The 121896-nt window shown below is 43.3% G+C and overlaps 1 protein-coding gene across 8 annotated transcripts; it reads right to left on the bottom strand.

Moving 5' to 3' along the window:
* Positions 1-552: 552 nt before the first annotated feature.
* On the bottom strand, positions 553-120569 carry mettl22 (methyltransferase 22, Kin17 lysine). Of its 8 annotated transcripts, none has more exons than XR_010966836.1 (13): positions 120533-120569; positions 101099-101217; positions 99330-99695; positions 77665-77705; positions 76930-77074; positions 63251-63322; positions 61925-61978; positions 54701-54781; positions 51049-51151; positions 32593-32761; positions 15518-15658; positions 6024-6138; positions 561-650 (listed from the first exon to the last, which is right to left on the bottom strand). XR_010966836.1 is itself a non-coding variant. In XM_068003169.1 (12 exons), exons 2-12 carry the CDS (start codon positions 101202-101204, stop codon positions 621-623), a joined length of 1308 nt encoding a protein of 435 aa, XP_067859270.1. In that variant the 5' UTR covers positions 101205-101272; positions 103128-103198; the 3' UTR covers positions 553-620. The 8 variants fall into 8 exon arrangements, 3 of the variants coding, with proteins under 3 accessions (XP_067859270.1, XP_067859269.1, XP_067859271.1); XR_010966835.1 differs by lacking the exon at positions 120533-120569 and adding an exon at positions 103128-103204; XR_010966834.1 differs by lacking the exon at positions 120533-120569 and adding an exon at positions 103128-103198 and having other exon boundaries at positions 101099-101272.
* Positions 120570-121896: the final 1327 nt, after the last annotated feature.

Genomic DNA, 121896 nt, shown 5'->3' with positions numbered 1-121896 from the left:
TTTGTTATGTGTTTTAAAACAAAGTGAATTCAGCACATTGTTGGAAGCCACATGGGCCAATTTGTGGAATATCATAGATCAAAGTCTATTTAAACTGATACAATGATGGTTAGTGGTCTTCTCCAAGATCCATTAATCAGGATGGTCCCCATTTGTTTTGAGAACAGCAGGGGATGTTTTCTTTAAGCCCCCCCCCCACCCCGAAGGAGGGATGAGAGGTAATGGTTTCATTACCTCTGCACCCGAGGGCACATGCGAAAGACAAAATATTCAGTTCAGATCAAATGGGGTCCTATTATTACAACCCAGGGTTACCTACTGGCAAATCATTAATGGGGATGAACTGAGCAGCACAGCCCCCACTCCCCCCTTACTGGCTGGAAACAAGGGAGAAAAGGAAAAGAGACACATGGGAAGTGAGGTTTTAAAGAAGAAACTGCAGGGTGCAGGAATCTAAAAGGCAGTTATAAGTAGTATGAAAGAAAAGTAGAGCCTAAAACAAAAAAGTCATTCCCCAAAATGGTTTATTATTTTTTGAGAAGAGAAGTGGAATTTGCTTTGACTGTTAATTTGCATGTTTGCGGTCTGTGCATCCAGCTTCATCTCACCAAGTGTTTTAGTCAACCGTTGGAAAGATTGGAGAACTGCACCTGAGGGCACATGCGAAATACAAAATATTCAGTTCAGATCAAATGGGGTCCTATTATTACAACCCAGGGTTACACTATCTTGTAATTAGATATTGGGCAGAATGGGCACACTCCTAAACATAAGGTGCTCAGACCACTTATGGGAGTGACCAGCATCTTTGTACCCGAGACAATATCTAAGGCAGATCCCAAACATGTAACATACTTACAGTAATGCTTTTTATGTCAACACATGCCAAGATTTATGACGGAACTTGCCTGCATAAACATTACTGACAGGAAAACCCTATCTAAATATGTATATAAGCATTACACCCTCACAGATTGTTGATGGGCCAATTGAATGTCTCAAAATATTTTTTTCATGCTAAATGCAGCATAAAAGAGATAAATCCAAACACATTTGACCCATAAGATTAACCTGTAAAATGCTTGAGTGGAAAACATAAGATGGTTAAATCATATAAGCGACATTAGACTGAGATACAAAAAGGCATAATGAGAGAAATTAAAAATATTTATGAGACAGAGAATGGGTGAATAGCACAGGAGGTGAGGGTAAGGCAGGTAGGAACAGAAGCATGACAAACTGGTAAAGCGGAGCAGGCTGTCTGAAATAAAACGTCAACATTTCAATCTCCAGTTTCTTTCAAAGTTTTTGGGGAAAAAAAACAAAGAAACTTTCAAATCCTCACAAGATGAGGAGACACATCCTTCTACTCTTCTGTTGATGTAGTTTGGATGCTGAAAAACCCCGCAAACTGCACATGTATTTTTTTCATGCTAAATGCAGCATAAAAGAGATAAATCCAAACACATTTGACCCATAAGATTAACCTGTAAAATGCTTGAGTAGAATACACAGATGTGGTTGAAAGCTCTCTTTTGAGGTAAAAATATCCAGTCAAAGCTAAGGGGTTTGAAAGAGGCAGGGCAGATAACTCAACACAAAAACAGCTGCAGATCTGCAAGATTTGTTGAACACTGGAAGTCTTCAATAGCTTGAAAGATCCATATAGGCCAGAGCAAAAAAATGCTGGGACGTCCTGGCAGGGGCAGTACGAGTCATTTACACTTTTGCGCTGGTTCTGTTGCCTTTGGCATCAGGATGTCCCAAATTATTTCACAACCAATGAAGTACTTTTGAAGTGCAGTCACTGTTGTTGGGAAATGCAGCATCCAATTTGCGCACAAGTCCCACATAAAGCAATTAGATAAATGACCAATTAGATAAATGTTGTGATGGTTGAGGTGGTGGTTCTTAAGGTGGTTCACTGCACGCTAAATGCAGTATAAAAGAGATAAATCCAAACACATTTCACCCAGGATATTTCTGCTTGTTCATTATTCCCATCTCAACAATGGAGGCGTTAGAACTGGCAATTTTAGGCTCTGGTCCCACTTGGGGAAAGGATTGGGTGCACCTAGGGGAGGTGTTAGGCCTCAAAGCATTACAGTCTGGGACCACTGGTAGGAGGTCCCAGGATCTGGGTTGGTGGGGGTGGGTGGTCCTGGCAGGCAGGAATACTGGGGATGAGTCTAAGGGTCTCAGAGAATGGGGATAGGGGTCTAAAGGTCCAGGAGCATTGAGGGGGGAAAAGAAATAACTGCTACCATTAGGACTCTGTGTTCAGCAGCATTTTTGAAGGGAGAATGTCCGGGTGCATTGAGGGAAGAAGTTGCAGGAGGACATAGGTTGTCAGCCTTCTTGCATCCTTCCCAGAAGTTTTAAACTGAGCTAGGAATCATCTCAAAGTTGTTTAAAGCACTTAGTGCACTTATACTGTTTTTGCTAGCTGGGAAATTTAAAGGATCCGTCCACTTAAAAGATAAGTGGTTAGATACAAGGATAAAAAATGACTGTAATTTTTCCTCTGTATATTTCAGCCTTTCTAAAAGTTCTTTGGGCCACTAACAACATGGAGGCAGGAAATCAACTGTTGGCAAGTGATGGCGTGGCATTGCACTTAAACTCTCTTTTTGTTAGCTAATGAAGCAGAGGTGCAGCTGCAGGAAGCAGGTGTGAGGACAGTTGCCCTGTTTGGAACTCCAGACCTTCATCAGAGAACAGCAGTGCAGTGCAGGTGGGAAAAAAAGTTGAGAAAGGACATGACATTGAAGAAATTACAGTCATTTTTTATCCTTGTATCTAACCACTTATCTTTTAAGTGGCTGCCACTATAGTACAAGTTGGCTACAGGCGGTATAGATCTGCAAATGACTCAGTATTGACCGTTTTTAGCCAGTTCCTGATGACTGTTGCCAGGTAAGTGTGCCAGGGTCACAGTTCATAGCATAATGGCAGGTTGTAGGCAGTCCGTTTCTGGTGCTTGCTGATCTATCATTCTGTACCGTTTTAACCCTGAAATGCTGTATCAGGGGCACATCCAAACCAAACCCCATTATTAATTTTACATTCCCTTGCTGCCCACCACGGGACCCTGCAGTTTGCAGCTAGATACCTTGTGGCTTCCCGAGCTCCCATGAAAGTTGGCATATCAAGAACTTTTCGTGAGCCCTTTGTAAGAATAGTGCCCTGTAAAATTACCCGAAGAGTTGGCTTCGAGATTGGTAAGGGAAATACCCTGAAAACTTCCTGAGGATGCCCATACAATATGGAGTTCAGCTATTGAAATTGAGTGCTGGAAAATGAATAGTTAATACAGGCCTCTGAACACTTAATTACAGGCTTTTAAGCAATTAAGTTGTAAAGTCACTATCCCTGGCTCAGGTTCAAGGGAGAAGCACTTAGTAAGTCGTAACAGGTCACAATCCCTCATATTGTGTGGGTCCCATCGTTAATAATAAGGCTGTAAGGTCGGGGGGGTTTGTAAAAGTGGAGGCGACCAGACATGCTTCAGTGCTGACTTGTTGGGGAAGATTGACACAAAAAGGGGCAGACCCTTCAGACACATGGTTCACTCAGAAGCAGAGATTTTCTTTGTCTTTGGTAGAAGTAGCACTCTTTCTTAGTCTCTCTGTGCTAACCAGAAGATGACTTTCATTTCCTCTATTCTTTCGTAAGAACTTTTACCTAGGAGGTATAGAGGTATCCTTACCAGTACAAGATGCCTTTAAGGAGTGTCAAAGGTTAGAAGTTAAATTGTGGCTACACTAATCCATTACAGGCAGCGATAAGAGTGTCATTTAATTGTGAGTGGTCTGAGATTGAGAAAGTTGAGAGGGAAGCCAGCTCAGATATTGTCACTCGTGCATAACGTTGGCTTAATCAGAACTGAAGATCAAAGTGAAACAGATAACTCTGCCATGAAGGGGTTCATTGACTCAACAATCCAGAAGCCAATTTCTGCATCCCAGGGAATAAAGAAGATTAGCCCAACCATGCAGCTCGTGAATTACAGTAATATATTGAATTGCCTGTGTGACCTTTGGTATTCATTTTGTTGAGTAACTGTCCATTAATGATTTGCTACTCAATTGCTAGATTACTCTGATTACATTTATTCATGTCTATTAAACGTTTATGTTCCCAACTTTAACTTTAAAGTGTGACTTGTAACCAGTAGTGTTTTGTGCATGACTTGTGGTTTGGCTTCTTCTTTGATGATTTGGCAAGAAAGGCGGCATTCACTCACTCAGCAGCTCAAGGGTCACCTAATCGAGGGTTAGTAAATTAAATTTATTTCGATCCGAACTGGTTAATGTAAGATGATTCGGCAAGTTGAGTAGGAACATAGGAACAGAAGCAGACCATCCAGCCCCTTGAGCCTGTTCCACCATTCAATGGGATGAAGGCTGATCTGTATCCTAACTCGGCCTTGGCTCCATATCCCTTAATACTCTTGGCTAGCAAATATCTATCGATATCAGATTTAAAATTATTAATTCAGCTAGCATCTACTGCTTTTTGTGGGAGAGAGTTCCACACCTCTACCACCCTTTGCATGAAGAAGTGTTTCCTAACTTCTCTCCTGAATGGCCTAGCTCTGATTTTAAGGTTACGTCCCCTTGACCTAGACTCCCCCACCAGCAGAAAAAGTTTCTCCCTATCTATCCTATCAACTCCTTTCAAAATCTTAAAAACCTCAATCAAATCACCCCTTAACCTTCTATATTCTAGGGAATACAATTATAGTTTATGCAATCTCTCACCCTAATCTAATCCTTGGAGTCTTGGTAACATTCGGGTGAATCTGTGCTGCACTCCTTCCAAGGCTAATATATCCTTTCTAAGGTGCAGTGCCCAGAACTGTACACAGTACTCCAGATGTGATCTAACCAGGGCTTTGCATTGTTGCAACAAAACTTCCTCCCCTTTATATTCTAGTCCTCTGGTTGTAAAGGCCAATATTGCATTAGCCTTTTTGATTATTTTTTGTACCTACTACATTTTAGTGATCTGTGTACATGGATCCCTAAATCTCTTTGGACCGCCACTGTTCCTAGCTTTTCACCATTTAAAAAATATTGGATCTGTCCCTTTTTTGGTCCAAAATGGATGACCTCACACTTACTTGTGTTGAAATCCATCTGCCACAGTTTAGCCCACTTAATCTATCAACGTCTCTTTGTAATGTTTTGCTCCCGTCTACACTACTTACTAAGCCACCAATCTCTGTGTCATCGGCAAACTTGGATATATGGCTATCTATTGTGTTATTTAAGTCATTAATAAATATAGTGAATTGTTGAGGCCCCAGCACTCGTGGGACACCATGAGTCATTTCCTTCCAATTTCAGTACATACTCATTATTCCTACCCTCTGTCTTCTACCGCTGAACCAATCTCCTAACCAGGTCAATAATCTGCCTTCAATTCCATGAGCTTTAATTTTAGCTTACAGTCTCTTATGAGATGCATGCTTACCATAATAAGTAAAAATAGCCCCTAAAAATATATTAATAAAATTTTCAGGAATGTTGAAAAACCTGCAATAAAAACATAGTACTAAAAATAAATGGCAAACATTACAACAAAAAACCCTACAAAGCCTATTCCCAATTACAATGGAGCACAAAGAGGGATTGCCTTAGTGTGATCTTTTTAATTGCACTATTTACAGGCCCCTTCTGTGCCTGTTTAACTGATCATAACATTTCTATTTACATGCGACAGAATAAGCCAGAAGAAAGATGAAACCCGAAGATTTAGAAACAAAGGACAATCACAGATGACTCACTGAAAGCTAAACCTTAATTCCATTCATATGAGGGAGATTTTTTAAAAACAGAAATACATACAAATATTGCCTGCATGAAGGCAAGACTAAATATTCAATCCTAAACTGAAAGTTACATCATACTAAATTGAATACAGCCACTATTGTTCTGTGTTGTTGAGATACATAAGAATGAACCAGATAGAGATCTGGTAGTTAAGCAATTGATGACAAGTTTGTTAGCAATACGTACATTTAGATCCAGGATGCACAGGCATATTCTATTGTTCTTGTAGATCTGGAAGCTGACAAGGAGTTGTAGGTCATATATGGCAAATAGGACTTCCAATTATATAAATCCTCCTAATCTATATGCCAGGAGAAAGGGGAACAAGTGGATAGGTAGTTCCTATTCAATACTGTGAGACAATGTTACAACATGTAAATGACAAACCACGTGGAGCTTATCATGGCAAAGGAACCACCAAAGTGACTATCAAACAGAATGTTGCTTCAAGATGCAGATACCCAAGTCAAAAAATGTTCTATTTGTTGCAAATTTCAGCCCACCTCAGCTAGATCCATCACAAGAGAGGAACATAAGAATTAGGAGTACGAGTAGGCCATATGGCCCCTCGAGCCCGCTCCGCCATTCAATAAGATCATGGCTGATCTTCGACCTCAACTTGACTTTCCTGCCCGATCCCCATATCCCTTGATTTCCCTAGACCCCAAAAATCTTTTTATCTCAGCCTTGAATATACTCAACGACTCAGTATCCACAGCCCTCTGGGGTAGAGAATTCCAAAGCTTCACAACCCTCTGAGTGAAGAAATTCCTCCTCATCTTAGTCTTAAATAGCCAACCCCTTAACCTGAGACTATGTCCCCTAGTTCTAGACTCCCCAGTCAGGGAAAACAATTTCTCAGCATTTACCCTGTCAAGCCCCCTCAGAATCTTATGTTTCTATGAGATCACCTCTCATTCTTCTAAACTCCAGAGAACATAGGAGGAAGTTAACATACTGCTTGTCAGATATTTAAATATCTGCCAGAGTAAGTACCTCCTCATGATCACCTGCTTATTCACAAAATGGATTGAATATTTGGCTGTTGCCAGGGACTTCATAGAAATCATTGCAATTTTACCGATTAATCGTGTACTTAGGAGATGGGGATTGCTGTTGAGAGTAGAAATTGTTGATGTCTTAGTTGTGATCTTCCAAAACTCTCTTGATTGGAAAACTGCAAAGACAGTCCATTATTTAAGAAGGGTACAAGAGATAAACTAGGAAATGATAGGCCTATTAGTCTAACGCAGTTGTGGGAGTTACTAGAATCTGTTATTAGGGACAGAGTGACTGAGCATTTGGACAAATATGAGGTGCTCAGAGAGAGCCAGCATGGATTTGTAATGGGTAAGTCATGGCTAACAAACCTAGTTGAATATTTTGAGGAGATAACAAACGTGGTAGATAAGGGAGTGACTATGGATATTATTTATATGGGCTTCCAGGAGGCATTCGACAAAGTTTCATATAAGAGACTGTTAACAAAAATGAGACCTTAAGGAATTAGAGGCAACCTATTGGCTTGACTAGGAAATTGGTTAGGAGGTAAGAGACAGAGAGTAGGGATAATGGGTATGTACTCAAATTGGCAGAATGTGACTAGTGGTGTCCCCCAGGGATCTGTACTGGGGCTTCAGCGTTTCACTATATTTATAAATGACTTGGATGAAGGAATAGAGAGCCGCATATCTAAGTTTGCTGATGACACTAAGTTAGGTGGCACAGTAAACAGTGTAGATGGAAGCAGAAAGTTGCAAAGGGATATTGCCAGATTAAGTGAGTGGGCAAAACTGTGGCAGATGGAGTTCAGTGTGGGGAAATGTGAGGTCATCCACTTTGGATCTAAGAAAGATAGATCATAGTATTTTCTAAATGGCGAGAAGCTATGAACTGTGGATGAGCAGAGAGATTTAAGGATCCAAGTATAGAAATTATTAAAAGCTATTGGACAGGTACAAAAAATAATTTAAAGACTAATGGAATGTTGGCCTTCATCGCAAGAGGGCTGCAATACAACGGGGTGGAAGTTATGTTATGGCTGTACAGAGCTCTGGTTAGATCTGGAGTACTGTACTCAGTTCTGGGCATCGAACCTAAGGAAGGATATATTGGGTGCACCGCAGATTCACCAGAATTTTACCGGGGCTAAAAGGGTTAAATTATGAGGACTGGTTGCAAAGACTAGGCTCCTATTCCCTTGAGTATAGAAGATTAAGGGGTGATCTAATTGAGGTGTTTAAGGCATGCTAAATGGATCATCAATCGAGGCCATTGAGCTAAGAAACAAAAAATGGGCAGTCACACTACTAGGAGTGTACTATAGACCCCCGAATAGCGAAAGGGAGATAGAAGAACAAATATGTCGGCAAATTTCTGAGTGCAAAAATAAGAAGGCAATAATAGTAGGGGACTTCAACTACCCTAACATCAACTGGGATTCAAACAGTGTGAGGGCCCAAAATTCTTGATCGGTGTCCAGGAGAACTTTTTTAGCCAGTATGTGACAAGCCCAACAAGAGGGGATGCCATTCTAGATTTAGTCCTGGGAAATGAAGATGGGCAAGTGACAGTGGGTGACCATATTGGGGATAGTGACCACAATTCAGTTAGTTTTAGCATTATTATGGAAAAGGACAGAGTTAAATCAGGAGTAAACATTTTAAAATGGGGGAAGGCAAATTTTACAGAACTAAGAGGTGATTTGGCAGAAGTGGACTGGACACAACTACTTGAGGAGAAATCAAAGGCAAGCCAGTGGGAGGCACTAAAAAGTGAAATTCTACGGGTACAATGCAGACACGTCCCCTCAAAGAAAAAGGGTGGCACACCAAATTTAGAGCCCCTGGTTGTCTAGAAGTATATGGGGCAAGATAAAGCAGAAAAAGAAAGCTTATGACTGTCACAGAAAACTAAATACTGCAGAAAGCCTAGAGGAGTATAGAAAGTACAGGGAAGATGTAAAAAAGGAAATAAGGAAAGCAAAGAGAGAGCATGAAAAAATATTAGCTAGTAAGATTAAAGAAAACCCAAAGATGTTTTATCAGTACATTAAGAACATGAGGATAGCTAAGGAAAAGGTGGGACCTATCAGGGATGATAAGGGTAACTTGTATGTAGAAGCAGAGGATGAGGGTAGGGTTTTAAATGAATATTTTGTCTCTGTATTCACAAAGGAAAGGGATGATCTGGATGTAGTAGTTAAAGAGGAGAGGTGTGAAATATTGGATAAGGTAAACATAACGAGAGAGGAAGTACTAGAGGGACTGGAATTCCTGAAAGTTGATAAGTCACCAGGGCCGGATGGATTGTTTCCTATGCTATTGAAGAAAGCCAGGGAGGAAATAGCGGATGTTCTGAGGATCATTTTCCAATCCTCACTAGGTACAGGGAAGGTACCGGAGGACTGGAAGACTGCAAATGTAGTACCATTGTTTAAAAAAGGTACGAGGGAAAGGCCGAACAATTATAGTCCGGTCAGTCTTATCTAGGTGGTGGGCAAACTATTAGAATCAATACTGAGAGATAGGATAAACTGTCACTTGGAAAGGCATGGTTTAATCAGGGATAGTCAGCATGGATTTGTTCAGGGAAGGTCATGCTTTACAAATCTGATTGAATTCTTTGAGGAAGTGACAAGGAGGATTGATGAGGGTAGTGCAGTGGATGTTGTCTACATGGATTTTAGTAAGGCATTTGACAAGTCCCACATGGCAGACTGGTCAGAAAGGTAAAAGCCCATGGGATACAGGGAAATATGGCAAATTGGATCCAAAATTGGCTCAGTAACAGGAAACAAAGGGTAAAAGTCGATGGATGTCTTTGTGAATGGAAATGCATTTCCAGTGGTGTGCCACAGGGCTCAGTGTTGGGTCCCTTGCTGTTTGTGGTACATATTAATGATTTGGACTTGAATGTAGGGGGCATTATTGGCAAATTTGCAGACGACACAAAAATTGGCCGTGTAGTTGATAGTGAAGAGGATAGCTGTAGACTCCAAGAAGATATCAATGGGTTGGTGGAGTGGGTGGAAAAGTGGCAAATGGAGTTCAACCCGGAGAAGTGTGAGGTAATACACTTAGGGAGGGCAAACAGTAAAAGGGAATACACAGTAAACAGGAATATGTTGAGAGAGGTAGAGGAAGTGAGGGACCTTGGAGTGAATGTGCACAGGTCCCTGAAGATGGCAGTACAGGTAGATAAGGTTGTGAAGAAGGTATACGGAATGCTCTCCGTTATTAGCCGAGGTATAGAATACAAAAGCAGGGATGTAATGATGGAACTGTATAAAACGCTGGTAAGGCCACAGTTGGAGTATTGTGTGCAGTTCTGGTCACCACATTACAGGAAGGACGTAATTGCTCTGGAGAGAGTGCAGAGAAGATTTACAAGAATGTTGCCAGGGCTTGAAAATTGCAGCCACGAGGAGAGATTGGATAGGCTGGGGTTGTTTTCCTTGGAGCAGAGGAGGCTGAGGGGTGACTTGATTGAGGTGTACAAAATTATGAGGGGCCCAGATAGAGTAGACAGGAAGTATCTGTTTCCCCTAGCGGAGAGTTCAAGAGCTCGAGGACATAGATTTAAGCTGATTGGTGGAAGGATTAGCGGGGACGTGAGGAAAAACTTTTTTACCCAGAGGGTGGTGGATGTATGGAATTCACTGCCCGAATTGGTGGTAGAGGCAGGGACCCTCAACTCTTTTAAAAAGTACCTGGACCTGCATCTAAAATGCTGTGAGCTGCAGGGCTACGGACCGGGTGCTGAAAGGTGGGATTAGAATGGGCACCCGGTTGTTCTTCGAGCCGGTGTGGAGACGATGGGCCGAATGGCCCCTTCTGTGCTGTATCTTTTCTATGGTTCTAAGACGATTAAAGGATTTGATAGGGTAGATAGAGAGAAACTATTTGTTCTGGTGGGAGAGTCCAGAACAAGAGGGCATAACCTTAAAATTAGAGGTTGTTCAGGGGTGATGTCAGAAAGCACTTCTTCACACAAAGGGTAGTGGAAATCTGGAACTCTCTTGCCCAAAAAGCTGTTGAGGCTAGGTGAATTGAAAATTTCATAACGGAGATGGGTTTTTGTTAGGCAAGGGTATTAAGGGTTATGGAACCAAAGCAAGTAGATCAGCCAAGATCTAATTGAATGGCGGAACAGGCCTACTCTTGTTCCTATATTCCTATGTTTCAATAGAGGTACCAATTTTATTACAGAATTAATTTGGAGAATATGGGACTCTCTGGGAGTGAAAATAAAGTTACAATTAACTCATCACCCCCAATCCTCTCAAAAACAAATGTTGGTAAGCATGTTGAAGAAATATATATCCTGCAAAGGAAAACAGTGGTATGTTAAATTGTTGATGGCTATTAGGTCTACTTTCAAGAAGCTCACAGGAGTAGCACAATTCAAACTGATGATTGGTAGACAAATGGTCTTACCCATACATCTCTTGTACAGTAATGCACAAGTATAAATTGACTAACAAGGTCACAGGACTCCAATACTCGTAGTTACAGTAACATCATGGAGAAGTCTTGGTCTTTGCAAAAAAAACCTAGGAGAAGAAGCTGCAGGTAGAAACAATAACTATGATAGAAAATTCTATCAAAAAGAGCACCAGGCGGGAATCAAGTGTTTTACTTTATTCACAGTTTCAACACTAAAAGGGCAAAAAACTTCTATCCTAGCTAGAAAGGATCATGTGTAATTGTGAGCAAAATAGCACACATGGTCTACCAGATCAAATACCAGTGATCTGTAATAAAAAGTGGTTCAAATGATATGCGATAATTAATTGAGGCTTTCCTGTGCTGAGGACAAAAGGAAACTGTAAAGTTGTTGTGAAATCAGGGAGACAATCAATTAAAATGTTATGTCATCAAAGCTAATTGTGCTCTCTCATGTTTACATAATTGAGCGTTCCGTTATCCACTGTGAACCAATCCTGGCATCGGGACTCAGCAAGGTTAGAAGCCATGAGATGAGACTTTTCTGAGGGGACAAATCAAAATCATTTATATTTAGTCCTACTATTCATTACATGCTGTATTAGGATGATATTAGTGCCATTGAAGTTGATTGACATTTATTCATATATTATCAGTAACTTTGACATTCCAATTGATATGTAAAGAATTTGATTTGTTGTGCATTTTATATTATTGTACTCCACTGTATGTGATTTTATCAATTAACTGATTTATGTAACTAATAGTTTGCTATATTTATATGCATTTTGAAGCTATACTGATATATGTTCACTATAAATGTAATTGAGAGTAACCTGTACAGTTTAAATCAACAAAATGTTTTGAATATTCTTGCAATGGGGAAATGTATCAAACCCCCAATTAGTCCATTTTTGTGGCATTAGTTGAGCGATAAGTGTCATCCAGGACACCAGAACTCCACTGCTCTAATTCTAATAGTGCCATGGGATCTTTTACATACATCTGAAAGGGCAGACGGGGGCTCAATTTAAGGTTTCATCAGAAAGAAGGCATCTCCGACAATGCTGTGCTGCATTGAAATGTCAGCCCTCTGACTCAGAGGCGAGAGTGCTAACACTGAACCAACCTGCAGTCCAAGGTGAACCAATCAAATCACTAAAAATTCTTTTTGAAAAAAATGTCATCCATTTTTTCCCCAATAACCAAAATTTCTAATGTCCAAAATAAGGTGCGCAATATAAAATAGCACATTTAAAATTTATATATTTCACAATAACTTAACTATAAGGTTGAATTTTATGGTTTTGAGTACCTTCATTCACGTTTTTACTTGAAGGCCTCGGCCTCTCTTAAAAGCTTCGACTTGATATTTTTGCTCAGAACTGTGTTGAACTCAAAACCAGTAGCCTGAATGTGCACAGTATGCATTAGGAGCATTTTGTCAGTCCAACTGAAAAAATGTTTCTCTTTAGTCTGCAACAGTATGTTTGGTTGTTTTACAAAGTAATTTGAAGAAAAGCTAGAAGGCAAATTTCAAAAACATTTATTGAGGTAAAGTTTATATTGAGTGTTTTTTTAAAACTCTGTGCCCGAGTATCAGACAGGATAAAAGAGAAATGGAACAGGCAGAGACCCATTTTAAACATAACAATACTAATTATACACCAGCGGCAGCAAATTCCAGTCTACTATTTATTTTTCTTAATGGAAATGTCAAATTGTGAATTTGTGTAACTGTTGCAGTTTGTGTTTCTGAAAATAATCTAGATGATGAATTTGAGTAGGTTTTCAACTGTACTTTTAAACAATAGCTATTGGCTTCATTTTTTACTTCAGAAAACATATTGAGACAGACATATACACACACTTGTTGTTTATATTTACAACTTGAAAACAAATCATTGTTTCCATTAAACTTGCATATATAGCTACAATGGATGAGTGACACATTGTGGAAAATCATGGAATCCATGTGTGGTATTTAAAAAAAATATATTAAGTTGATAACAAGGCAAACTTTTTTTGTTGTTAGCAGACTTTTATCCAAAAATACATTGGGACTCTTATTTGAGTTTAGTAATATTTTCTGAGGTAAGTGTTTATGATTAACAGCAAGCCAGGCCAATCACAGGGGCTACTAGTTGCAAGCCCTGCCCTATACCACTGACTGAATCGCTGACTGTATTTTGTTGTTTGAAAGTAAAAATCAATTTTTATTAATGTAGCCATATGTTTACTGTTGCAGAGGAAAAGATGCAGAGAGTGGAATCTGTATATTAATTTAAGCAGCTGTGGTATTTACGTAAAGAAAACAGTATTGACTTATTTTCCAGGAACCAATCACAAAGCGCTTATTTAATGGCCCAGAATTTTCTGGCAAAATAACAGCAAGTTAAAGGCACAGCCTTATTGTCATGTAAAAAATCCATCAAATTCTGGCGAGGAAGAGATACGCCATGAGTAGTGTATCGCCACAAATTGCTGCATGATTTGTGCCGCTCCACCTTTAGCTGCAAAAAACGCTGCATGCTCTCAGGAAATTGCTGCTTTTGCGTTGTAAAAATGAATTAAACGCGCCGCAGAAATTTAGGGACACTATTTAACGTTGTAAGGGCCCTGCTAATGGGGTAATATATGTTTCCAATGTCCTTCCACTTTGAAACCAGTTCGTAATTAAATTAATTTGTTCTGCACATGCCACATAAAGCACACAACCAGGATGCAAGTTAAACTGATTTGTTTAACTGATTAAACTGATTTGTTAAATTGATTTGTTGTGGATTCTGGCTGGGAGCAAAGTCGATGCTAAATTCATTTCAGCTAGTCAGGATTTAGAGTTACCCCCCCACCCCACCCAAAGTATAAGGGTCCATTAATTTATAAGTAACCAACAATCACCATGCTGCTTCCACAAATAACACATGAATTAAAAACAATTTAAATCTGAACCCTGGGCAGGAGGCCGTCTTATTCATATGTTTATGCTCTATAGGCAAAAAAACTTAGTACTACACATTTTCCTGCATGTAATTTGGTGATAAACTTCATTTAAATAATCAGACGTCCAAGCTGCTGCTTCAGAGCTTTGCTTACCATTCAAATCCTTAAATTTGTTAAGGAGATAGACTGTTGGTCCCAATGTTAACCAAGGTCCCAGATTTTGACGTCTTTTACATCTTTTCAGTAGGTTTCCCGCACAGCCAGCCAGATTGACAGGCTGTTGGACGGGAAAGCAGCAGGGAGCGGATGCCAGCAGGTAAGTCTGACATTGGGGGTTTGGGGCTGGTCATCGGGGGGAGGGGGGAGGAGTGGGGTCGGTTATTGGGGGGGGGGGGGTCAGAGTCATCGTGAGGGGGTCGGTCATGGGGGGTCGGTATTCATCAGGGGGGGTCGATCATTGGGGGGCGGGGGCAGACATTGGCAAGTGGGGGGTCCGGACATCAGGGTGGGGGAGGGGGTGTCGGCTGATTGTGTGTGTGGGATCGCGGCAGATAAGCTTGTTGGGCCTGGAGGAAACACTCCTGCTCCTCCTGGCACACAAGCAGTGCAATAAAGGTTGATTTGGCCCTTCTTGCCTCCTCTGGGAATCCTGGCTCCCAGGAGTTCACAATAAAAAATCTATTAAAATTGAGGCCCACAGCCTGCTCAAAAGATTTTACTAACCGGCCCACCTCCTGAGAGCAGGTTGGTTGCCCGTCCCTCGACCCGCTTCTGTTAAAACTGGAAATGGGCGGGCTGGAGGCGAGTTGGGGTCGGGTTTTACTTTTTTTTACAATTTTTACCTTCCCACCCGCCCCCAACCCACCCATCCTTGGGGGTTAAAATTACTCCCTTTGTGTTTAGAAGATCCATTGTTTAAAACAATGAGTTGTAACATGGTTCATGGCTTTAGTTTATGTAAAATAAGTCAGATCAATGTAGATTTTTATATCTGTGACTTTTGTGCTGGTTTCATATTATATGGTTGTAATGGGCCGGCCTTAGTACAACTATCTTTGTGGCTGAATAAAAGTAGTTATTTTAACCATGCCCAGCTGACTCCTGTACCTAACTTTGAAAGTTCTATAGAGAGATGTACAGGTATACTAAAAAACTCAGACTACCTTTATGGAAGGCCAAACACCTGGTTTCATAATTAAAAATGAAAGTGCCTTCTTTATTTATGTATCTGTTTATCTATCTGCAGAGCATATTTATTTATTTTATATGTATCAATCAAAAAGCACTTACTTCACTGTCTCTAAGCAGATGTCCTACAAACTTTGTTCCAAATCCTCTCAATGGAGAGGTGCATCTCTCCCACATTTCAGCAATTCCCTTGCTGCAGCATAACATCTGATGCACCATCAGCAATGAACAGAAAACGTGCTGCTATTAAAGAAAAAGCAACTATTGTAGACAAACAATGAAATCTACCAAACATGTAACTACAGTGATTTGATGTCCCATTCACATTAGCGTAATTACTTATATAGAGCAGGGCTACTCTTCTTCTATGATACAAACATTCAAATTAATATAATGCATCAACAAATCTTGAAATTGGCCTGGAAAGCGAACTCGGTCTCAATGGGACCACTATATGGTGAACATGTAAACAGCCCTAAATTATATGGCAAACATGTAAACATCATAAAACTTTATGGCAAATATTTAAACGTCAGTCTTAAAACAAACATATTATATGGTCATTTGTTTATTTGCTGTTTGTGGGGCCTTGCTGTGCACAAGTTGGCTGTGCTTTGTGCCTACATAACAGCTACTGCACTTCAAACGTAATCCATTGGTTGTAAAGGTTGGGACATCCTGAGTATGTGGAAGGTACTCTTTAATTCTTTCAAAATTAATGGTGTGGTAAAAATTTGGGCTCGATGAGTCGAATGGCCTCCTTCTGTGCTGTAACCATTCTATGATTCTATAAACAAAAGTTATATAAAAGGCGAAAATTGGCTTCAGGTGGTCTAATGAAAAAGGGCTGCTGAGTTATACCTCGATAAAGACCATAAAAGAACAGATCACCAGAGCAACTTGCAGAACCTAGCTCCAGACCGGCTGAAGACCTATCTAACTTGGCAACATAAAGACGCTGAAAGAAAGACCTGCTTTTATATAGCACCTTTCACAACCTCAGGACATCCCAAAGCACTTTACAGCCAATTAAGTACTATTGAAGTGTAGTCACTGTTATAATTTAGGAAAGGCGGCAGCCAATTTGTGCACAGCAAGCTCCCACAAACAGAAGTGTGATAATGACCAAATAATCTGTTCTAGTGATCTTGGCTGAGGGATAAATATTGGTCAGGACACCAGGGAGAACTCCCCTGCTCGTCTTCAAAATAGTGCCATGCGATCTTTTATGTCCACCTGAGAGGGCAGACTGGGCCTCAGTTTAAAGTCTCATCCGAAAGATGGCACCTCCGACAGTGCAACGTCCCCTCAGTATTGCACTGCAGTGTCGGTCTAGATTCTGTGCTCAAATCTCTAGAGTGGGACTTGAACCCACAACCTTCAGACTCAGAGGCGAGAGTGCTATCACTGAGCCACGGCTGACACTTTAAAGCAAATGGGAGTGTCAATCAATCCTGGGGTTGTATTCGAAGAAGCTTATTGGTAACAAGCAACCGCCCCAGAAGTCTGGATCAAAAATAAAAGGATTATAAAAACCCGACCATGCGGAGGAAGGGTTCACTACATCAGCGTTTTCTATCTCACTGTTTCTTACAGATTGCATTTGAAATGGACGACCTGACCACGAGAGAAAACCATGTGCAACACCACAACCCGTGTTCATCAAGATATTTAGAGGGCCTCGACAAGCCTGAGCCAACCATGAGTATAAAAAACTTTGGTTGAGGGGTTAGTCTAAGATAGACCTTTGTTTTCCAAAAGGGTATGCATTTGGGGAATCAGAAGGTTTTTTTTATTGTTGTGAAAGCAATTCTAAATCGTGCACAACGGAAGATGTTGTTTAATTCTGATGTCGATTTTTTTTTCTAGTATATAATAAATGATTGTTTTCTTTATTGGGTTAAAGAGCCCATTAAATTAAATATAAAATTAAGCATGTGGGGATAATAAAAGGCATCTCCCCAAATTAAAGAATATTATCACTTTGCGCCTATTGTCCCTATAATTATTTTTTATTCGTTCATGGGATGTGGGCGTCGCTGGCGAGGCCGGCATTTATTGCCCAACCCTAATGCCCTTGAGAAGGTGGTGGTGAGCCGCCTTCTTGAACTGCTGCAGTCCGTGTGGTGAAGGTTCTCCCACAGTGCTGTTCGGAAGGGAGTTCCAGGATTTTGATCCAGCGACGATGAAGGAACGGCGATATATTTCTAAGTTGGGATGGTGTGTGACTTGGAGGGGAACGTGCAGGTGGTGTTGTTCCCATGTTCTTGTCCTTCTAGGTGGTAGGGGTCGCGGGTTTGGGAGGTGCTGTCGAAGAAGCCTTGGCGAATTGCTGCAGTGCATCCTGTGGATGGTACACATTGCAGCCACTGTGCGCCGGTGGTGAAGGGAGTGAATGTTTAGGGTGGCGGATGGGGTGCCAATCAAGCGGGCTGCTTTGTCCTGGATGGTGTCGAGCTTCTTGAGTGTTGTTGGAGCTGCACTCATCCAGGCAAGTGGAGAGTATTCCATCACACTCCTGACTTGTGCCTTGTAGATGGTGGAAAGGCTTTGGGGAGTCGGGAGGTGAATCACTCGGTACGCGGGTACGGTTGCATAGTGCTTATGTTACTGGGCTAGTAATCCAGAGGCCTGGACTAAAATCCAGAGTCATGAGTTCAAATCCCGCCACGGCAGCTGGCGAATTTAAATTCAATTAATTAATTAAATTCAATTAATTAAATAAAAATCTGGAATTAAAATACTCGTATCAGTAATGATGGCCATGAAACTACCGGATTGTCGTAAAAACCCATCTGGTTCACTAATGTCCTTTAGGGAAGGAAGCCTGCCGCCCTTACCCGGTCTGGCCGATATGTGACTCCAGACCCACAGCAATGTGGTTGATTCTTAATTGCCCTCTGAAATGGCCCAGCAAGCCACTCAGTTGTAAAATCTCGCTACGAAAAGTCATAATAAGAATAAAACCGGACGGACCACCCGGCGTCGGACCACGAGGCACCGGACACGACAACGGCAAAACACCAAGCCCAGTCGACCCTGCAAGGTCCTCCTTACCAACATCTGGGGACTTGTGCCAAAATTGGGAGAGCTGTCCCACAGACGAGTCAAGCAACAGCCTGACAAAGCCATACTCACAGAATCATATTTTTTAGCCAACGTCCCAGACTCTTCCATCACCATCCCTGGGTATGTCCTGTCCCACTGGCAGGACAGACCAACCAGAGGTGGCGGTACAGTGATATACAGTCAGGAGGGAATGGCCCTGGGAATCCTCAACATTGACTCTGGACCCCATGAAATCTCATGGCATCAGGTCAAACATGGGAAAGGAAACCTCCTGCTGATTACCACCTACCGTCCTCCCTCAGCTGATGAATCAGTCCTCCTCCATGTTGAACACCACTTGGAGGAAGCACTGAGGGCAGCAAGGGCACAAAATGTACTCTGGGTGGGGGACTTCAATGTCCATCACCAAGAGTGGCTCGGTAGCACCACTACTGACCGAGCTGGCCGAGTCCTGAAGGACATAGCTGCTAGACTGGGCCTGCGGCAGGTGGTGAGCGAACCAACACGAGGGAAAAACTTACTTGACCTCGTCCTCACCAATCTACCTGTCGCAAATGCATCTGTCCATGACAGTATTGGTAGGAGTGACCACCGCACAGTCCTCGTGGAGATGAAATCCCGTCTTCGCACTGAGGACACCATCCAACGTGTTGTGTGGCACTACCACCGTGCTAAATGGGATAGATTCAGAACAGATCTAGCAGCTCAAAACTGGGCATCCATGAGGCGCTGTGGGCCATCAGCAGCAGCAGAATTGTATTCCAGCACAATCTGTAACCTCATGGCCCGGCATATTCCTCACTCTACCATTACCAACAAGCCAGGGGATCAACCCTGGTTCAATGAGGAGTGTAGAAGATCATGCCAGGAGCAGCACCACGCGTACCTAAAAATGAGGTGCCAACCTGGTGAAGTTACAACTCAGGACTACATGCATGCTAAACAGCGGAAGCAACATGCTATAGACAGAGCTAAGCGATTCCACAACCAACGGATCAGATCAAAGCTCTGCAGTCCTGCCACATCCAGTCGTGAATGGTGGTGGACAATTAAACAACTAACGGGAGGAGGAGGCTCTGCAAACATCCCCATTCTCAATGATGGCGGAGACCAGCACGTGAGTGCAAAAGACAAGGCTGAAGCGTTTGCAACCATCTTCAGCCAGAAGTGCCGAGTGGATAATCCATCTCAGCCTCCTCCCGATATCCCCACCATCACGGAAGCCAGTCTTCAGCCAATTCGATTCATTCCACGTGATATCAAGAAACGGCTGAGTGCACTGGATACAGCAAAGGCTATGGGCCCTGACAACATCCCGGCTGTAGTGCTGAAGTCTTGTGCTCCAGAACTAGCTGCGCCTCTAGCCAAGCTGTTCCAGTACAGCTACAACATTGGCATCCACCCGACAATGTGGAAAATTGCCCAGGTATGTCCTGTCCACAAAAAGCAGGACAAATCCAATCCGCCCAATTACCGCCCCATCAGTCTACTCTCAATCATCAGCAAAGTGATGGAAGGTGTTGTCGACAGTGCTATCAAGCGGCACTTACTCACCAATAACCTGCTCACCGATGCTCAGTTTGGGTTCCGCCAGGACCACTCGGCTCCAGACCTCATTACAGCCTTGGTCCAAACATGGACAAAAGAGCTGAATTCCAGAGGTGAGGTGAGAGTGACTGCCCTTGACATCAAGGCATCATTTGACCGAGTGTGGCACCAAGGAGCCCTGGTAAAATTGAAGGCAATGGGAATCAGGGGGAAAACTCTCCAGTGGCTGGAGTCATACCTGGCACAAAGGAAGATGGTAGTGGTTGTTGGAGGCCAATCATCTCAGCCCCAGGGCATTGCTGCAGGAGTTCCTCAGGGCAGTGTCCTAGGCCCAACCATCTTCAGCTGCTTCATCAATGACCTTCCCTCCATCATAAGGTCAGAAATGGGGATGTTCGCTGATGACTGCACAGTGTTCAGTTCCATTCGCAACCCCTCAGATAATGAAGCAGTCCGAGCCTGCATGCAGCAAGACCTGTACAACATCCAGGCTTGGGCTGATAAGTGGCAAGTAACATTCGCGCCAGATAAGTGCCAGGCAATGACCACCTCCCCTTGACATTCAACGGCATTACCATCGCCGAATCCCCCACCATCAACATCCTGGGGGTCACCATTGACCAGAAACTTAACTGGACCAGCCATATAAATACTGTGGCTGCGAGAGCAGGTCAGAGGCTGGGTATTCTGCGGCGAGTGACTCACCTCCTGACTCCCCAAAGCCTTTCCACCATCTACAAGGCACAAGTCAGGAGTGTGATGGAATACTCTCCACTTTCCTGGATGAGTGCAGCTCCAACAACACTCAAGAAGCTCGACACCATCCAAGATAAAGCAGCCCGCTTGATTGGCACCCCATCCACCACCCTAAACATTCACTCCCTTCACCACCGGCGCATTGTGGCTGCAGTGTGCACCATCCACAGGATGCACTGCAGCAACTCGCCAAGGCTTCTTCGACAGCACCTCCCAAACCCGCGACCTCTACCACCTAGAAGGACAAGGGCAGCAGGCGCATGGGAACAACACCACCTGCACGTTCCCCTCCAAGTCACACACCATCCCGACTTGGAAATATATCGCCGTTCCTTCATTGTCGCTGGGTCAAAATCCTGGAACTCCCTTCCTAACAGCACTGTGGGAGAACCGTCACCACACGGACTGCAGCGGTTCAAGAAGGCGGCTCACCACCACCTTCTCGAGGGCAATTAGGGATGGGCAATAAATGCCGGCCTTGCCAGCGACGCCCACATCCCGTGAACGAATAAAAAAAAAAAGAATACCCAGCCTCTGACCTGCTCTTGTATGGCTGGTCCAGTTAAGTTTCTGGTCAATGGTGACCCCCAGGATGTTGATGGTGGGGGATTCGGCGATGGTAATGCCGTTGAATGTCAAGGGGAGTTGGTTAGACTCTCTCTTATTGGTGATGGTCATTGCCTGGCACGAATGTTACTTGCCACTTATGAGCCCAAGCCTGGATGTCGTCCAGGTCTTGCTGCATGCGGGCTCGGACTGCTTCATTATCTGAGGGGTTGCGAATGGAACTGAACACTGTGCAATCATCAGCGAACATCCCCATTTCTGACCTTATGATGGAGGGAAGGTCATTGATGAAGCAGCTGAAGATGGTTGGGCCTAGGACACTGCCTTGAGGAACTCCTGCAACAATGTCCTGGGGCTGAGATGATTGGCCACCAACAACCACTACCATCTTCATTTGTGCGAGGTGTGACTCCAGCCCCTGGAGAGTTTTCCCCCTGATTCCCATTGACTTCAATTTTACCAGGGCTCCTTGGTGCCACACTCGGTCAAATGATGCCTTGATGTCAAGGGCAGTCACTCTCACCTCACCTCTGGAATTCAGCTCTTTTGTCCATGTTTGGACCAAGGCTGTAATGAGGTCTGGAGCCGAGTGGTCCTGGCGGAACCCAAACTGAGCATCGGTGGGCAGGTTATTGGTGAGTCAGTGCCGCTTGATAGCACTGTTGACGACACCTTCCATCACTTTGCTGATGATTGAGAGTAGACTGATGGGGCGGTAATTGGGCGAATTGGATTTGTCCTGCTTTTTGTGGACAGGACATACCTGGGCAATTTTCCACATTGTTGGGTAGATGCCAGTGTTGTAGCTGTACTGGAACAGCTTGGCTAGAAGCGCAGCTAGTTCTGGAGCACAAGTCTTCAGCACTACAGCCGGGATGTTGTCGGGGCCCATAGCCTTTGCTATATCCAGTGCACTCAGCCGTTTCTCGATATCACGTGGAGTGAATTGAATTGGCTGAAGACTGGCTTCTGTGATGGTGGGGATATCGGGAGGTGGCCGAGATGGATCATCCACTCGGTACATCTGGCTGAAGATGGTTGCAAACGCTTCAGCATTGTCTTTTGCACTCATGTGCTGGACTCCGCTATCGTTCAGGATGGGGATGTATACAGAGCCTCCTCCTCCCGTTAGTTGTTTAATTGTCCACCACCATTCACGACTGGATGTGGCAGGACTGCAGAGCTTTGATCTGATCCGTTGGTTGTGGAATCGCTTAGCTCTGTCTATAGCATGTTGCTTCCGCTGTTTAGCATGCATGTCGTCCTGAGTTGTAACTTCACCAGGTTGGCACCTCATTTTTAGGTACGTGTGGTGCTGCTCTTGGCATGCTCTTCTGCACTCCTCATTGAACCAGGGTTGATCCCCTGGCTTGTTGGTAATGGTAGAGTGATGAATATGCCAGGCCATGAGGTTACAGATTGTGCTGGGATACAATTCTGCTGCTGCTGATGGCCCACAGCGCCTCATGGATGCCCAGTTTTGAGCTGCTCGATCTGTTCTGAATCTATCCCATTTAGCATGGTGGTAGTGCCGCACAACACGTTGGATGGTGTCCTCAGTGCGAAGACGGGACTTCATCTCCACGAGGAATGTGCGGTGGTCACTCCTACCAATGCTGTCATGGACAGATGCATCTGCGACAGGTAGATTGGTAAGGACGAGGTCAAGTAAGTTTTTCTCTCGTATTGGTTCGCTCACCACCTGCCGCAGGCCCAGTCTAGCAGCTATGTCCTTCAGGACTCGGCCAGCTCAGTCAGTAGTGGTGCTACCGAGGCACACTTGGTGATGGACATTGAAGTCCCCCACCCAGAGTACATTCTGTGCCCTTGCTACCCTCAGTGCTTCCTCCAAGTGGTGTTCAACATGGAGGAGGACTGATTAATCAGCTGAGGGAGGTCGGTAGGTGGTAATCAGCAGGAGGTTTCCTTTCCCATGTTTGACCTGATGCCATGAGATTTCATGGGGTCCAGAGTCAATGTTGAGGACTCCCAGGGCCACTTCCTCCTGACTGTAAATCACTGTACCGCCACTTCTGGTGGGTCTGTCCTGCCGCTGGGACAGGACATACCCAGGGATGGTGATGGAAGAGTCTGGGACGTTGGCTGAAAGGTATGATTTCTGTGAGTATGGCTATGTCAGGCTGTTGCTTGACTAGTCTGTGGGACAGCTCTCCCAATTTTGGCACAAGTCCCCAGATGTTCGACTGGGTTTGCCATTGTCGTGTCCGGTGCCTAGTGGTCCGATGCCGGGTGGTTCATCCGGTTTTATTCTTTTGTGACGTTTTTTTAGCGAGATTTTACAACTGAGTGGCTTGCTAGGCCATTTCAGAGGGCAATTAAGAATCAACCACATTGCTGTGGGTCTGGAGTCACATATGGGCCAGACCAGGTAAGGACGGCAGGTTTCCTTCCCTGAAGGACATTAGTGAACCAGATGGGTTTTTACGACAATCCGGTAGTTTCATGGCCACCATTACTGATACTAGTATTTTAATTCCAGATTTTATTTAATTAATTGAATTTAAATTTCCCAGCTGCCGTGGCGGGATTTGAACTCACGACCGGATTATTAGTCCAGGCCTCTGGATTACTAGTCCAGTAACATAACCACTATGCTACTGTACCCATAATGTACTGAACACAATAATATAGCAGCTCGAAGGTGTTCTACAAACTCAAAAAAAAAATAATTGCAGCCCATGACTATCCATTTAATGACTAGGTTACATTTTTAAAATGTGGTAGCGAAAGGTTAAGAACACAGCTATTCTTGAATAATTACATGATTAAAGATAACTGGAGAAAGTCACCCTGGACAAGGTGTTAAAAATTCCCATTAAAATGGCAACTAAAAGCTGGCAAAGATACTGAGTATTTAACAATAAAATTAAAAAATTGTGTGTTTGGAACAGATGATGTGTAAAATTTCCCACCTTCATCAAAATAAATGATCCCTGCTCCATTAACTGAAGAGGATATCAAGTGCAGAGGAAAGAACAAATGTAATAGAAATATCTAAATTGTTGCATTTTTAAAAAAAAACTTTTATTACCAAAATAGAACTGCACTGCATTCATAAAATATATCTGTACAAAGTACATCCCATTTAAAGTAAACTCAATCACAATAAATTACATTTAGCATTCAGTTAATAGTTAAATGTATAGCTGCAGCTGCATTAGGATGTCATGGCCTTGGAGAGGGTGCAGAGATTATTTACTCAAATGGTACCAGGGATGAGGGATTTCAGCTTTATGGAGAGACTAGAGAAGCTGGAAACGTTTTCCTTAGAGCAGAGAAGGTTAAGGAAAGATTTAATGGAAGTGTTCAAAATCATGAAGGATTTTGACAAAGTAGATAGGGAGAAATTGTTTCCACTGGCAGGAGGGTTGATAACCAGAGGGCACAGGTTTAAGATAATTGGCTAAAGAACCACGGGGGAGATGAGGGGAAAAAAATTTACGTAGCAAGTTATTATGATCTGGATTGCACTGCCTGAAAGGGTGGTGGAAGCAGACTCAATAGTAACTTTGAAAAGGGAATTGGATATATACTTGAAAAGGAAAAAATTGCAGGACTATGGGAAAAGAGCAGGGATGTGGGACTAATTCGATAGCTCTTTCGAACAGCCAGTACAGGCACAATGGGTCAAATGGCCTCCTTTTGTGCTGCAAGATTCTATGATTAACTGCTCTGCCTCAATATGCTGAAGTTTACAAGCAACTGAAATTCATTTTGTCTAAAACAAGTTCCACCATTTCTTTTTATGCAATACATTTCACTTCTGTTTAGGATGTGGGGAAAAGGTGGGAAAGTGGAGTTGAGGTAAAAATCAGATCAGCCATGATCTCATTAAATGGCGGAGCAGGCTTGAAGGGCCGAATGGTCTACTCCTGCTCCTATCTCTAATGGTGTCTTATGGTCTTATGGTGTGCTTTTTAGGGCAGGAATTGCAGAATGAAAAAAGGAAATAAATTTTAATTGTAAAGATTTTAGCACGGAAATTACTGTGAGAAATGTAGTCATAATGATGTGCTTATATCAATTCTTCTTTGTTATTTTAGAGGTTGTTGTCCTCTTACAATAACAGGATAATCTCCATTAAATTAGTGGGGAGAAGAATTTGATATAATCTGTTTAGCATTTTTACAGTATAAGATTCTTCTCTCCACTATTTTATTGAAGGCATTGACTCATTCATTATAAAAGACAGCACCTGTTAAAACAGCAGAGGAATGTGATTCAAACACATTGGGCTTGATATTGCCAGGGCTGTGGGTTCGAGGTGGCGGGGCGATTGGGCACGTGGGTAACGCGGCCGGCGAAATCAGTCTGCCCCGCGCGCGATCGCAGCCTAATTGGATCCACTTACCTGGTCTTCTGGGTTACCCGCTGCTGAGCTGCGCGTCGGGCAGACTGCGCATGCGCAGTAAAGTCTGTCAGCTGGAGGAGCTCTATTTAAAGGGGCAGTCCTCCACTGACAGATGCTGCAACAAATAGGAAAAATTACAGCATGGAGCAGCCCAGGGGGAAGGCTGCTCCCAGTTTAATGATGCCTCACTCCAGGTATCATTAGATGGGGTGAGGGGGAGGGGGAGGACAGAGATCTTCCTCCCGGCGGCGGTGAGGAAGCGGCCTGCCTCTGCCACCAGGAAGGCCTGGCTCGAGGTGGCAGAGAAGGTCACCTGCACCACCATCATATCGCCCACCTGCATACAGTGCAGGAGGCGCTGCAATGCCCTAGTAGGTCAGCCAAAGTGAGTACACTTACTCATTCCCCTACACTCCGTCTGCCACATCACCGCCCCCACCCCACATCTCCTTCTGCACTGCCAACACTACTCTGTCACATCACCCCTCACACCCACTCAAACCTCATCCTCATCTTACCTGCACTTACTCACCTCGCCAGTACTCATCCCGCCACTACCACTCAACCCAATCCTCATACAATCTCATGGCTCTATCTCATACTCACCCTCTCGTGCATCTCTTTCACGGTCAGCCTCACTCAACCTGCCACTACCTGTGCTGCAGCCACAGGGCATGCATCACATCTGTGCAGTAGGAAGCGTAAGGCAAACGTGTTGTGAGCATGAATGGGATGCACAAGGGTGTTTGAGGGTTTGTCATGGTTTTTACCTATATTTAATTTCTGACCAACTCACGTCACATATCATATTGGCACCACTACTGCCACGTCTTTGCGAATCTTGACTGGTTTGTGCAATAATGCCCTTTCCTGAGGATCACAATGAAGACCCACACCTGATGCCACCCATTGTGTCACTGCAAAGTGGGTGTAGGTGTATTTGCAGGGCTCTTTTGTGCAGACGACTGAGAGATGTCGGCGATGTCCCCGGTGGCACCTTGGAAGGATGCGGAGGAGAAGTTGTTGAGGGCAGTGGTGACGTTGACAGCGACAGGTAAGAAGATGGTGCTCGGGCCAGCCGGCAGCAGCTCGGCATGAAGGAGGCTGCAGATGTCCATGACTACATGTCGAGTGACTCTGAGCCTCCGTGGGCACTGCTGCTCAGAGAGGTCCAGGAAGCTGAGCCTCGGTCTGTGGACCCTGTGGCGAGGGTAGTGCCCCCTGCGACGCATCTCTCTCTGCGGTTGCCCTCCCTCCTGCTGTGCAGGTGGATGTGTCACAGCACTGTGTTGTGGAGCTCCACGTGTCAGAGGTGGACGGCTTGGCCGGCAAGGCTGGTGATGCTGTTCGCCCTCCGAGGAGGTCATGACTGCAGCTACGGCGACCCCCATCCGGTAGATGTACATCTGAGGGGGTCCGCAAGGTAGGTACATGTCTCTGGACCCCGGGGTAAGTGTGCAAGTTGGTGAATTTGATTGTCAGGAGGAGGGTGGAGGAGGCCAAACTTTGTCCCAAGTGACAGAGTGGCCTCCTGCAATGAGTGAGGGTCTCCCCCCACCCCCACCTGTCAAATGGACCTTTGCAGCTGCCACAGGCTGATAGCTGCAACACATCCATTTCAACTAGGAGTGTTTCCCCCAGTATGGGAAACAGTCCTAGTTGTTTGTAAAATCCCACCCCTCCTGACATATTCCCTTAATCAGGTCTGTTAATGACCTGAAATAGCTAGGTAAATACTGTTAAGTGGCACCCCGCCGGCTTTAATTGCCTGCGGGATTCCCACATGCGGGGGCTGCGCGCGCACATCGGCGCGTCTGTGGGGAACCCAGAAGTGGGCGGGTTGGAGCCGGGCTCCCGACCCGCTCTGGGATTCCCCGATTTTCGGAGCCCCCCCGCCAGGAACGCACCCGATAGCGGGTGCTAAAATAGAGCCCATTAAGTGTTCTTACATGAACATTGTATAAAATAATTTCCATGCTATAGTTATCGATAGAGCATTGAACAATGTGAGGCAGTTACTGCAGCTTACTATTTAAACAATTGGCATGGTTTCTTTTCTCTGCTAAAGTTTTTAATAAAGTACAACAATAAACAGCACTGCTCTGCATGCATTTTCAATTACAATACCCATTTCATTGCTGTGTGTTGCTGATAAGTGGCTCAGCAATAATTTTCCACAGTTCCTGTAAGGAAAAACCACAATAAATCAACACACCTCACATTCATTAACAATGAAAAGTCAAATAAAAATTTGTTTAAAAACTGCGTATCAATAGGTGTTATCCAAATCATATATACTCTATTCGTGCTAGAAGTTAAGAAAGGTGTCGTTTACAGAGAGAACAATTTGTTATCTTAGGTTACAACATATCTAACGCTACAAACTGGCTCAAGTTATGTACTGCAGATGTGCGTTATAATGTAAGTAAACATTGTATATCGCATAATAGTTACTATAAATCACAAAAATAGAATTGTAATTTAAAATCTACTATTGAAAAAGAAAATTAAAAAACATGATGGCTTTTAAACAAACGACATGCAAATTGAAGAATTAGTATTGTATAAATGTTATCAAATTTAACAAAATTCAGTTGTAATATCTCCTTGCAAGCAGTTAGAAATACTATAACCCTTTTTGTTATATAAAATATATATAAGACTACTAATAATACACTACCACAAGATGGCAATCGTAATTCAAGTAGTAGCAGCTTTCATAGTTGAGTCTTAATAGCTGGGCCTTTTCTGCCTGTATGTGTTTAATTTCAAATTATCCCCCTGCAATTTTATTTTTACACTCCACATATATATTCAGTATACTATTAGAACACTCAATATCATATCCCAGGTGGCAACAATGAAGAAGGTTTAATTTGTTTTCTAATTCACAAAACCATGCCATTTGGTCTTCTATACATTAGGAAACAAAATAATATTTCTGAATCAAAAAGTGAAAATTAGAGAAATACATTCATGGGTTTAATCCGAAATGTACGTACGAAGAATTTTTTAATGATTCAAAAGTTTTACTTAGAACATAAGAAAAATTAAGAATGAGAAAAGGCCATTCAGCTCAGTGAAGCTCACCCCTCCAGTATCCTAGCTTTCACATTTCAACATACAACTGCATTTCAAATGGCGTGATGTTTTACCTTCTATTAACCTAGAAGCAATCACAGAAATTGGCAATTATTCTTTGCTAAATTAACAAGATCCCTCGAATTTAGCAAATTATTTTCTTAGTGACCTCTGACAGGGGAGTCCATTGGTCTGACATCAGTGTAGAAGATGAACCTAAGGTTTGGCACACTGATAGAGTCCCAGGGCATGATTTTAAAAGGAAAGTGCGGGTGCATTGGGGGCAAAGAAAATCAGGACTTTTTGTAGCGGGCAGGAATCCCGGCTTCAACCTGCCGAAGAACGCACACGACCCAGAGTCATCTGGGTGCGCGGGTCGTTACCGAAGCCATAAGTCCCGCCGGCAAGTCAGTATTTAAAGCAGTAAATCAATTACTTAACGTACTTGAAATGTCCATAAATCCAATTAAGATTGAAGGCAAGCGATTTCAACGCTGCCTCAACGTGATTCCTGTGCTGTGTGAAGCACGCCATGGGAAAGTAGTTGGGTTTCAGCCGGGAGCCATTTGGACATTTAAATCCCTGTTTGACAGATGGGGATAAAAGGCCAGTTTACTGCAGCAGGACACACAGTACACTCAGACAAACTTTTGGCTGGAGGATCTTTGTGTTTAGACGAAAATTCTTGGTTCACTCTCAAAATTGTTCTGTTTACATATATTTACCAACTTTTCAGACCCCCTCAAACTGACACCATCAGGATGGGGGGGGGGTGCGATGGCTGCATTCACCAGTACATCACCATCCTCGCAGGGCATGGCGTGCACTTCCACCACTTGTAGCTCCACAACACAGTAGTGCGCCACAGGCACCTGCACAAGAGCAGAGAGGGGAAGAGCAGAGGGAACGACGTTGCAGGAGGCACTACCTCCTCAGAGGGTCTACAGACCGAGGCTGAGCTTCCTGGATCTCTCTGAGGAGCAGTGCCTAAGGAGGCTGAGAGTGAGTCGCCAGGTAGTCGCAGACAGCTGCAGCCTCCTTCATGCCGAGCTGCTCCCGGTTGGGCCTGGCGGCATCTCATTAACCATTGCACTTAAAGTGACCACTGCCCTCAACTTTTGTCTCCAGATCATTCCAGGGATCCACCGGTGACATCGCCGTGGTCTCTCAATCATCTGCCCACAAGTGCATAAGACAGGTCACCAAAGATTTGTTTCGCAGGGCGTCGCAATATGTCAACTTCTCCATGGATGACCTCAGCCAGATGGAGAGGGCAGTGGGTTTCCACTCTGTGGCTGGCTTCCCATGGTACAGGGTGCAATCGATTGCACGCGTATAGCAATCCGAGCACCTCCACGTGAGCCAGGACTGTTCATCAACAGAAAGGGATATCACTCGATTAACGCTCAGCTCGTTTGTGACCACCGCAAAATATTTCTTCGTTTGTGTGCCAGATTCGAGGCAGCTGCCATGATTCATTCATTCTGAGGGAATCCAACATCCCGCCCCTCTTCCACACACCAAACAGCCTTAAGGGCTGGCTCCTCAAAGATAAGGGATACCCCCTGCACACATGGGGCGCCTCAGAGGTGTCATAAGCCATCAGCGAGGAACAGCGTTGATACAACGACGGCCACATCGCCACCAGGTCTGTAACTGAACATGCGATAGGACTGCTGAAAATGCGATTTTGGTGTCTCGATCATTCTTGGGAAGCGCTTCAATACACATTAGCGATACACAGTGTCTGCTCGTGCTCACTTGTGTGTGGTGACTCACCAGGTGCCAACCCAACTAACCGACTACTAGGACCCACCGAGGTGTGAGTATCTGCGCTGGTGGATGGCTCGCTAAGATGTGACGGTGCGCCCTCAGAGGCCGGGAGCTCCTCTGAGGAATCACCCTCTCCCATCACTGTGGTTGTTGAAGGGCCTTTAAGAGAACAGAAGGCACTATTAAGCATCATCACAGATGTGTCATGTTGCGATAAGCATTCCGAGGTGTTTAACATGCCAATCATTGTTAACATCAATTCATGTTGTGTGTGATGAATGTTAAAGATGTGTCACCAGACGTTTGTAGGGTGCTAGTCTCAGCGTCCCTGACGGACAGGTACTCGAGGGTGCTCCGCCTCTGTGAGGACCACTATTTGTTATGGCCCCTCTCTAGTCCTCGCCCTCTTCTCCTACAAGGGGAGAAAGTACAGTCGTGTGAGTGAGTGAGGGTGAACTGGTCAGCCAATGAATGCATTGCTTTGGGTGAGGCTGGCCGTGAAAGAGGTGCATCAGAGGGTTAGTATCAGGCAGAGACATCACATTGGATCAGAATTGGGGTGAGTGGTAGTGGTGGGGTCACAAATGGGGAGATGAGGAAGTGCTCATGAAGTGATGGTAGTGAGCCTTAAATGGGTGTGGGGAGTGATGTGATAGAGTAGTCTTGGCAGTGCAGAATGATGTGAGGGGCGGGGGGGGGTTGTGGAGGTGATGTGCAACATGGAATGCAGGAGAACCAGTAAGTGTACTCACTTTTGCTGACCTAGGTCATTGAAACGCTTCCTGCACTGGACCCAAGTGCTGGATATGTTGCTCCTGCTCGTGACCCCCTCTGCCACCTCGAGCCTGGCCTTCTTGGTGGCAGAGACAGGGCGCTTCCTCCTGTTGGTAGGGTAAAATAGTTCCCTCCTCCTCCTCACCCCGGCCAGCAGCACCTCAAGTGAGGCTGAATCTTGGAGCTGCCATGCCCCTGTGTTTCTCCATTGTGTCTCCTTGCTCGTTTCAGCAAAATCCATTGGAACAATGCCCCTTTGAATCTAGACGCTGCAGCTGACAGCAGGTCATGTGGGGTGCGCAGTCCGCCCGCAGCGCAGTGCAGCTTTCGGACGCCAAACCCGGAAACAAGGTTAAAGGCCACCAATTAAGTTGCGATCATGTTGGGACGGTAAACTTTTATTATTCGGGTTACCCGCACGCCCTTCCCCCGCCCCCGCCATCCCGCCGCCCTTTTAAAATCGTGTCCCTAATGTCTGTCAACAGTGAGTGAAAGAGGGGAGAACAGACCTGACAGTACTTATTTAATATTTCTACCATTCCTGCTTCCCCGTTACAAACTTGCCTCCTTGATCTCTAGCTGCCCTACCTGTCCTTGATTAATACTAATGTGCCTATAGAAAGCTATTCTTATTGCAGTTCATTTTTTTTTTGCTAATTTACTCTCATTTCCCTTAGACTTTCTAATCTCTTTTTTAGTTTTCCTATATTCTTTATATTAGTGCTAGCTTTCATTTTTATCTGACTTGTAAGTACTAAACGCTTCTGTTTTGTTTCAAATTTGATTTATCCCCCTATTCTTTCATTGAACACCAGTCTTCAATACAAACCTTTTTTTTCCTTACTGGAATACACCTGATGTGTTCCCTTTTCAGCCCAGTTCAATATTGCTGATCTATTGCTCTATTTGCCAATGTTTCATTCCATTTTGCCTGGACAAGGTTCCTTTTCATCTCACAATATTTTGTCCCCCCCACCCCCCCATCGCACCTCATTTTGTATTTTTAGTTCTCTAACTTAAAAATTGATAGTCTGGAAAATTGATAAATCAAAAGTTTAAGCTATTACCAGTGATATAAAATATCACATTTATGGAGTGTCCTGCTGGTCTCCCAACCTGAAGCCTTAAATCCTGTAAAAATTACCACAGATAATCAGAATGCCAATAATTAGAGCACGAATAATTCAAGTTCCACAGAACTGAATTTTTCCACTCCCCCAAGTTTAATAGTACTTACCAATTGTTCCACTCGTTCATAAAAAAGGAACTGTGGAAAGGTAAGTTTGACTGGTTCCACAACAAATTTAGTTTTCCCATCACTGATGTTTTCCAAGTCAGCCAAACACAATCGAAAATGATCATATGCATCACAGGTAACATCCATTTTTCTCAAGGTAAAGTTTAGCCTGAAAGAAATTACAGTTGAACTTTAATAAATTCTCTTGCTATAAACTTACTGCTATAGATAGTTCTGAAGATTCATTATAGTTAAAATAGATCAGACATCCATCGGGTTTTTGATGAGAATACTTGGCTAGTTTCACTCCTTAATAACAAGATGCACAAATGTCATAAGTTAATACTGTAAGAATGTATCTATTTTAATTTATGCATATTTGCATAATATTACTGAGTGGTCTTTATATGGTGCCATTTTTGGAAGAAGTATTTAAAGACAATGGGGGTAATTTTCTGAGTAAAAATCAGTGCTGGGGAACCCTACCTGCTGGCAGAGCATATCGGAAAATCGATTTTCCAATATAGAGTCATAGTCATAGAGTCATAGAGTTATACAGCACGGATAGAGGCCCTTCGGCCCATCGTGTCCGCGCCGGCCATCAGCCCTGTCTACTCTAATCCCATATTCCAGCATTTGGTCCGTAGCCTTGTATGCTATGGCATTTCAAGTGCTCATCCAAATGCTTCTTGAATGTTGTGAGGGTTCCTGCCTCCACAACCCTTTCAGGCAGTGAGTTCCAGACTCCAACCACCCTCTGGGTGAAAAAGTTCTTTCTCAAATCCCCTCTAAACCTCCCGCCTTTTATCTTGAATCTATGTCCCCTTGTTATAGTACCCTCAACGAAGGGAAAAAGCTCCTTAGTATCCATCCTATCTGTGCCCCTCATAATTTTGTACACCTCAATCATGTCCCCCCTCAGCCTCCTCTGCTCCAAGGAAAACAAACCCAATCTTCCCAGTCTCTCTTCATAGCTGAAGCGCTCCAGCCCTGGTAACATCCTGGTGAATCTCCTCTGCACCCTCTCCAAAGCGATCACATCCTTCCTGTAGTGTGGCGACCAGAACTGCACACAGTACTCCAGCTGTGGCCTAACCAGTGTTTTATACAGCTCCATCATAACCTCCTTGCTCTTATATTCTATGCCTCGGCTAATAAAGGCAAGTATCCCATATGCCTTCTTTACCACCTTATCTACCTGTTCCGCCGCCTTCAGGGATCTGTGAACTTGCACACCAAGATCCCTCTGACCCTCTGTCTTGCCTAGGGTCCTCCCATTCATTGTGTATTCCCTTGCCTTGTTAGTCCCTCCAAAGTGCATCACCTCGCACTTTTCCGGGTTAAATTCCATTTGCCACTGTTCCGCCCATCTGACCAACCCATCTATATCGTCCTGCAGACTGAGGCTATCCTCCTCGCTATTTACCACCCTACCAATCTTTGTATCATCAGCGAACTTACTGATCATACCTTTTACATTCATATCCAAGTCATTAATGTAGACCACAAACAGCTGTCTGTGGGCAGGGTTCCCTATCGTTAGCAGGTGCTTGGAAAATTACGCCTAAATGTAATTGTTCTTGTACTCCATTTCAAACTTTTGGTGGAAAAGTTATTTATTGCTTTGTCAAAATTGCATCGCTCTCTTTTTTTTTACAAAAATGGTGGGTCTGGACAGACCTTTAAACCACATAAAATTAAAGTTTTAAACCAATATATGTCCAGTACAGAATCATCTAGATGCCAAAGTGGAATGAGGTCATCGTCATGGCCCTCCCTCTAGTAAGAAAGTTAATACAACAACAACAACAACTTGCATTTATATAGTGCCTTTAACGTAGATGACAATGTAAGTTTTATGGATTTTTCACTGTTTGCTCTGTGCAAGCTTCCACCTCTCCAACTTTTCATGGAATGGCAAACATATATATTTAGGTTCGTCTTACTAATTAATAGACCTATGTAAAAGCTGAGCTTTGATTGCACATTGCTAATCAAAAGGGTATTCATGAACCTCTGGTATGGTACCATGTGGTGCCAAAATGAACCCTGAAAGGGTTACTTAAAAGGGTCTAGTCATGGCTTGTTCATAAGACTCTTACTACTGAAAAACTTCCAAAAAAAATTGGCTTGGAGTTCTGCAGGAAGAAGTAGTATCCCAAAACCATGTCTGTCAGTGCAACCCAGTGCACACACTCTGCATTAGACCACATTATGTCAAAGACATAAATCCATGTGTCAACCTAGAAAACTAGCAAACTAGAATGCAGCTTCAAAAAAAGTTGACAACTCAAGGGGTTAATTAATAATCTTGTTGTGCGGGGTCCTTTAGGGAAGAGTGACCATAACATGATAGAATTCTTCATTAAGATGGAAAGTGAAGTAGTCCAATTTGAAACTAGGGTCCTAAATCTAAACAAAAGAAAAATTCGTGTTTGACAAACCTACTGGAGTTTTTTGAGGATGTAACTGGTAGAATAGATAAGGGAGGACAAGTAGATGTGGTTTATTTGGATTTTCAGAAGGCCTTTGATAAAGTCCCACATAAGAGGTTAGTGTGCAAAGTTAAAGCACATGGGATTTGGGGGAAATATACTGGCATGGATTGAAAATTGGTTAACAGACAGGAAACAGAGAGTAGGAATAAATGGGTCTTTTTCGGGATGGCAGGCAGTGACTAGTGGGGTACCACAGGGATCAGTGCTTGGGCCCCAGCTATTCACAATATATATCAATGATTTGGATGAGAGAACCAAATGTAATATTTCCAAGTTCGCTGACGACATAAAACTAGGTGGGATCATAAGTTGGGAGGAGGATGCAAAGAGGCTTCAAGGCGATTTAGACAAATTGAGTGAGTGAGCAAATACATGGCAGGTGCAGTATAATGTGGATAAATGTGTAGTTATCCACTTCGGAAGGAAAAACAAAAAGGCAGAGTATTATTTAAATTGTGATAGATTGGGAAATGTTGATGTACAAAGAGACCTGGTGTCCTTGTACACCAGTCACTGAAAGCAAACATGCAGGTGCCGCAAGCAGTTAGGAAGGCAAATGGTATGTTGGCCTTCATTGCAAGAGGATTTGAGTACAGGAGCAAGGATGTCTTACTGCAGTTATACAGGGCCTTGGTGAGACCACACCTGGAGTATTGTGTGCAGTTTTGGTCTCCTTACCTAAGAAAGGATATACTTGCCACAGAGGGAGTGCAGCGAAGGTTCACCAGACTGATTCCTGGGATGGCAAGACTGTCGTATGAGGAGAGATTGGGTTGACTCAGCCTGTATTCACTCGAGTTTAAAAGAATGAGAGGGGATCTCATTGAAACATATAAAATTCTGACAGGGCTAGACAGACTGGATGCAGGGAGGATGTTTCCCCTGGCTGGGGGGTCCAGAGCGAGGGGTCACAGTCTCAGGATAAGGGGTAGGACATTTAGGACTCAGATGAGGAGAAATTTCTTCACTCAGAAGGTGGTGAACCTGTGGAATTCTCTACCACAGAAGGCTGTGGAGGCCAAGTCACTGAATATATTTAAGAAGGAGCTAGATAGATTTATAGACACAAAAGGCATCAAGTGATGTGGGGAGAGAGCGGGAATATGGTATTGAGATAGAGGATCAGGCATGATCATATTGAATGGCGGAGCAGGCTCGAAGGGCCGAATGGCCTATTCTTGCTCCTATTTTCTATGTTTCTAATTACCCTATGACATGTAGTTATCCTGAAGCTGCAACGGGTCACAGGCTTGTCATAACTTAAGCCGTAGGCACACCCAATATCCCATCACTTATTTGGCAGAAGAATGTGGCAAAAAACATGGGGTTTTTCCCTCATTCCTTATTGAGATGTTGCAGCTACTATGGATCTGTATTGGTACTGTGGCATATTTGCAAATTACAGCCTGTAATTTGGTGGAGGTCTCTAACCGGGGGAAAAAAAGGTTCTGTTTCAACAACTTGGGAATCCCTGACCAAAGTATTTGGATACATTGGTGCAACAGCCTTCCCAATGAATTTTATAAGCTATTGCATCTGTCAAAAGAATCTGAGCAACAGCTTATTGTGCCTGTCCATTTTGATTCCTTTTCTAAGAATGCAAAGTTCTTGCCTCACAGAAATACTTTGCAGTACTTTTGCTTAATGTGAAACATGACTGAGGAATCAGCAACGGAAGTATTTTATTTGAAGATCTGGGAACCCTACAAAAGGTAATCCATTGTGTCATCACAGTTGCAATAGGAAAAAATCCCAAAAGCCACATTTAAAACAATTTGCAATTAGGAGCTCAACTATATTTTTCAGTATTTTTCAGTTCTTCTGCTGTTTTGTAATCCAGTTCATTTGATTTGCAGGACAGATTCCACAGCAGCACAAAATTGCTATTCACATGCAAACTTGTACAATCACAGCTTTCATCTCTGACTCCTGGATATTCTCAAATGCCTCGAGAAAGTCCCAAAATCCCAAAATGCAATGCTGGTCTCTAAGCAAGCTAAAGAACTAGAAAAAAAATTATGAGCTGTGGTGCAACCAAGAGCTGTTTCCATTTATCGGCAGCACTTAATGTTCTGAATTTCTACTGCTGCTGCTGAATTCAGGCCTGTCATTGTTATCATTACTGTAAGGTAAAGGTTCCATGAGACACTGTGCATTTCAATACCATGTGTTATTAATGCATCTATTTTAATTTGGTGTTACATAAACCCATTTCATGTCCCCAAATAAATATTAAATAAAGTTATTGTAATATATATCTGGGAGGCCTTTGTATCAATGTTTCAAGTTGGAATCAAAATGCAACGGCCTCATGCAGCACATACAAAATACAAAGGTCATTTTCACTCTAGGATAAAGAGAAGCAAGATTTTTTAAAAATAGTAGATCGAAAGATCATTTTGGATACCTGACTCATTACGTAAGAGAGGGTTTGTTTTAAAAATAATGAAGTTATAAGGTATCTGATATTCCAGCACAGAAGCAACCGGGACACTGTAGGGGTTAAATTGCTTAACCCCCGAAACCGGGCGCTGGGGTCACGGTGCATGATTAACCCGCACCCGGTCGTTGAGATGCAGGCAGCACGTAAGATGAAATGATATCTGTGAGCAGCCAGGCCTTGCTGCGCTGTTGAGTGGTTGCTCACCAGCAGGGGGCCCCAATATTGCGAGTGGCAAGCATCATGTAAAGGCAGCCTGCACCTCTTATTTGCAAAATATAAGATACAGGTCGCACAGAGGGCTGAACAGAGATCAGACATCGCACATGTAAAACATAGATGCAGGTCCCGTCCCTATGTTTACAAACTGTTGAGTTATTTTAAAATATTGAATAAAGGTTGCGTACTACTAAATCCCACATCCTCCAATCTGCCAATCTGAGTTTGCACCAGGCCTGTGAGAGAGCGTGCACCAAGGTTCTCTGCTGATGCACTAGAGACCTTGGCGCAAGAGGTGGATAGAAGGAGGAGCATCCTATATCCGGAGGGAGGCAAGAGGTCATCCAGAAATATGCTCCCCAGGCAGTAAGGGACGAAGTCAATGGCAGGCCCATAGTACCACGAACAAGGATGCAGTGCAGGAACAAGTTCAATGCTTTGACACGAGTGGGCAAGGTGAGCGAGGTCAACTGTCAAGTGACATGTCTTATCAATTGCACCACTAGCCACATCCACTGCTCCATGCACTACACCCCCCATCACCCAAATACCAACAAACTCTTTCAATCAGTACTCAACTCTTCCAAACAGATGCTTCCTCTCACCCTCACAACATCCAGGTTTGGGCTGATAAGTGGCAAGTAACATTCGTGCCAGACAAGTGCCAGGCAATGACCATCTCCAACAAGAGAGTGTCTAACCACCTCCCCTTCAACGGCATTACCATCGCCGAATCCCCCACCATCAACATCCTGGGGGTCACCATTGACCACAAACTTAACTGGACCAGCCATATAAATACTGTGGCTACAAGAGCAGGTCAGAGGCTGGGTATTCTGTGGCGAGTGACTCACCTACCCACCTCCTGACTCCCCAAAGCCTTTCCACCATCTACAAGGCACAAGTCAGGTGTGTGATGGAATACTCTCCACTTGCTTGGATGAGTGCAGCTCCAACAACACTCAAGAAGCTCGACACCATCCAGGACAAAGCAGCCTGCTTGATTGGCACCCCATCCACCACCCTAAACATTCACTCCCTTCATCACCGGCGCACAGTGGCTGCAGTGTGTACCATCCACAGGATGCACTGCAACAACTCGCCAAGACTTCTTCGACAGCACCTCTCAAACCCGCGACCTCTACCACCTAGAAGGACAAGAGCAGCAGGCACATGGGAACAACACCACCTGAACGTTCCCCTCCAAGTCACACACCATCCTGATTTGGAAATATATCGCCGTTCCTTCATCGTCGCTGAGTCAAAATCCTGGAACTCCCTTCCTAACAGCACTCTGGGAGAACCGTCACCACACGGACTGCAGCGGTTCAAGAAGGCGGCTCACCACCACCTTCTCAAGGGCAATTAGGGATGGGCAATAAATGCCGGCCTCGCCAGCGACGCCCACATCCCATGAACGAATAAAAAAAATCACACATTACCGTTGCAAGCCACACAGCCACAACTCAGAGGTCACACACACTGGCAGCTATTCAACAATGACAGGCACATCACCCAAACATCTTGCAGGACACTCATCAACACACGTCTCGCTTTCTTGCAGGAGAAGGTGGCGCATAACAGAAGGCAGCAAGTGGCAATGGCTCCATGGAACATGAACCTGCTGTCCTCTCTCAGGATGACAGCATTCCTGTTCCACCCCTGCCACTCTGCCAGTGCCCTAGCTGTTGCCTGTCAGCTAGCCAGCCCACTCCCTGTGGAGTATTGAAACTTTATTATAGAAGCATAGGAAGATATGAACAGGAGTAGGCCATTTAGCCTCTCAAACCTGTTCCGCCATTCAATGAGATCATGGTTGATCTGCGACCTAACTCCATATACCAGCCTTAGCCCCATATCCCTTAATACCTTTGGTTAACAAAAATCTATCAATTTCAGATTTAAAATTAACAATTGAGCTAGCATCAACTGCAGTTTGCAGAAGGACGTTCCAAACTTCTACTGCCCTTTGCGTGAAGGAGTGTTTCCTAACTGCACTCCTTCACTCCCTAGTCCTAGTATTCAAGTATCGGAGGCCTCAAAAACAGGTTCAAATGCATCAGCAGCCAGAAGCAATAATCCAGCAATTAACCTGTAAATCGTGCATGATCCCTTTAAATAGCACTAGTGGGCGGTCCTCCATGCTGTTTACGACCTGTTCAGCTATGCGAGGTTAAGACAGTGCGTTGACTCGAGTGTTGAGTTCCAAAATCGTATCTGTCCCTTTAAATCAGCATTGCACACTGATCTACCGCATATTCTCCCTACTTTACATGCTGCTGGCATTCGTTATCTGCACGTGCGCAAACGCCTTTATCAAGATGGCGTCTGGCGCATCTCACACTGGAAGTGTTCCCGTGCATTTTGGACGTTGTTTTGGGTCCTTAGGAGGCCACGTAGCGCCTATAAAACGGGCGCTACACGGCCCAATTTATAGCCCTATAACTGGTCTCAAGGTGCCTGCACTTGTGAGAAGAAAATCAGCTAGAATTCTTGCTCCAGATTTCTGTCTTGTAATGCCCGCTGAAAAATTCTTCTGTAGACTTCAAGAGAGGATAGTGTCAAGTTTAGCTGTGATGCTCTGAATGGTCATACAGCTAGCCACGAATCAGTGTCTAGGGTCACACATGAAGAATGGCCACTTGGACAAAGTTTAGAAAGATAATTAGTATCAAACAGAACTATACCCAGTTGGAGTGAACACCTACAGGACGGGAAGATTGGGGTAAAGGGAAGAAAACTGATGAGAGATGTACATTGGTGACACTGCTCACGCCGTATTTTGCAACAATGCGCAGCCTATTTATAATAACTTGAAGTATTTTTTCCTTAAAAAAATGAGATAAAGCAACCAACAGGTGACTGTACTTGTAAGATTAACCACCTAAAATTCAACAAAATGTATTGCTGGTGCATCGGGCTGTCAATAAATTCCATCGCTGCCTTTTCTTCATGGTGCACTGTAAATTGCCAGTTAGCGGCAGAATAAAACCCAATTAGTGTTGTGACAAATGTATTGGTTTGCACTGTGTGGATTAGATTAGTGAATTACAGAATTGTCCTTCATTCCAACGCACAGGTTTAAATTCAGCACAGACTGAAGGGATGAAAGTCCTTCTCTGACATGCATACAAGTCCCAAGTGAGAGAGATTGGGAACTTCTAATGAGTTCCTCGTGAGTGCAAATTCATAAGCATAAAACTTCCCATGGCACTAATTAAAATCTTATCTGTATGATGATTATCATGTCAAATCTACATCTCTATCAACATAAGTTTTGTGTACAAAAAAGGAACATAGAGCAGCCAAATCTAATTATGGCTTAGTTGTAGTGGAGATCTGTGTTAGCTTTTTGGAGTCAACATTATGGGCTGGAAATTGCGCTGAGCGGCGGATGAACGTCGTAAGTAATTAACTCACCCACAAACTTTTTGCAGGCTTTCGGATGCCAATTTGCTTTAATCGAAACCTGCAAGAAAGGCAGTGGTCGTTCCCAAGTTTCTCTAAGTTGTAAGAGGAGGAAAGGATTGTTCTCTTCCCTGAACCAATTAGCTTGAAACAAGCCAGGCTGTGAGAACCAGGAAGTGAAGCTCATTCACAAACCACACAGCCCAAGAACCAGGAAGTGTAAGGTAAGATTAGTAAATGTACTATAAAATCAGGTAAAGAAAGCATTAAAACACTGAGATAAAACAGAAAAAAAAAGTAAAAAAATAAAAATATTAAATTTTAAAATTATTTTCTTTTTAAATGTCCAAAAACTATTAAAATCGGGAGTAATGAGACTCCACATTTTTAAAAGTTAATTTTCAGTGCCAGAGAGGTTGTTTGGCAGTCATTAATACTTACCACATCGTTAAACAGTGGTGAAAAAGGATTTTGGATGATCAGGATGTAGAATCAGTATGGTTCGAAATAAGAAGTAACAAGGGGCAGAAAACACTGATGGGTGTAGTTTATAGGCTCCCTAATAGTAGCTTTACCATTGGATAGAGTATTAATCATGAAATAATAGGAGCTAACAAAGGTAACGCAGTAATCAGGGGGGACGTTAATCTTCATATAGACCGGGCAAATCAAATTGGCAAAGGTAGTTTGGAGGACGAGTTCATGGAATGCATTCGAGACTGTTTCCTAGAGCAATACGTCATGGAACCAACCATGGAACAGGTTATTTTAGATCTTGTATTGTGTAATGAGAAAGGGTTAATTAGTAATCTATTAGTAAAGGATTCTCTGGGTAAGAGTGTTCATAACGATAAAATTTCACAATGAGTTTGAAAGTAACATACTTAAGTCCAAAACTAGAGTCTTAAACTTAAATAAAGCCAATTACATAAGTATGAGGGCCGTGTTGGCTAGGTTGATTGGGAAATTAAATTAAAAGGTATGACAGCTGAAAAGCAATGGCAAATATTTAAAGAAATATTTCAATATTCTCAACAAATATACATTCCATTGAGAAATAAAAACTTCACGTGAAAAGTGATCCACCGTGTCTAACTAAAGAAGTTAAGGATAATATTAGATTAAAAGAAAAGGCCTTTAATGTTGCCAAATAGAGTAGTAAGCCTGAGGATTGGGAGAGTTTTAGAAACCAGCAAAGGACGACCAAAAAATTGATAAAATGGGAGAAAATAGAATATGAAAGTAAGCTAGCAAGAAATATAAAAACAGAATGCAAGAGCTACAAGTATGTAAAAAGGAAGAGATTAGTGAAAGTAAACGTGGGTCCCTTAGAGGCTGAGACAGGAGAAATTAAAATGGGGAATAAGGAAATGGCAGAGATGTTAAATGAATATTTTCTATCTATCTACACAGTAGAGGAAACAAAAAACATACCAGAAATAGTGGGGAAGCAATGGTCTAACAAGAATGAGGAACTTAAAGCAATTAATATTAGTAAAGAAAAAGTACTGGAGAAATTAATGGAACTAAAAAACAACAAATCCCCTGGACCTGATGGTCTACATCCTAGTGGTTGCAGAGATTGTGGATGCATTGTTTATTATCTTCCAAAATTCCCTAGATTCTAGTCCCAACGGACTGGAAGGTAGCAAATGTAACTCCATTATTCAAGAAAGGAGGGAGAGAGAAAATAGGGAACTACAGGCCAGTTAGCCTGACTTTAGTTGTCGGGAAAATGCTGGAATCCATATTAAGGAAGTGGTGACAAGGCACTTAGAACATCATAACATGATTAGGCAGAATCAACATGGTTTTATGAATGGGAAATCGTGTTTGACAAATTTATTAGAGTTTTTTGAGGATGTAACTAGCAGAGTAGATAAAGAGGAACCAATGGTTTTATTATATGTTGATTTTCAGACGGCATTCGATAAGGTGCCACACAAAAGGTTGTTACACAAGATAAGGACTCATGAGGTTGGGGGTAACATATTAGCATGGATAAAGGATTGGTTACCAGACAGAAAACAGAGAGTCGGGATAAACGGGTTCTTTTCAGGTTGGCAGGCTGTAACTAGTGGGGTACCACAAGGATTGGTGCTTGGGCCTCAGCTATTTACAATCTATATTAATGAGTTGGATGAAAGGACCGAGTGTAATGCATCCAAGTTTGCTGATGATACAAAGCTAGGTGGGAAAATAAGCTGTGAGGAAGACACCTGGGGCTCCATTTTAGCACCCGCTATCGGGTGCGTTCCTGGCGGGGGAGCTCCGAAAATCGGGGAATCCCGGAGCGGGTCGGGAGCCCAGCTCCAACCCGCCCACTTCCGGGTTCCCCACAGACGCGATGACGTGCGCGCGCAGCCCCCGCATGTGGGACTCCCGCAGGCAATTAAAGCCAGCGGGGTGCCACTTGAGAGTATTTACCTTGCTATTTCAGGTCATTAACAGACCTGATTAAGGGAATATGTCAGGAGGTGTGGGATTTTAGAAACAACTGGGACTGTTTCCCATACTGGGGGAAACACTCCCAGTTGAAATGGACGTGTTGCAGCTATCAGCCCGTGGCAGCTGCAAAGGTGGGGGGGGTGGGGGGGGAAAGACCCTCACTCATTGCAGGAGGCCACTCTGTCACTTGGTACAAAGTTCGGCCTCCACCACCCTTCTCCTGACAGTCAAATTCACCAACTTGCACACTTACCCCGGGGTCCAGAGACATGTACCGACCTTGCGGACCCCCTCAGAAGTACATCTTCCGGATGGGGGCCGTCGTAGCTGCAGTCATGACCTCCTCAGAGGGCGAACAGCATCACCAGCCTCGCCGTCCACCTCTGACACGTGGAGCTCCACAACACAGTGCTGTGACACATCCACCTGCACAGCAGGAGGGAGGGCAACCACAGAGAGAGATGCTTCGCAGGGGGCACTACCCTCGCCACAGGGTCCACAGATCGAGGCTCAGCTTCCTGGACCTCTCTGAGCAGCAGTGCACATGGAGGCTCAGAGTCACTCGACATGTAGTCGTGGACATCTGCAGCCTCCTTCATGCCAAGCTGCTCCAGGCTGGCCCGAGCACCATCTTCTTACCTGTCGTTGTCAAAGTCACCGCTGCCCTCAACAACTTCTCCTCCGCATCCTTACAGGGTGCCACCGGGGACATCGCCGACGTCTCTCCGTCGTCTGCACAAAAGAGCCCTGCAAATACACCTACACCCACTTTGCAGTGACACAATGGGTGGCATCAGGTGTGGGTCTTTATTGTGATCCTCAGGAAAGGGCATTATTGCACAAACCAGACAAGATTCGCAAAGATGTGGCAGTAGTGGTGCCAATATAATATGTAATGTGAGTTGATCAGAAATTAAATATAAGTAAAAACTATGACAAACCCTCAAACACCCTTGTGCATCCCCTTCATGCTCAGAACACGTCTGCCTTACGCTTCCTACTGCACATATGTGATGCATGCCCTGTGGCTGCAGCACAGGTAGTGGCAGGTTGAGTGAGGCTGACTGTGAAAGAGATGAATGAGAGGGTGAGTACGAGATCGAGCCATGAGATTGTATGAGGATTGGGTTGAGTGGTAGTGGCGGGATGAGTACTGGCGAGGTGAGTAAGTGCAGGTAAGATAAGGATGAGGTTTGAGTGGGTGTGAGGGGTGATGTGACAGAGTAGTGTTGGCAGTGCAGAAGGAGATGTGGGGTGGGGGCGGTGATGTGGCAGACGGAGTGCAGGGGAATGAGTAAGTGTACTCACTTTGGCTGACCTACTTAGGGCATTGCAGCGCCTCCTGCACTGTATGCAGGTGGGCGATATGTTGGTGGTGCAGGTGACCTCCTCTGCCACCTCGAGCCAGGCCTTCCTGGTGGCAGAGGCAGGCTGCTTCCTCCCGCCCACCAGGGGGAAGATCTCTGTCCTCCCCCTCCTCCTCACCCCATCTAATGATACCTGGAGTGAGGCATCATTAAACTGGGAGCAGCCTTCCCCCTGGGCTGCTCCATGCTGTATTTTTTCCTATTTGTTGCAGCATCTGTCAGTGGAGGACTGCCCCTTTAAATAGAGCTCCTCCAGCTGACAGACCTTACTGCACATGCGCAGTCCGCCCGACGCGCAGCTCAGCAGCGGGGAACCCGGAAGTGGATCCAATTAGGCTGTGATCGCGCGCGGTGCAGACTGATTTCACCGGGCGCGTTACCCACACGCCCAATAGCCCCCCCGCCACGAACCCGCAGCCCTGGCAATATCATAGAATCATAGAAGTTTACAACATGGAAACAGGCCCTTCGGCCCAACATGTCAATGTCGCCCAGTTTATACCACTAAGCTAGTCCCAATTGCCTGCACTTGGCCCATATCCCTCTATACCCATCTTACCCATGTAACTGTCCAAATGCTTTTTAAAAGACAAAATTGTACCCGCCTTTACTACTGCCTCTGGCAGCTTGTTCCAGACACTCACCACCCTTTGAGTGAAAAAATTGCCCCTCTGGACCCTTTTGTATCTCTCCCCTCTCACCTTAAATCTATGCCCCCTCGTTATAGACTCCCCTACCTTTGGGAAAAGATTTTGACTATCTACCTTATCTATGCCCCTCATTATTTTATAGACTTCTATAAGATCACCCCGAAACCTCCTACTCTCCAGGGAAAAAAGTCTCAGTCTATCCAACCTCTCCCTATAAGTCAAACCAACAAGTCCCGGTAGCATCCTAGTAAATCTTTTCTGCACTCTTTCTAGTTTAATAATATCCTTTCTATAATAGGGTGACCAGAACTGTACACAGTATTCCAAGTGTGGCCTTACTAATGTCTTGTACAACTTCAACAAGACATCCCAACTCCTGTATTCAATGTTCTGACCAATGAAACCAAGCATGCTGAATGCCTTCTTCACCAGCTGTGACTCCACTTTCAAGGAGCTATGAACCTGTACTCCTAGATCTCTTTGTTCTATAACTCTCCCCAACGCCCTACCATTCACGGAGTAGGTCCTGGCCCGATTTGATCTACCAAAATGCATCACCTCACATTTATCTAAATTAAACTCCATCTGCCATTCATCGGCCCACTGGCCCAATTTATCAAGATCCCGTTGCAATCCTAGATAACCTTCTTCACTGTCCACAATGCCACCAATCTTGGTGTCATCTGCAAACTTACTAACCATGCCTCCTAAATTCTCATCCAAATCATTAATATAAATAACAAATAACAGCGGACCCAGCACCGATCCCTGAGGCACACCGCTGGTCACAGGCCTCCAGTTTGAAAAACAACCCTCTACAACCACCCTCTGTCTTCTGTCATCAATCGAGCCCCAAGAGTCTGCAAAGGGATATGGACAGGTTAAGTGAGTGGGCAAGAAGGTGGCAGATGGAGTAAAATGTAGGGAAATGTGAGGTTATTCACTTTGGTAGGTAGAAAAACAGAATATTTTTTAAATGGTGAGAAACTATTAAATGTTGGTGTCCAGAAAGTCTTGGGTGTCCTGGTACATTAAACACAAAATAGTTAGCATGCAGGTGCAGCAGGCAATTAGGAAAGCAAATGGTATAGAGGTACTAGAAAGGCTAGCTGTACTTAAAGTAGATAAGTTATCCGGTCCAGATGGGATGCATTGTAGGTTGCTGAGGGAAGCAAGGGTGGAAATTGTGGAGGTCCTGTCCATAATCTTCCAATCATCCTTAGGTACGGGGATGGTGCCAGAGGATTGGAGAATTGCAAATGTTACACCCTTGTTCAAAAAAGGGTGTAAAGATAAACCCAGCAATTGCAGGCCAGTCCTCAGTAGTGGGGAAACCTATAGAAATGATAAACCGGGACAAAATTAACAGTCTCTTGGACGAGTGTGGATTAATTAAGGAAAGCCAGCACGGATCTGTTAAAGGCAAATCATGTTTAACCAACTTGATTGAGTTTTTTGATGAGGTGACAGGGAGGGTCGATGAGGGCAATGCGGTTGATGTGGTGTATATGGACTTCCAAAAGGCGTTTGATAAAGTGCCACATAATAGGCTCGTCATCAAAGATGAAGCCCGTGGAATAAAGGGAGCAGTGGCAGCATGGATATGAAATTGGCTAAGTAATAGGAAACAGAGTAGTGGTGAACGGTTGTTTTTCAGACTGGAGGGAGGTATACATGGGTGTTCCCCAGGGGTCGGTACTAGGACCATTGCTTTGTTTGATGTATATTAATGACTTGGACTTGGGTGTACAGAGCACAATTTCAAAATTTGCAGATGACACAAAACTTGGAAGGGTAGTGAACAGCAAGGAGGATAGTGATAGACTTCAAAAGGACATAAATAGGCTGGTGGAATGGCAGATGAAATTCAACGCAGAAAAGTGTGAAGTGATACATTTTGGTAGGAAGAACGAGGAGAGGCAATATAACCCCAGAGGGCTGTGGAGGCTCAGTCATTGAGTACATTCAAAACAGTGATCGATAGATTTCCAGATATTAAAGGCATCAAGGGATATGGGGATAGTGTAGGAAAATGGCGTTGAGGTAGAAGATCAGCCATGATCTCGTTGAATGGCGGAGCAGGCCCAAGGGGCCAGATAGCTTACTCTTGCTTCTATTTCGTATGTTCTTATGTTGTTATGTAAACTAAAGGGTACAATTCTAAAAGGGGTGCAGGAACAGACAGATCTGGGGGTCCATGTGCACAAATCATTGGAGGTGGCAGGGGAGGTTGAGAAAGCGGTTAAGAAAGCATAAGGGATCCTGGGCTTTATAAATAGAGGCATAGAGTACAAAAGCAAGGAGGTTATGATGAATCTTTATAAATCACTGGTTCGGCCACAACTGGAGTACTGTGTCCGGTTCTGGGCACCGCACTTTAGGAAGGAAGTGAAGACCTTAGAGACGGTGCAGAAGAGATTTAATAGAATGATTCCAGGGATGAGGGACTTCAGTTACGTGGATAGACTAGAGAAGCTGGGGTTGTTCTTCTTAGAGCAGAGGAGGTTGAGAGGAGATTTGATAGAGGTGTTCAAAATCATGAAGGGCCTGGACAGAGTAGATAGAGAGAAACTGTTCCCATTGGCGGAGGGGTCAAGAACCAGAAGACATAGATTTAAGGTGATTGGCAAAAGAACCAAAAGAGACTTGAGAAAAAATGTTTTTACACAGCAGGTGGTTGTGATCTGGAATGCACTGCCTGAGGGGGTGGTGGAGGCAGATTCAATCGTGACTTTCAATTAGATAAGTATTTGAAGGGAAAAAAATTGTAGGGCTACGGGGATAGGGTGGGGGAGTGGGACTAGCGAGATTGCTCTTGCAGAGAGCTGGCATGGACTCAACGGGCTGAATGGCCTCCTTCCGTGCAGTAACCATTCAATGATTCTATGTATGTTGGACTTTATTGCAAGGGGTTTGGAGTACAAGAGTAAGAGAGTCTTACTACAATTGTACAGGGCTTTGGTGAGACCTCACCTGGAGTACTGCGTGCAGTTTTGGTCTTCTTATCTAAGGAAGGATATACTTGCCTTAGAGGCGGTGCAACGACAGTTCATTACATTAATTCCTGGGATGAGAGGGTTGTCCTATGAGGAGAAGTTGAGTAGAATGGGCCTATACTCTCTGGAGTTTAGAAGAATGAGAGGTGATCTCATTGGAAAATATAAGATTCTGAGGGGGCTTGGCAGGGTAGATGCTGAGAGGTTGTTTCCCCTGGCTGGAGTGTCTGGAACTAGAGGGCATAGTCACGGGATAAGGAGTCGGCTATTTAAGACTGAGATGAGGAGGAATTTCTTCACTCAGAGGGTTGTGAATCTTTGGAGATCCAGGTGGCTATGGATGTTGAGTCATTGCATAAATTCAAGGCTGACATGGATAGATTTTTGGACTCTAGGGGAATCAAGGGATATGGGGATCAGGCAGGAAAGTGGAGTTGAGGTTGAAGGTCAGCTATGATCCAATTGAATGGCGGGGCAAGCTCGAGGGGCCATATAGCCTACTCCTGCTCCTATTTCTTATGGGCTAAACGTGACCTGATATGACTCAGCGAACCTTTTTTCTGGCGAGATTAGTTAGTTTCCAGCTGGGCAGGAGAGCAGGGAAGCAAGTTCGCGCTTGTCCATTGATTACAGCCTGTGACATCTCTTTAACACAAAGTTTTCAGATCAGCAGGGAATCAGGAAGAGCAAGTTCTGGATTTCCACGTTTGACTGCGCATGCACGCTCTCCGGAACTTGCTTTTCCATTTGCCCTGAAATAATGTTGAGCCCTGTTAGCCTCGCCGTTATTTCTTGAGCAATTTCTGGGCCAATGTCCCAGAATTCAATGTGCTCCATTTATGCTAAACACTGATACCACTTATTGCTCGAGTCCCAACCTTTATTTTTACCTGGTGCGGCTAGGTTGTACTTGCTACATATAATGCTCCTTTTGGTTTCTTCTAAAACTTGAAGTGCCATTTTGCAAACAACTGTGATGCAGTGTGTACATTCCTGCAAGTTGATTTGACAGAAATGGCAACATTTTATACATTTCACTCATGGCATCCAAGTAAGTGAAACAGCAGCCTCAGGAAGGGTGAGACTGGAGCTAATGCACATTATTGGAGAGAGTAAGAGTTTCACTTTGGATTTGATCCTTGCTACACTTGACCTGGGAGTACTTGACACTGACATCCAAAGCCATAAATGAGTAAGTGTTTCTTTCCTAGGCACCAACATTACTCATTTAAAAAAATCCTGACATCACAAAGAAATAAATTAACCTTAGTCCAGTAATGTCTAAACCGCAGCCCACAAGCCAAATCTGACCTGCAACCTGATCTTATCTGGCCTGTGGAGCTCCAGGTTTTTCTCCCCTGCACAGTAGAAACAGCTGATCTTCAGGTGGGTTTACCGGATTTTTAAAAAAAGTCTCAGGCAACATTATGGATTTTCTCAGCAGGCGTGCATTGGATTGACATGCAGCTCTTGATCCCAGCAGCTCTGCTCCCCTCCATTAGTTGGGCCCTGCCTTAGGAAAGTACAATATTGAAAATCCAGACTCAAGGTGGAAAGCTGTCCATCAATCCAGTGTGCTCCTGGTGACAAAGCCTGTGGTTGTGCCTGTGCCCGAGACTTCCTTTTAAACCTGCCTTGGAGCAACTGAATGACTAGGCTCACAAAGGTTGAGAGGGAGGTTGCCAGTAATCCTGTCTCCACTACGGTTGACCTCCAACCAACAGGCTGTTCGACTCTGACCCCAGCAATATTACTGAAACCCCTTCCCATCATGCCCCAAACAATCTAGTGCTGTTGTCCTCAAAATCCATAGTTAGAGAGAAAAAGAGAGAAAAATAAAAACAGAAGCGTAATAAAGGGAAAGACCAAAAAGAAAAGTAAAAGAATGGAGGGGAACAGACAGTAGTGAAAGCAGAAAGAGGAAGAGGCACAGGAGTGAAGGAGGAAAGAGGAACACAAGAAGAAGAAGACAGGCACAGACTCTGAAGGGAGGAAGGAGAGAGCAATTAAAGATCCATTTACAATATAACTTTAACATTGGGATAAAACAGTTTGTGTTTCACATGCACAGTTATAGCCTTACATTATAACAATCTAGTCAATTGCTCAAAAACGTTGGGCACCTCTGCCTTAGTTGATTTGAACAGTACTGATACATACTTCCATTAGACAGCTTTCCCCTCTGCAGGAAACCAAATCTACTCTTTGAAGCAATTACATTTCTCTACTTACTCTATTCCCAATATTTTCAGCAAAAAATAAAAAATGTCAGCCAAGAGTAACTTTTAATGTGCGATAAATAGCTTTGAACATTTGGTTTCAGATGCTTTTTTGCAATAACTTCCTTGCAAGATTTTTACCTCAACTCTCAAAAGGCAGTTTTTACAATATACACTACTTGCTTCTTGTGAATTTCCTTTTTGGACTTACCGTTTCTCTACAGAGAAATATATGGTGCTTGGATGTCTCAAATTGCTCAAAATTCTGTAGACTGTCTGAAAAAATGCATCTGTCAAATCATCATCATAGAATACTGTAATAAAGAGAGGAAAAGAATACATTTAATAGAGCTTAAACCTATGGAACTGGGTGGTTCACCCATATACTTGATGTTAAAACTGATGAACACAGCCCAAAGTGTCTGAGCTGACTCCAGTACAGGTGTTCAAGACCACTTGACAACCACTACAAGTGCTTCGATCCAATATGTTGACCAGAAGAGGTACTGATAAACATCTGGTGAGCCAGTTCGGAATCATGGGTGTTAGAGCAACTGAAGCTCCTATACCATGCATGTGTGGGGTTTGTTAGGCACCCTTCTAACTAAGATGATATCCAAAGCATTATTGAATGGTGCTTGAGATTACATCCGTACCTTTGCTTTGAAGGGCCTCGAGGGTGATTGTGTAGAATCAAAGCTAATACATTACATGCATGAAATTGGAGGTAGACTATAATGGTTCCCTCGCCATTAGATATAGCACAGAGACTGCTTCGACTGGTGCTCATGTTGATAATTGGCCCTTTGAATCACTCTGATACCTCCTGTGTGGTATGAATCTTAGAGGAGTAGATTCTGAAATGGTTGGGAATCTCTTTAGGCCTTACTCTGAAGGCTCACTCCAGATGTGTCAAATGAAGCATTGTTTCTCAGCTTCAATCTTTCTCATAATGCCCTTTTGGAGAAATGGAAACAAACTGTATACTTTTTTTAAAAAAAGATGTGCCTCAATGGAAAGCAACAAAGCCAATGTTAATGACTATTAGTTGCTGAAAAAGGCCCACAATTGAATGCACAAAAATGGAAACCAGCTACAGGCACACACCAATCTTCCATTTGATCAAAGGTATTTAGAAAGAAAACAAGAAAATATTGTGTTCAAACTTCTGCAACTGACTTGTGAAGACAATGCCGAGAAACTAAAACAGTGCCTAAAAATAGAACAACCAACTAACAAACAGAAGAGGACTTTTTCTGAGCAACAATAATACACCAATACCAATGATAAGAGAAAAAGTACTAAAGACTGGTTTGAGGCTGTGGCTTTTGTAATGTGACAAGGGAGATACATGTAGGAAGTTTTGTTCCAAGTGAAAGGGCATGAAAGGAGGAGGTAGAGAGACACTGTTATAGCTGAAAGTATGTTTGATGGATCATGTAAAGCAATACTGGGCAAAGGAGACTATATCAGGTTACTTCAAGCCCATTACCACTAGCTACCCTGTTGGGTATCAGAAAGGAGGGCAAAGTGATTAAGACTTAAGTACAACAATAGAAGATGTTACAGCTTAGAAGATCGTGATGGGCAGATCATGTGTGCAGTATGGATGATGGATACTCCCAGAAAGTGATGGAATGACAATGTGGAGGGCCAAAGCTGAGATGATGCAGCTGAATGGAAGATCTAAATAATAAAGGGGACAGCACAATGACTAAGTTTTGTGGCACCTGAGGTGAGCTTGGGTTTGAGTGACTGACATGTTCAGCTATCTTTGGTCATATTGGATATGGCAGCAACAGCATAGCAGGTTGTGTTTCTGTTTTTCGATTTTAGAGCACTAGTGGATTTCCTGTGGCACTGTTCAAAGTAGATTAGAGAGTATGCTGTTTAAGAAGGACAGGAGCATAATCCACGATGTATTATTTGCTGCTAAAGTGCAGCTGTGTGTAACAAGGAGTAATTGCTGTGCCATCCTTGATCAATTACACGCTTCTTGCAATCTTCAAGTAATCTGTTCACTGCTGCCATTTTCAGAGTGAAACTTTTACCAGACATTAATTTTTCAGTAAAATCATCACAGTTGACCTTTTTTCTTGAGATTGTCCTCAGGTAATAAGCTGGAACGCTGTGGTTTTGAGTGTCGGTGTAAATAACATGAACGCTCTGGCTCTGAATGTCAGCACTGAACATCATTTTTGGACATCATTTTAGTTCAAAAAAAAGATTCAGGTCCAGTGAGTTTTTGATCAAATGCATACCATAAACTTTAAAACAGAGTCCAGTCTGCACCCTCAACCTGATAGTTGCAAAATTCATTAGGGCTATAATGTAGAACAATATAACAATGTCTAAAATTGACGCAATATTTACCAGCATGGGAAGGGGGGAAGATGCTCTCTCAAAGGAAAGATACAAAAATATTCTATGAAAATACTCCAAAATCAACAGTAAAAATCAACATGAAAAAGTTGAAAGGCAATTCTTCAGACCACATTTTTAACTGGGGAGAGCTCTGGATTCCTCACTAGATTCATTACAACTTAATGGCCATTTTTATAAATGGCAATTTTATGAATAGGGAACTGGAAAATTACAGGATACCTGCCTTCTGTTGTAGCGCTCAGACAGATATAGTGAACTTTTACCCTATTTCCAAAATTGTTTACTATATCCTGATTCCACTGTAGACATATAATATACATATACATATGCTTTAATATTTTCAATTTAATTAAACAACTGTGTTCTCCAGTGGCATCAAATTTCACATCTGTGGACTACTGTTTACAGACAATACTGTAACCAAAGTAAATTTAGTTTCCTCACTTCTGCAGTAATATTGCTCTAGTCAGCCATTTTAAGGCTGGAGTTCGGGACATATGGCTTGGTGCATGGAACCGCAGCACTTATATAAGCCATCTTTCTTCCAAACATTAGATAGCAAATTTAAAAAAGAAAGTCTGATTTTGTATCTATAATTGGGTCATTGAGACAAATATTTATAACAGCTCCCTGACTCACTGGTGAGAGGCAAGTAGGCCCACTGAATTTAAAACTTAATCAGTTTATAGGATTTTAAGATGGCATTCAATTGCATCATGCCATCTATGGTTATGTTTCTAGTAATTTCCATACAAAGTTAAACAATGTATGATAAATAATAGTAAAATATATTTAGTTTATTCTAATTCCTAGAAAGAAGCTTTACAACTCATATTTATACAATGCCTTTAGCATAGAAAATGACCGAAGACACTTCCCAGCAGTGTAATCAGACAAAATGGATCCCAAACCAAAGGAGATATTAGGAAGGATGACTAAAAGCTTGATCAAAGAGATGAACTTTAAGGAAGGTCCTAAAGGAGGTGACGGAGGTGGAGAGGTATAGGGAGGGAATTCCAGATTGTAGGACCTAGATGGATTTAAATTAGTCAAATACATGTTAAAGGTTAGAATACTGCCTTTAGGTAAAAAATAGAATAAAATTCAAGTTAAAGTATTAGGGAAAGAAGAGAAAGAGATCCAGCTGCAGCTTGACTCAGTTTCCCAGGCAGCACATAACAGTGGCAAACGCAAAAGACTATTACATCTAGTCCTCCAGCTAAATGAAGAAGGACATGGTACCTACTGCATTAGGAAGTAAGATCATTTCTAAAAGTTTTTAAAAAAACATTAGGTTGCAATTTAAGGTACAAATAAAAACACACATAATGTGTAAAAGAAACATCACCCTCCTATATATGGAAAGACACTGATGTATTTCAAAACTTTCAAAAAGACACTAAAATACTCAAAGGTTGAAGATAGTTCTGGAGTATTGATTTTTTATTCAATACACTATACACATAAAAGCCTCCTACCATCAGCAGCAAGCAGCACATCGGTATGATCGTACAACTGAGATATTTCTTCTTCTGACCAACAATATTGGCTTTTAGTGTCTGGAACAAAAAGATGGAATAATGCATATAACAAAGGTTTGATAGATTATATTTGCGATTACTGCTTTAAAAAATATTTAATATATACAATTCTGCATGTTTATGCACTGGCAAAAGAAATGAAATTAAAAGGAAAATCAAACAGGAGCCTAGCTATTATTACTGGCAATATTAGTGGACTAATATATAACGCATAACAGTTATTTCTAGGGTACAGTTTACTAGAATTTATTTTACCTTTAAATTAAGTTATTAATTTAATGAACTGGTATGCAAATAAAAAACTAAAGATAAAGGTGCAGAGGAGATTCACCAGGATGTTACCAGGGCTGGAGCACTTCAGCTATGAAGAGAGACTGGGAAGATTGGGTTTGTTTTCCTTGGAGCAGAGGAGGCTGAGGGGGGACATGATTGAGGTGTACAAAATTATGAGGGGCACAGATAGGATGGATACTAAGGAGCTTTTTCCCTTTGTTGAGGGTTCTATAACAAGGGGACATAGATTCAAGGTAAAAGGCGGGAGGTTTAGAGGGGATTTGAGAAAGAACTTTTTCACCCAGAGGGTGGTTGGAGTCTGGAACTCACTGCCTGAAAGGGTTGTGGAGGCAGGAACCCTCACAACATTCAAGAAGCATTTGGATGAGCACTTGAAATGCCATAGCATACAAGGCTACGGACCAAATGCTGGAATATGGGATTAGAGTAGACAGGGCTGATGGCCGGCGCGGACACGATGGGCCGAAGGGCCTCTATCCGTGCTGTATGACTCTATGACTCTATGACTCTCTATGACAGTCAAAGAGATAAATGTTAAGTCAACTTTTGAAAGTAGTGACAGGGATAGCTAATGGGCTGGAAAAGAATTCCAGAAAGCAGAGATGTGGTGGCTGAAAGAATAGCCTCCAGTGGTACCATACAAGGGGTAATAGTCATAACAACAACAACTCGCATATATATAGTGCTGTTAATGTAGAAAAATATCACAAGGCACAAACAAAAAATGGACAGAGGAGGAGAGATTAGGAGGGGTGACCAAAAGCTTGGTCAAAGAGGTGGGTTTTAAGGCGGGTCTTAAAAGGGGGAAAGTGAGGTGCAGAGGAGGAGGAGATTAGGGAGAGAATACCAGAGCGTGGGACTTAGGTGGCTGAAGGACACGGCTGCCAATGGTGAGGTGATTAGAGGGCGGGGTTTGTGGGTTGCACAAGGAGCTGGAGTCAAAAAAAGTTTAGTGAGTGAAGGGTTATAGGGCTGGAGATTACAGAGATAAGGAGGGGCAAGACCATGGAGTTATTTAAACACAAGGATGAGAATTTTAAATTTGAGACACTGGCGAACTAGGAGCCAATGTAGATCTGCAAGGAGAGGAACAATGGTCAAGCAGAACGTGGTGAAGGATTGGATGCGGGCAATAGAGATTCGGATTAGCTAAAGTTTGTGGAGAATGGAGGATGGGAATAAACATGCCTGGAGGTGATAAAGCATTTAGGGTTTCAGCAGCAGATGAGCTAAGGTAGAGGAGGAGGCAGGCGATGTTACAAAGGTGGAAGTATGCGGTCTTTGTGAACTGGAAGAAAAGGAAGTCATAAGGGCAGAGGATATGAGTTGAGGCATAGAGTTAAAGAAGACTTCAGAAATAGGGTGAAGCATGGCTTTGAAGGTGAGATGAGGATCTTGAACTCAATCGTCTGAGTCAGTGAACCTCGGTGAGGGTCCAAGTGGGCAAGGAAAAGCTCAGGGCACAAAACTCTAGATAAATTGAAGTTTATGGAATGAAGAGCTGAGAAAGCCTTGGTGATGGATTGGGTGTGTGGTATGAAACTGAGTTTGAACCCAACAGAATACTGAGGTGGTAAACCATTGGGTTCAGCCTAAGCCTGCAACCAGGCAGGTCAAGAGTCAGAGCCTGAAGGATGTTGGAACTGGTGAGAGCTGATCAAGATGACTTCAGTTATACAATGTTATGCTGATCAAAGTTACAGCTCATCTGGAATTGATGAGCAAACAGTCAGATAGTTGGCTAACAGTTTTTGAATTAAGGGCAAAGAGATAGAGTTAGGTGCTGCTGGTACATATGGAAGCCAACAAAGGAGGGGTCCAACGATAGTACTCTGGGGCAAACTGGAGGTGACTATACAGGCACTAAATGGAGAAGCTGTTAGAGATTATGTTGGCATTTATAGATGTGGAACCACAAAAGAGCAGTGCTACATTTTGGATCATGGAGGAGTGGCATTGGAAGAAATAGAATGGTCAAGTGACCAAAACAGCAGAGATGTCAAGGAGGATGAGAAGAGACAATGAGCTGCTGTTTCAGTTCCACAGGAACAGTGACTTTGACTACAACGTGCTTAGATTACATACTCCAGTTCTAGAGCGGGGCTTGAAACCACAACTTTCTGATTCATGGTAAGAGTGCTACCAGATGAGCTAAGCTAACACATCAAATTGCAGGTACTTTCTAAATGCACTTTTCTACCAACACTCCCAAAATTGAAACCTTTGTTCACCAAGATTCTCTTCTGATTACATGTATGAAGTAAAGAAAGAAAGAACGAAAGATTTGGATTCATATAGTGCCTATCACGACCTCAGGACTTCGCAAAGTGCTTTACAGCCAATGAAGTACTTTTGAAGTGTAGGAACCATGGCAGCCATTTTGCACACAGCAAGCTCCCACAAAAAGCAATGTGATAATGACAAGATAATTTGTTTTAGTGTTGTGGTTGAGGGATGTATATTGGCCAGGACACCGGGAAGAACTCCCCTGCTCTTCTTCAAAATAGTGCCATGGGATCTTTTACATCAATCTGAGAGGGCAAACGGGGCCTCAGTTTAACGTTTCATCCGAAAGATGGCACCTCCGACAGTGCAGCACTCTCTCAGTACTGCACTGGAGTATCAGCCTGGATTATGAGCTCAAATCCCTGGAGTGGGACTTGAACCCACAACCTTCTGACTCAGAAGCAAGTGTGCTACCATTGATCCACAGTACAAAAAACAATGTATGATGTATATAAGGGAATGCACTATTATAGAAAGTATATTATGGAATGGAAACAGAGGCATTGGAGAGGTCCAAAAAAGATTCACAGGATGATACGAGAACTGAGAGGATGCACGTATCAGGAAAGGCTGGACTTGCTGGGGCTCTTTTCTCTAGAAAATAAAAAGCTGAGGGGTAACCTGATAGAGGTATTTAAGATAAGGAAAGAGTTTGATAGGTGCATTTAAGGAGAAGCTTAGATAAGCATATGAAGGAGAAAGGAATAGAAGGGACTGCTGATAGGATTAGATGAAATAGGGAGGGAGGAGGTTTGTGTGGAGCATAAATGATGGCATAGACCAGTTGGGCCGAATGGCTTGTTTCTGTGCTGTAGTTTCGATGTAATTCGATGTGACACTATAAAGCTTGGTACCATTTGATTTCCCACCACAAAGGTTTTCTCAAATAATAAGTTGACAATAGTAACTTTGTAATTGATTTAAAAAAAAGTATGTCAAGAATGCCTGGATGCATAATAATTTTGAATTATAGCTTGTAAAGCACTTGATTTTATTTACTTCCATAAATTTACACAGAAATAGTTACTAACATATTTATACAGATTACACACAGTGAGAAAGACTGCACCAGAAACTCACCTCCAGGCGAATTAAGGGGTAAACATTCTGGATCCCCCCTCCGAGTGCATATTAGAGAATTCTGGAACTATACATCCATTAAAATGAATGGATGGAAAATCACAGTATTTCACAATATGTTCTTCTGACGTGCACCAGGAGGGTAGAAGCTGAACTTTTATCCCTACGTCCCATCACTCTGCAGAACAGCATGCAGGGAATATTACCATGCAGTGCCACCACAAACAGTTTTAGTAGTGACAATAACGTGAACTAAAATATATCTATCAATTTATAACTTACTCAGAAATGCAGCAGCAATTTTAATACAGCAATATTCAAATTGTTGTACTGTACCACATTAACTCGTCAAAAAAAATGTTTTGTAAAATTTTAATAGTGGAGAACAGAAATAGACTGGCAATCTTAACACTGATGGACTCAGGTGACATCAAGGCTTTTATAAAGCTGAATCATGAAATTTTTGTAGGCGATCATTAAAAAATACTTTGCCATTTTGGTTTAAGCACATAAGAACGTAAGAAATAGGAGCAGGAGTAGGCCAATCGGCCCCTCGAGCCTACTCCGCCATTCAATAAGATCATGGCTGATCTGATCCTAACCTCAAATCTAAATTCATGTCCAATTTCCTGCCCGCTCCCCGTAACCCCTAATTCCCTTTACTTCTAGGAAACTGTCTATTTCTGTTTTAAATTTATTTAATGATGTAGCTTCCACAGCTTCCTGGGGCAGCAAATTCCACAGACCTACTACTCTCTGAGTGAAGAAGTTTCTCCTCATCTCAGTTTTGAAAGAGCAGCCCCTTATTCTAAGATTATGCCCCCTAGTTCTAGTTTCACCCATCCTTGGGAACATCCTCACCGCATCCACCCGATCAAGCCCCTTCACAATCTTATATGTTTCAATAAGATCGCCTCTCATTCTTCTGAACTCCAATGAGTAGAGTCCCAATCTACTCAACCTCTCCTCATATGTCCGTCCCCTCATGCCCGGGATTAACCGAGTGAACCTTCTTTGTACTGCCTCGAGAGCAAGTATGTCTTCTCTTAAGTATGGACACCAAAACTGTATGCAGTATTCCAGGTGCGGTCTCACCAATACCTTATATAACTGCAGCAATACCTCCCTGTTTTTATATTCTATCCCCCTAGCAATAAAAGCCAACATTCCGTTGGCCTTCTTGATCACCTGCTGCACCTGCATACTAACCTTTTGATTTTCTTGCACTAGGACCCCCAGATCCCTTTGTACTGCAGTATTTTCCAGTTTCTCGCCATTAAGATAATAACTTGCTCTCTGATTTTTCCTGCCAAAGTGCATAACCTCACATTTTCCAATATTGTATTGCATCTGCCAAATCTCACCCAGCCTGTCTATATCCCCTTGTAGGTTTTGTATGTCCTCCTCACTCTCTACTTTCCCTCCCATCTTTGTATCATCTGCAAACTTTGATATGTTACACTCGGTCCCCTCCTCCAAATCGTTAATATAGATTGTAAAGAGTTGGGGACCCAGCACCGACCCCTGCGGAACACCACTGGCTACTGGTTGCCAGTCCGAGAATGTACCATTTATCCCAACTCTCTGCTTCCTGTTAGATAACCAATCCTCCACCCATGTCAGAATATTACCCCCAATCCAGTGATTCTTTATCTTGAGCAATAATCTTTTATGTGGCACCTTGTCAAATGCCTTCTGGAAGTCTAAATACACTACGTCCACTGGTTCCCCTTTATCCACCCTGTACGTTATATCCTCAAAGAACTCAAGCAAATTTGTCAGACATGACTTCCCCTTCGTAAAGCCATGCTGACTTTGTCCTATTATATCTTTCACATCTGCCTACAAATTTCGAGTTTGTCTTCAAAGCCACTATTGGTGCCATGTTTTGCCATTTGGGCCCATTCTATTGGTGGCTTAGACAACTGTTTGGAAGCTGGTGGTTGGGGAGGTGGGGGAAATGTGCTACAACATCCAAGCATGATCCCACTCTTATCCTAGCACTTTCAAGCAGGAGTCACTAGAGGTCCTACCATAGAACCATTGATGTTTACCGCACAGGAGGCATTTAGCCCATCATATCTGTGCCAGCTCTTTTCTAGAGCACACCAATGCCCCACTCTCTCCTCATAACCCTGTATCATCCTCTGCTTAAAATATTTATCAATTTTCCTTTAAAAATGCAATGGTCTCTGCCCCAACCACTGCTTGTGGGAAATAATTCCATTTTTCCAACAACCCTCTGTGTAAAGACATTTCTCATCACTCTCTCCTCACTCTTTCAGTCACAATTTTAAATTGATGACCTCTCGTCATCAAACCCTTCATAATTTTTTTAAAACTTCTATTAAAATCTTCTCTGCTCCAATGGAAGTAGTCCCAGTATCTCAAATCTTTCCTCATTACTATAGTTTCCCATCCCTGGCACCATCCTCCTGAATCTATGCTATATCCTTTAATGCCCTTTCTATAATGGGGTACCAAAAATTCCACACAGTACTCTAACTGTTCCTAACTAATCCTTTGTACAAATTTATTACCTCTTTACTCTTATATTCTATGTCGCTATTTACAAAACCCAAAATACTGTTTGCCAAACCATCTACTTTTGTGTTGTCAGAAAATTGTGTTGCTCCCCATACCCAAGTCCAAATCATCCACATATACACCAAGAACAAAAGTGGACCCAGCACTGATTCCTGAGTCACACCACTTCCAATACTTCCACAATCTGTGTAACAACCATTTCCCATCTGTCAATCAACTTTCTGTCCCTGCTGCTGCATTTCCTCTTATACCACATGCCTGAATTATTCTAACAAAAATTCATCTGAGACACCTTATTGAATGCCTTCTGAAAATCCAAATGCACTACATCTACTGCATTCCCTTTATCCACTCAGTCACTTTAAAACATGACTTACCTTTAATAAATCTATGCTGGCTGTCCTTGATTAACCTATGCATTTCAAAGTGCTCAATAATTTTATCTCGAATTATAGATTCTAAAAGTTTGTATGCAAATGAAGTAAGACTAATTGATCTATATTTACCAAGTTTATCCTTATTGGGATGCTTGGGCCAATTGTATACTACTACTGCTGTTATGGTTGAGATAAATTAACTCAACACAGAGTAGGAATCAAGCTCGGACTTTCCTGGTCTCCTTGGCTCACTATATATCAAATATTCAGTAATTTTTGTGTACACAGAACTAGATCCAGAGAATTACATAAAATCATAACGCACTTTGTACCGTCATTAGTAAACAATAGCCATTCCAGTTTCTGGGATCAACTGAGGACTATCAACAATGCAAATTCTCCCAAATCCTTGATGATTGATAGTCTATACAGCTACTGTCGTACCTACCTGCAGCAGGAGACAATACAAACAAATTATAAATCAACAGTATTCCAACCTGTATTTTTCTTTAACTTCTCAAATGGATATATGCACAAATGTATAATGAGATACACTGCAATTGAGCTGATCTCTTACCTGTGCATAGTTCATCTCTCAGCCAGTCCAGTTCCCTCACTTTAATTTCACTTCCTGTTGTTACATGCACAACAAAAAATATTTTATTTTTATTTAGGAGAAATAAAAATAAGAAAAAAAATAATCTCTAATGTAACAACCGTGAAATTTTGAAGGGCACATTTCCTTCACTTACGTCCTAACAGTCTCATCAATTCACTTTAGAGTAAATTCCCCAATCACAAAGTGCCAGCAAGAAGCTGCACTTGAAAGGAGCCTGAGTCAAAGATTCGGGGCTACAAATGTTGCTCCATGAGATTGGGGAGTTTACCCTTTTGCTTCATCCACAAAAATTCAAATATTGCAATCTTTCTACTTTTAAATGGCTTAATTTAATGTTAGATGGCTTTTTGTTTTATAGCAACTCATTTTATACACTACAGAATTTGTGTCAGTTACTTTGTTTTTCAGATTTTGGCAAGTAATTGGTAAACATTTCTAGCTATTTATATTTAAAAAAAATGCCACTTTACAATTTATCTACAAGATGTTTATAAATTTCAGTCACACTCAAATAATTATAATCATGTATAATAATCTGAAAAGCGAACATTGAAAACTTTAAAACTGACGTACGAAGTTATCTTGTATTCAACCTCATTTTACCTCTTCGACCATATGAATATGGCACCCCTGGTTCCAAGTACATGGTTTTCAGCTAATTGAATACAGTGAAACACAGATCACTGCCATCACATCATCAATTCAAAAGAAAATCCCATTCCCAGAATAGAACACTGTTACAAAGCAATATTTTATAATGATGCAAGAGCGAAGCTGCTTCACAACTAGTTCAAAAATAACAGCGTCCCACACTTGCAAAGAAGTACTTCACCACCCTAGTTAGCACCTCTGTGCCTATTATGATTAATAATGAGACAATGCAAGAGTCATTTCAGACTCGCCTGTAAATGGCAAGCTGATCACTCGAGGTGACATTAATATCAGTTTACGGTCAATTTGATAACTGTGGAGCGAAGCGGAGTCAGACTGCTCCCTCTAGGGAGCATCACTCCATTTTTCTCCGAAGGCATGTCGGGCCCAGACTCTAGATTCACATTACAATTTTACAGCTGATGCAAAGTGAAGCCACTTCACACTGATGCTGCATTTGTAGTACAAGTGCAGCCTTACACCAACACCCTTTACTTAAGCAATAATCCTTCTTGAAACTACTGCTTTAGAAATAACTATTTTACAAGTCACCATCCCAAGTGGATGGAACGGAGATTTGTAGAATACAGTTACTTGAGTAAATTGCTTTCAAAGCCATCAACCTCAACTTACCTGCTGGCCCATAAATATGCTTGTTTGCAATTATATTTCGTTCACACATGTTCAGCAAATCTACACCAACATCTAGAAACATAAGATGTAAATACTCATATTTCAAAAGAAGCTTTTTATACATATAGTACACAACTTTAAATTATAATTGAAGAATTATAAAAGTGTGCTTAGTACAACTCAAATGAGTGTCTAACACTCATGGAAATTCATCACCGTGCTCAGGTCCAAGCTACTGAGAAATCTACTCCTGTAAAATTTCTGTTCACCTAATATGGAGAGCTTTATCTCCATAGGGACACACCCCACTCACTCAAGTTCAAAGAACTTAGGTACAATTTAGCAAAACAAAGGCCGAGGGACCCACAAGTGCTCAGGCGAACTGCTGGAATTTAATGAAGTTTACTAATACAGAATATTGATAAGCTTCTTGCTGCCTGTTCAACTAAGACAATATCCTTGGCTAACAAAAATCTATCTCAGTTGTGGGACTTCCTATTGCCTAGCATCCATCAGCACTTTGGGGGAGAGAGTTCCAGATTTCTACTACCCTTTGTGGGAAAAAGTGATTTCAGTTTTCGCTCCAGCATGGCATAGCTCTAATTTTAAGATTATGTCCCCTTGTTCTTGATTTTCCCACCAGAGGAAATAGTTTCTCCGTATTCACCCTATAAAATCCCTTTAACTTCTTAAACACCTCAGTCAGATCGCCTCTCAAGGCTAATGAGGTGCGGTGCCCAAAACTCAATGCAGTATTCCAGAAATGGTCTGACCAAGGCTCTATACAATTGAAGCATCACTTCCTCCCCTTTGTATTCCAGCCCACTTGAGATAAAGGCCAAAATTCCATTAGCCTTTTTGACTGCTTTGTACTGTCTACTAGCTTTTAATGATGTGTGTACTTGGACTCCCAAATCTCTTTGCTCCTCTACAGTTCCTAGTTTCTCAACATTTAGAAAATACTCCGATTTATCTTTCTTGGGTCCAAAGCGGATGACCTCACACTTGCCCACATTGAACTTCATTTACCATAGATTTGCCCACTCACTTAATCTGTCTATGTTTCCTGTTTCCATCTGCACTACTTACTGTCCCTCCTAACTTAATGTCATTTGCAAGCTTGGATATACAACTCTTTATTTCTTTATCCAAGTCATTCATAAATATGGTGAAACTACTGTTGTACTACTTAACTATTAAACATACAGGAGTAACAGCTTTGCAAACTAAATGTGATTACAGAAATCTACTTTCAAATATAAAAACGTGCAAGGCTGGACGAGACCCCTATGGTCCATCTGGCTGATCCTAAAGCTTCAAAATTTCCATACACTATTCAATCTAATACACCTCAATTGCTTTCTCTCTGAATTATTGTCATTATCAGCCTCCACTGCGTCTCTGGGAAGTCTGTTCCATATATCCATCACCTTCTGTGTAAAGCAGCTAAATCTAAATTATCTGTTCACTTTTGCTCTTATGAGTTTGAGTCCAAACCCCCTTTCTGTAGAACGTGATGATGTCAAACATACTAGCCCTGAAATTGCTGGGCAGTCACGTCATAACAATGACGCCTTAACGGCGTGCGCCATTATTTAAACGTAAAAAATCCAGCAAATAACGGAGTAACCGAGACATCCCGAGTTGCAATCTTCCATAATTTGCTGGACCTTTTGCGCCGCAGCGCCGATAGACTCACCTTAGCAGTTAACATTCTTTCGCAATGCTTAGGCCACCGTTGAAGTCAACGGCGATCGCCAATTTGCTGAATTTACGCCATTATTCACACAGCAGCCACTTAAGGCTGGAAATTAGTGGTGTGATAAGGATGTGATTTATGATTCTCACATGACTCAACCTGGGAGGCCAACAAAAGAATAATTGCTGCTCTGGAGTCTCACTCCAGCAGTCTGGAAAGGATTTAATTTTTTTTCTCTCTGTTTTGACAGTCTTTTCTTGATAGTATTAGAAGACAAGAATTTTCAGCACCCAAAGTTCTTTCTACACTCGTGAGGATGAAAGCATTGCAATGGGCTATCCACGGGGTATTCCGCTGTTTTTGATCATTATGGTTGACGTGGAAGTGGAACAGCAGGCGTGTCAAGTGAGGCGCCATGGTTGGAGGCTGAGCCAATTGCACTACTACCCCCTCCTCCCAGAGTGTGTACAGGGAAGAAATCTTCTGAAGCATTGTCAGAGGAACAGTGCATGTGCAGACTGTGCTTAGGCATGGAAGCAATTGGCCACTTGCGCGAGATGCTCCATGTGGTCTATCTCCCGCAGAGCCTTGTCAGTGGCTATGAAGGTGATGACGGCCCTCAGCTTCTACGGATGCGATTCCTTTCAGGCAGGCAGCAGAGACGACATCAGTCAAGGAGCTGTGAGGGCCTGCGTTCAACAGGTCACAGATGTAGGGCGTAGGGCATTCAACCTCATCAAATACGCTATGTTCCCTGTGCAGCGAAGAGACAGGTCCATCATTTCCATGAGATTGCTGGCTTCCCCAGGGTGCAGGCGGCCATCCATGGGACCCACGTGCCGCTGAAGGTTCCACTTGAGGAACCTGTCACCTTCATCAATAGGAACGATCACCATTCACTGAACGTCTCAATTGTCTGCAGTGCCCAACTGCGGATCCTGCATGTTAACACTGACCATCGGGGATGTGCTCACGACACCTTTGTTCTTCGCCACTCCAACATCCCTGACTTATTCAGCAGAGAGTGACAAGGAGTTGGATGGTTCGTAGGGGACAAGGCTTACCCTCTGAAGCTGTGGCTGATGACACCCTTCTGCATCACCAACAACGCAGCAGAGGAAAGGAACAACCGTGCACATGTGTCCACCCGGCAAGTGGTAGTAAGCACAATGGGGGTGTTTAAATCACACTGCTGGTGCCTGTACAGGCAGTGGGGGTGGAGTGGGGGTTGCTCTACAGTATTCCCCATATAAAGTGACAAAGATTGTAGTGGTCTGCTGCACACTGCACAATTTTGCCCTGCAGGAAAGACTGACCTGTAACTTGGCAGATGAGATGCTAGTGGAACTGGAGGATCCCAATCCAGATGTCACTGGAGGAAAGCATGCTGGCAGCAGCCAGTGAGAGCAGCTCATGGCTCAGGTGTTTGGACAATGTTAACCACCTCAGCCCTTGCCCCCAACCCCACGAAATTCCACCAGCGGAATGGAAGTGGATCAGGAAATCCAGAGCAATTTCTCCGTAGAATGGTGGACGGGCAAGATTGAAACTTAAACAATTGAACTTTTATTCAATACAACAGTGCAAAAACCAACAGACAAAAAACAACAGTGTAAAAGCAGATGAGAACAAAAAAGCTGTAAACTCTCATTAGGAAAGCTCAACAAAAAAGTAGTGCACCGTTTTATAAATAGTGCAAACATTTTCCTGTAACAACAGTTTAAATGTAAATTAGTTCAACAGTGTTAAACAATTTTTAAATAGTCAAAAGTTCCAAATAACTTCTTATAAAATGATAAGCAACAACAACAGCAGAACAAAGGAAACAACAAGAACAATGTAAGACATTTTCAAACGTGATTCCACCTTCTAACTGTGCGCGCTCCCGCGTGTTATGCACCAATTTGCCCTGTGGGAAGAAAACAGGGAGAACGTTACATGGATTGCTCAGTGTGAAAGACTTCTTTTTAGGCATTGGAATCTTTCTTTAGCAGAGACTGAAACAGTCAAATTCATCAACTGCCCACTCTGAACAGGCTGCAGCCCACTAAAGCTGACTTTTATGACTTACTTGCCTCTGGGTTCTGCCTTGAACAAACAAACAGAAAACCAGCTAACCCTCCACACTCTACAAACACTGAAAGGAGGATAATTGTGGTCTAGTGTTTCACAAAAGAGAGACAACTTTTGTACTTTTAATAAGTTCTGAATTGAAGCACAGAGAATTCTTACCTAGCCTGCCCTAGTCAGGCTGTTGTACTTTTTCTACAGCTTTGTACAACCGTTCGTGAGACGACTATTGTAGTGCTCAGCATCTCCGTCATTTCCCTCCACGCCACTTGACTGATTTTGCGGGGAATCTTTGCCCTCACAGTCCCCTGCAGCCGCTCTCGCCTCTGCACAACCTCATCTGAAAGGATTGGCAGGTCCTAATCCCCAGTGTTTTGGGCTTTCTTCTTGCTTTCCTCTTGCGACATTTCTGTGGAAAAGAGTATATGTAAAACACTGGAAATTGCCTTTTACAAGGTCTCAAAAAGGTTTTTTAAACGTTATTAACTTTTTAAAGTTGATTTAAGGTCATTTCTGAATTTGCAGGTCACTCACCTCCCAGTGCCACTCCTTAATCTGTGTTTATGGCATCTATTTTCAGCTTTTTATGGTGCCACCATCCAGATAGTCCCTGATTCATCATCGACCTCACCACGCCATTAATGGATCAACGTTCCAGCAATTTGTGGTGCAAATATAGTGCAATATTAAAGGGGAGCTCAAAAGTCCAATTGCAGCAATTTCAGGTCCAATATTAGGATTCAATTATTTTTTCAAGAATCTTGAATACCTCAATAAGATTCCCGTGAGCCTTTGTATTTCAGTGTAACTGTTCACAGTTTTCATAAGACCTTCTACTATTTCAAGCATTAAATTCAACGTATCAATTTAGTTGCCCTTTGCTTTATTGTCTCCGATGCTAGTAGTCCCTGTTGTAGTATGGTGATCAGAATTGTATACAATGCTGCAGATGGAGCCAGACCAGTGCTTTGTACAAACTCTTCAGCACTTCCTGGGATATGCTCTAACCCTTATACTGTAAAATCTTGTTTATTTTCTTAACTGTTGTTGCACTGTGATGATGTTTTCAGCGAGCTATCCAAGAATACCATCAGATTCCTGTCCTGTGTTATGTCCTATAGATGAATATTGTTTTGCTTATATTCCTCTGCTCGTTCCCCATCCCCAACTCCTCATTTTAAATTTATTCACCTTAAAAACATCTGCCACTTGCCAGCTAACTTCCTAATCATCCAAATATAACTATATTTGATCTATTTGTTTAATGTTATCTGCACCGCTCCACAAGTTTGCTAGCACCAAGAAACTTGGTTTCTGTCCCACTTCCGAATCATCTATGTACATTACAAACATTAAACATTGATAACCATTGATCCCTGACGCACCCTGCTGGTTACCTCACTCCATGGAGATTCAACTCCATGTACAGCTACCCTTTGTTTTCTTTAATTCAGCCAATTTCAAATTCATTTCAACAGCTCTCCCCTTCCCCCATTGCAATACATTCCAATCTTGTGGGTCAAACCACAGTCCCCATCGCTTATAGTGGGTACGCTCATGGGAACGCAATCTAGCCGTTATACGTGATGTCCGGTATAATGGCCATCATGTGCTAAACTAAGTTGTTCTTACTGGGAGTATTTATCTCTCAGTTGCCCTCACTGGGAGTATTTATCTCTCCATTGCCTTCACTAGCGGTATTTATCTCTCCGTTGCCCTCACTGTGGCATCTCAGCCAATTGCCCGGAAGAATCTCTAAATGTGGCACCTTCTTGAAAGTGTTTCCAAAGAGACGCACTGTAAACAATGAGTTTCGGCCTGAGGCGGGAGGGAGAGGCTCCGGCTCAGACTCCAGGCAAATGGGGCAGGTCAGAGGGTACGGTAGCATAGTGGTTATGTTACTGGGCTAGTAATCCAGAGGCCTGGACTAAAATCCAGAGTCATGAGTTCAAATCCCGCCACGGCAGCTGGCGAATTTAAATTCAATTAATTAATTAAATTCAATTAATTAAATAAAAATCTGGAATTAAAATACTAGTATCAGTAATGATGGCCATGAAACTACCGGATTGTCGTAAAAACCCATCTGGTTCACTAATGTCCTTTAGGGAAGGAAACCTGCCGCCCTTACCCGGTCTGGCCTATATGTGACTCCAGACCCACAGCAATGTGGTTGATTCTTAATTGCCCTCTGAAATGGCCCAGCAAGCCACTCAGTTGTAAAAATCTCGCTACGAAAAGTCATAATAAGAATAAAACCGGACAGACCACCCGGCATCGGACCACGAGGCACCGGACACGACAACGGCAAAACACCAAGCCCAGTCGACCCTGCAAGGTCCTCCTTACCAACATCTGGGGACTTGTGCCAAAATTGGGAGAGCTGTCCCACAGACTAGTCAAGCAACAGCCTGACATAGCCATACTCTCAGAATCATATCTTTCAGCCAACGTCCCAGACTCTTCCATCACCATCCCTGGGTATGTCCTGTCCCACCGGCAGGACAGACCCACCAGAGGTGGCGGTACAGTGATATACAGTCAGGAGGGAGTGGCCCTGGGAGTCCTCAACATTGACTCTGGACCCCATGAAATCTCATGGCATCAGGTCAAACATGGGCAAGGAAACCTCCTGCTGATTACCACCTACCGTCCTCCCTCAGCTGATGAATCAGTCCTCCTCCATGTTGAACACCACTTGGAGGAAGCACTGAGGGTAGCAAGGGCACAAAATGTACTCTGGGTGGGGGACTTCAATGTCCATCACCAAGAGTGGCTCGGTAGCACCACTACTGACCGAGCTGGCCGAGTCCTGAAGGACATAGCTGCTAGACTGGGCCTGCGGCAGGTGGTGAGCGAACCAACACGAGGGAAAAACTTACTTGACCTCGTCCTCACCAATCTACCTGTCGCAAATGCATCTGTCCATGACAGTATTGGTAGGAGTGACCACCGCACAGTCCTCGTGGAGATGAAATCCCGTCTTCGCACTGAGGACACCATCCAACGTGTTGTGTGGCACTACCACCGTGCTAAATGGGATAGATTCAGAACAGATCTAGCAGCTCAAAACTGGGCATCCATGAGGCGCTGTGGGCCATCAGCAGCAGCAGAATTGTATTCCAGCACAATCTGTAACCTCATGGCCCGGCATATTCCTCACTCTACCATTACCAACAAGCCAGGGGATCAACCCTGGTTCAATGAGGAGTGTAGAAGAGCATGCCAGGAGCAGCACCACGCGTACCTAAAAAAGAGATGCCAACCTGGTGAAGCTACAACTCAGGACTACATGCATGCTAAACAGCGGAAGCAACATGCTATAGACAGAGCTAAGCGATTCCACAACCAACGGATCAGATCAAAGCTCTGCAGTCCTGCCACATCCAGTCGTGAATGGTGGTGGACAATTAAACAACTAACGGGAGGAGGAGGCTCTGCAAACATCCCCATTCTCAATGATGGCGGAGTCCAGCACGTGAGTGCAAAAGACAAGGCTGAAGAGTTTGCAACCATCTTCAGCCAGAAGTGCCGAGTGGATGATCCATCTCAGCCTCCTCCCGATATCCCCACCATCACGGAAGCCAGTCTTCGGCCAATTCGATTCACTCCACGTGATATCAAGAAACGGCTGAGTGCACTGGATACATCAAAGGCTATGGGCCCCGACAACATCCCAGCTGTAGTGCTGAAGACTTGTGCTCCAGAACTAGCTGCGCCTCTAGCCAAGCTGTTCCAGTACAGCTACAACACTGGCATCTACCCGACAATGTGGAAAATTGCCCAGGTATGTCCTGTCCACAAAAAGCAGGACAAATCCAATCCGCCCAATTACCGCCCCATCAGTCTACTCTCAATCATCAGCAAAGTGATGGAAGGTGTCGTCGACAGTGCTATCAAGCGGCACTTACTCACCAATAACCTGCTCACCGATGCTCAGTTTGGGTTCCGCCAGGACCACTTGGCTCCAGACCTCATTACAGCCTTGGTCCAAACATGGACAAAAGAGCTGAATTCCAGAGGTGAGGTGAGAGTGACTGCCCTTGACATCAAGGCAGCATTTGACCGAGTGTGGCACCAAGGAGCCCTAGTAAAATTGAAGTCCATGGGAATCAGGGGGAAAACTCTCCAGTGGCTGGAGTCATACCTAGCACAAAGGAAGATGGTAGTGGTTGTTGGAGGCCAATCATCTCAGCCCCAGGGCATTGCTGCAGGAGTTCCTCAGGGCAGTGTCCTAGGCCCAACCATCTTCCGCTGCTTCATCAATGACCTTCCCTCCATCATAAGGTCAGAAATGGGGATGTTCGCTGATGACTGCACAGTGTTCAGTTCCATTCGCAACCCCTCAGATAATGAAGCAGTCCAAGCCTGCATGCAGCAAGACCTGGACAACATCCAGGCTTGGGCTCATAAGTGGCAAGTAACATTCGCGCCAGATAAGTGCCAGGCAATGACCATCTCCAACAAGAGAGAGTCTAACCATCTCCCCTTGACATTCAACGGCATTACCATCGCCGAATCCCCCACCATCAACATCCTGGGGGTCACCATTGATCAGAAACTTAACTGGATCAGCCATGTAAATACTGTGGCTACGAGAGCAGGTCGGAGGCTGGGTATTCTGCGGCGAGTGACTCACCTCCTGACTCCCCAAAGCCTTTCCACTATCTACAAGGCAGAAGTCAGGAGTGTGATGGAATACTCTCCACTTGCCTGGATGAGTGCAGCTCCAACAACACTCAAGAAGCTCGACACCATCCAAGATAAAGCAGCCCGCTTGATTGGCACCCCATCCACCACCCTAAACATTCACTCCCTTCACCACCGGCGCACTGTGGCTGCAGTGTGCACCATCCACAGGATGCACTGCAGCAACTCGCCAAGGCTTCTTCGACAGCACCTCCCAAACCCGCGACCTCTACCACCTAGAAGGACAAGGGCAGCAGGCGCATGGGAACAACACCACCTGCACGTTCCCCTCCAAGTCACACACCATCTTGGAAATATATCGCCGTTCCTTCATTGTCGCTGGGTCAAAATCCTGGAACTCCCTTCCTAACAGCATTGTGGGAGAACCGTCACCACACGGACTGCAGCGGTTCAAGAAGGCGGCTCACCACCACCTTCTCGAGGGCAATTAGGGATGGGCAATAAATGCCGGCCTTGCCAGCGACGCCCACATCCCGTGAACGAATAAAAAAAAAAGACAGGTAAAAAAATCCCTTAGAGAAGAGAGAAAACCACCGGCTCCCAGCAACCTCCCGGCCACAGGAATCTACAGTGCTGACATCAATCATTGGCTTACTTTCCAATAAAACACTGGCCTCCAGTTGTTTCTGCCTGAAATAAATGGAGCACGAAAGACGCTATAACCGACAACTTTGAAATTGACGTTAATGCAAATGAGTTTTCACTTTCTGGTCGATATAATTGACTGCTCGTTTTAAACATGGATGTTTTAAGCAGTGGGGAATGTACTGTGTCAAAAGCTTTATTCAAATCTAAATATTTTACATCCGAGTTTCTTTTGTCCACTGGATAGGAACATAGGAACAGGAGTAGGCCATTCATCCCCTCAAGCCTGTTCCGCCATTCAATGAGATCATGGCTGATCTGTATCGTAACTCCATTTCCCCACCCTGGCAACATATCCCTCTATATCCTTGGCAAGCAAAAATCTATCAATCTCAGATTTAAAATTATTAATTCAGCTAGCATCTACTGCTTTTTGTGGGAGAGAGTTCCACACTTCTACCACCCTTTGCATGAAGAAGTGTTTCCTAACTTCTCTCCTGAATGGCCTGGCTCTGATTTTAAGGTTATGTCCCCTTCTCCTAGACTCCCTCACCAGTGGAGAAAAATTCTCTCTATCTACCCTACCAATTCCTTTCAAAATCTTAAAAACCTCAATCAAATCATCCCTTAATCTTCTAAATTTCAAGGAATACAAGTCTAGTTTATGTAATGTCTCCTCATAATTTAACCCTTGGAACCCTGGTAACATTATGGTGAATCTGTGCTGCACTCCTTCCAAGGCCAACATATCCTTTCTAAGGTGCAGTGCCCAGAACTGTACACAGTACTCCAGATGTGGTCTAACCAGGGCTTTGTATAGCTGCAGCAAAACTTCCTCCACTTTATATTCTAGCCCTCTAGATATAAAGGCTAACATTCCATTACCTTTTTTGATTATTTCTTGCATCTGACCACTACACTTTAGTGATCCGTGTACATGGAATCCTAAATTTTTTAAAATTAATTCGTGGGAAGTGGACATCGCTGGCATTTACTACCCATCCCTAATTGACCTTGAGAAGGTGGTGGTGAGCCACCTTCTTGAACCGCTGCAGTTTGTGTGGTGAAGGTTTCCCCACAGTGCTGTTAGGTAGGGAGTTCCAGGATTTTGACCCAGCGATGATGAAGGAACGGCGATATATTTCCAAGTTAGGATGGTGTGTGACTTGGAGGGGAACGTGCAGGTGGTGGTGCTGCCCTTGTCCTTGTCCTTGTCCTTGTCCTTCCAGATGGTAACGGTCGCGGTGCAACATGTAGATGGTACATACTGCAACTACAGTGCGCCGGTGGTGGAGGGAGTGAACGTTTATGGTAGTGGATGTGGTGCCAATCAAGCAGGCTGCTTTGTCCTGGATAGTGCTGAGCTTCTTGAGTGTTGTTGGAGCTGCACTCATCCAGGCCTTGTAGATGGTGGAAAGACTTTGGGGAGTCATAGAAACATAGAAAATAGGAACAGCAGTAGGCCATTCAGCCCTTCGAGCCTGCTCTGCCATTCAATATGATCATGGCTGATCCTCTATTTCAATACCATATTCCTGCTCTCTCCCCATACCCCTTGATGCCTTTTGTGTCTAGAAATCTATCTAGCTCCTTCTTAAATATATTCAATGACTTGGCCTCCACAGCCATCTGTGGTAGAGAATTCCATAGATTCAGCACCCTCTGAGTGAAGAAATTTCTCCTCATCTCAGTCCTAAATGTCCTACCCCGTATCCTGAGACTGTGACCCCTTGTTCTGGACCTCCTACCCAGGGGAAACATCCTCCCTGTCTGTCTAGCCCTGTCAGAATTTTATATGTTTCAATGAGATCCCCTCTCATTCTTTTAAACTCGAGTGAATACAGGCCGAGTTGACCCAATCTCTCCTCATACGACAGTCCTGCCATCCCAGGAATCAGTCTGGTGAACCTTCGCTGCACTCCCTCTATGGCGAGTACATCCTCTCTTAGGTAAGGAGACCAAAACTGCACACAATACTCCAGGTGTGGTCTCACCAAGGCCCTGTAAAGCTGCAGTAAGACATCCTTGCTCCTGTGCTCAAATCCTCTTGCAGTGAAGGTCAACATACCATTTGCCTTCCTAACTGCTTGCTGTAACTGCATGTTTACTTTCAGTGACTGGTGTACAAGGACACCCAGGTCCCTTTGTACATCAACATTTCCCAATCTATCATCATTTAAATAATACTCTACCTTTCTGTTTTTCCTTCCGAAGTGGATAACTTCACATTTATCCACATTATACTGCATCTGCCATGTATTTGCTCACTCACTCAACTTGTCTAAATTGCCTTGAAGCCTCTTTGCATCGTCCTCACAACTCACGATCCCACCTAGTTTTGTGTTGTCAGCAAACTTGGAAATATTACATTTGGTTCCCTCATCCAAATCATTGATATATATTGTGAATAGCTGGGGCCCAAGCACTGATCCCTGGGGTACCCCACTAGTCACTGCCTGTCACCCTGAAAAAGACCCATTTATTCCTACTCTCTGTTTCCTGTCTGTTAAAAAATTTTCAATCCATGCCGGTATATTACCCCCAATCCCATGTGCTTTAATATTGCACACTAACCTCTTATGTGGGACTATATCAAAGGCCTTCTGAAAAGCCAAATAAACCACATCTACTGGTTCTCCCTTATCTATTCTACCAGTTACATCCTCAAAAAACTCCAGTAGGTTTGTCAAACATGATTTCCCTTTCATAAATCCATGTTGACTTTGTCTAATCCCGTTGATATTTTTTAAGTGTCCTGTTATCATATCCTTTATAATAGATTTTAGCATTTTCCCTACTACTGATGTTAGGCTAACTGGTCTGTAGTTCCCTGTTTTCTCTCTCCCTCCTTTTTTAAATAGTGGGGTTACATTTGCCTCCCTCCAATCTGCAGGAACTGTTCCATAATCTATAGAATTTAGATTAGAGTCAGGAGGTGAATCACTCGTCGCAGAATACCCAGCCTCTGACCTGCTCTTGTAGCCACAGCATTTATGTTGCTGGTCCAGTTTAGTTTCTGGTCAATGGCTATCCCCAGGATGTTGATGGTGGGGAATTCAGTGATGGTAATGCTGTTGAATGTCATGGGGAGGTGGTTAGACTCTCTCTTATTGGAGATGATCATTGCCTGGCATTTGTCTGGCGCGAACGTTACTTGCCACTTATCAGCTCAAGCCTGGATGTTGTCCAGGTCTTGCTGCACGCAGGCATGGACTGCTTCATTATCTGAAGGGTTGCGAATGGAACTGAACACTGTGCAATTATCAGCAAACATCCCCACTTCTGACCTTATGATGGAGGGAAGGTCATTGATGAAGCAGCTGAAGTTGACTGGGGCTAGGACACTGCTCCTAGGTTTTCACCATTCAGTGGAGCTGTCCTCCATTGTTCCTAGCTTTTCACTATTAAAAAAATACTCGGTTCTATCCTTTTTGGTCCAAAATGGATGACCTCACATTTACGTGCATTGAAATCCATCTGCCACAATTTTGTCCACTCACTTAATCTATCAATGTCTCTCTGTAATTTTATGCTTCCATCTAAACTACTTACTAAGCCATCAATCTTTGTGTCATCGGCAAACTTGGATATATGGCTCTCTATTGTGTTATCTAAGTCATTAATAAATATAGTGAATAATTCAGTTCCCAGCACAGATTCCCGTGGGACACCACTAGTCACTTCCTTCTAGATCCATTATTTCTTCAAGGAACTCCAACAGATTTCTCAGGCATGACCTTCCTCCTATAATATTATACTGACTCCCTCTTATTATTCCATATATCTCCAGGTGCTTCATCATTCTCTCCTTGAAGATGTCCTCTAATGCTGTCATGCTCTCTGCCTGTAGTCCCTGGCGTTATCCTTATGCCCCTTTTTACAAACTGATGTTACATTCAGCCTTCTCCAATCCTCAAAACACCACTCCTGTCTGCAATGATTCTCTATACTCATCAGGTGTGACTGATTTCATTAGTTACTTCCCACGCATGCAGAGCTGGCAGTTATATTTTCCCTGAATCTTGCCGATCGTAGCTTTATGTTGATAAGGGGAAATAGTAGCCAAAGAGCAATATAAAAGCAACTGAAAGCTTTATTTATCATGGCCTCTGCGATGTTTATGACATTGTAGCCATTATAGACTTCTAGATTTCCAATTTTGTTTTCAAGAATCCTGACTTCGGTGCACATAATTTTGAGGCAACCATTATTTCCTTGTGTTCATATGTGTTCCTTGTGCCATATGTGTTCATTTTCAGCTCCATTTGCCTCTCCACCATGCTTTAATAAATTTAGACCTTCCCCTAATTCCACTTAATCCCATTAATTCCTCTGGAATAGATGTTTCACTGTCGATGTATCTGGCTATGGTTTTAATGCATTTTTATTTAAATATAAACATCATGGCACAATTAAATATATATCCCACAAAACAATATTAGAAAACATCTCGTTCCAACACCATTTAGTGCCCATAATACAGAATGATTTGAGAACAGTTTCGTACCACACATGCACATATTGACAGTACAATTTCAAAATCTTATATTAATCATGGATATTCTGTACAAATAGATCTATGTCAATGAATTAGCTAACCAGGTTTCTGTCCTACCTGTGCAATAAACAATCTTAGCAATAGTTGCCATGACAATGCTGGTCATTCCTGTGCCTGCCCCCAGCTCCAGCACCGTGCAGCCTCTGAATAGGTAGCTATTATTCAAAATGTAATCAGCAAGAAGGAAAGCTCCACGCCATACCTGCAGACAGGAAGATTGCAATCAAAAATGATTGTTAAAACAAATGAATGGGCCGGATTTTGCTGCGAAAATATATTTCTGTGCAAATGGTAGAGCAACTTCCGGCGACCGCATGTGCACAGTTAAATGAGGAAATCCGGAAATTACTCTACCAGATGCTCTGCTCCTCTGTAAGCTTCGCGAGAATCGCATCTCGCCAGCTGACTCACCGTTCAAATGAGTGTAACGGCGTGAAGTTCCTGCACTGACCTGATGGATACGAACTAAGGTACATCAAGTTTTTTTTTAAGTCTAAGCACACTTTCAACGGCGTGATAAGTCTTAATAACTGCTAAACAACCTCTCTGGCACTGAAAATTTACTTTTACAAGTGTGGAGTCTCATTTCTTCTGATTTTAATTGTTGCTGGGCATTTTAAAATGTTTTAATTGTCCCTAGCTGCACTGTAGAGGGCGCCATTTTGGATTCAGCGCCCCATGAGAGGAACTTGCCGTGAAAAAAAACAAGAAAAGTTTATGGGTAAGTGCAAGTCTAATGAACAGAGGGAAATCCGGGCCAATATTTAATTTCAATTTTGTAAGATATTGTACCTGCTTTCCAACATCCTCCAGTGTAGTACCCATAGTGTGTTCTGTAAAAAGGAAATAATACAACACATTGTATTTGCTGTGACACATGCCATTCACCCTATAAACATAATTAATCACATCGCCTGAATAGCATTAAGTAGGTTTACTAAGAATTCCAATAGTACTTTCAGTTTTAATGCAACAACTATAATGTCCATGAAGTTCACAATTCCCTTTTCTGCATTCATCTATTAGGTATTAAAATCACTGAGTGGGTCATAACATTCCATTTCAAAATGCATTTAAATGTCATACAATCCCAATGGGAAAATTCATTATAAAATTTTCCTGAGTACCTGGTGATTTCAATGCCAACAGTCAAGTAACGTTAGTAACTAAAACGATGGACCTGAATTTGCTGCAAACTTGCGCCACAGTAATTACGTATTAGTGGCGTGCGCCATTTTTAATACATAAAAGTTCCAGGAAATAATGGAATAAGAGTTATGTTATGAGTAGTGTTGCGCCATAGTTTGCTGGCACATTTACGCCGCTCCGCCTTTAACCTCGCCAAAGCCAATAAACGTCTGTTCTCACTGCTCAGCCCTCCATCGTAGTCCATGGCGATCGTCAATTTGCTAGATTTACTTCATTATTTGTGCTGCAGCCATTTAGACTGAAAAATAACGACATGGGTGACCTGGTAATAATGTGATTTATGGCCAATATATGACTCTCAACCTGAGAGGCCAACAAAGGGACCATTAAGGCTGAGAAGCCTCACCCCAATGCTCTGGAAATTGTTCTAAGAGTACTTTTACTTTAAATTTTTCATTTTTTGGTACTTTATTCTTGCCAGATTTGCCATCCAGAGCGTTGTTAGTGTCAAAAGGCAATTACTTTCAGGATCCCTACCTATCTGCTTGATAAGCCATTGGCTGCACCGTTCACAAGGTCACTGATTTTCCACTGACCTTGCCACGTGTAGATGGATCGACATTCCAGAAAATTACACAGTAAGTATAGATCAATATGAACAGGGAACTGAAAAGTCCAAATAATGGTGTGCACCCCCAAACACACCATTCCAGCAAATTCAGGCCCAATAGAGGCTACTGTACACTGGTAATAAATCTGTATGCATTTCCACACCCCGGCCACCAGCGTCTCTGCAACAATGTCCCTGCTCAAAACCAATCTCTGAATATGAAATTTGTAAGTAATATTGGAGATCTACTATTTTCAATCATTTAATTTTGATTTTTCTCAGCATAGCAGACCTTACCTGAAGCAAAAATTTGAAACCCATTCTCCCACTTTTGTATGCATCCTCCAGTACTGGCTCTGCGCTCTGGCCCAGTCTTGCCGCAGTTATATTTGCATGGGCCCTCCTTTGTAGTTGCTTTTCCACTGAATCAAAGAGGAAGCATACCTCAAACCCCAGGACCTGTCACTGGGCCACAAAGCTCCATAACGAAGCCCTGACCTAAGCACTGTATAGTCCCCCAACCGGGCCATTAACATTGTTCACTGACCCTTTTCCTCTGAAAATGTGTGCTGGCCTCTTTGGGGCTGTAGCCACTCGCCTTCCTTCCTGAGCCCATCACCAATAGTATTCCTGCTAGCCCCCCCTCTCACAGCCATGTTTAGACACACACACATGCACTCACAAGTTGCACTGAGGGGGGATTTATCAGTCAAGGACAGCTCCTGCTGGAATCTCAAACAGGAGTCTTCAGAACCATGGTCAATTAGGATAGGACTTTTTATCAGTATTGTAAGGAAGCAGGGTGGATAGTAGGCCTACATTTTAGAAAGCAGATTGGATCAAACATGGGGTTAATAAGTGGTGATACAACATTAAGCTAGAATAAGTTTTAGGTGATACTGATGCTGGAGTGAGTTTTGAGTGATGCAACAATAAATTGAAACCGATTTGATCATATTGTGTGAGGTACTGATAAGAGGACTATTTGATCACATTGCTTGGGCTGTTGGCCATTTGATCACAGTATGAGGGAAGTAAGGGCCGGTGGGTGAAATTACGATCTGTACACAATCCAAAAACGAGTCTGCATATTAATTAAAAGCAAAATACTGCAGATGCTGGAAATCTGAACTAAAAACAGAAAATGTTGTAAATACTCAGCAAGTCAGGCAGCATTTGTGGAGAATTGAACAGAGTTAACATTTCAGGTCGATGACCTTTCGTCAGAACTGGAAGAAGTTGAAAATTAAACAGATTTTAAGTACGTACAGAGCCAGGCAAAGCTGGTGGGGGGGGGGTGAGAGGGGAGGAAAGAACAAAAGTGAAGGTCTCTGATAGGACAGGAGCGATTAAATGACAAAAGGGATGATGGTTCAAGGCAAGGAGGGTGGTAAAGAAACAAAACATGGCTCTGGAGGAGCTGTAAATGGCAACAGCAGTCCAAAAAAATGGGAGCAGTCCTTCCCTCTCCTCCCCCCCTTTACTTGGCTCTGTACTTGCTTAAAAACTGTCTAATCTTCAACTTCTTCCAGTTCTGACGAAGGGTCATCGACCTGAAACATTGGGCAGCATTTTAGCACCTGCTATCGGGTGCGTTCCTGGTGGGGGGGGCCCCGAAAATCGTGAAATCCCGGAGCAGGACCGGAGCCCGCCTTGAACCCGCACGCTTCTGGGTTCCCCGCTGACGCGCCGGCGTGGGCGCACAGCCCCCGCTGGTGGGAATCCCGCAGGCAATTAAAGCCAGCGGGATGCCACTTGAAAGTATTTATTTCGGTATTTCAGGTCATTAGCTGACCTGATTAAGGGATTATGTGAGGAGGGGTGGGATTTTAGAGCAACCTGGGACTGTTTCCCACACTGGGGGAAACACTCCCAGTTCAAATGGACCTGTTGCAGCCATCAGCCTGTGGCAGCTGCAAAGGTCCATTTGACAGGTGTGGGGGGGGGGGGGGGGGGGGGGGGGGAGACCCTCACTTATTGCAGGAGGCCACTCTGTCACTTGGGACAAAGTTCGGCCTCCACCACCCTCCTCCTGACAGTCAAAGTCACCAACTTGCACACTTACCCCGGTGTCCAGAGACATGTACCTACCTTGCGGACCCCCTCAGATGTACATCTTCTGGATGGGGGCCGCCGTAGCTGCAGTCATGACCTCCTCGGAGGGCGAACAGCATCACCAGCCTCGCCATCCACTCCGTCCACCTCTGACACGTGGAGCTCCACAACAGAGTGCTGTGACACATCCACCTGCACAGCAGGAGGGAGGGCTACCGCAGAGAGAGATGCGTCGCAGAGGACACCAGCCTCGCCACAGGGTCCACAGACCGAGGCTCAGCTTCCTGGACCTCTCTGAGCAGCAGTGCACATGGAGGCGGAGGCTCAGAGTCACTCGACATGTAGTCGTGTACATCTGCAGCCTCCTTCATGCCAAGCTGCTCCTGGCTGGCCCGAGCACCATCTTCTTACCTGTCGCTGTCAAAGTCACCACTGCCCTCAACAACTTCTCCTCCGCATCCTTCCAGGGTGCCACCAGGGACATCGCCGACGTCTCTCAGCCGTCTGCACAAAAGAGCCCTGCAAATACACCTACATCCACTCTGCAGTGACACAATGGGTAGCATCAGTTGTGCGTCTTCATTGTGATCCTCAGGAAAGGGCATTATTGCACAGACCAGACAAGATTCGCGAAGACATGGCAGTAGTGGTGCCAATATAATATGTGATGTGAGTTGGTCAGAAATTCAATATGAGTAACAACCATGACAAACCCTCAAACACCCTTGTGCATCCCCTTCATGCTCACGACACGTTTGCCTTACGCTGCCTACTGCACATATGTGATGCATGCCCTGTGGCTGCAGCACAGGTAGTGGCAGGTTGAGTGAGGCTGGCCGTGAAAGAGATGCATGAGAGGGTGAGTACGAGATAGAGCCATGAGATTGTATGAGGATTGGGTTGAGTGGTAGTGGCGGGATGAGTACTGGCGAGGTGAGTAGGTGCAGGTACGATGAGGATGAGGTTTGAGTGGGTATGAGGGGTGATGTGACAGAGTAGTGTTGGCAGTGCAGAAGGAGATGTGGGTTGGGGGCGGTGATGTGGCAGACGAAGTAAGTGTACTCACTTTGGCTGACCTACTGATGTCATTGGAGCGCCTCCTGCACTGTATGCAGGTGGGCGATATGTTGGTGGTGCTGGTGACCTCCTCTGCCACCTCGAGCCAGGCCTTCCTGGTGGCAGAGGCAGGCCGCTTCCTCCCGCCCGCCGGGAGGAAGATCTCTGTCCTCCCCCTCACCCCATGTATTGATACCTGGAGTGAGGCATCATTAAACTGGGAGCAGCCTTCCCCCTGGGCTGCTCCATGCTGTGATTTTTTCTATTTGTTGCAGCATCTGTCAGTGGAGGACTGCCCCTTTAAATAGAGCTCCTCCAGCTGACAGATCTTACTGCGCATGCGCAGTCCGCCCAACATGCAGATCAGCAGTGGGGAACCCGGAGGAGCAGGTAAGTGGATCCAATTAGTGGATTGTCTGCTACAATCGCGCGGGGAGCTGACTAATTTCACCGGGCGCGTTACCCACGCGCCCAATAGCCCCCCTGCCGAGAACCCGCAGCCCTGCTAACATCGGGCCCATTAACTCTGTTTCTTTCTCCACAGATGGTGCCTGACTTGCTGAGTATTTCCAGCATTTTCTGTTTTTATTGCATATTAATTAAGTGAGTTTGCATGCAAAGTAAAGTGAACAACACAAGAAAGATGTGATGGTGGAGCCACAGAACCTCAACCACAGGGTGATCAAACGACATGGCAGGGAGGGAGACAGGATATAAATTGGAAGAAAGAACCTGTGATAGAGAATCGAAGGAAAAACACCAGAAAGAGGCAGGTGTTGTGTCTCTACCCAGAGGAGCGGGTAATACCATTTTGCTTATTTCTCTGTACTATTGCTATCAATAAAGTCATCATGCAACCAATATGGAGTCTCCTTTGAATGCTTACAGAAATGGTGAGTCACGAAGGAGAAGACACTTGTGTTTGATGAAATGATAATGGTTTAAATGCTCTAGACAGGAAAGTGGATTCTGTTAGGGTAGGAAACCGCATGCGGGTGAGAGGGATTTTTCTTCCTCCGAAGTAAAGTAACCAAGGAAGCCTCTAAAGTTGTGAAGACAATTGAGGACCTCTTGTCCTTGATGGGAGACGAGCTGTTGAAAATGGTAAGACCCCATACAGTTGGACCGGTAGAGAAAGAAAAGGGCAGAAGTTGGAGTATTGTGCTGCTCACTTCTGTGCAGAGAGAACGGCAAATGATGTGGCCGGGGTACAGTTACGTTTAGGAAAATTCTCAGTGGAGAATGAGATAGTTTGGAACTGCGTAAAATCTTGTTGAAAAGATGCAGTCAATGGCTGCAAATGCCTTTGAGGATTTTTTAAAAGATTGTGCAGGAGGAGGCTGGGATTGTACCCAGAGGTGTCTTTCAGCACTGACCTCACTGGAGTTTACCAGATCAGTGAAAGGTGCCTAGTTTGCATGGGGCAGGAAGATGTAAGCGTTACTATGGGCGCATCTTTGGCACCCACCTGTCCCATGTAGCCTGAAAATCCGGCACCTACCTACCACTAGGTAGGGGTGGAGGTGAGGGGAAGTTGTCCAGGCACCCCCAGACATGTCTCCTTCAGCCCTCTCCGTGGTGGGGGTGGGGGGGTGGCGATCGAGGTCTTTAAATAAAAATCACAATTTTTCAGGGGTGAAGATGGCTTGGCACACATGAACCCCACCGCCCCCCCCCCCCCATCCCATCTAGAGGCTGGTACACTACATCTCACACAGCATACCAGTCTCCATACTTATGACAGGTCTCAAATGTGTCAAGAAAGCTGGAACTCTCAGCAAAGGGAGATCTCCCGCCACCCCTGGCTCTATCCCCTGACAACATATGCCTTGTAAGAAGTGAGTAGAGGTACCGCCCCTTACAAAGCATGATTGAAAATACCAGAAATGGCAGAAATAACAGGTTCCTTGATGTTATATGGCAGGTTCCACCAGTCTCTCACTGAAGTTATGGCAGGAGACTGGTGGAACAGCCATGGATTTTTGAAGTCCTTTTCTTTCCAACTAATATGTATATATATATTTTAAACAAAGAGAACTGGGCATATGGAGTGAGCCTTTGGCATAGTGGTAGCATTTTCATCTCTGAGTCAGAAGGGTTCGAACCCCACTCCTGACAGTCTCAGCGAGTGGAGACTAGAATATGGTTTCTAAATACTGGATTGACATCCAGTGGGGTATTTGCGTTTGGACGGAGTGACCACTGGTTCAGTGTTAGTATTCCTGCTTCTGAGTCAGAAGGGTTGGGTTCGAACCCCACTCCAGACAGCCCTGGAGACCAGAGTGCGAGCTCTGAATACTGGGGTTGATGTCCAGCGGGGGTACTTGCATCTGAAGGGTGTGGGTGAGGAATACAACTCAGCTACTCTTCCTTTGTAAGTGGTTCAAGAATATCACATATGACTCTTGAATTTGGACCTGCCCAAGGGCAGAACACCATGGACAAACTGGGTATATTAACAACCTGAATTCATATCACATATCAGTTTTAGAAATCTTCAAATATACAGTGAATAAATTTAAAGAAAAAGCTGGTATTTATTTGGAGCCTTATCAGATCTTAGGAGCAACCCAAAGTCCTACATTTAAAAGAATTTTGAACTGATAAGCAAACGCAGGAGCCAATCTTGTTACTTCAACTATATGTGCTGAAGTCAGTTCCTTTGCTCATAGGAACAGGTGTAGGTCATTCAGAAGGCTGTAGTTAACCTTTGTACAGTCATATACTGTTAGTTGCTTTTGCAGCCTTTTAATTCTAACTTTTTAACTACAGAATTAATATAAAATGGAAGTAAATGGATTCACTTATTACTGCTCAACCTTAATCTAACAATACCCTTACCAAATAAAAATCTGTTAATCTCAGTCTTGAAAATTTCAATTGACACAGCACCTACAGCCTTTTGAGAGTGGGAGTGAATTCCACATTTCCACTACCCTTTGTGTGACAAATTGCTGCCTTATTTCACTCCTTAATGGCCTCGCTCTCATTTTAAGGTTGTGTCCCCCTGTTCTGGATACTCCCACCAGAGGAAATTAAACATCTCAATTAAAATTAACTGTGAACCTTCTAAACTCAAAAGGAATACAACCCAAGGATATGCAACCAGTCCTCATAATTTAATCCTTTAAGCCCCGGTATAATTCTAATCAATCTGCGCCGTACCCCCTCCAAGGCCAATATAACCTTCCTGAGGTGCAATGCCCAGAACTGAACACAGTACTCCAGATGGAGTCTGATCAAGGCACTATACAAGTGAAGCATAACTTCCTCCCTTTGTAATCCAACCCCCTTGAGATAAAGGCCAACATTTCAATGGCTTTTTTGATTCCTTTTTGTACCTGTACACAAGCTTTTAGTGATGTGTACTTGGACTCCCAAATCCCTTTTTCTCCTCCAGTTTCTAGTCTCTCACCATTAAGAGTATATTCTGATTTGTCTTTCTTGGATCCAAATTGGATTAACTCACACTTCTCCACATTGAACTCCATCTGCTATAGTTTTGCCCACTAACTTAATCTGTCTATGTCCCTGTTTAATTTCCGGCTCCCATCTACACAACTTACTGTTCCTCCTAACATAGTGTCATCTGTAAACTCTATATTTCTTCATCCAAGTCAATGATATATATGATGAAAAGCTGAGGCCCAGTAGAGATCCCAGGGACGCACCAATTTTACATTCCGCCAATCAGAGTACATTCCCTCTATCCATACTCTCTGTCTTCTACCTCCTAACCAATTATCAAACCATGTCGCAAGGTTACCTCCAATTCCATGCATTCTCATTTTTGCTAATAACCTCTTACGCAGAACATAAGAAATAGGAGCAGGAGTAGGCCATATGGCTCCTCAAGCCTGCTCTGCCATTCAATAAGATCACGGATGATCTTCTACCTCGACTCCACTTTCCCGACCTATCCCGGTATCCCTTGCTTCCCTTAGTGTCCAAAAATCTTATGATCTCAATCTTAAATATATTCAATGACTGAGCATCCACAGCTCTCTAGGATTGAGAATTCCAAAGATTCACAACCCTCTGAGTGAAGACATTTTTCCTCATCTCGGTCCTAAATGGCCGACCCCTTATCCTGAGACTATGATCCCGAGTGTTAGACTCTCCAGCCAGGGGAAACAGCCCCTCAGCATCTACCCTGTCAAGTCCTCTAAGAATTTTATATGTTTCAATGAGATCAGAGAATCATAGAAAGATTACAGCATGGAAGGAGGCCATTCGGCCCATCAAGTCTGCAATGGCTCTACGCAAGAGCAATCCAGCTGGTTTTACTCCCCCGCCCTATCTCCGTAACCCTGCAAATTTTTTCAAATACTTATCCAGTTCCCTTTTGAAGGCCATGATTGAATTTGCCTCCACCACCCCCTCAGGCAATGCATTCCTGATCCTAACCACTCGCTGTGTAAAAAAGTTTTTCCTCATGTCACCTTTGGTTCTTTTGCCAATCACCTTAAATCTATGTTCTCTGGTTCTTGACGCTTACACCAATGGGAACAGTTTCTCTCTGTCGAGTCTGTCTAGACCGTTCATGATTTTGAATAACTCTGTCAAATCTCCTCTCAACCGTCTCTGTTCCGAGGAGAACAACCTCAGCTTCTCCAGTCTATCTACGTAACTAAAGCCCCTCATCCCTGGAATCATTCTAGTAAATCGCTTCTGCACCCTCTCTAAAGGCATTCACATCTATCCTAAAGTACAGTGCCCACAACTGGACACAATACACCAGTTGTGGCCGAACTAGTGTTTTATAACGGTTCATCATGACTTCCATACTTTTGTACTCTATGCCTCAATTTATATAGCCCAGGATCCCGTCTGCTTTTTTAACCGCTTGCTCAACCTACTCTGCACCTTCAATGATCTGTGCGCATATACCCCCAGATCTCTGTTCCTGAACCCCTTTTAGAGTTGTGCCCTCTGGTTTATATTGCCTCTCCTCGTTCTTCCTGCCGAAATGTATCACCTCTCATTCTTCTAAACTCTAGAGAATATAGGCCCATTCTACTCAATCTCTCCTCATAGGATAACCCTCTCATCCCAGGAATCAATCGAGTGAACCTTCATTGCATCCATTCTAAGGCAAGTATATCTTTCCTTAAGTAAGGTGACCAAAACTGTACACAGTACTCCAGGGGCATGATTTTAGCATGGCGGCGGCATCTCAGCAGGGGGTCAATGCGTGCATGTGCATGGGAAACTGGAAAAATGTTTTCCTACTACTTCTCGAGCGATCACAACTTAATTGAAGATAAGTATTTGAGCTTGCGGGTTTTCCACGAGCCTGGCAGCCAGATTGACAGGCTGGCTGCCTGTTGGCAGTGAAAGGAACTGCAAATCAGAAAGGGGACGAGAGAGAGAGAGAGAGAGAGAGATAGATCATCAGCCCTGGATAAAAATCGGGGGGTGGGGGGGGGGCGGGTGGAGGTCGGGCGACGTGGATGACATTGGAGGTGGGGGGGTTCCGCTAGCCAACGCCATGATGGGGGAGGGAATCTAGCCAGCAGACGATATCAGACATCAGTGAGGGGAGAGGAGATGGGGCGGCCGATCAAGCATTCTCTAAAAAGCATTTCTGAAACGTAACTCCGATATCCCAATAATATAACATTAATACAGAAAATGCTGGAAACACTCAGCAGGTCAGGCAGCATCGGTTTTAAGATTTTATGTTTGTTTACTTTTTTTAAGCATGAAAAATGCCATTAATTTAATTTATTTACTGTATTTTTCATGTAAAACAAAAACAAAAATGCTTGTTGGGCCTGGATGATGCTCTCCTGCTCCTCTGGGCCCACAGGCAGTGCAACAAAGGAACTCACCTCACGGATCCGCCTGCTTTCACCTGACGTGAATTGAAAGTGATGGGAACCTCGAATAAGTTTGGTTAAATTAATTTTAGGAACATAGGAACAGGAGTAGGCCATTCAGCCTCTCAAGCCTGCTCCACCATTTGATAAGATAATGGCTGATCTGTGATCTAACTCCATATACCTGCCTTTGGCCCATATCCCTTAATAGCTTTGGTTGCCAAAAAGCTATCTATCTCAGATTTTTAATTTAGCAATTGAGCTAGTATCAATTGCCGTTTGCGGAAGAGAGTTCCAAACTTCTACCACCCTTTGTGTGTAGAAATGTTTTCTAATCTCCCTCCTGAAAGGTCTGGCTCTAATTTTTAGACTGTGCCCCCTACTCCTAGAATCCCCAACCAGCGGAAATAGTTTCTCTCTATCCACCCTATCTGTTCCCCTTAATATCTTATAAACTTCGATCAGATCAACCCTTAACCTTCTAAACTGTAGAGAATACAACCCCAATTTGTGTAATCTCTCCTCGTAACTTAGTCCTTGAAGTCCAGGTATCATTCTAGTAAACCTACGCTGCACTCCCTCCAAGGCCAATATGTCCTTCTGAAGGTGCGGTGTCCAGAACTGCTCTCAGTGCTCCAGCTGCGGTCTAACCAGGGTTTTGTATAGCTGCAGCATGACTTCTGCCCCCTTGTACTCTAGTCCTCTAGATATAAAGGCCAGCATTCCATTAGCCGTATTGATTATTTTCTGCACCTGTTCATGACACATCAATGATCTATGTACCTGAACCCATAAGTCCATTTTGACATCCACTGTTTTTAACTTTTTACCATTCAGAAAGTACCCTATTCTATCCTTTTTTGATCCAAAGCGGATGACCTCACATTTGCCTACATTGAATTCCATTTGCACAGTTTTGCCCATTCACCTAATCTATCAATATCCCTTTATAATTTTATGTTTTCATCTACACTGCTTACAATGCCACCAATTTTTTTTTTAAGTGTCCAATACACAAAATGTTAGATACCGTAACAATCTCAATGAGGTACGTTGCTCCTTTAAGTATTGGCCCGCTGGATTTAAGAGGGGGCGGGACTTCCTGTGACTGCTGTGCACACGCACAGACACAAATCTGCCTGGGTTAAACCCGGAAGTGGGCGGCTTGGAGCCGGGATTCGTTCCCGCTCCTAAAATCATCTACTGTCACTGCCCTCCCCCGCCCAACCTATCCAATCTTGGGGGCTAAAATCATGCCCCAGATGTGGTCACACCAGAGCCCTATGTAACTGCAGCAAGAACTCCTTACTCTTATACTCCAACCCCCTTGCAATAAAGACAAACATACCATTTGCCTTCCTATTTGCTTGCTGTACCTGCATGTTACCTTTCTGTGATTTGTGTACAAGGACATCCAAATCCTACTGAATACGAACATTTCTTAGTCTTTCACCTTTTAAAAAATATTCTTCTTACCAAAGTGGATAATTTCATCATTTCCCCACATTATACTCCATCTGCCACTTTCTCGCCCACTCAATTAACCTGTCTATATCCCTTTGTAGCCTCTTTGCGTCCTCCTCACAGCTTACTTTCCTATCTAGCTATGTAGCATCACCCAACTTGGATACATTACACTCAGTCCCCTAATCTAAGTCATTGATATAGATTGTACACAGCTGAGGCCCAAGCACTGATCCTTGCGGCACCCCACTAGCCCGAAAATAACCTGTTTATTCCTATTCTCTGTTTTCTGTCCATTAACCAATCCTCAATCCATAATATATTACCCCCAATCCCATGAGCCCTAATCTTGTGTAACAACCTCTTGTGTGGCACCTTATCGAATGCCTTTTGAAAATCCAAATAGATTGCATCCACTGGTTCCCCCTTATCTACCCTGCTCATTACACCCTCAAAAAGCTCTAAAAGTAAACACGATTTCCCTTTCGTAAAACAGTGCTGCCTAATCATATTATGATTTTCTAAGTGTCCTGTTACTATGTCCTTAATAATAGATTCTAGCATTTTCCCTACTACTGATGTCAGGCTAACTGGCCAAGAGTTCCCTTCTTGTTCTCTCCCTCCTTTCTTAAAAAGGTTCCTTAGAATCTAAGAAATTCTGGAAGATCAAAGCCAATGCATCAACGATCTCTGCAGCCACTTCTTTTAAGACCCTAGGATGTAGGCCATCAGGTCCAGGGGATTTGGTGATTTTTAGTCCCATTAATTTCTCCAGTATTTTTTCTTTACTAATCTTAAATACTTTAAGTTCCTCAATCTCATTAGACCCTTGGTTCCCTACTATTTCCAGTATTTTTTGTGCCTTCTACTGTGAGGACAGATACAAAATATTTGTTTAACGTCTCTGCCATTTCCTTATTCCCCGTTATAATTTCTCATGTTTCTGCCTCTAAGGGACCCACATTTGCTTTCTCTAATCTCTTCCATTTTATTTACTTGTAGAAGCTCTTACAATCTGTTTTCATATTTCTTGCTAGTTTACTCTCATATCCAATTTTCTTCCTCTTTATCAATTTCTTGGTCATCCTTTGCCGATTTCTAAAACTCTCCCAATCCTCAGGCTTACTACTCCTTTTGGCAACATTGTAAGCCTCTTCTTTTAATCTAATATTATCCTGAACTTCTCTAGTTAGCCACGGATGGATCACTTTTCCCGTGCAATTTTTATTCCTCAAGAGAATGTATATGCGTTGAGAATTATGAAATATTTCTTTAAATGTTCACCATTGCTTATCTACCATCATATCTTTTCATCTAATTTCTCAATCTACCTTAACCAACTCGCCCCTCATACCTACGTAATTAGCTTTGTTTAAAGCTAAGACCCTAGTTTCGGACTTAGGTACATCACTCTCAAACTCAACATGAAATTCTATCACATTATGATCAGTCTGCTCCAGAGGATCCTTAACTATAATTAACCATGTCTCATTACACAAGACACATCTAAAATAGCCTGTTCCCTCGTTGGTTCCTCAAAATATTGTTCTATAAAACTGTCTCAAATGCATTCCATGAACTCGTCCTCCAAGCTACTTTTGCCAATTTGCTTTGCCCAGTCTATATGAAGATTAAAGTCCCCCACGATGATTGCATTACCCTTGTTACATGCTCCTCTAATTTCCTGATTAATACCCTGTCCAACAATATAACTACAGTTAGGGGGCCTATAAACTACTGCCACTAGTGTTTTCTGCTCCTTGTTATTTCTTAGCTCCACCCATACTGATTCTACATCCTCTTTTTCTGAGCTAAGATCCTTTACCTCATCCTTTACTATCAGGGCTACCCCACCCCCACCTCCCCACCATCCCCCTCTTTTCTATTTTGCCTATCTTTTCTAAAAGTCAAATACCCTGGAATATTTAGTTCCCAACCTTGACCACCCTGCAACCACATCTCAGTAATGGCGACTAGATCAAACCAATTTATCTCTATTTGTGTTATTAATTCATCTAACTTGTCAAATGCCTTCTGGAAATTCATATAGATAACATCCATTGATACTCCCCTGTCCATTTTGTTAGTGACCTCAAAAAATTTGACTGGGTTAGTCAAACATGCCCTACCCTTCACAAATCCATGCTGACTCTCTTTGATCAGCTCATACTTGGTCAAATGCTCAGACTCTGTCCCTGATTATAGATTGCAGTAACTTCCCCACACTTGACCTTACATTGACAGGGCTGTAGTTCCCTGGTTTCTCTCTCCCTCATGTCTTAAATAATGGAGTGACATTTCCAATTTTTCATTCCAAAGGCACAATTCTTGAATTTAGAAAGCTTTGGAAAAATTATGACTAATGCATCTGCAAGTTCCTCGCCTGTTTCTTTTAATACTCTAGGGTGGAGACCATCAAGTCCTGGAGATCTGTCTACCTTAAGTCCCATTATTTTTTCCCATTTCCATTTTTTAAAACTTATATTGAATCCACTAATTTCCTCCCCTTGACTTAATTTTAGGTTCCCTTGTACTGCTGGTATTTTGTCCTCTTCCTCCACTGTAAAAACAGATACAAAGCACTCATTTAACAAATCTACCCATTTACTTATTATCCATTATAGTCTCACCTGCATCTGTCTTTAATAAGCCCACATTCCCCCTTGTCACTCTCTTAATATATTTATAAAAGCTTTTACTGTGAGCTTTGCTATCTCTTGCAAATTTTTGTTCATGTTCCCTTTTTGCACCTCACAACTTTCATTGTATCCCTTTGGTGGTTTTGTAGATCTCCCAGTCTGCTGGATTTCCACTTTTCCTTGCACTTGTTTATGCCTTTTCTTTTAGCTTAATGCTGTCTACTAACTTGTTTGTTGACCATGGTTGCTAAACTACACAAGCAGAGCTTGTGTCTTTTAGGGTTATGTTCTGGTTTTGTATTATACCAAATACTTCTTTGAATACTTCCCATTGTTTGTCTGTAGGTTTACCCATTAACAGCTCAGCCCAGTTTACTGCGGTCAATTTATTTTTCATCCCTCCAAAGTTTGCCTTACCTAAATTTAAAATCTTGATTTGTAACTCTTGCTTCTCCCTCTCCAAACCTTATATCAAATTCAATCATAATATAATCACTGTTCACAAGATGTTCCCTTACAGCTCTGTTGGCTTTGCAGCTCTTGCCGGCCAGTCCCACTACACCCACAAAACTGCTAGGCCCTGCCCCAAAGCTGCCAGATCCCAGCAACAACCCAAAAGTGCCAAACTCTCCCTCCCTCCGCCCTGCTCCCGCACACACCCCCCACCCTCCTCACGTGCAATGATCCCAAATCCCTTCCCCAGTCCTATTGTGACCCAGGATGCCTCTACTTTCAGGTCCCCCTTTCTGTGCTCATAAACCCATAAACCACATTTCCGGTGCTTCCGGATCCCAGCACCAGCCCCAATTCTCCCGAATGCACCCAGATCCCAAGAGCCCTCAACCCAGTGATGCCATATCCAAGGTCCTGCTGCACTGTTCCTAAAGCCCCCAAGTGCTCCAACACCACGAGAGTCCCCCTCAAAGTACTACTAGACCCTGAGACCCCATCACTGTACTGGTGGACTCTGGGACCCTTACAAGTGGCTTGAGATCCCAGAGCCATCCCCAGGGCTGATAAATCAGTGTCCCTTATAATACTTCCAGGCACAACATTTATTCTTGCAAAACCTCTAACTCACCTGTTAGCAATGCCACAGTAATTTGCTAGTAATAATCATGATGTTGTTTATAGCAAGAACTTAGGTGTTAGCCTTGGCTCAGTGGTAGCACTCTCGGCTCGGAATCAAAAGGTTGTGGGTTCAACTCCAACTCTAGAGATTTGAGCACGTAATCTAGGCTGACACCTTAGTGCAGTGCTAAGGGATTGCTGCACTGACAGAGTGCCGTTTTTCAGATGAGACTTTAAATTAAGGCTCTGTCTGCCCTCTCAGGTGGAAGTAAAAGATCCCATGGCGCTATTCATAGAATAGCAGGGTTGGTATCCTGGCCTATATTTATCCCCCAACTAACATCACTAAAACAGATGAACCGGCCATTTATCTCATTGCTGTTTGTGGGACCTTGTTGTGCGCAAATTGGCTGCTGCGTTTCCCTATGTTACAACAATGCCTACTCTTCAAAAGTACTTCATTGGGTGTCAAGCGCTTTGGGACCACCTTAGGTCATGAGAAATGTTATGTAACTGCAAGCTTGCCAGAAGTGTAACATTCACTTTGTTTAATATTAATTTTTACTTTTTCCTTAACGCTACTTCCATCACATCTATTTGTTCATGCTTAGACGTCCTATTTTGAACACCACTTCTTATATTAACCTCTGATTAATATATTCTTCACATGACTCACCCCAGCTCTGGACCTGCCAACTGAAAAGTGGAAATCCAGCAGACTGGGAGATCTATAAAACCACATCAAGAAGCTGTGGGTGGCATTACTTCTAACAGTACCACCCACCTAAGGCCTCTTGCCCAACCTGAACTCCTGCTGTTTGGCCCTTTTCACCCAATTGGCCACTACCAGTTCCCCTCCCTGCTCCTGAACAACCCCTAAGAGCCAGTATCCTCTCCTCATTTACTGCTCATGATTTGCTGCTGTTCGAAGAGCTGGTACACTCTCCCCACTGTCGACCCACCCCTGCACTGACAGAGGCCAGGCTGGTCTGTTCCTAGCTATAATAGTCGTAGAATCATAGAATGGTTACACAACAGAAGGAGGCCATTCGGCCCATCAAGCCCGTGCCAGCTTTTTGTAAGAGTAATCCAGTTAGTCCCCACTCTTTCCCCGTAGCCCTGCAATTTTTTTCCCTTCAAGTATTTATCCAATTTCTTTTTGAAAGCCACAATTGAATCTGCTTTCACCACCTTTTCAGGCAACGCACTCCAGATCATAACTACTTGTTCCGTAAAAAAGTTTTTCCTCTTGTCTCCATTGGTACTTTTGCCAATCACCTTAAATCTGTGTTCTCTGGTTCTCAACCCTTCTGCCAATGGGAACAGTTTCTCTTTATTTACTTTATCTAAACCCTTCATGATTTTGAACACTTCTTTCAAATCTCCTCTTAAACTTCTCTGCTCTAAAGAAAAAAAAACCCCAGCTTCTCCAGTCTATCCATGTAACTGAAGTTCCTCATCCCTGGAACCATTCTAGTAAATCTTTTCTGCACCCTCTCTAAGGCCTTCACATCCTTCCTAAAGTGCAGTGCCCAGAGTTGGTCACAATACTCCAGTTGTGGCTGAACCAGTGTCTTATAAAGGTTCAATATAGCTTCCTTGCTTTTGTACTCTATGCCTCTATTTTTAAAGCCCAGGATCCCGTATACTTATTTAATTGCTTTCACAAGCTATCCTGCTGCCTTCAAAGATTTGTGCACATGTAGCCCTAGGTCTCTGTGTTCCTGCACCGCCTTTAGATTTCTACCATTTAGTTTATATTGCCTCTCCTCATTCTTCCTGCTAAAATGTATCGTTTTGCACTTCTCTGCGTTAAATTTCATTTGCCATATGTCCGCCCATTCCACCAACCTGTCTGTCTTCTTGAAGTTTATTGCTATCCTCCTCACTGTTTACAACACTTCCAAGTTTTGTGTCATCTGCAAATTTTGAAATTGTGCCCTGTACATCCAAGTCCAAGTCATTAATATATATCAAAAAAAGCAATGGTCGTAGTACCGACCCCTGGGAAACATCACTGTATACCTTCCTCTAGTCCGAAAAACAACTATTCACTACTACTCTCTGTTTCCTGCCACTTAACCAATTTCGTATCCATGCTGACACAGTCCCTTTTATTCCATGGGCTTCAATTTTGCTGACAAGCCTATTATGTGGCACTTTATCAAACAACATCAACTGCATTGCCCTCATCAACCCTCTGTTACCTCATCAAAAATCTCAATTAAATTAGTTAAACATAATTTGCCTGTAACAAATCTGTGCTGCCTTTCATTTATTAATCCACACCTGTCCAGGTGACTATTAATTTTGTCCCAGATTATCGTTTCTAGAAGCTTCCCCACCACCGAGGTTAAACTAACTGGCCTGTAGTTGCCGGGTATATCCTTACACCCTTTTTTGAACAAGGGTGTAACATTTGCAATTCTCCAGTCCTCTGGCACCACCTCCATACATAAGGAGGATTGGAAGATTATGGCCAGCACCTCTGCAATTTCTACCCTTACTTTCTTCAGAAACCTAGGATGCATCCCATCTGGACCGGGTGACTTATCTACTTTAAGTACAGACAGCGTTTCTAGTGCCTCCTCTATCAACTTTTAGCCCATCCAGTATCTCAAATACCTCCTTTTTCACTTTGACTTTGGCAGCATCTTCTTGCTTGGTAAAGTCAGATGCAAAGTGCTCATTTAGTACCTCAGCCATGCCCTCTGCCTCCATGCGTAGATCTCCTTTTTGGTCCCTAATCAGCCCCATCCCTCCTCTTACTACCCGTTTACTATTTATTTGCTTATAGAAGACTTTTGGATTCCCTTCTATGTTAGTTGCCAGTCTATTCTCATAATCTCTTTGCCCTTCTTATTTCCATTTTCACTTCTCCTCTGTACTTTCTATATTCAGCCTGGTTCTCACTTGTGTTATCAATCTGACATCTGACATTCGCCCCCTTTTTCTGCTTCATCTTACTCTCTATCTCTTTCGTCATCCAGGGAGCTCTGGCTTTGGTTGCCCTACCTTTCCCCCTCGTGGGAATGTACCTAACTGTACCCAAACCCCCTCTTTAAAGGCTGCCCATTGTTCGATTACAGTTTTGCCTGCCAATCGTTGATTCCAATTTATCCGGGCCAGATCCGTTCTCCACCCACTGAAATTGGCCTTCCTCCAATTAAGTATTTTTACTCTAGATTGCTCCTTGTCATTTTCCATAACTAGTCTAAACCTTATGATACTATGATCACTGTTCCCTAAATGTTCCCCCACTGACATTTGCTCCACTTGACCCACCTCATTCCCCAGAACCAGCAATGCCTCCTTCCTTGCTGGGCCGGAAACATACTGATAAAGAAAGTTCTTCTGAACACATTTCAGAAATTCCTCCCTCTCTTTGCCCTTTACACTATTACTTTGAGGCACTCGCCCAAGAGCCATTTCTTAATTGTTTGAAGTACATGGTGTGCTTGTACTGTTGGCAAGTACGTTATAAGCACACTAATTGTTTTAAACTAAGACATTTCCCAGCTCAGTGCTAGGTAACCAAGCTTTGAAAATGATTTAAAACTTGTAGGAGAGGGTTGGGATCAGGGTGAATCCTGCATTCTTGTGCATCCCTTTCCTGCCAAAATACTGCCGGTATGTAGACTCCATGTTTGCATACCCCACCACCCTCCCCTTCCCAAGAGCTTCCAGTGTTCCCCTTCCCCCACAAATTCCCAAGATATCACTCCTGATGTTCACACACCCCATAAAAACTGTATATAGGTATACTTCCTGTCCATCACACACTATCATACTTCAAATTGCAATGTATAAGAAAACTCCAGGAACACAAAATATCAGGCGGTACTTAAAAAACCATCGCACATACAAAGCTAGAGTTATGATGTTCATACTGAACAATGATTAACCTTTGAATGAACTCTCTCACTGTTTACTTATCAATTAGACTTTGGTGGCCTTAAATGGCAATATCTACACTTTAACAGCAGAGTAATATATTACCCTAGATTTTCTGCTCCAGTTACACTGGCTCCCCAGTGAAACTTGAACAAATTTTGTGAGAAATTCTTCGAAAGCTGCTCCATCAGTTACTCGCTTTCCCCTGCCAGAAGTAGCAGGGAATGTACAATATGTCTACCCATACATGGGTGGGCATATTGTAACAGTATGGAAATAACAGAAATGTGTCATCAGATTTGAACCGTAGCAATGCTGGGCACAAGGGATGCCTGTGCATCCCAAGTGCCTAGTCTTGATATGAATGCGCGAAGGGGCATTTAAAAGTTAAAGGGTGGCAAGTTAAAAGGCAAGGCCATCAATTGCATACATTAATGTGACTATTTTTGCAAATGTTTTTTTTTGTTAAAGTTTATCAAGCAGCACAAAGGCTGACAGCAACACTAGGTTGTAGTCGGCCTCGCAGCCATTCTCTCGCTCGCTCCACCAACACCAACCCTCTCCCCCCACCCACCTCCACAGACTCCCCACCAGCAATCTGGGAGCCAGAAACATGCAATGTGGCCTAATCCTAGAAAAACTGGCTGGGGTCAAGGGTGCAACCTTATAGCAGGTTAAACTTGCATCCCACCAAAGATGCACAGGCATTCTGCAGTAGCAGAAAATCCAAGCCATTGTCTTTTATACACAGTTGTAAAATGATGCATCCTTTGACTTATCATGAGCAACACCATAGGAAATTCATTAGCAATGCATTAAAATCGGTCAATGTGATCAGAAGTCACACCAGTGACTTACGCTGCATGCTTCTAACCGACACCTGAAATTAACAAGCACTTTCCAACCTCAAAAACTCCTTGATGAAACAATACTTAAACTCTGATTTACCTCAGCCTTTTTCCTTAAAACTAGTCGATCTTCAATGGCACTGCACACAGGCAGTCAAGACCATGCATAGAGGGCCGGGGATAATTGGACTAGGTGCATAGATATAGTTCAGCCCCATTTTAAAGTTATATATTCAGTTCTTATTTTTATATTTCCATGAAAAATTCCAAATCCATATTTATAATGGAAACCACCTATGTAAACTTCTCACACTGCAACTGCAAGCTCCTGCCAGTGGTGCCATTGCAGCATGTCTACTGGGGAAAGGGTGTAATTACAGTGTGACAAGTTTACATAGACAGTTTTCAGTATTAATGTAGACATCAACATTTATAATAGAAAGAGTTGACAGGACATGTGCATGAATGTAAGATTTATATAAAAGATATATAAATATTATAGATGTATAACAGATTCACAGATAGATTGACTTATGGCCTTAAACAATTAAAAGAGGAAAGCCAGTCTAACCCATAGTTGACCTGAACACTGATTTGAAAAATGCACAGTAACGACACCTGGCCAATTTAAAGCAACATATTTTAGTAGCAGAATAATAGCGTGTGTTACATGATATGATGCTACTGCCCTTATAAAATAACCTATCTTTTGACCACCATATTATCATAAATTGTAGTAGGTGGTGCTTTAATAGGATTTCCAATGTTAATTTGTACAGTGGTCTGTAACAGCGCTCTGTCATACCACCACATGGTGCTGTATTATCTGTTCCCCACAAATCATTCAAAATGCTTTCTGGAAAAATATTCTTGCCATTTTTCTTCCTCAGTAACTGAAATTTCTAATGTCCAAAATAAAATTTTAAACACATTTAAAAAAAAATATTCACAAGAACATGATTAAATTTATCCAATTCACTGTTTTTTATGTCTTTTTTAATCCATGTCTCAGGCTAATTTGTAGCCCTTCTGCCAGACTTATAATGGGAGTGTGCTAGAAGGGGCTCAGATTTTGGGCTCCAATAATTCTGAAATGATTGAAAATTATAAGAGGTACAACAGCTCTGCAGTTGATTTTAAATATCAAAGCTGAAGGGTAAAGGAACCGGTCCACTGTCTACCCTGCAATAGTAAACAATTTTACAACACCAAGTTATAGTCCAGCATAGTCCATCTTAAGTGGTTAATGTGCAACATGTCACCAATTTCAAAGCATTAATGTACATTTTTGCAACTCCACCAATTATGTATTAGTTGCATAAATGTTACATGGGTTACAAAAAATTACTTAAATGATAAAAAATTTGTAAGTTCAATTCCTTAAATTGATAAAATATTTTCACAATTTTGTCACATGAAAATTGTGACAAAAATTAAGCATTTCTGTCTGTTAGATTCTACATTGGTTTGTTTACTGCTGGCCACAGTACCCACAGGGTTTCTACAAGTTACAGGAATTTGTGTTTCTAGCCTGGGATGGAAAAAGCAGTCACATTAGATGGACTATAACTTGGTGTTGTAAAATTGTTTACAATTGTCAACCCCAGTCCATCACCGGCATCTCCACATCATACCCTGCAATAGTTATCGATAAACACAGTCATTGCAGATCATAAGCAGGATAAATATTTTCCTCAATCATTTATCAGATATTTAAGAATTCACAATTTTTTAATGATACAGAGACCACCCATTTTATTAGTTTGTAACGGCTCTGAGAATTCAAAATTGTAATTAGTTCCATCACATAATACACTCAGCATGCACGAGAGCATTTTTACTGACTTACCTATTCTGATTTCATTGCAAATACTGCAATCCTCCTCATTGTCCTCACAGAAAAATTCCTCCCCTTTACTTATGATTGTGGGATATACTTTCTCTCTCCACAGATTTTCTTCACCAGAATGAAGGATGCTAGTAGGTCTTCTAGTAACACGTAGATCGCCATCGTCATCTAGCAAGATTTCAGTGTGATCCGTCTTTCTCTCGTCAACTTTCTTTTCATTATCAGCAGCATTGCTGCAACCAATCTGACCAGTTAAAGCATCATCTGCATCGATGAGAGCTCTGATTTCTTCGTTGCTCAGGTGCTCGAAATCATCTTTGCTGCCTACATTAATATTCCGTAGGATTTTGAACTTTGATACAAAAACTGCAGAATGAATTTTAAAAAGAATCTACAGTAGTTTTAAGTGGTTAATGTGCAACATGTCACCAATTTCAAAGCATTAATGTACATTTTTGCAACTCCACCAATTATGTATTAGTTGCATAAATGTTACACGGGTTACAAAAAATTACTTAAATGATAAAAAATTTGTAAGTTCAATCCCTTAAATTGATAAAATATTTTCACAATTTTGTCACATGAAAATTGAGACAAAATTAAGCATTTCTGTCTGTTAGATTCTACATTGGTTTGTTTACTGCTGGCCACAGTACCCACAGGGTTTCTACAAGTTACAGGAATTTATGTTTCTAGCCTGGGATGGAAAAAGCAGTCACATTAGATGTATTATTCTTTAGATACATTTCCTGACACCTTTCTGTTTAGATATCATTACATTCTTGGTTAGCTTGGCATCGTGGTCAGGCAGAGACAGGCTGAGAGGTATCATTGCACAAGGTTAGTAATCTATCCAGAAGGTAATTCAGAGAACTCGGCACAAGTCACTGAACCATACCATCGCATTCAATTCCAAACATCCTAGTTAACGGACATCCCAGAGTAGTGATTTTGATTGGCAAATGTGCCTGTGATGAAGACCTGTGTCAGGCCTGTGAGAAGCACAGGACCAAAGATTCTTTTGATGGTGAGCTCTATGGCTAGGAGCTTTCAAGTACAGGTTTATATTTGGCTGTCAGGGAGTTTAAAGCCAGAAGAGACAATGAGCTAGATCTAGCTTTGTCATGTTAAGAAGGAAACCGCTGTATGTCAAGGATTAATGTTATGTTGAGAGGTACTACAGGAAAATAAACTTTGTTGGTTTGGCATTGAGGAGATTGTTAAAGATTGTAACTAATGTAAATACACTGTTTATACCAAGTACTGTTCAATTACTTGTTTAATGTTAAATAAACGTGTCTCTTGGTTTATGGCCTCAGTCAGAGTGCCAAGAGGAAGTCACGTGGTTGCATGTCATATATTCCAGTAAGCCAGAATACATTGACAAGGACTCTCTGTTTGATCTCAGGGTTGCACTACATTTACCTAGATATTGGGCAGATAAAGACACACTTTAGTTTGTAAGGGGCATGAAGTTCACTTATGGAAGTGGTCATTGACATTGAATCCAATTGTACATCTAGCATAAAAACCCCAAATCATAACAGGAATCTATTATCATTTTTCCAGTTAAATAAATTGTCACTAGTTAGGAAAAAAGGGAGTTGGGAGGAAATCATCCTTGCAAAATTTGCAATGGTCTAATTGGGGTATCTTCTGTTTGTTTCATCTGGCTCAACAAAATCCCATTATCTACTATTGCAAGTAGTGAAAACAGTCAAGTGCAAGTGTTATGGAAAAGATATTGTAACATTATTCTCAGATAGTACCTGGTTGTCCGACTGCATTCAATCTCACCATCAGGTGCCTAATGTTTGGTGTGTACATATGGACATCAGAAAGTACTGTATCACTCTTGAATGTGATAGAATCCATACATTCCCTCTGTCTGATCCAGCATGGCAGAATATAGCAAATATAAAAGAAATATAGCAAACTGGTACCTTTCAGTAAAATAAAAATTAATTTAATGACAAATAAGCAGAAAAAAAATCCACTTAATATTTTGAAAATACAGTTCTGCTAAAAGCATTTATTTTCCTAAGATTATCATTAAGTTTCATTTTAATTTACTAAACAGGCGAGAAACATTTTGAATACTTTTAGCAACGTACACATTAAGAGACATATTTAATCATTTGATGAAGCCCAGCCCCCAGTTTTAGTTATTTTTGTTACCAATCAAGTAGTAGGCTTCATTAGTGTTTTGTACATGAGGTAAATAAGGCTTTAATAATGATGTCAGATAGTGCAAAGTTTAACTGTTAATTTAATGATAGGGAAACAACTTAAATACTACTTTCCTGTTGAATGTTCCACTTCTTCCACTCAAAAGTATTCACAGCAGTTCATTTGAATTGTTGTTTTAAAGTAATTATTTCATTATTAGCCCAGATAAAGTCTAACTTACACTTTCTGTGTTGCAGAACTACTTCCTGAAGTGGTACTATAACACCAAATTCTGGTTCCAGTGCAATAGAAAGCACCCCATAGAAACAACTACAAGTTTCTGTTTTCAACTATTTTCTAGTGGTTGCCACTTTCACCTCCTGTACAGGTCATCAGGTGTGAAACCACTTTACTGCTTGTTCAGGGTGATTATGAACACTTCAAAGAACACGAGCTTAGATTTTCTGATCGTTTACACTTGATTTTTGGGCATAACCAATTGGAAAGAAGGGTGGGAATCCATAATGCTGGATGCCTGGCCACTTAGCTCATGGCATGCATTTCTCATTGAAGAATTGATGGGCACAGGAAGCTCCCACAGGCGAGAGCTTTATTTCAATGTTAATGCTGTACTGATTGTGTCATTTAAACATCCTGTTTATGTGGGCATGATTTACCTCCCTCCACATAAAATGGGTGTCCAGGGTTGCTGGATACTGACTGTGCATGGAAGTTCACTTAAGACTCTTTGTGCAATTTTCAGCCCATTTCTTAACTATTTCTCTTGGTTTTTTTTCACTGCTGTCGTTTCAGTGTTTAGGAGCCTTTTTACTATTGTTTTGGCATAATCATTTTTTCCCCTGAAGTCATAACAGTGCCACAATGGATTCCCCATATCTGTACTTTTGGAAGGAACCAATTGAGGGATGCAGGGCAGGTTAGGCTGCACCAGAGGCACTGAGTCCACCTGCTGGTCCCCTCACACCTGCACTTACAGACCAGGATGCAGGTAACTACAACTGTCAGAGCAGTGCTTGCACAGGCTGCGATTCTACAAGTGGCTGTGAATGAATTATGGCATATACAGAAGGTGACTTGCAGTCAAATTTGTCCACAATAATTAAACAGAATATATGGGCTGGATACTGGTCCAAGACATGTTAGCATCAGATTTAAGCAACGACTTTCACGCACAGCACAGATTGTTAAAAAATCCTACGTTGTTGCTAGATTTGCAGTATCCTGCACACACCAACAAAGCAGTTGCCTTAAGGTGTGAGTTCGGGTACCATCAGTATTCAGGGTACTGCCGAGGCCCCAGATGTTGAAGTGCCGAGTAACTCTTGCCCTGTTGGTTTAACCCCATTCACACACCCTGGATATTGGTATGGGAAGGGGCAAGAGTGGAGGAGCAGTGCCTGCGATGGGGCAGAGCGAAGCCGGGAGAGCTGTCAGCTTCAGCCGGCGAAAACACAGCACAGCCGCTCGGGGCCATTTTAACCAACGGACAGCGTTTAACGGCGAAAAATCCATGGGCAGCGCCGCATAAACGGGACAGCAACTAGTGTGTGTCTGAGATTATTTTACAGTTAAATCCCACGATCCCCGCAGTAAAAGCCTAACCCTCACCCGCTCGGTTACTGTCGTCACATCGAACACTCTGGCACTTTCGTAAACTACTTCTCCCCCCCCCCCCCGGAGGTCCGTCATTCCAATGGACCCGCCCGGCAAATGGTCCCGCGCACTGGGGTTCCTATTGCTGCTTAAGCTGAACAACCAGCAAAACAACCCTGAAAATAATTTTATAATGTGAAATATAATTATGCTAAAAGTGCACGTAACCTCCACATATTAAAGGGGAATGAAAGTGTAAGGGAGTAAAGCTTATTCAAAAAGTGCTCCCCTTTTCACAGAAGAAAATTATATTCAGCTATTTCAACTTGAAAAAAACACATTTTTTTGGCAGCTTGGACAACCCTGTAGGATCTCCTGTTCAATACTGTTCCAATAGGGTTGCCAAATCTGGTTCAAGGCCTTCCTGGAGGTTTGATCGCGTGATGTTCTGTCACCATGACATCTGATCACGTGATATTAGACATAAGAACATAAGAAATAGGAGCAGGAATAGGTTCCTCGAGACTGCCCCGCTATTCAATATGATCATGGCTGATCTTTGACCTTAACTCCACTTTCCTGCCCGATCCCCATATCCCTTGATTCTCTAAGAATCCAAAAATCTATCGATCTCTGCCTTGAATATACTCAATGACTCAGCATCCACAGCCCTCTGGGGTAGACAATTCCATAGATTCACAACCCTCTGAGTGAAGAAATTCCTCATCTCAGTCCTAAATGGCCGACCCCTTATCCTGAGACTATGCCCCCTAGTTCAAGACTCTCTAGCCAGGGGAAACAGCCTCTCAGCATCTACCTTGTCAAGCCCTCTCAGAATCTTATATGTTTCAATGAGATCACCTCTCATTCTAAACTCCAGAGAGTATAGGCCCATTCTACTCAATCTCTCCTCATAGGACAACCCTTTCATCCCAGGAATCAATCTAATGAACTTTCATTGCCTCTAAGGCATGTATATCCTTCCTTAGGTAAGGAGATCAACACTGCAGAGTACTCCAGGTCTCACCAAAGCCCTGTACAATTGTAGCAAGACATCCTTACTCTTGTACTCCAACCCCCTTGCAATAAAGGCCAACATATCATTTGCCTTCCTATTTGCTTGCTGTACCTGCATGTTAACTTTCTGTGCTTCGTGTACAAGGACACCCAAATCTCTCCGAACACCAACATTTAATAGTTTCTAACCATTTAAAAAATATTCTGTTTTTCTATTCTTCCTACCAAAGTGAATAACCTCATATTTCCCCACATTATATTCCATCTGCCACTTTCTTGCCCATTCACTTAATCTGTCTTTATCCCTTTGCAGCCTCTTTGTGTCCTCCTCACAGCTTACTTTCCCACCTAGCTTTGTATCGTCAGCAAACTTGGATACTTTACACTTGGTCCCTTCATCTAAGTTGTTAATATAGATTGTAAAAAGTTGAGGCCCAAGCACTGATCCTTACGACACCCCACTAATTACAGCCTGCCAACCTGAAAATAACCCATTTATTCCCACTCTCTGTTTTCTGTCCGTTAACTAATCCTCTATCCATGCTAATATATTACCCCCAACCCCTTGTGCCCTTATCTTGTGTAACAACCTTTCATGTGGCACCTTATTGAATGCCTTTTGAAAATCCAGATATACTACATCCACTGGTTCCATTTTATCTACCCTGCTAGTTGCATCCTCAAAAAACTCCAGTAGATTTGTCAAACACGATTTACCTTTCATAAAACCATGTTGACTCTTCCTAGTTATATGTTTTTCTAAGTGCCCCGTTACTACGTCCTTAATAATGGATTCCAGAATTTCCTGAATACTGATGTCAGGCTAACTGGTCTGTATTTCCCTGCTTTCTCTCTCCCTCCTTTCTTGAATAGCAGTGTTACATTTGCAACCTTCCAATCCACTAGGACCGTTCTAAAATCTAGGGAATTTTGGAAGCTAATAACTAATGCATCCACTATCTCTGCAGTCACCTCTTTTAGAACCCTAGGATGTAGGCCATCAGGTCCAGGGGATTTGTTGGCTTTTAGTCCCATTAATTTCTCCAGTACTTTTTCTTTACTAATATTAATTGCTTTAAGTTCCTCACTCTTGTTAGACCCTTGGTTCCCCACTATTTCTGGTACGTTTTTTGTGTCCTCTACTGTGAAGACAGATAGAAAATATTTGTTCAATGTCTCTGCCATTTTCTTGTTCCCCATTATAATTTCTCCTGTCTCAGTCTCTAAGGGATTACATACTTGCAGAAGCTCTTACATTCTGTTTTTATATTTCTTGCTACTTTTCTCTCATATTCTACTTTCTCCCTCTTTTTCAATGTTTTGGTCATCCTTTGCTGGTTACTAAAACTCTCCCAATTCTCAGGCATACTATTCCTAAAATCTCCCAATTTTTTTTTTTTATTCGTTCATGGGATGTGGGCGTCGCTGACGAGGCCAGCATTTATTGCCCATCCCTAATTGCCCTTGAGAAGGTGGTGGTGAGCCGCCTTCTTGAACCGCTGCAGTCCGTGTGGTGACGGTTCTCCCACAGTGCTGTTAGGAAGGGAGTACCAGGATTTTGACCCAGCGACAATGAAGGAACGGCGATATATTTCCAAGTCGGGATGGTGTGTGACTTGGAGGGAAACGTGCAGGTGGTGTTGTTCCCATGCGCCTGCTGCTCTTGTCCTTCTAGGTGGTAGAGGTCGCGGGTTTGGGAGGTGCTGTTGAAGAAGCCTTAGCGAGTTGCTGCAGTGCATCCTGTGGATGGTGCACACTGCAGCCACAGTGCGCCGGTGGTGAAGGGAGTGAATGTTTAGGGTGGGGGATGGGGTGCCAATCAAGCGGGCTGCTTTATCTTGGATGGTGTCGAGCTTCTTGAGTGTTGTTGGAGCTGCACTCATCCAGGCAAGTGGAGAGTATTCCATCACACTCCTGACTTGTGCCTTGTAGATGGTGGAAAGGCTTTGGGGAGTCAGGAGGTGAGTCACTCGCCGCAGAATACCCAGCCTCTGACCTGCTCTCGTAGCCACAGTATTTATATGGCTGGTCCAGTTCAGTTTCTGGTCAATGGTGACCCCCAGGATGTTGATGGTGGGGGATTTGGCGATGGTAATGCCGTTGAATGTCAAGGGGAGGTGGTTAGACTCTCTCTTGTTGGAGATGGTCATTGCCTGGCACTTATCTGGCGCAAATGTTACTTGCCACTTATGAGCCCAAGCCTGGATGTTGTCCAGGTCTTGCTGCATGCGGGCTCGGACTGCTTCATTATCTGAGGGGTTGCGAATGGAACTGAACACTGTGCAGTCATCAGCGAACATCCCCATTTCTGACCTTATGATGGAGGGAAGGTCATTGATGAAGCAGCTGAAGATGGTTGGGCCTAGGACACTGCCTTGAGGAACTCCTGCAGCAATGCCCTGGGGCTGAGATGATTGGCCTCCAACAACCACTACCATCTTCCTTTGTGCTAGGTATGACTCCAGCCACTGGACAGTTTTCCCCCTGATTCCCATGGACATCAATTTTACTTGGGCTCCTTGGTGCCACACTCGGTCAAATGCTGCCTTGATGTCAAGGGCAGTCACTCTCCCCTCACCTCTGGAATTCAGCTCTTTTGTCCATGTTTGGACCAAGGCTGTAATGAGGTCTGGAGCCGAGTGGTCCTGGCGGAACCCAAACTGAGCATCGGTGAGCAGGTTATTGGTGAGTAAGTGCCGCTTGATAGCACTGTCGATGACACCTTCCATCACTTTGCTGATGATTGAGAGTAGACTGATGGGGCGGTAATTGGCCGGATTGGATTTGTCCTGCTTTTTGTGGACAGGACATACCTGGGCAATTTTCCACATTGTCGGGTAGATGCCAGTGTTGTAGCTGTACGGAAACAGCTTGGCTCGAGGCACAGCTAGTTCTGGAGCACAAGTCTTCAGCACTACAGCTGGGATGTTGTCGGGGCCCATAGCCTTTGCTGTATCCAGTGCACTCAGCCGTTTCTTGATATCACGTGGAGTGAATCGAATTGGCCGAAGACTGGCTTCCGTGATGGTGGGGATATCGGGAGGAGGCTGAGATGGATCATCCACTCGGCACTTCTGGCTGAAGATGGTTGCAAACGCTTCAGCCTTGTCTTTTGCACTCACGTGCTGGACTCCGCCATCATTGAGAATGGGGATGTTTGCAGAGCCTCCTCCTCCCGTTAGTTGTTTAATTGTCCACCACCATTCACGACTGGATGTGGCAGGACTGCAGAGCTTTGATCTGATCCGTTGGTTGTGGAATCGCTTAGCTCTGTCTATAGCATGTTGCTTCCGCTGTTTAGCATGCATGTAGTCCTGAGTTGTAGCTTCACCAGGTTGGCACCTCATTTTTAGGTACGCCTGGTGCTGCTCCTGGCATGCTCTTCTACACTCCTCATTGAACCAGGGTTGATCCCCTGGCTTGTTGGTAATGGTAGAGTGAGGAATATACCAGGCCATGAGGTTACAGATTGTGGTGGAATACAATTCTGCTGCTGCTGATGGCCCACAGCACCTCATGGATGCCCAGTTTTGAGCTGCTAGATCTGTTCTGAATCTATCCCATTTAGCACGGTGGTAGTGCCACACAACACGTTGGATGGTGTCCTCAGTGCGAAGACGGGACTTCATCTCCGCAAGGACTGTGCGGTGGTCACTCCTACCAATACTGTCATGGACAGATGCATCTGCGACAGGTAGATTGGTGAGGACGAGGTCAAGTAAGTTTTTCCCTCGTGTTGGTTCGCTCACCACCTGCCGCAGGCCCAGTCTAGCAGCTATGTCCTTCAGGACTCGGCCAGCTCGGCCAGTTGTGGCGCTACCGAGCCACTCTTGGTGATGGACATTGAAGTCCCCCACCCAGAGTACATTTTGTGCCCTTGCTCCCCTCAGTGCTTCCTCCAAGTGGTGCTCAACATGGAGGAGGACTGATTCATCAGCTGAGGGAGGATGGTAGGTGGTAATCAGCAGGAGGTTTCCTTGCCCATGTTTGACCTGATGCCATGAGATTTCATGGGGTCCAGAGTCAATGTTGAGGACTCCCAGGGCCACTCCCTCCTGACTGTATATCACTGTACCGCCACCTCTGGTGGGTCTGTCCTGCCGGTGGGACAGGACATACCCAGGGATGGTGATGGAAGAGTCTGGGACGTTGGCTGAAAGGTATGATTCTGTGAGTATGGCTATGTCAGGCTGTTGCTTGACTGGTCTGTGGGACAGCTCTCCCAATTTTGGCACAAGTCCCCAGATGTTAGCAAGGAGGACCTTGCAGGGTCGGCTGGGCTTGGTGTTTTTTTGCCGTTGTCGTGTCCGGTGCCTCGTGGTCCGATGCCGGGTGGTCCGTCCGGTTTTATTCTTATTCTGACTTTTCGTAGCGAGATTTTACAACTGAGTGGCTTGCTTGGCCATTTCAGAGGGCAATTAAGAATCAACCACATTGCTGTGGGTCTGGAGTCACATATAGGCCAGACCGGGTAAGGACGGCAGGTTTCCTTCCCTGAAGGACTTTAGTGAACCAGATGGGTTTTTACGACAATCCGGTAGTTTCATGGCCACCATTACTGATACGAGTATTTTAATTCCAGATTTTTATTTAATTAATTGAATTAAATTAATTAATTGAATTTAAACTCGCCAGCTGCCATGGTAGGATTTGAACTCATGACTCTGGATTTTAGTCCAGGCCTCTGGATTATTAGTTCAGTAACATAACCACTATGCTACCATACCCGTACGGTAGCTTACTACTCTTCTTGGCAACATTATAAGCCTCTTCTTTTAATCTAAAACTATCCTTAACTTCTTTAGTTAGCCACAGATGGATCATTTTTCCTGTGGAGTTTTTATTCCTCAATGGAATGTATATTGGTTGAGAATTATAAAATATTTCTTTAAATGTTTGCCATTGCTAATATCATATGTCATATCTTTTAATCTAATTTCCCAATCAACCTTAGTCAACTCACCGTTCGTACCTATGTAATTGGCTTTTTTAAGTTGAAGACTCTAGTTTTGGACTTAAGTACGTCACTCTCGAACTCAATATGATATTCTATCATATTATGATCACTCTTCCCCAGAGGATCCCTAGCTATGAGATTACTACTTAACCCTGTCTCATTACACAAGACAAGATCTAAAATAGCCTGTTCCCTGGTTAGTTCCACAACGCAATTTTCTAGGAGACAGTCTCGAATGCATTCCATAAACTCGTCCTCCAAACTACTACTGCCAATTTGATTTGCCCAGTCTATATGAAGATTAGAGTCCCCCACGATTCTTGCATTACCTTTGTTGCAAGCTCCTCTTATTTCTTGTATAACTACTGTTAGGGAGCCTATAAGCTACTCCCATTAGTTTTTTCTGCCCCTTGTTATTTCTTATCTCCACCCATACTGATTCCACATCCTGATCCTCCAAGCCAAGATCCTTTCTCACTACTGCCTTTATCTCATCCTTTATTATCAGGGCGATCCCCCCACCCCCTTTTCCATTTTGTCTGTCTTTTTGAAAAGTCAAGTACCCTGGAATATTTAGTTCCCAACCTTGGCCACCTTGAACCACGTCTCAATAATGGCTAATAGATCAAACTCATTTATCTCTATTTGTGCCATTAATTTGTCAGTCTTGTTACGAATGCTTCGTGCGTTCAGATCAAGCGCCTTTAATTTTAAAGTTACTATTCTTTCCCGATTTGACCTTGTTCACTGATACCGTTGAACTCTCCATCCCTTCCTCATGCAGTCTGTTTATCTTTACCCATATCGCTACACTGCTCTATGGCCTTGACTTTTCTCTTTAGATTTATAACTTTACCCTTACCTGAACCCTTCCCCCCACTTTTTAGTATAAAGCCCTATGTACCGCCCTAGTTATTCGATTCACCAGGACATTGGTCTCAGCCCAGTTTAAGTGGAGCCCGTTCCAACGGAACAGCTCCCTCTTTCCCCAGTACCGGTGCCAGTGCCCCATGAATCGAAACCCCTTCCTCCCACACCACTCTTTGAGCCACCTATTTAACTCTCTGATCTGTTTGACCCTATGCCAATTTGCAAGTGGCTCAGGTAGTAATCCAGAGATTATTACCTTTGAGGTTCTGCTGATTAATTTCGACCCTAGCTCCTCAAACTCCCTCAGCAGAACCTCATTCCTAGTTCTACCTATTTCATTGGTTCCTACATGGACCACGACAACTGGATCCTCCCCCTCATACTCCAAGTTCTTCTCCAGCCACGAGGAGATATCCTTGACCCTGGTACCGGGCAGGCAACACAGCCTTCGGGACTCCTGGTCGCAGCTGCGGAGAACATTATCTATCCTCCTGACAATACTATCCCCTACCACTCCCACATTCCCTTTTACTCCCCCACTTGAATGGCCTCCTGTACCACTGTGCCATGGTCAAATTGCCCCATCCTCACTGCAGTCTTTGTTCTCATCCCACACAGGTAGCAAGTATCTCGTAGGTGTTGGACAAGGTGAAAGGCTGAGGCTCCTCCATTACTGTACCTAGGGTCTCCATACCTGCCTGACTTGCAGTCGCATCCTCCTGCCCCTGACCACTGACCAAATCTAAACCAATACCTAACCTAAAGGTTGTGACTGCCTCCTGGATCAAAGTGTCCAGATAATTCTCCCCCTCCCTGATGCATCGCAATGTCTGCAGCTCAGACTCCAGCTCAACAACTCTGAGCCGAAGTTCCTCGAGTTGCAGACACTTACTGCAGATGTGGTTGCTCGGGATCTCACTGGTCTCCACCAACTCCCACATGCTGCCGTTACGACACACCACCTGCCCTGCCTGGTATCTAACCTTGTTTTATATAGTTAATTAATCAAAGTTTTTTTGTAATTAAGTGACTTGGTTTATTTTTACTTTTTTTAAAAACTAGTTAATTTATCTACTTTAAACTAGTTTCCTGCTCTTTTTAACTGTTTAGTTTTAAGGCTTTTTAACTAACACTAACCACCACTGAAGACATTAACCAATAAATACAATAACCACTAAAAACACTTACCAGTAAACTGAATACTTACACTGACTTACCCTCGGCACTCCTCTGTAACGTCACTTTTTGTTTTTTATTGATTTTTTTGATTTCACCGCTCAGGTCCACTCTCTCCACTCCTTTTATTCACTGCTCAGGTCCACTCTCTCCACTCCTTTTATTCACCGCTCAGGTCCACTCTCTCCACTCCTTTTATTCACCGCTCAGGTCCACTCTCTCCACTCCTTTTATTCACCGCTCAGGTCCACTCTCTCCACTCCTTTTATTCACCGCTCAGGTCCACTCTCACCGCTCCTTTCATTCACCGCTCAGGTCCACTCTCTCCACTCCTTCTATTCACCGCTCAGGTCCGCTCTCACCGCTCCTTTTATTCACCGCTCAGGTCCACTCTCTCCGCTCCTTTTATTCACCACTCAGGTCCACTCTCTCCACTCCTTTTATTCACCGCTCAGGTCCACTCTCTCCACTCCTTATATTCACCGCTCAGGTCCACTCTCTCCGCTCCTTATATTCACCGCTCAGGTCCGCCCTCTCTGCTCCTTTTATTCACCGCTCAGGTCCGCTCTCTCCACTCCTTTTATTCACCGCTCAGGTCCGCTCTCACCGCTCCTTCTATTCACCGCTCAGGTCCGCTCTCTCCACTCCTTTTATTCACCGCTCAGGTCCGCTCTCGCCGCTCCTTTTATTGTCAATATCAGCAAATGTTATTGCATTTATCTCATAAAGGTTGGGTCCCCTGTAGCTGAGTATCTTTGCTCATGATTTCACGCCAGCAGCTCTTGTGTAAGAAGTTCCGAGAACTAGGAGGCCATCTGTGAGCAGATGAACAAGGGAAACCAAGGACAGGGGAGAGGAGAAACCAATGGTGGGAAGGGATTCACATGGAGGTGGGAGGAAATAATGGTAACTCACTGAAAGTATGTTAATTACAAATATAAATTATTGTAATACTAGTAACACTCAGATTCTCCTCATAAACACAGTAATACAATAACTCATCGATAGTCTATATGTAACTTGTAGCAATAGGTGTAAAACCCCAATATTCATCTTGTAACTAGTAGTGATCCTATAACCTGTTGATATTCACCCTGAATCTACAGTCAGAATTCCCCTGCACTGCACAAGGATGTGGTCAGACTCCACAGTCGATGCCACTTTTAATAGGCTCGATCTCTTCCTATCTGCTTGGACTCTAGTTTGGACTCAGATTCTGTATGAAGGTGACAACTCTGAACTGGGAGCCTCAGTCAGAGCTGATCTGTACTTGGACTTCACACGTCAAAACCGGGCAGCACAGACCGACTTGAACCAAACCGAGAGATCGCACAAAGGGCAGCAGGCTTGGTGTTCGGGGTGCTTCTCACAGGGCGCACTTTCTAAATTCAGCTCAGCGCCAACATTTCTAAATCTCTCCCTTGGCTTGAACTCAATAAAGGAAAGTTTTCATAGAATGATAGAAATTACAGCGCAGGAGGAGGCCATTTGGCCCCCGATGTCTGTGCTGATGCTCTTTCCTGTGACCCCATTCCCCCCTCAGATCCTTTTGTATTCCTCCTTTTCAAATATTTTTCCCATTCCCTTTTAAATGATGTTCTCGTCTCCACCTCAATAGCTACTTGTGGTGAAGCATCCCATGGTCTAATGGTTCAAGAACCTTTCTTCTTCCTTCCCCCTTGGTTCTTCCAGTGAGAAGCCTCAGTCTCCGTCCCCTTGTTCCACATTGTCCCATCAGCAGAAACAATTTTTCACTGTTTACCCAGAGTAAAGTCCCCCAGGTTTCACTCATCCCTTTACTGGCTGCTCCTCTCTCAGCACTGCTCCCACCTACCATGTTGCTGCTGCTGCTGCACTTGCTCCCGGCTCTGCAGAAAATGCTGCTTCCTATGCCCACCTCTCCCTCTCTCCCCTCCATCCCTGCTCGAGCCCCAATTGAGTTGACTCCCAGTCCGCAGTCTCCCTCACAAAGATCTCCCGGGCTGCTAGCAGCAGTGCCTGGGAGATCCATGCCCCATTCCGGCAGACTCCCTGGCACTCCGGGAATTTTGGCAACCCTATGTACACAGTTCACAAACAGCACTTTTATGGACCTGAATGGCAGTTCCAGAGGTTCTGGCAAGCATATTCTCTACTATTGCTTTCAGTTTGTGGTCATTTGAGTAACTGAGCCTATGATCTGTCTACTTCTGTTCTCTTAAACTATACTTATAATTGTGTATGTTCTGAAAGTTTAGGGAATTTGGGGAATATTTGCCAAATTGAGAGTTGATTGTAGAATTGTATTGTTTCCTTGGAAATATATGTTTTCATAACTTTACAAAGCTCTGTATTTTGCTCAGGGTATTAATTATCTAGCTTATTTATGGGAATTTAATGAAGGTAAGACAATGTGCTCAAAGGAAAGTTCCATTTATTTAAAGCATTAGACCCTTAAACAAAGTAAAGTATTTATAACCCAGTTAACTTAGCCAGGAATCAATGTTTCTTGAGTTAACATTTCTTGAGCCCAATCTTCCCAGGTTGAATGCAAATTCCTGTTACAAAAGCAAAATCTTAGATTCTTTAGCTGTAACAAATTTCTTATCACAATATCCATATATGGCTTATGCTCGTTATGACCTGATCATGCCTTGTTCATGTGCAACTTTACATCTCTAAACTACAGAATAGATGACAAATAGTTAATTTGCAATACTTCTATTGATTGGCATGGATGAAGAAGACTTCACTTTCAATAATTTTGTTTTTCTAGAATCATTAGAAATAAGATGCTGGACCTGGAGGCTGCTGTAGCAGTAGGGAACTATAATGTGGTGGGAATATTAGAAACATGGCTAAATCCAGAGGTTGGAAAGGAATATAACATTTAGGGGCATAATATGTTTAGAAAAGACAGAGTTGACAGAAAAGGAAGTGATGTAGCTCTATGCATCAGAGACACTTGGAAGGTAAAATATATTGATCCTGTGGGAGATATAAAACTGTAACTTGAACAACATTTAGAAACTGAAATGATAAAAAATCCAAGTTAATATTAGGGGTATGCTATAGGTCAGCATAAGAAAGAGGACAATTCGTTCTATGAAGAGATAATAAGGATATGTGAGAATAGGAAAGTTATTTTAATGGGAGACTTCAATCAATCTACTATAAACTGGGAAAATCCAAGAGGTTTAGAGTCAGAGTTGTTAGATGTAGTGCATGACTGCGTCTTGATCAAGTGCATCAAGGGAGACATGAGAGAGATTGCTCATCTGGACCTGATATTTTTTTAAAAACACAGAAAATGTACAAGATATAGAAGTCATAGCACCTTTTTCAAAATTAATTTTCAGGATGTGGGCGGCACTGACAAGGCCGGCATGTATTTTCCATCCCTAGTTACCCTGCTTTGAGACAACTGAGTGGCTTAGTGTGGGTCTGGAGTCACATATGGGCCAGCCTGGGTAAGGACAGCAGGTTTTCTTTCCTAAAAGACATTAGTGAACCAGTTATGATAATCCAACAGCTTCATGGTCATTTTTACTGATACCAGCTTTTTATTTCCAGATTTTTAAAATTCAAATTCTCAAACTGCCAAGTTGGGATTTGAACTCACATTCAAATTCTGGATTACTAGTGCAGTAAAATAACCACTGCACTACCATACCCCCTCTGAGGGGTACCGAACAAAAAGAGATAATGTTTAACATGGCCTGGAAGTCAGTTATATCTAAGGCCAGGAGCCAGGTATATAACAGGCTAAATTTGATGAAATGAGGGAGCAACTAGGCAACTAAATTCATATCATAGTAGGTACGGCTCAGAAGGAGGCCATTCGGCCCATCGTGCCTATGCCAGCTTTTTGAAAGAGCTATCCAATTAGTCCCATTCCCCTGCTCTTTCCCCATAGCCCTATCAATTTTTTCTCTTCAAGTATTTACCCAATTCCCTTTTGAAAGTTACTGCTGAATCTGCTTCCACTGCCCTTTCAGGCAGTGCATTCTAGATCATAACAACTTGCTGCGTAAAAAAATGTTTCCTCATGTGGCCTCTGGCTCTTTTGCCGATCACTTTAAATCTGTGTCCTCTGGTTACTGACCCTTCTGCCACTGGAAACAGTTTATCCTTATTTACTCTATCAAAACCGTTCACGATTTTGAACACCTCTATCAAATCTCCCCTTAAACCTTCTCTGTTCTAAGGAGAACAACCCCAGCTTCTCCAATCTCTCCACATAACTGAAGTCCCTCATCCCTGGTACCATTCTAGCAAATCTATTCTGCACCCTCTCTATGGCCTTGTCATCCTTCCTAAAGTGTGGTGCCCAGAGTTGAACAGAATACTCCAGCTGAGGCCTATCCAGGGTTTTCTAAGGGTTTAGCATAACTTCCAGTCTTTTGTACTCTATGCCTCTATTAATAAAACCCACAATCCCATATACTTTTTTAATATCCTTCTCAACTTGTCCTGCCACCTTCAAAGATTTGTATATGTGCACCCCCAGGTGTCTCTGTTCCTGCACCCCCTTTAAAATTGTAACATTTAGTTTATATTGCCTCTCCTCATTCTTCCTACCAAAATGTATCACTTCAGACTTCTCTGTGTTGAATTTAATCTGCCTTGCGTCACTAGTCTGTCTCTGTCCTCCTGAAGTCTGTTACTATCCTCCACATTGTTTACTACATTTCCGAGTTTCGTGTCATCTGCAAGCTTAGAAATTATACCCTGTATACCCAAGTCCAGGTTATTAATATATATCGAAAAAAGCAGTGGTCCTAATACTGACCCCTGCTCTTCCTCCAGTCTGAAAAACAACTGTTCACCACTACTCTCTGCTCTCTGTCCCTTAGCTAAATTTGTATCCCTACTGCTACTGTCCCATGGGCTTTAATTTTGCTAGCAAGTCTATTATGTGGTACTTTATCAAACGTCTTTTGAAAGTCCATATACACAACATTAACCGCATTACCCACATTAACCCTTTCTGTTACTTCATCAAATCACTCAATCAAGTTAGTTAAACACGATTTTCCTCTAACAAATCCGTGCTGGCTTTCATTTATTGGCCCATACTTTTCCAAGTGCCAATTAATTTTGTCCTGGATTATTGTCTCTAAAAGTTTCCCCACTACTGACATTAGGCTGACTGGCCTGTAATTGTTGGGTTTATCCCTCTCCCCTTTTTTGAACAGAGGTGTGAACCTTGCAATCCTCCAGTCCTCCAGCACCATTCCCATATCTAAGGAGGATTGGAAGATTGTGGCCTAAGCCACCGCAATTTTCACCTTTATTTCCCACAATAACCTCGGTTGCATCCCATTTGAACCAGGTGACTTTTCTACTTTGAGTACTGCCAATCTTTTAAGTACCTCCTCTTTATCTATTTTTATCCTATCCAATACCGGTATTACCTCCTCCTTTACTGCTACAATGACAGCATCCTCTTCTCTAGTGAAGACGGATGCAAGGTATTCATTTAACACCTCAGCCATACCCTCTGCCTCCACAAGAAGATTTTTTTTGTCCCTAATTAGTCTCAACCTTCCTTTGACTACCCTTTTACTATTTGCATGTTTATAATAGACTTTTGGGTTCCCTTTTATGTTAGCTGCTAATCTAGTCTCCTACAGTCTTTGCCACTCCTATTTCCCTTTTTTAGATCTCCTTTGTACTTTCTGTATTCAGCCTGGATGAACCTTACATTTGTCATAAGCCTCTTTTCTCTGTTTCATTTTAATCTCTATATCTTTAGTCATCCGGGGAGCTCTAGCTTTGGATGCCCTTCCTTTCCCTCTTGTAGGAATGTGTCTACTCTGTACCCGAACCAACTCCACCCTGAAGTTCAATTGTTCAGTTACTGTTTTGCCTGCCAATTTTTTATTCCAATCCAGGGAAAGATCCCTTTTAACTCACTGACATTAGCCTTCCTCCAGTTTAGTATTTTCACATTTGACTGTTCCTTTTGCTTTTCCTTAACTATTCAAAACCTACTGATCTTATCATCACTGTTCCCCAAATACTTCCCCACTGAAACCTGCTCCACCTGCCCTACTTCATTCCCCAGAACTAGATACAGCACTATTACCTTCCTCGTTGTGCTGGAAACACACTGTTCCAGAAAGTTCTCTTGTACATATTTCAGGAATTCCTCCCCTCTTTGCCCTTTACACTATTACTGTCCCAGTCTATATTGGGATAATTGAAGTTCCCCCATTATCACTACTCTATAGTTCTTGCATCTTTTTGTACTTTGCCTGCAAATTTGCTTCTCCATGTCCTTCCCACTATTTGATGGCATATAGTATACACCCAGTAGTGTATTAGCTCCTCTATTGTTCCTTAATTCTAACCAAATAGATTTTGTCTTTAACCACCCAACTACATCATCCCTTTTCAGTGCTATAATAGTTTCTTTACTGCCACCCCCGTCTTTCGTTCCTTTCCTTTCTTTCCTTCCCTATATTTCCTGAATACATTGTAGCCAGGAACATTAAGTACCCAATCCTCCCCTTCTTTGAGCCAGGTCTCTGTTATTACCACTATATCATAGTCCCATTTAGCGACTTGAGCCTGCTGCTCACCAACCTTATTTACCACATGCACACCAAACTCATCTCAGTACACCTCGCATTTTCACCCTGTCTGATCCCTCCTATTTCTGAATTCTTCTTTATTCTGGTGCTATTTGTCCCTCCCACTCCTCTGTGCACCTTGTTTCTCCTCTCTAATATTTCGTCCTGGTGCCCATCCCCCTACCAAATTAGTTCAAATCCTCCCCCACAGCACTAGTTAACCTCTCCATGAGGAGATTGGTCCCAGCTCTGTTGAGGTGCAACCTGTCCATCTTGAACAGATCCCTCCCGCCTCAGAACTGGTCCCAATGCCTCAGGAATCTGAAACCCTCCCTCCTGCACCATTTTTCCAGCCATGCACTTACCTGTCTTACCCTACTATTCCTATACTCACTAGCACATGGCACTGGGAGTATTCCAGAGATTACTACCTTTTAGGTCCTGCTTTTTAACTTCCTCCTCAGCTCCTGAAACTCTGACTGCAGGACCTCAACCCTTTTCATTTCTATGCCATTGGTTTCCACATGGACCATGATTCTGACTTTTCCCCTTCCCTCCTCAAAATGTTCTGCACCCCTGAGTGGGAGTTTGTTCAATGACAATAACTATAAAGATCGAGATTCTTTATATTTCAATTACACTTAGAAAAGCTAAAAAAAAATTGCTGTGGCTCTTTTTCAAAGAAGAGCAAGAAGTTCTCTCAGTATCCTGGCTCGCATTCATCTCTCAACCAACACCAAAACAGATTAACTGGTCAAATCTCATTGCTGTTTGTGGGACCTGGCTGTGTGCAAATTAGCTGCCACATTTGATTACACATTAACACTCTGAAAGTAAATCACTGGTTGTGAAGCACTTTAGGACTCTCTGAGGACATATAAATGCAAATCTTTATTTTTAAGCTCTCAATATCTTTACTTTCTTTTCCCTACTGAAAATTATTAGTACACAGAATCTTAATAGCCATTTTAAAAAAATAAGTCAACTTTCCAAACACAATGGGCTCAGTTTTAAAAGGGTGGCAGGATGGCAGCGGGGGCGGTCAATGGGCTGCGGCAAACCCAAAAAATAAAAGCTTACTTTTCCCCACATGATCGGGAGGTAATTGACGCTCATCAATCTTGTTTCCAGGTTTCGCGCCCAGCAGCCAGCCTGATTGACAGGCTAGCTGCCGACAGGAGCTGCAACGCTGGGGGGCGAGGGGGCGGGGGGAGTTGGAGAAAGAGAGTGAGAGAGAGACGTCAACCGACGCTGCAAGAGAGTGGGGGGGGGGGCAAAGATGGGGTGGGGGACAAAGATCAGTGGGGGGCAAAGATCGGGGTAGGGGACATCAGACATTGGAGCTGGGGGTGGGAGACCTCGGAGAGATATCGGAGAGGGAGACATCGGAGAGACATCGGACATCGGAGCGGGGGGTTGCAGGTGACATCGTTTCAAAGATAGGTTTATTTATTTTTTTTGCATTGTGAAATGTTATTTCATTTATTTACTTTATTTTTGACTGATCCGGCCCTTCACCAGGCCTGAATCGGAAGCTGTGGGAAAGCCGCCCAGGTAAGTTGAAAATCATTTTAACTACCTAATATGTAAGGAATAAAGTACCTTAAGTACCTCAGTGAGGTACATTTGCTTCTTTAAATATCGTCCTCCCGGCTGTAATTGCCGGTGGGACTTCCTGGTTCGGGAATGGCGCGTGCACCCAAATGCGTCTTTGTGACATGCGGAAGTCAGCGTGTTGAAGCCGGGTTCATTTCCCGCTCCTCATTTCCCCGATTTTCATAGCCCCCCACCCTGGCCCCAACGCAACTGCACTTCCATTTTTAAATTGAGCCCAGTGCTTTTCTTTACTGATTTTCCTGTATAAAACAGCATATCCTTTGATTCTCCATGAGCAACACCACAGGATATGTAGATAAAATACTTTCAAAACCAAACCTATATTACCCTGAGTTGCTATTATAATGAGACTTGCTATTGCCACTACAACCTCTATTACCCAGGGCAGCATTCTTCATCCTCCCTTCCCAAAAGAAAAAATATTACTAACTTTGGATGAAGCATTGGATATAGAAATGACACAAAAAAAGAGCAGTTTATCACTCAGTTACAACTGCGGCTCCATATCATGCTGCAGACAACTCTGGTGTTTCGACAGGACAAAACTGCGGTACATTAAGTGAGATGGCTGAATCAAATAAAAATTTCTATTTCATGCACAATACATCACAAGTCACTAATAGGCATGTCACACTGGTACAGAAACTGCACATTGGTGAACTTGATAAAAACCTGCAGCCCATAGCCTGATGCTCTTATGCCTCAAGCTATTATGTTCCTTTAGTACCTGGTATCTGCTGAGAGCCACGTATCCTTTCCAATTTCCACTGACATCTGTGGGAAAATGCATGTGTGTGAACACCTGGTGAAGACAGGATTAGGCTTGGCTATGAAGCCTCTCCCCATGCTTAAATAGCTTATTGACACTCACTATCCAGGCTCACCACATGAAAAAAATGACCACTTGATTGAGGCACTTTCTCGAATTTCCAATAGCTCAAGGTGAAGGAACATTGACCATCCAGATTATCACTATCACGTCTAAATTAAATAACTAAAATGTATTAGGCACAGCAGAAATGTACAGCACAATACTTGTGCAGGTAATTTTTGAACTCTCGATTGTCCACTAATTTACATGATCCCGAGGCGGGGGTGGGGTCTTCGCTACTATAGAGAATAATCAAGATTACGCTATGTAGCAGTCAGATCTAAGAAGAAGTAGGAATTCTCTCCCTCACCAAATTAAAGAACTTTAAAAAATATGACACCAAAAATAATCATACCATCTGAATTTAGTTGTTTCCAATTGAACCGTGATAGCTGAGATAAATCCTCCAACCTTTTGGATTCCTTATTTATCCGTACGCATATTCTCAAAATTAGCAAGCGATGCCGAGGGAAACTCGCTGATTCCTCATTGGCATACTGGTTAGCCAATAGTTCATGCTCACAGAGCAGTTCATTTCCAAAAAAAGTAATGATAGAGATCCTAAATGGATAGATCTATTTGGGGCCTCAAAGAATGTGCAGACCAGAGAAGTAGTGCCAAATTTAGAAACAAAGGCAGTATAACAGATGAAGTTACAGAGCAGATGCAAGTTTGTAAATGAATAATAATTTGTTACAGAGCTTGCTTACAGAATCAGCACATAGCAGGGCCTTAAAAAATATCAGTTATTATATGCATCAACTTAACTCCCATTGCATTGCTCACGGTGACTCAGAGGATATGCTGTTTTATAACAACAAAGGGTGTAATGTACAATGTATAATTAAGGCTACTGAGCCGATGGTGACTGAATAAGTTCAGTTAAGCTTTTATTACAAGGTAGTCTTTGATTTTAGGGACATTTTGTGAATCTAATTCTCCAATTCTATTTTTCCGGAAAACTAAGTAAGTGGCATTGTAACTTGTATCACATGTTATTTTAGCCATATACTTGATATTTCTTCTTTGCTTTTTCAAAACCCAAGATATCCAGCAAAATAGTAGGCAACATGTACTAGGCTGGAGTTAGCCCACTCGAAAGGTAGGGGGACAGGGATATGGGATTTAGGAGCAATGGGGAGAAAGAGCTCTGGTCCTGGTGTTTGGCAGAAATGGGGTGAGCATCCTTGTGTTTACTAGTATGGGATGAGGGCACTGGGTTTGAGGGTGTGGTCCTGGCTTTTGACAGTACTGCAGGGAGATGGGACCCTGAGGTTTAGTAGCAATTGACAACATTGGGGTTTAGCAGAATTGAGGGTGTAATATAGATTTTCCTCACTGGTGGATTCTTGTGGGGTGGCTGTACTGGGAGGGATGTGGAGGGCCTGAGATCTATCAGCATTGGGGAAGACCTAGAAAGCTGCTGATAGTTTTAAGGTGAAACATTTTGAATCAAAAACCTTGTTTCCCATACCCATTGCAGCTGTATAATTCAATGTTTCTGTAAACAAAATTATTATTTTGGAATTCTTTTATATAGAGAAGGAAGCACAGCCGGTCCAATCAGCAACCTTTGTCTCTTGCTCAATATAGTTACCAGAATGTCGATCGGGGAGGAGAGGGTGTGCTCTTCCTGACTGCACATTAAAAGCATGCTCCCACCCCCCCCCCCCCCCGCCCAATCATTGCAGCTACCTCCACTAATCATGGCCCCTGCCC

Source organism: Heptranchias perlo, chromosome 22 (genome assembly GCF_035084215.1).
Source record: "Heptranchias perlo isolate sHepPer1 chromosome 22, sHepPer1.hap1, whole genome shotgun sequence".
Classification (NCBI taxonomy): Eukaryota; Metazoa; Chordata; class Chondrichthyes; order Hexanchiformes; family Hexanchidae; genus Heptranchias; species Heptranchias perlo.
This window is presented reverse-complemented; position numbering and strand designations above follow the sequence as displayed.

Coding starts and splice junctions, on each gene's coding strand:
- mettl22 (XM_068003168.1), bottom strand. CDS start 101,204: ATGGATTCTATCACATTCAAGAGTGATACAGTACTTTCTGATGTCCAT. Junction 61,979..63,250: donor GCATATTTATGGGCCAGCAG/GTAAGTTGAGGT, acceptor ATGTAACAACAG/GAAGTGAAATTAAAGTGAGG. Junction 32,762..51,048: donor TATTTCTCTGTAGAGAAACG/GTAAGTCCAAAA, acceptor AATTTCTTTCAG/GCTAAACTTTACCTTGAGAA.